At 40.4% G+C, this 144,179-nt stretch overlaps 4 protein-coding genes, 1 long non-coding RNA gene and 1 other non-coding gene across 7 annotated transcripts; 3 read left to right on the top strand and 3 right to left on the bottom strand.

Moving 5' to 3' along the window:
- Positions 1-4,180: 4,180 nt before the first annotated feature.
- On the bottom strand, positions 4,181-5,083 carry LOC131229104 (DNA topoisomerase 2-like). The gene is made up of 3 exons (XM_058224975.1): positions 4,942-5,083; positions 4,643-4,707; positions 4,181-4,533 (listed from the first exon to the last, which is right to left on the bottom strand). Exons 1-3 carry the CDS (start codon positions 5,081-5,083, stop codon positions 4,420-4,422), a joined length of 321 nt encoding a protein of 106 aa, XP_058080958.1. The 3' UTR covers positions 4,181-4,419.
- Positions 5,084-5,086: 3 nt separating this feature from the next.
- LOC131228801 (DNA topoisomerase 2-like) lies at positions 5,087-6,330 on the bottom strand. The gene is made up of 4 exons (XM_058224662.1): positions 5,846-6,330; positions 5,712-5,761; positions 5,227-5,631; positions 5,087-5,128 (listed from the first exon to the last, which is right to left on the bottom strand). The coding sequence occupies exons 1-4, from the start codon at positions 5,979-5,981 to the stop codon at positions 5,087-5,089; spliced, it is 633 nt and encodes a 210-aa protein (XP_058080645.1). The 5' UTR covers positions 5,982-6,330.
- Positions 6,331-10,706: 4,376 nt separating this feature from the next.
- LOC131229811 (uncharacterized) lies at positions 10,707-12,598 on the bottom strand. The gene is made up of 3 exons (XM_058225852.1): positions 12,512-12,598; positions 11,131-11,385; positions 10,707-11,039 (listed from the first exon to the last, which is right to left on the bottom strand). The coding sequence occupies exons 1-3, from the start codon at positions 12,527-12,529 to the stop codon at positions 10,773-10,775; spliced, it is 540 nt and encodes a 179-aa protein (XP_058081835.1). The 5' UTR covers positions 12,530-12,598; the 3' UTR covers positions 10,707-10,772.
- A 41,716-nt stretch (positions 12,599-54,314) lies between these two features.
- Positions 54,315-54,421, top strand: LOC131229923 (small nucleolar RNA R71). Its single transcript, XR_009163660.1, has one exon. It is a non-coding gene; the product is annotated as a small nucleolar RNA R71 (small nucleolar RNA).
- Positions 54,422-70,074: 15,653 nt separating this feature from the next.
- LOC131229155 (uncharacterized) lies at positions 70,075-70,722 on the top strand. Its single transcript, XR_009163191.1, has 2 exons — positions 70,075-70,257; positions 70,606-70,722. It is a non-coding gene; the product is annotated as an uncharacterized LOC131229155 (long non-coding RNA).
- Positions 70,723-79,632: 8,910 nt separating this feature from the next.
- Positions 79,633-135,226, top strand: LOC131228538 (isopentenyl phosphate kinase). 2 transcript variants are annotated; one of them, XM_058224262.1, is made up of 12 exons: positions 79,633-79,729; positions 83,478-83,705; positions 85,587-85,684; positions 105,083-105,125; positions 128,977-129,038; positions 129,248-129,304; positions 132,293-132,328; positions 132,487-132,564; positions 133,838-133,904; positions 134,073-134,132; positions 134,740-134,843; positions 134,932-135,226. In XM_058224262.1, exons 1-12 carry the CDS (start codon positions 79,663-79,665, stop codon positions 135,055-135,057), a joined length of 1,026 nt encoding a protein of 341 aa, XP_058080245.1. In that variant the 5' UTR covers positions 79,633-79,662; the 3' UTR covers positions 135,058-135,226. The 2 variants fall into 2 exon arrangements, with proteins under 2 accessions (XP_058080245.1, XP_058080246.1); XM_058224263.1 differs by lacking the exon at positions 132,487-132,564.
- Positions 135,227-144,179: the final 8,953 nt, after the last annotated feature.

The raw sequence follows: 144,179 nt of genomic DNA, 5'->3' as shown, positions 1-144,179 counted from the left end.
GTGGCCAATTATAGTTATACAAGTGGGACTTATCATCGCAAGGTTATATGAAGATGGTTCTTTAAAACCACTTAGGGAAAATATTACATCAAGCTGCATAAGGCAAACAAATCCATCTCAAGGATGTGATAAAAAGGAAATATTCCAAAAGCCACTTAGGCAACAAATGATCCAAAAGATGGGAAGTCCACCAGATAATTCCATTTAATCTAGTACGCAAATGGCCATTAATTCAAGGACCTTTAAATACACTATAAAGAAATCAAAAGTGGTAAAACAAGTCACGTGCGATATCAAAAGTACTTGCACATATAAAGTGTTAAATTCAAATCAGAATAGGAATATTTGATATCATATTTGAATTCTAAATCTGGCCATCAATCATCTATAAAGAATTATATGAATGGAACTAACATTTATCATCATCTTCTATTAATATTAAATTAAGCAATTAGTGAAATAAATGAACTAAGATAACCATCATGATGTAGGAAAAGCATGAAGGGTGATCCTCACCTTTCAAGAGTTAGTTCGTCTCCCGATGATGCTAGAGTTAATTGTACACATCCTAGGATCAAAATCTAACAAAATTAGAATATTTGAGGGGTTAGATTTCAATCTTATTAAACTTGCACAGTTAGGATTAAGGCTTAGGGTTTAGTACACGCAAGTTTAAGGTTTCATTGTGCAAATTAAATCTTAGCTTAGGTTTTAAAACTTGAATCCTAATTTTTGTGCAATAAATAGAATAGTATTCATATTAATAGTATTGATTGATACTATTAATAATGATAATTCAAGATATCAATATATCCACAACACCTAATACTATTTTTGCATAACTAACAGTCTAATAAGAAGTAATTTTAATAATCATATTAACAATGATAATGATACCTCATTAAGAAAATAATAATGATAACATTGTTATTTTAAAAATATTAATATACTAATACTTTGATAATAACAATAATATAATAATTATTAATAACATACTACTAACAGGCATAATAGAAAGAATTTGAGACTCGACTCACCTAGTTGTGTAACTCAACCATAATTGACCCAACTCGTTCTTGACACTGTGGGTCAACTCAGCTTGACTTCCCTCTTCATTCTTTTCCTTCTTTTCTTCTTCATTCTTTTCCTTCTTTTCTTCTTCATTCTCCCTTCTCTCTCTATGTTCTTCTCCCTTCCCCCTTTTTCTTTTCTTTTTCTTTCTTTCCAACTAGACCAGAAATTACCAAAAACAAAAGAATTGGAGAGACTCAAATACCAAAAAAAAGGAACATTAGTAGTAGAACTGCTTGGATTTAGAAATAGAAGGATGGAGAAGCATCCAAGCAGATGATTATCGACAAAAGCTCCATTATTTCTCCTTCAACCCCATGAAATAAAACTCAAAAACCAGATGACCCAAATGAGGGAATTTAGGTGTTTTTCGAAACCAGATGAGAAAATGGATTTATTTTCAAAATTGAAAATGCAGGAAGATGTGGATTGAATGAAGATGGTCCATCTGTGGAGAGAGAGAAATGTCTTATTTTCTTGGATTTGTTTCAGAGATGCTCAAGAAAGGAAGTGCTCTGAATGCCTGTCTTCCCTTCCTTTCCATGTTTCCTTGTTTCTCTGCTACCATGGTCAAGCAACGTATGCCCGAGTTGGCCTGACTCAAATCTAGCCGAGCTGAGTTGACCTCGTGTGGCATGGTACTGCATCACAGACCTGACTCAATCTCAGTGAGTCGACTCAACAGTCACTCAGCAAGGAGCAGCTTCCTACTCTCCTTTCTTCTCTCTCTCCTTCTTACTTTTGCTTCTTTTCCTAATCTTCTTCTTTCCTTTGGGCATTTGCAGGCTCTGAACTTGGTCCATGACTCATCGAGTCAAGCCCAAAACTCAATCAGCAACACAGACCATCAGCGACTCGTACCAAGCTCGGACCACGTCCCTGACTCCTGAACTCTCTTTCTTCTTCTTCTTCTTTCTGCTACTCTCTCTCTCTCTCTCTCTCTCTCTCTCTCTCTCTATTCGACCAGAGAGGAGCTGGACTTGGTCCGCACTCACCATGACTCAAACCGAGTCGAATCATCCCAATGTGGCACCAAACAACGCTCTTTCCCTCTTTCTTATTCCCTTTCCATTTTCAGAAAGGGATGCCCTAGAAGTCAGGCTTTAATAGGATCCGTTAACACACTCCCAAAGGTTCGAATTGTAACTAATCAATGGATTAGTTACGGTCCTCAGTTGTTTAATTCATGTTGTTTTACAATGATATAAAACTGAATCATATTCTCCTGATTGTAATCAGACTGTATGGATGAACTTTTGGGACGTTGGTCCACCTATCCAACATCTTAGATTATCGATCCGCAGCCAAACCTGATGGTGGGTGTTTTCGATCCAATAGGGAAGATGATCATGCTGTTAATGGCGGATCATCAGCTAATAGTTGATCTAAGGGCCCGTAACTTATGGATGGAGTGGATTTGATCCATGATCACTATGGGACCCTTATCTAGGAGAGGCATCACCAAAAACACGGTGATAAACGAGATTCTCTAATTCTAGCGATTTCGCTTAAACTCACAATATCTCCTACAAGATCTCTTTAGTGTTGTGGATGAGACTAGGAGGAGCCCTAGAATTAACGTCTAAGATAGCTACAGAGGATTTTAAAAAGAAAAGAATGGATGGGATCGTGCCAGCTAGTCGAAACCGCAAGATATTTTTCTGCCTTTCCCTTAGCGGCTGTGGAAAACCCTAAAATAGCTTTAGATCTGATTCCACAGTTGAGATTAATCCACATGGTTGGCTAGGATGGATCTGTAAGAGCCTTACCGTTTTTGGAATGCCAGCTTGGCAGAATGGAGAGTTTCCATTTTTGAAGGTTAGCTCTCAAGCGACTCGTCTTGTGCATGAGGTTGCTCACAAGTACAGTCACACCAACATGTCAAACTTTCATGGGTTTGACAGAATTTGAGGTCCCCACATGATGGACGGTTCAGATTTCTTGAACGTGATCGGATGGTGGGCCACAGCTGTTGCAGATGGATCTTCTCTGTTTAAACCGCAGCTGGGCGAGAACAAAAGGCAAAAAGAGAATTTCTCTCTTTCTTTTGGAAGGCACGGGTCAACATGGTCAAACCGTGTTGAAGATTTTGGTGTGCTACGTGCGCACGCTTACTTTGTGTACACGCAGCCATGGTGGAGTCCACGTCGGTGTTCATGATGAGATCTACTCCATTCATTCTGTTCTACTACTCTTAATAGGTCATTATGCCAATTTTCAAATAGATCTAGTAGTTAAACGGGCCATAAGTCCAGATTTTTGGTTATTTAGTGGTATTTTTGCCATTCTGATGGCCAGATTGTATTCAAGTTGATCATTAGCAGTTAATAGAGTTCTAGGGTCTGCCTTGAAGGGATTTAACACTCGGATTTGGAGTTTGGTGGTCTATATGTGATGATTAAGTGACGGACTTTTGAGTTGGACCCAGATGAATGGTGGGTTTGATGATCTGATTCCTGACTCGAAAGATGAACGGTTTGATTTGTTCTGTTTAAGATGGTCTCACTACTAGAAAATAGGGCAAAGGCTATAGATAAAAACCGTAGCTAAAAGCCTATGGCTACTGTTAAAATCCATAGCATGATCGTAGCCATTAGTGTCATAGCCATAGGTCTAAAAGCTATGGCTACGGATACAATCCGTAGCCATAGAGATAATGGATACAAATTAAATTCGTAGCTGTTGCTTCTGTAGCGCTGAAGTATTTACAGCTACGGATTATATCTGTAGCTAAAAAGTTGAGCAAGAACTGTAACAATAGGCTGAAATTAACAACAGCTACGGTTTTTAGATACAAGGCTATGGTTAATAGCCGTAGTTAATTAAACTATAGGTACGGATTAGATCCGTAGCAATATTGTCTGTAGCTTAAGATTATATATATCTATAGATTTTATCTGTAGCTAAAAGTAGAATGAGAACCGTAGCAAAAACCTGAATTTAGTAAGAGTTACGGTTTTCAAGAAAGGGCTACGGTTAATAGCCATAGCTAATGCTTATCGTTAATAAAAAATTTAATTAGTAATGACAGCTCTTACCATTGTAATACACCCTAATAACTCATATAAGCTAATATAGATAAATATTTCATGGCTAAATCATTCATTCATTCAATCAAACACAATCATTCATTTCCATTCACAAAAGTACAATGCCAACATAATAGTTATATGTCTATTTAAAGTTCTCATTAACAGCAAGATCCATTGCCTTCTCGCAGCCAAATAGCTTCTCAACAATTGCAAGCGAAAACTCCATGGATGTGCATCCCCTGGTTATAAATTTACAATCAACTAACACCCTATTCTCAGCTTCGCTTTGATCTGAAAGCTTACTGCACATGGATGATCATATACCTATTTGATCTGAAGGAGAATTAATGTTATACGGTGCCAGTCGTTCTTTCAGCTTGAGCACCTCATCATCTTCCTCTTCACTATCAACGGCAGTCGGCATTTTCTGCTGAAAGATCCAAACCAAAAAGGCAATGTGAAACCAAAAAGGCAATGAGAAGTCCACAAAAATAGGGAGATACTTGGAAAATAAGAAGTTTCAGGATTTACAAGCCCACCTTTCTAGCAGGAGCCTTCTTTGGAGCTCCCCTACCTTTGGATTTTACCCCCTCGGAAACATGTCCTACGGAGAGAAAAAGATAACATGCATTGAGATGAATGCAATCTTCAAGATGGAAAAAAATGGTAACTGACAATCCACCCATTTTGGGTTTCAATTTCTGTGCTGCGGTTTGGCGTGTACGTTCAAACAGGCCAATCAGGTTTCAATTTCTATGCTCTTGATTGGCGTGTACGTCCAAACACTGGCTTACTAACAAAGATGATTTTTTATTCATCAGAAAAGAATGATGCCTACCAGTTTCAGCTGTAGTACTAATTGATGCTACAGATTCAACAACAGTATTTGCTTCATTGGCTTTCTTGGTGTTGTTCTTTCTTGGGTTCTTTCGAACTTGTTTAGAAGCCTTAGTGAGAGGCTTGCCTGCCCTACCCTCCATCTGTCATGTCACCTCCTCCACCTGGGCTTCTTCCTTCTCATGCTCCTGCATTGATTGAAAATCAGACAAGAAAGACCCAAAAAAAAAAAAGAAGGAAAATCATGTCCTCAAAATTGGGATGAGACGAGACACACATCAAGTACTGTCGTAATGAAAGCATCAAGATCTTTCATCCACAGAGACTTTGGAGTTTCCTTCTTCAATTCCTCCACCTCCATTTCTTGCTTCCCTTTTTCAGCCAACAGCTCTTGAACCTTTTCCAGCATCAAGGTTCCAATCGGCATCGATAGTAGATACTCGTAATCACTTGCTCTTGCAACTCTTCCCACCTCCGGTGTCTCTTCATTTTCTTCTATTTCCATTGCCTCACTGGTATCAATACCTTTGGTTTTAAGGAACGATGTGAAACCCTTCTGCTGCAACTCGAGGACCAGATCCGCTCTCTTCCTGTTACTCACAATAATCTCTCCTTCTACCACCCCAATGATGAATCTAACTTTGTTAAACAATCTCAACAGCTTTATTTCAAGATTATCCAACATTACTTTCTGCATGAAAGTAGCAATTCAATACTACCATCTTCTCAATTACCAAAAAGAAAAAATGGAGGGCCTAGATCAAAGCTCACCTTTCTCTTTACATAGAACTCAAGTCTTAAATGAAAGAATTCTTCAAGAACTGCAAGAAAAGAAGGCACGATGATGAGAAAGCATATATAGATTTAAGAAATTCATGGCAAGTACATAGAATAAGCAAACTTACTTTTTTCGGGACTGTCATATTTCTTGATGACACCCCTCGCGTCGAATGAGCATATCAATGATCTTACCAAGACTGAACATGATGAAAATATCAATGATTTTACCGAGACTGAACATGGCCATCCCAAGACCTGCATTCGACAAGATCATGACAAAATTTTCCATGATTTGAGGCTTCTTAACAACCCATCTGCAATAAGAAAGATGTTAGAAGAAAATCAAATTCACATGGAAAGAGCAACACATCTAAAATTCAAATCTCTGTAGGAAAAAAAGACAAAAAGAAAAAAAGAAAACTATAATTCCAAATACCCACTTCCAGTTCATGAAGAAAGACTAAAAATCACATCGAAATCCATCGCTCTCCCCGAGGACCTAAAATTCCAAACTCCCAACCTTAAATTCAAGAAAAAAGAGCAAAAGAACAAAGCTAAATTCAAATCTTTCTCTGAAAATCTGCAAAACCCTTCACCAACTGTTCTATACAACAACAACTGTTCAACTAAACCCTTCATACCCCAACAATTGTTCCACACACTTCAAAAATCTGCTACCATTGTTCTGTACAACAACAGCATTAAGATATATTTAAACAACAACTGTCGGTTTGGAACAACAACTTCCATTGTTCCATTATTCCTTAGAAAATCTACAAAAGGATTTTTAATGGTATTTAATGTATAGAAAATATGCTACCATTGTTGTGTGGAACACAACCCTGCCTTTGCACTTCCTCTATATGCAACGCAACCCAACCCAACGAAAATTCAGGTTAATAGTGAAACTATTTCAGGATTTAGAGAGAGAGAGAGAGAGAGAGAGAGAGAGAGAGAGAGAAGAAGAAGAAGAAGAAGAAGAAGAAGAAGAAGAAGATGCATATCAAGTTCTGTTCCCAGCAAGGTTCACAAAATTCAGGTTGATAGTGAAACCATGTGATCCTCCATTGATGACATTAAATGTAGGCACAGGCAGAACTAGAGTTTTGTTCCCAGCAAGGTTCAGAATGTGTTGCATGACAAAGAGTGCGACTTAACAAACATACGCTTCAACAGTGAGTGAAGGGCTAGTGAATAATCATGCATTTTGAACTGTGTTTGGACAAAGATGCTAAAAAAGATTATTTTCTGTTGATTTGAAGAGGCCAATGAATAATCAGATATAATGCATCATGTGTTGATGAATCTGTAGCTCCACCATTTTGCAATATTGATTAGCATGCACAGATGATGCCTGCAACCTTCTCAATTCCTCAGAAAGTTGGTGGGAGATGAGCTGGCCAGAATGGGCCTGAAGGACTTGTGAAATATTCATGTAAACTACAATATGCATAATAGTTCTCTATGACGCTGTGTATAGGTAATAGAAAAAGAAATTTTGGAAGCAAAAACCTTCAAAAGAGTAGAACTTTTCTTTAGATAAAGATTCATGATAGAGCTGGAATGTTGGAAAGGATTGGTAGATGCCTCATTTGTTGCTGCAAAAGGTATTTCTTTTAAGAACTTGAGGCGATCCTGGGAAAAAAGAAAGAAAGACATGTCCATGAGTGGACTCTAAACATTTTCATGTTCAAGAAACTTTAAGAGAAAAAAATGTAGCATATATTGAGGACAAGTTCATTCATACAATGGCAATGAAATAAAGCATGTGAATCACCTCGAAAAAAGCATCCTTGTATGTGCTTAGATTTTCGTTCAGCCATTGCTCCAGATTTATGTGTTCCCTAAGAGAAGCAACTGCAGCCAGTTTGATGCTGAATGTAAATGGAGTCATGTCCAATACTGATAGTCTGATTGTAAGATCTGTGAGATGACATGTACATGAGTACAAAAAGCAGCAAATGCAAACATGGAAGAGAGTTGTAATACCTCTAAACTGCTTGTGCTGCAACCTTCAACTGTGACAGTGCCACCGGTGACTGTTGCGCCTGCTAGGAAATAACTCACACTTGATGCATCGCCTTCAACATACGCATTTCCAGGGGACCTGTTTCTACATTTTCTTCATGTTACTCTCTATATATATATATACTGATTCTACATTTTCTTCATGTTACTCCCTAGAGCATGTCTATCTCTGTGTACAAATAAAACAATCATGTTGATGGTATATATATAGGAAATTCCTCATATGGCAGAATATACATAATGGTTAAGGGTATATACATGTTCAGCTATATACACATCCATATGACTATGTATTGAGCCCCAATACACAGCCCAAGAGAGTTCACAACATATTATGATAATAATTTGAGTTATTTCCTATTTTATAGAGTTTTATCAATATTGTGGGAGATCCTCACCGCTACTAATTACGCCAAGTGCATTCGCACTTTTGCCAATCCACACATGCTAGTTCTAGTAGATCAAAGGCAATGGGAGTTGTTTGGGGCTACAAATCGGTAGGTAGGCTTTCAATTTTGGAACGGTGATTTGTTTGGGGCTACAAATTCCTATAACCCATATCAAATTTTAGGATCTTGGACAAACAGCATAACTAGTATAAAAAAAAATCTACTGTGAGACAATGTTAACCTTTCCATTTGTGGACTATAGTAGGAGAATCAAGTGACCCGCACTGAATTAGAAAAGAGAACTGATAACCTCCAGGAACCTCTACCACAATTTGCAGTATGGGTGTTCAACCACGAAATGGAAAAAGAAAAGGAAAAAAAAACCTTTTTTACATCTCAGAGCTAAAAAATGCCTTGTACTGCAGATAGCAGTATAGGTGCCTGTAGGTGGTCAGTTCCGATTGAGAGAAGTCCCAAATTTGTTGCTAAAAGGATGCAATAAATCCAGGGGATTCTCAAAGCTGCAGGTTTCCTGTAACATAATCCAATCCACCCTTGTAACTATTTTTTTTTCTCTGGAAAAAATAGTTGCAAATTGCCTACTCTAAGCTCAAATACGTTTCCTGTTAATTGTTGTGTAGGCCCTATTTAGTAGACACCTAAAAATGTGTTTATTTCTTTTTTATTAACAATGATTATGTATTACAGATCAGGACCTGTAATACATAATTACTGTTAACTAAAATGGGATGAACTCATTTTCAGGCCTTTGTCGAAAAGGGCCTTAACATGTCCTTCATAAGTCTATGATCTTTTATTCTGTCTATGAACACCAACATGTACAAGCTCAGTGGGGCATCAAAGACAAGAATGTATCATAACATAGATTGCAGCCCATGGATTATGGTGAATTTCAGTTCTCTTAGTTGCAGTTTTGAGAACTCTCACATCCCACCGTGGAATATCCTCTAAACTAATCAGCTATATGCACATCAGCTTTCTATTGTGAACTGTTTCAAGAAGTAGCTATCAAGAAGTACTCAGAACTTCTTCTGTGTTTTCTTTTTCTCATAGATTGGCACATCCAAATAACTGATATGTTGCTGAGTTGCAGTTGCCAATTTCTTTTGGGTTGCAGGGCTGAGAAAAATGAGAATGGAGAGGCGGCATTCTCTTAGTGTGCTATTATTACTCTTAATGGTAAGGTTAATGTGGGCCCCATTTATTTAGTTGGGTACTTTTTTGTTGCCTGCTGCTTGTGTGGCAGTCACCACTTAAGGTGTGGGTATCTACTGTGCCCTGCAACTCAGGAAAGCACCTATTCCAGTGTGGATAAGTGGTAGGAACCTTATAATAATGCTACCACCAGAATTAACTTTGGTGCATTACGTCAAGAAGACAACATCTCCAAGGAGCTATTCAAGAGACTTGCCCATTTTCTACTCATTTTTTACACTAGAGGCTTGTGCATAGTGTATAGAGTTGTGTGCAGAATTTTAGAAATGCTAGAACTGTACAATGTAGAGATCTCTAGAATATTCATATTTATTAAAAAACCATGTTGAACATTAGATTTCATATTTATTCTATTTACATGGGTTTCGATTTCACAAAATCATTAAAATGACCAAACAGAATTTTCAAAAACAGAGTGCTAATAGGGGTAGGATCTTAAATCGCTGAGTTGAAATCACTCTTCTAAAGCTCAATCGCTGAGTTGAAATCCTAAAACAGTTAGTGATCTTAACACATCTCTAAAATGCAGTTACAGTTTAGCAGAGAGATAATCCCAGACAAAGGGGGAAATTTTATAATTATCAGATGATGATAATTACAAGGAAATCTTACAATTATTGTCCTGGTGCAGGTTTTGTCCATTTTCGGGTCCTATATAAATGCAAGCTCATTGCCTCTTAAGCTCTCTGGAATGCACTCTGTCTCATACCGGTCAATGATTTCAACAACCTGAGAGTTATGCTTCCTCCCAGCTCTTGCTTGATCTCAAGGGAAAGTGGTTATCACCAATTAGAAACTATCTAGTTGTAGTAAACTCAAAAGCTATAACAGCTTCAGAAAATGGAAGAAAAGGACACGACTCACCATACGCCATAAGAATAATAGAGGGTTTTTCTTCTCGACATTCTGCCTAAATTTCTCTCAACAGCATGAATGTCCTTGCCAGCCTGCAAGCAAAAATAAATTTAAAAATTATAACAGCTTCAAAAAATGGAAAAAAAATAAAATAAAATGATAAAACTCACCTTGAAGCCCTTCTCTCTCCCCCTTTACCCAGGCTTGGGACTAACAATGCAAGGAGTTGCATTGGCGGAGTTAAAAAAGGGCTTAAGCTCCATTTGGTTTGAGATAAATTTACATTCATAAATACCAATGTGATGACTAAATGGAGCCTAAGACTATAAATATATTCAAATATATAGTGCAAAATTCATGTAGACTATAAATATCGATGAACTACAGAGTACCCAAAAAAAAAAAACCAAACATCATATGTTCAGTTATATAGTATACTAACTAGAAACATAAAAAAAAAAGCAGCATGTAAGCCCCAACCAAAACCCAGCCACTTAAGCCAAATTACTATATGTTCAGTTATATAGTACTATATTTGTTTAAATTATTGGAATCTCATTGATTGCTTCCCCCATTGCACAAATGATCCCGTGCCAGCCTCTCCAAGTGTAGAAGCAAATCCATCTTCTTTCCACAAAGGAGCACCAGGGTGTATAATCTCAGTCAGGATAACAACAAAAGCTCCCTCCGCTACTGGCTCACCATGGACAACTACATTTGGACTAACTTCATGTACTTGACCACGAGCAACAACACCACGTAAGCCCCAACCAAGCAACTCGCATCTCTTACTGATATATATTATATCCGACTACATGTACACATATAAAATGGCATTGGTATTGTTAGCATTTATAATATAATTGTAAGCTTATTACATTAGCAAAATTATAATTGCATACCGACGAGGCTTGAGTAGATTTAGCCACTGGTGGTGATGAGAGGTTTTGACCAGACTGTGACTCTTGATGCATACCCACCCGGGCCTTTATATCAACTAATGATTTCTTTATCTCTAATATCTCCTTCTTTAGGCCTTCTTTTTCTTTTATCATATTATCTAGCTTTGAATGGACAGGGGTTGACTTCTTCAGTCCTGTTTTGCTTATCGAGCAACCCAGACCACGCATTCGCCCTCTACTGTCAGAACTAACTAACTATAAAACATTGCAAATCAAGTTATTAGGAAATTCATAATTACCATGAAACTCAAGTAATTTTTAAACTTTATTAGTACCTATGTAAGGGCATCGTCAACGTCGGTCATCTTAGAAGCAGGATTGCTACTATAAAGCTCATCTAGTTTTTACTATGACAAAATTAATACAAATGAATGTAAAATAATTCAAAGTTATATAATGACATATTATAATGGTACTAGTTAGTGGTAGGAGGGGTGCACTTACAGCAAGGTCAGGATACTGGACGACTTTGTCCTTGCTCTATGGGCTCTTAAGTAGACATCACCTCTACCTATCTCGGCATCCGAGGTAAGATTCCTCTCCATCGCCTTTGGCACACAACATATCGTTCAAATACACATCATTAATAGAGTTAATTAGATGTCTGATAATTCATTATTAAATTTAATTTTAAACTATAATACCTATTTTTAGATACATACCATCTGATGGCGAGTAACAGCCATGCTGCGCCTCCCAAGACACGCAAGTCCTTTTAGCTTTGCCCGATTGACTTTATTCCTTGCACTTGCTCTCTTAAATTTCTCGGTATTATGTTGATCCACAAAGACTCTCCAATCCTCCATAGGGACACCTGGGGGGGGCAGGATTATCTCTCACAACTATAGGATCATTGTTTTCTATATATCTTTTAGTCAACCTTTTCTCATAATTTCTCCATGTTTCATTGATGCGTTGTGTTATGTACCAAATACCTGCATCCCAACTTTGACCCTCAAACTCATAAAACAGTGACAATGTCTATATGACCTTTTGAATGTGTGCATGAGGCACCTGGCGAAAGTCCTAGTATATGATTGGGATATGACCACGGGTTAGGACACCGATATGCGATGAAAAGTCTTTGTGATTGGGACTGTCCTCATTCGGTTGCCCGAATTCATTCGTCTTAAGGACTTTTTTCCTATCAAGTAGCACTTGTAAACAAGCACCCTTAGTAGGGCCTCTCTTTCTAGATGAAGAAGAAGCAGGCACATCTACATAAAAAAGAATAATAGTTATATATAAACATCGTTGATTCCCGCCAATATATAAGAAAAATGAAATCTACATATCTAATTAATGAGAACTATCTTATTACCTTTGGTGTTGCTCGCATTTGTACTCCCAAGCAAGTGCGAACCCAATGACTCTGGTTGTGAATCCATGTGCTTACTTATATGCTAATAGAAAAAAAAAACACTAATGGTTAAGAAATAGTTTAGATAACAGATAAAGTACAAACAATTCACTATATTATCCATACCTTCATTATATTTCCTTCAACATATATCATTTTGTTACATGGATTAAAAATACAAACAATTTAATAGATTTTCCTTGATCGCTTTCTTTTCTTTGATTTCTCAACTACAACACTGACTTCTTTAGGTTCATTGAATATCAACTCATCCGCATTTGCTAATGAGGTGAGATCAGGTCCTACATCTGCATCAATTACAGCCTTCAATCATTCTGATAGAAGGCATGTCTCCTCTTTGACAAAAATCTTTTTTGAAACTTCCAAGACCATGTATCATTTAGGATTTTTATGATCTTTGGAGTAGAAAACTTGCATGGCATGCTCCGCGAGAATAAACGGCTCATCACTCACTTTGTCTGAACTATAAAGAGTAGACAAATTTACTAATCTCAAGTTTACTTCGACATCAACAGAAACACTATGATGTATCACCTTCACCCAATCACACTTAAATAGGATGGGCTTATACCCTATACGGTACTTCAATTGGATAATTCTATGAAGGACTCCATAGTAAGGTTGATTTTCATCCACTATATTTATATCCTTAGCACTAGATCGGAAGGTGGTCATACCCTCTGTCATAACTCCACTATTTTGGTTCATTTTATTCTCCTCATATTCCTTAGTGATGAAGAGAAAACCATTAATACAATACTTATTGTATTGCGTAGCAAAAGCTAGAGGTCCTCTCACTATATCTTTGAATTCTTCTTCGTTAGATTCGTTGAACTCTGTTTGTCTCTTTAACCAAGGTATGAATTCATCCTCACTAGGCACCTTATTGGTCCTCCTGTAGCATCGCTACAAGAAATCTTTGTACTTCCTGTGGGTTATTCAATATCATTGTTATATTGAAATTGCATAAAGTAAAGAAGATATATACATATGAGCTAAAAGTACATACCCTTCCCACACATCGTAGCTGGGATGACTCTTCATGACCCAAGTACGAGCTTGTTCATATTCGATACCCATTAGGATGACAGTTTGACTCGAACCTACTGGACCAACATTGTCATCGTTAGAATCATCATCAATGATATCTTGCAACTTTTGTGGTCCTGGAATAACTCCGCCAAAACATTTTTCCAGCTTTTCCAAGAGGTTTGTTTTATGTTTTCCTCTGTATTGGTTGAAGTATATAATTGTCTCCTCTTAGATGTATTGTTCTGTAATGCAACCCTTAGGTCGCATCTTGTTACAGACATAAGCCTTGAATGTCTTCATGAACTTGACAAAAATAATGATACATTATATAGACATGCAACTTTAGTCGTTTCATTGATTTATTCTTACTAAGCTCATAGCGTACCTTTCGAATGGATACATCCATCAATAGTATACAGGACCACATATGCGAGCCTCGTAGGCCAAGTGGATGGTAAGATGCATCATCATAACAAATATCGATGGAGGGCATATAATCTTGAGAGTAATGAGCGTTTGAAGGTCTATAGTTGACAAGCACAAGGCATTAAAGAATGTGCAAAAGCTTATAATTATAGGATGAATGACCTTCCTATCCTTGAATGCATGCTGAATAAGAACCAGGAGTAGATGTTGCATCAACACATGATAAGAATGAGACTTCATTGCCTTTAAATCCATATAATCTTCCGTTACAATGGTCTCCCAGTTCACACTAAAACCAATAGGAGCACGCAGATTATGCAAAGTTTGGATGAAAAGCTTTTTCTCTTCTTTTCTTAGACAGAAAGGACCTTGTTTCTGAATTGTTTTGCCATTACTCTTTTTCAGCCATAGACGTTTCTTAATTCCCAACCGTTTCAGGTCCCTCTATGCACTAACATCATCCTTGGTTTTGCCAGGCGTGTTCAACATCAAAGTGACGAGGATTTCACATATATTTTTCTTGACATGCATAACATCAAGGTTATGGCGCATGGGAATATCTTTTCAATACTCCAGATCAAATAATATAGTCCGTTTGAAGAACCACGGTGATTTAACGTCATCGGCTAGCTCTTGTTTGCCTCCATCAATACCCCTTATATTCTTCTTCCCAGACATCCCCCACTGCATATTAAGGTTCGTAGTTTGTCTTTCGACCTCAATCCCATCTAGACGGATCAGTTTTCATCGTATCTCTACTTGCTTATTGTAAGTGCCAGCACTTGTGTCCTTTCTAGCCTTGTCTAACATTGGCAACCACCGTCTATGGCCCATATAAACATGTTTCTTTCCATACTGGAGTCGTAAGGAATCTGTGTTGGGACCACATATAGGATAACCATATTTACCCTTGGTTCTACAACCAGAAACGTTACCATATGCTAGAAAGTCATGGATTGTCCAGAGTAGAACTGCACGCATATTGAATTTGTTTTCATGGTATGTGTCGAACGTCATGACCCCTTTCCGCCATAAGTCTTGAAGTTCATCAATCAATGGTTGTAAATAAACGTCGATATCCTTTCCCGGTTGCCACGGTCCCTCAATGAGCAAAGTTAATATAGTAAAATGAGGTTTCATACAAAGCTTTGGTAGAAGGTTGTATGTCACACACATAACGGGCCATGAACTATATGAAGTGCTCAAAGTGTTGAATGGGTTAAATCCATCTGTAGCCAAACCTAATCGAACATTGCAAGGTTCAGCTGAAAAATCCATATACTTGTCATCGAGATTCCTCCATGCAATAGAATCAGCTGGATGCTCCATCTTTTCATGTTGCAATTTCCTAGTTGAGTGCCAGGACATTTCTTTCGCCAACCATGGCACACTGAACATTCTTTGTAGCCTTGGTGTTAATGGAAAATACCTTAACAGCTTGGCAGGTACTTGAGGTTGTTTTCTCTTGTCATCCATTTCTGTCATGAACCTAGAACTTTACAAGTTAGACAACTAGTTTTCATCTCGTGCTCTCTCCAGTACAAGATGCAGTCATTTGGACAAGCATGGATCTTCACATAATCAAGACCTAACTTTGTAATGATCTTCTTCGCTTGGTAGGTATTAGTTGGGGCCTTGTTACCAGAAGGCAACACCTTCTTTAGAGTTGAAGGAGCTTTGTAAAGCTTTTTTCACTCCATCCATGGTTCACCTTTAATTTAAAAAGCTATACAATGAAAGTCAGCATGGTGAAATCTTCTACCCCAGGGTATAACTCAGTCATTGCGTCTTGTAGATTTGCTTCAAAATCATCAGGTTCATTTTCCCCAAATATGCCTTCGACTACAGGGGTCACATTCGACTCATCCTAGGCAACTTTATCAAGGTTATTACCACCGAGCTCTTGAACGATTGTGTTGTGAACGTCATTTAAGTTTGGGACACTATGGCACTGTTGGGAACTTAATGCACGTTCAGTATACTCAGGTGATACATGATCACCATGCATGTTCCAAACCCTATATCTTGGATCGAATCCATTTTTCATTAGATGTATTTCCAAATCATCATAAGAAATCGATAAATGTGCACATCTGCAAGTGGTGCATGGACAGAAAATGGTTCCTTTACCAGGAAGATGATCTCATGCAAACTTTAAAAAGCTTCTCATTCCAGAAATAAAACGTGGGTCAAGAAAACATAGTGTTATCCACTCCCTATCCATTATAGGTGGAACTTGATTAACTAGAGGGTCCATTTCAAACTTGCACCATACCCAAAAAAATATATAGAGAGAAAGAAATTAGATAAAACTCAAATAATCAGTGTGCATTTGTTGCACCAAATATCATGACATTTCTTGATTGTGCAAGATCTCATGGAATTTTTCAATATTTGGTGGAACTAAACGGGCAGTAAAAAAGAAAAATAGTGTTGAAATATTTGAGAACATATAAACAATAACTGTTGATATAAAGGCTATACCAACTCATAATAATTATCATGCTAACTTCCCCTCCTCAGTGGCCTCCTTTAAATACCTATTATATCACACCGAGTCACTATTTTTAGGGAATGGGGAATGGCATCGCCAATCCGGAAATAGATGGAGCATAATTAACTGACACAATGTTTTTGCTCGACCATTCTTGGGAAACTTGATTGTTTGTTGCAGGAGAAGGGCTGCACTGTTGTGTTTTTCCTTAGTTGTAAGATCCTTCTAACTCTCTCTCTCTCTCTCTCTCTCTCTCTCTCTCTTGCTTTGGACACAGCGTGCTACTCCCACTTCCTAGCTTTTTATACTTGACAACATTTTGAAACAGATGGTTCCCCACTCCCACACCTACTTTGCTTCTTTGGTTCCTTGTTTCTGTTTTAAAGAAACTTAAAATCAACAAGATTGCTACTCTGTTCCTCTTCTTCACTTTCTTAATGGTCAACCACTGCAAGTCTAGTTCAGTTTCAATCCACTCTACCTTTCGATAGATGCTTCCATTTTATAGCTGAGACTATTACATCAAAGTAAAATGTTCACCTATTAGTTTTACCTCCAATTCCTGATTGCCGATTTTTTTTGGCTATTATTTTATTGTCTTATATATCCTTATTTATTAAATTTAGCAAGGACCCACTTCAGTATATGTGTGTCATGGTAGAGCATGGAATTGAATTCTCAAAAGTTTTAATTTATTTTCCTCTTTGCAGGTTCTGATGAACCTAACAAATGACAATCCTGATGGCTGTCAGCAAATTGCTGATTGCGGATGACTGGACACAATGGTTGCCTTGATCATTGGTCACTTCGCATTATTTGGGGCGTGCCTATCTACAAATAATTACAAACTTTGGTGGCCCGAAGATCTAATAAGTACAATTACAAACTACTCTAATCAAACAGCAATAAAGAATAGCAAAAGTTACTAAAAAAATATCCACATCAAATTCCAATATACACACCAGTAATAAATTGCATAAATATAATCCATGGTCCATTTAAGGGATGTATTGTAGAACTTGAAATACAAGAGAAACTAATATGGGTCCCTCATTATCACTAGTTTAACCATGTAGCAGAGACATGAAGTGTGCCATTTCATGGCTGTTCTTCACTAACACAACAGAACCCATAACATATTTTTATCAAGAGAAATTCTGTATGGAGCGCTTCATAATTCCAGTGATTGAAATCATTGATCTAGTGGACCACCACATGAATGAATATAAGCAAAATTTTCATATTCATTAAAATCAAGTGATTGAAAACATTGATCTAGTAATTGAAATAAAGAGAAATGCTATAAAGAACACTCCATATGAGTTCTAGTGATTGAAAGCATTGATTTGGTGGGCCACCACATGAGTGTATAAAGGCAAAAACTTCGAAAAACCCATCTGTGCAATTAAGATTTAGAAAAAAAGGCTCCACAGGAACACCCGTCAGGTATGCACAAAACCTGGACCATTCATTCGTCAAGCTCCATTATCGATGGACCATATCCAAGAATCACAGCAGTTACATGATCTAAACCTTCTGACATGTGTGATTGTTGGTTATGGCCCATCTATAATGGGGCACTGTATGAACACTCCAGTTCTCAAAAACCAACAACAACACCTAGTGCAAACATTACCAAACCACACATCAAACACCTTCTGGGCTTGCTTGTTCTTTACCCCATCCCACTTTGAAATCCCACCATTGGATTTCTGATCATCTCATGACCACTCCCTAGGCTCTGTCTTCAATAGCCTGTCAATCAATGCTTCTTATTTGAGTGAACAGTTCCTTTCTCATGCCATTGATTGGATGACTACTACAGTCCAATGACTTATTGCAACATTTCTCATCATCATCCAAGCCTCATCATCTAATTAATTGGGAAGAGGCTTGATTTGCAATTAATCAAGGTGCAGCCAAATGGGTATTAAAAAATAAAAATAAATAAAAAAAGAGGGTAAAAAAAATAAATAGAAGAAATTAAACAGGTGTCGGAGATCGAGAGAGACAGAGAAAAGGGGTGGGAGATCGAGAGAGAGAGAGAAGAAATTAATCAAGGTGCATCATACCAAAATCCTCTCTGACGATGCAATCTGACGAATGCTGATGACGATTTTTATGTTTGGAACAATGGTGCGGGAGATCGAGAGAGAGAGAGAGAGAGAGAGAGAGAGAGAGAGAGAGAAAGGGATGGGAACAATGGTGCCGGATATCAAGAGAGACAAAGAAAAGAGGCGCGGGGGATTGAGAGTGAGAGAGAAAGGGACGGACATAAGGGCGTGAGAGGGAATGAAATTTCGTGAGAGGGGGAAAAGAAAAAGGAGTGCGGTTTTCCACATTTTGTACCTACTACGGTCTCAAGTAGTAGCTAAAAGTCCCATGGGCCATAGCTATTGATCCAACCATAATAGCCCCTTCGCGTTCACATGTTTGGCGGAATCTAGGCGGGATCCGGACGGACGAATTTTTCATGGGCTTTGTGGGGTCCATCTTGATGCATTTGACATATCCACTCCATCCATTAATTTTGTAATTTTTTTTATAAGGAATGAACCCAAATCTAGGCAAATCAAAAGTCCAATTGAACTACACCAACAATCAATGGTAGGTATTAATCTCCACAATTTCCTAACGTGTGGTCCACTTTATCATTCGATCTACTTCCTTTTTTGGGCTCCTGCACTAACATTCTTTTTCAAAATGGATAGACATATTAGATGGAGCACATGAATTTTAATGGGCCTCGTAGAGTCCCACATGGGGCTATGCAGGTTGGGTGTACGTGTGAATGGTGGTAGCTTTTAGCTATGGTTTGGGTATTCTTTAGCTACGGTTTTAAACTGTAGCAATTGAGCTACGGTTTATATCTGTAGCTAAAAACTAGCATAGTCCGTAGCCTTTGATCATTTTTTTGGTAGTGTCTATGGTGTTTGTTGTCGGTTCTAAGCAATCTTTCGATTAGATCAATACATATCTAACTCATGTAGGTTCTTAGGTCTCTAAGAATTGCTAAATTTGTAGTTTAACTATTGATTTAAGGATTCAATGATGGATTGGAAAATCGATCATTATGGACTCGATCTAGAAATGTAAATTAATCTTAGTGACTAGATTTATGTTAAAATGTGGGTTATATGGTGTGATGGTTTATTTTCAAAACCAACGGTTGGATAGCTCGACATATGGGTGGGGTCGGTTTTAATGGTCAAATTTAGACTAAATTGAATGTAATTGTTCTGATGGGTTAGGTTTTTACTTATACTAAGCTAGGTTACAAAGTAACACCCGAGTACTGAAAAATACGGGGTGTTATATGCCCTGATGATTTATTACCATTTGTTGATTAAGAGTAATTGTGACATGATTGTACATGTGACACCTATGCCACGTGTCGCTCATGTGGATACAGTTTTTACTATTGGATAATTGTTTCTGTCTAAATGGGTACAGAAATAACCGCCATAGGACAAAGAGTCATGTCCTTTCATGAAAGGCTATTGTTTACTGTGAATGGGTATGGATTTCTTGAAGAGGCACATTAGCATCTCTTCAGGAAGAAATCCATAACATTTCAATTGATATAAATCCTAGATACTATAATACAGAAGTTAACACTCTTAATTCCTAAGATTATATAATCTTCTATGTAATTACTCTCAATCTGACTTCATGCTAAGTTTTTTATGAACGTCTTAAAGGCATATCGATGTCAAAACTAGAGATCTGTTCAACACTTAAACGTGCAAATTTTCATGTTGAAATTAGGATTGAGAGTTCATTGTATCTTGAAGACAATTTGCAGATTTCCTTCGTTTGCACTTACTGGAACTTCCAGAAAAAGGGCAGCAAATCTGTCTTGAGAAATTGACTTTTCAAGTCGAGCCTTGAACCCGATAGATCTGATCATCTCGTTATCTTTTTTCTATCCTCCGTTGTGTCTTAGAAACACTTAATTTTCTAACATTTGGATGGTAAACATTTGGACAGTTTGGATCATTCTACTTGTGTAATTTTAGTAATGCAACCGATAATTAAATTGTTTCAGAGTATCATTAGCGTGTTATGTGTAAAGTAGATTGACACCTATTGATGTTGTTTTCCGCTCACCCCCTTTTTGTTGCTCGGACACCTGCACAAGGAGAGGATAAAGGAGACCCTAGCTTATACAGGGGACCCTTCGATGCCTAAGTCAAACTTGGATTTTAGGTCTAAGAGTATAATAATAGCTCAGGGGTGAGAATATGAGTATGTATGTGTACCTTTCACCTTTCAGTGTCTTTATTTATAGAGGGGGTGTGATCTTGTGGATTTGGGATATTTCTCTAATTTGCAGGAGATTTGAATTCCTTATCCAAGCTGATCCCAAGATCTTCGATATCCAAGATTTTCAGAATCGAATGTTATCTTCCGAGGATCTCAGGAAGGAAATCTTTCATCTCGAGACGTCTCCATAATCATTAACCAATCTATTGGTATTGTCTTATCTGGGCGGCTTGTACTGGCCAGTTCATGCGTTGATTCCATTATGGTCGACTGATGATGGTCGATCCATAATCAGTTGATGATGGCCGATGAAGATGATGGCTAATCCGTAATCGACTGTGTGTCGAATCGTAATCAACCTATTGGATGACCAGTAACGGCCCTGTGGCCGACCTAGAGTGTGGGCCAGACTGGGGCTCACTCATAATATGCTCGGGTCATATATCAGAGTTATGGTTAACCCATGACTAGGTCGGCATCGTATGGCCACTGAGGAGCTTTTTGAGTATCCTTAAGGGTACTTCTGTCTCCTTGGAGACCTCGCCTCTTGGTTCGGGACATGTGGGCCTCGATCAGGCTCATCACCTAGTGAGTCCAGGCCATGTCAGTAGAATTGGTCCATTCCATAAGCTGACTTATCGACTTGTAATATTTTCCCCAAACAGTAAGCATCCCTACTCCTTGTGCCGACCTATAGCAGTCAAGAGTAGATCGGAATTGGGTCAGATTGTGTTTGGACCGAGCTCATGATGGAGCATTTATTGCTTGTACGATGACTAGCATGAAAATCGGGGCACGTTACTTGGTTTTAACACGTGTCGGTTCACTTCCTATGGTCGCACGAGCTATAGGGCCATCGTTTCGATGGTGGGATGAATAGGAGGGAGATGCGTAGCGGGCGTTTGATGGCGGACTAAAGCGGTAGTGGTGCGGTGCCACGTGTTGGGCCAGGGCATCTGAGGAGACACCGATTCAGCTTCCATTTAATGTTAGAGCCACGTGGCATGGCTATAAAAGGGGTGTCTTAGTGTCCTCATTTGCATTTTCGTGCCCATCTCCATCTTCTCCTCTACTCTCTGTTCTTTTCCTTCCTTCGTTTTTTGCCTTCTACATTTTTGCATTTTTCGGCATCTCCACAATCTCCGGTGAGCTTTCTCTCCCTCACTTTACTTTAATTTCGCAAATGTCAAGCTCCATAAGGCCTCGGGTGGGAGTTTATGGTGACAAAGGTGAAGCAAGCAGTTGGGCTACCTTGAAATCACCCTTGTTGCTAGCTGAGATGGTGGTGAATGTGGATATCACATTCCGGCATTCACAGAGTGTAACAACCCAAAAATTGGCATCCAAGTACATAGACTCCGATCCCGAGCTTCCAGGCATTAACCAAATGAAAATGTACATGTGGCCTCGTTCAGATTCACATCAGTTCCACACACGAGTAATCAGAGTAGCGCAATTTAAATTTGTGGATCTAAAGCGAGGTTGTCATGCCCCAAACCCAGAAATCGGATTCACAGGAATCCCGATCGCCGAATCTAGTGCCAACAGCCTTCGTAGTACCCATTCTCATCTCCCAACGCCCAAATACCAGGTTCCGATCCTGGGATCCTACAAGGAGGATTTTTCAACATACATTTATCTTGTAAGAAGCATAACCACAAGTTTACCCAAATCACGAAGGCAACATCATCATCACATATCCACTAATATAAACATTTAAATACAGTGCTGAAAAGGAAATACATATATATCAAAAATCAAAGCTCCAGAGGACTGCTGCATGCTCCAAGCTCAACGCTGCTACAACCAAATGCCACCTGCACGCATCTATCGTGCATAAGCTTATAAAAAGCTTAGATGGTGGTGTAAGTGTGTGTAAGGTAAGTGTCAAGTATATAATAAAGCCCATAAGTCCAATAAAGCCCATAAGTCATACATCATCGGAATAAGAAGAAATACTGACAAGCCCATAAATCATACAATATCAGAGTAAGTAGAAATATACTGGTAAGTCCATGAGTCATACAATATCAAAATATGTAATGTAGATCGGCTATACAAACGCGGAATCATTGAGAGTCAAATACCAAATGCCGAGGATGCAATGCAATATACAAATCTTGCTAAGTCTGTCTAGGCCATATAAGTGTAGAAACATAGCAAGCCAAAATGCCATATGCCTGCGGATGTAATGCAATATGCGATGGGAATGAAATGACCAAGCTGAAGTGTGAAGTTAGGATGATAGTACATAGTATCGCAGGCTACAGGGTCCATCACAATGGACTTCTATCCAAACTAATCCCATACCTAAATTTGGATAGTCAAACACAATGTAGTAGACTCCTAATCTCAGGTTAATCGTGCGCCCAACCGAAATCCTTACCATTATGAAGGTACACAACAATTAGTTGCACACCACCAACCCAAGTGGATAATGAATGAATGAATATGCAACTCCTACTCGATAAGTCCACATATCAGTATGGTTCCTCTCTGGGATCATCACCGAGGTTTAGTACACTCCACACCGACTGCCACCTCCCTAGTTGCACAGCCTAGCGAGTGGAAGAGACTACACTATCCGCCTGACTAGTAGTCTGCCAATACCTACCCGGCTCATCTATAGCGGACTCATTTGCGAGATGGTCAAACTTAGCCTAGCTTACAACCCCCTCACTTGGGCGAATAAGGCTACACCCCCTCTTAACTGATCACGATACAGTAGAAGACGCGACCTACTGGTATTGGGCACTCGGGAGCTCGTGTATCCACTCGGTCTAGACGTTGGGCCGTCTCATGGCCTAGGAGGTTTAAGGACTTTCACCCACGGACATCCAAAGTGCCCAGATGTTAGAATCAAACAGTTTTGGTGTCCAATCCGGCCATCCACGATGTGCCTGTGGAGGCCATGGCCCGAGGGCGTATAATGATCATGTCACACATATGCAAGATGCATGAGTCACACCCTTCAGTCATGCAGCAATCTTGCACATACCGCGCGCTCATGTAAGTAACTCTTATCAGTGAGTCCCATAAATAGTCTGTCCAATGATATATGCTATGATTAGTCACTACTCATATCAAGCATAAATATGATGCGTATGGACATGAGTCATGGAGTTATACTAAGTATATTATATGGTGATGAACTATCCTTACAATGAGGATGAGCCTAGACGGCCTACACACAACAAGTATGGGCCTATCAATGGGCCCTAGGGAGAGTTATAATGCGGACCTTTAACCAACATTATTCTTACAATGTGGACGTCAAACCATCATTGCTCCTAAGGCATGACCCGCCATAAACATCATTATGTATATCACGGTAGAATCACGCATTGCGATGAACCTTGTATACATCTCATTGGGCCTCAACCCATGGGCCTCAAATGCCGTATTACATGGGCAATATATATATAAAGGTGGGCTTCAACGGATGGGCCACAAATACATCAAGATGGGCCTCCTCATATATATCAAGATGGGCCTCATCACATGGGCCTCATATATATCAAGATGGGCCTTAATGGATGAGCCATAAATACATCAAGATGGGCCTCATAAGGCAGCTCATGCTTTGGCAAAAATAGATGGACAGTGGGTCAAACACATACATCATGGTTGATCCCACGTGCTACGACGGACGGCGTGGATAAAACATGCATCATGAGGGGTTCACAGCCGGTGGACGGTGTGGATATATACCACATAAATCAATGCAGGCCCCACAGACCTTGGTAATGTCACTCCAGCAGCCATATAGCTGGAGTGAAGTCCACCAACCATCCCACCTCCCACATGTGGGGACGGTGAGGATAAAACACTTACATCAGTGGGTCCCACGTGGGGCCCACCATAACGTTTATCTACCATCCAAACTGTTCATAAGGTCACAAGACCTGAAAAAAAGAGGAAAGACAAATTTCATATTGATCCAAGACTTCCGTGACCCAAAGGGGGTTCAATTGTAAACGTTTAACCCACCACTGTTCCTTACCGTGTGGGCCACCTGAGCTTAAAAAGGATAGTCATGGAAGGGGCCTATTAAATGCACGGTGTTGATGTTCTACACACATCATGGTGGGGCCCACAGCTAGGACCCACGGTCCCTATCTGTTCACGCCACAGCCCAGCAGGACACTGCTGTGCGTCCTCTGGATGTCAGCAGCAGCAGCGCTTGCTATGTTTGTTTATTATTTATTTTTTATTGAAAAGGAGTTTTTCTGCAGTTTTTACTAGGTGGGGCCCACATCAGATTGATCCGCTCCATCCATTGGATTCTACGGCTCAAGACTGACCAAATGAGCCCAACATGCGATGTGTTTTGGCGTGTAGAAATATAAAGGTGGGTCCTAACAGATTTGAACGGTAAAAATCATAGTTTTCTATGGTATGGCCCGCCAAAAAATTGAATTGGCTTCATTTTTCGGCTCCACGCCTAAAAGAGGCTTAGAAATAGTATGGACAGTGTGGATCAGATTTATACATCAAGGTAGGGCCTACATGAGCGGTCCACCCAAGGTTTAGAATCAAACTAATATTTTTATTTTCTGTTTGCTGGACGGTACACCACACCGTCAGTTCATACTTCATTGTCTAGCCATGTCTGACGTCCCTGGACGCTGGACGGTTTGGGTAACACATAATTAAGGTGGGCCCCACCCACAAAAGTGCCACTAGGGTGGGCCACCAAATGGTTGGATGATGTGGATAAGACATACATCAAGGTGGGGTACATCCGGGTGGGCCACACAACCACATCATCACAAAAAAAAAAATGAAAGAGAGAGAGTCACACGTGTGATGGAGGGACCTTGACACTATGGGCCCTCCGTTCCATGCATTCAATCGTACATCAAGTGGGTCGCAATACAAGTGGGTCTACCAAATCAAAAATCAATAGTGGAGATTCCTTCTCCACCAAAATGGAAGGTCTAGATGACCTCTTTCAAAATGGAGAATGGCCCCATCATGGAATGATCATGAGAGTCATAGTGGGCCATCAGCCACATCTAGGGTCCAAAGTGAGATCCATACCATCAATCGGTAGGCCCCACTTGGCCCATCATCAAAAGACTAAAATCTAGGCCTATAGAACACCCACCTTTGATCTCTTCTTCCTCCTTCCGCCAATGCATGCTACACCTCCATAGGAACAATTTCAACGGTTGAGATGAAACTTGGATGGTCGAGATGGGAGATAGTGGGCCACACAAAGCTCTCTCATGGAGCTTGGACGTTTGATGCTCTCATGGGGTTTGTTTGAAAAAAATTAAGAAATGAGAGAGAGAGAGGATGGGATGTAAAGAGAGAGAGGGATGGGTGACTGAGTGATGGGTGAGTGATGTGTACTCGACATATAAGGGATGGGTAGCTTTGACTTTGGGGTTGCTTTTGGGGATGTGACATGTACTTGACAAGTGAGGTGATTGATTGGATTGATTTGACATGTTGTAGAGATTCTATTGAGATTGCAAATGTGTGGCGTTTCCTTGAACTGAACGTGGGCCCACATCTCCTGTCCTGGGTATCTCCTCGGTGTGCCAGACGGGGCATTGGAACCGCGGCAATAGTGTTGTCGTTGGGGTACAAGTTTCGGGTTCAGCCGACTTTGGAATAAGGGACATGACTCAGGGTTACACGTAAATATGGTCTATGCATCACGGGTCACCGGAATTCAACTAGGAGGACTGTGGAAGCCTACGGAATAGTGCAGGCTAGGATACGGGTCTTACAGAGGTAGAGATAATATAAATAAATAAATATAGGGCCGACAATAAAGATACAATTGAAATATGGTGTTCGCCCAAATGAGAATTATACAAATCACAATAATTTCGATAAGAACAGAAGAACAGCTACCAAGCGGGAAGAAGCTAGAGATCTACTTGGCGCCCCAAGCGCACCACCGAATGATCCTATTGTTGAGTTATCTACATATGTCAAATAGATGGCATCAAATGCCAACATAGTGAAGAAATATCTCCAAGATTGTTACTTGGGACATTTTAGTGATTAGCAGGTTCACAACAAATATATACTTGTGTAACTTGTCTAATAATTGCACTATGGGGAGGCTCGTTACCCCAGCATAGGTCGACAGCTCGGATACGGTGTCTCATATCACCACAACCCACTCATGAGCCTTAGTTGCTCACTAGTCACTACGGGGAGGCTCGTCACCCCAGCATAAGCCGATAGCTCAAACATGGTGTCCCATACCACCATGCCCGGCTCATGAGTCTTAGGATCGTATCAATAATGGTCATGAGTAGACTAAATCAATGGTAACAGTGGTATCTCAGATTCTATTGAATATTATACAATCACAAAGCACAAGAATGATTGAGCTTGCATTAGACTGATGCGAATGACTACGGAGGACCTCGAGTAAACCGACATTGGGTGCAAAGCATCCTGTGTAGCTCCAACTACTGTCGATCATCCGAACTCAACTCTGGTCGGCCGTATAAGCCTGGGATAGCCTCCCTAAAGCGGGCTATCCACATATTTGGATAATTTACAAAGCTCGGTCCACCACCACAATACAATTCAAAATCCTAGTATTTCCAAGCATTCAACATCCAAGAGTTTTATAATATTAAGAGTTTCATGTTATTCAAGCATTTCATTGAATATGTTAGCAACCAATTAGTAAATAAATGCATTTGATTATTCTAAAATGCCAAGTAGAAGCCTGGGGGTAGATCTTCACCTCTGAGTTAAAATCCAGTACTCGAATGCGGCCATTGCGTCGGGAATTTGGAAAAATGCTCCAAATCTAAATTAAAGTATAAGACTATCATTAATAATGAAGATTTATTCATAATTAAATATTAAACAATGAATTATGCCCTAACTAACTCAATTTGATTGATCCATTAACTCGGTTTGACGAATCGGGACTCGAAATCGGGACACAACCTAAACTGTAATGGAATGGGGCCCGATTACGGCTCCTACAAGAGTATGGACCACTCCAATTAATAATTATGACTTAAAGCCCTAACATACTCAATCCTAATATTAGGGGTCGTTTGGCACTGTGGATTGGAGGGGAATGGAGGGGGTTTCCAATCCACGGTGAGAGCTTGGATTACACCTAAAATCATTTCAATAGTGGCATGTGTAACATGTATGTCACTGTACACTATCATTCTATTGGGCACATGGCCCACTAATGATGATCAGCACCATCCAAACATTATCCATGTAAATCAGCACCATCCAAACATTGTCCATATTAGTCAACGATTAAAAATCGTTGGTTAGTCACTCAGACATGATCTTATGCTTGCAGTCCATCCGAGACTTGGAATTTCATCAAGCTTATCAGCAGGCTTATCACAACCATAGTGTCAAAAATTATATATCTCACTAATTAGGGATATTAAAGTTGATTTAGTAATTAAATTCAAACCCCTGTAAATATACCATGCATTGGTATTTTTGAATTAAAGTTGATTCACACTCCAGGGTGTGAAACACACCAGGAGGATTGCCAATCCAGGGGGTTTTCAATCCTAGGGATTCCGAATCCACACTCCCAAATAGGCCATTAGGGTTTGCGAGAATCAACTGAAACAAAAAAAAAGGGGTTTCTAACCCTAATGGCCCAAAATCCAGGGGGTAATTTTGAAAACCCCCTGGATTGCCAATCCAAGGGTTTTTCAATCCTGGGGGTTCCGAATCCACGCTCCCAAACAAGCCATTAGGGTTTGCGAGAATCGACGGAAACAAAAAAAAGGGGGGTTTATAACCCTAATGGCCCAAAATGAAGGAAATGAAAGAAAAAGGTGGAAAGACATGTAGGGAAACCTCTTACTTAGAAAGTGAGTGGAGAATCTGACCCAAAATCTTCGGATTTCATCCGTGGAAGACATGAGATAGAGAATAGAGATGAGATCTTGCACGAATCAGGTAAGCACGGGTATTGGATTGCGTGATCCGGCCGCCAGGGGTGCATGCAAGGTGGTGGCTCCCGCTTCTCTCTCTCTCTATCTCTCTCTTGCTTTTTCTCTCTTAGATTTTCTCTTGCTGGAAAATCAGCAAATGGGAGAGGGTTGGGTCATATATATTTGAAAATTAAATCCTTTGGCCCTAAGTTTCATAATATCCCTCCAATGGCCCTGTGGGGCCCATTTTTGCTATTGGGGCCACCCTGATGCTCCCTTGGCCATGAAATATGTATGATAAATACTCCATGGCCCAATGAAGGGTTGTACAAAGTTTGATGGCAAACGGATGCGGGGTTTTACCGTATGGGTCCGATCTTCAAATGGCCCTATGGGGCCCAATTTTGGTTGCTGGGGCCACCCTGATGCCCCCTTGGCCATGAAATCTCTAGGATAAATGCTTCATAGCCCAATGAAGGGTTGTACAAATTTTAATGGCAAACAGCCGCGGGGTTTTGCTGCAGTGGCCCATTAACAACGTGTAATTATAGAAAATTTTCAATTTCAATAACTTGATTTCATATAATGTTTTTGGCACTTTTAGTTAGTATATTATTTTAATTATTTTTTTAATATTTCATCATCAATTCTAATTTATCTCCACCAAATTTCATTAAATTTCGTGTTTAGAAAAATTCTAAAAATACTAGAAGTACCAGCTATCTGAAACTAATAATTTTTAGATAGCTGTTAAAACATCCTAGATTTAACTATACTAAAAAATTTATTTTATTTTTCATTTATTTTTATATGAAACTAGACTTATCATGCTTCAATTTGATATTTAAATCACCTAAATTGGATTATATTGATGGAGATATGACTTTTTTAAGTCGGCCTAAAAATGCAAAAAATTTCAGCAAGGGTCCATCCAAATTCGGTGCACCAGCGGTGCACTGCCGATCTGGCGGTGTGGCCGCAGTCTACTGGAGCCGGCAACGGTGTGTTGCCACCATCCTCTGTGGTGTCTGGTGGTGGCTCTGCCACTTGATATTTAAAAATTAGTGTATCTCTCAATCCAGAATGAGTTATTTGACGTGCAATATATGATTTTGGGGTAGGAGAAGCTAATCTATCCAAATAACTTAGTTATTTTGTGAGATTCCATAAGGTGAATAGTTAAAAACCTATTTTATTAATATTTTTACTATTTATAGTAAATTTTAGTTTAATTATTGTTCTTCATCGTTTAAGCTTTAGGATTTTGTCTAATATGAAAGTACTTAGAAAGATTTGAAGAATAAGGTGGTGGAAGGTGAAATTTTCGAAGGAGATGGGTTGAAAGGGGGATTTGAGACTTAACAATTGAATTTTGAGAGCTTGGGAAGAGAATGGAGTGATGACTTGAGAGTGAAAAGGGTATAACAGACTAGAAATGAGGTATAAATGAAGTAGAAATGGCCCTAGGTGAAGCCCCTAGGGCTTTTATGTGATTCATGAGAGCAAAGAGGGGTCCCTTCTATAGCTAAACCCTAGGCTAAGAGTTCAGTATTTAGATTAGCCAGATGGCTTGGTCCTAGGGTCCTTTAACGTCGTTAAGTTCGATCGCTCCCTCCTAAGTCGATAAAGCGTTATGATAGACTCATTGCCTAAGGACGTCCAACTCCAAGTTAGTAAAAATTTGAGATGTTACACAGAGCATACTGCAATCTTCGGCACAAAGGCCGGTGGCATCCACTGGAACATTGAATTTACCTCCCAGGTGGGATGCAGTAGTGGAAGATCTTCCTGGTCTGTTTGACCCTCTGGGCGAAGATGAGGTTGAAGAAGCCAAGGTAGAGGAGGGATCCAAGGGGTCGGTACCTTTAGTTTTGACTGAGGATGACTTGGTTCAGATTTGAACTGGGTATCTGTAACGTCTCGAAAAAATTCATACAAAGACCCGAGTACCACCTCAAGCAGAAATCACTAAGGACCAAATCCTTTAGAAATTAGATGTGGATTAATTAGGTGTTAAACTAGATTATCTGTGAAATTAGCACTAATCACTTTAAATATGAACTATAAGACCTAAAACTTGTAGAATCGTTAACGCTACATTACCCTGAAACTTAGGATCAATCCCTAAACCTGGTTGCTCTCGGGAGCACACCGAAACTCCGTATCGGACCTGGACCGCACATCGAAAGTTCAATTTCTGTAAAAACCATACGGTTATAACTGCCTTACTGGACTTGACAACCGTCTCAGAAATCAAATCCAGATAGTATCCAAAAATGCATAACTTGAGCCTGGAGCGAAGTGTGTGAGAAACACGAATATCTTTAGGAAATGAATTGAGACTTAAGTAAATTGAGTCGTTCGCTTGCAGGCTGAATCTAAGAATTCAGACCATTAGATTCTGACCTAAATACACCCTCGGATCAGGAAAATTTCCCAGCACAGGTCCATGTACTCGTGACCCTGATCGAGCGACAATGGCCGTTAAACTGAAACCGGTCCGCCACGGTCGATCCATAAATCTGATCAGACCGAGATCTCAACCTGACCTAAATCCAATGTCAGGGATCTTAAGTCCGACCGCATGTAGAAAAGGGGCCTCCAGAACAGCTCCGTTGGATCGAAACGGCCACTATTTGGCTATAACCCAAGTATACCATGGCCCTGGGGCCATTCCCATCAGTTCTGGGTCTATTTAAGCCCCTTAAACCCTCTCTCTCTCTCTCTCTCATTCCATACGAATTTGGAAAATCCTAAAAGGGAGAAGAGAGAAAAGAGAGAGAAAGTGAGAGTGAGAGTTGGGGTTTGTTCTTGGGATTCAATCCCGCCATTCCATATGCTTAACCACCATTACCATATCGCTATTCTGGAAATTCTGATTCCATTCTTGTGTAAGAAATCCTAACCCTAATCTGTTTTAGGGATTCAAATAGATTAAGTGTTGAAGTAGCTAACCTATTTCACGCTAAAGGTTGTCGTTGTGCCGTAGGCGATGAGTTAGTGTTTAAACTGAGTTCATTACGATTCTACCGGCATAAGGTGCAGATTATAAATATTTAGGTTATGGTTTTCAAGGCTTTCAATGTTAGTAATGATTTATGACTGGCTTGATTGCTATCACATGTGCTTAGATACGAGGTTTTCCGTACATGTGCTTATATAGAGACTATGTTGATTTATAATGCATTCCATGTGTTTGTTGAAACATTTGAATGAGTATGGAATTTGGACTCGTGCTTGCCATGATTATCTGTCCTGCATATATGATTGTTGTATAGGTGATAACTCCTTAGTGAAAGGATTTGCCCTAATACATGTTATGAGCAACATACGTCATGTATGTTGTAGTGTGTAGTCTAAGTGTTTGTAAAAATGTCTGAATGAGTATTTGGTAAATTGTATTTTATATGGGTATTGAGATAAGATTCTCAACTACCTTAGTTATGTGTATAAATCCATTCATGTAGCTTAGATTATTTGACATGATTTACGTATGAAATATGTAGGTGTGAAAGCATGTTTATTTGTACTTCATAAAATGCTCAAGTGGTTCCCTTGTTTGAATTAATTGTTTATTGCTGATATGCATATCACATATGCTTTCCTGTCCTATTTAAGTATGTTTGGGACTACTACATAGTCTAGGCGATCGATAAAGATTCCTGAGTTAGTGGCCGAGGTCGTTCCGGCACATCAGATATGTTCGGGGAATCCGAGTCATACACAGATTTGCCGACGGTGGTTAGGCCACACGGAGTGCTTACGCACTCCATGTCAATTAACTTGACGTACACTTGTACTAACTGAGCTTTTCAAGTAACCCGATTGACCCATTATATGTTCATCATGTATGGACGATACTGCTTGAATCTAAGGTACCAACTTCCCAGTGAAGATCCCGTTTAACCTTGGTACCTCGATCTGATAAGACTCATGAGCCGGACATGGTGGTGTATGGGACACCGTGGTCGAGCTGTCGGCCTACGTTGGGGTGACGAGCCTCCTCGTAGTGACTAGTGAGCAACCCAAACTCATGAGCGAAATATGGTGGTATATGGGACACTGTATTCGAGCTGTCGGCCTACGATCAGGTGACGAGCCCGTAGTGACCACGAGTATACACTGGGACTATGCTAAGGTGACGAGCCTTTCCGTAGTGATGTCGAGTATAAACCAAGCCTACGCTGAGGTGACAAGCTACTCCGTAGCGACCTGAAAACTGCCTATCATATGTGACAACTAGGATTGACGACCCTAGATGGATCAATGTTTAGGTATATGATTTAAAGGGAGGTGCCTTAGCTTCCTAATCCTACTGTATGAATATGTCTAATTAAGAACTTGGTTAATCATGCACATGCACCACATTGCATGTGCCTTTGGCGTTGGAGTTGAGCACAGCGGGAGTGTTGCATGCCGCGTCGTGAGATGATGTCGCAGAGGGAGTGTAGGTGAGGGTATACATCAGTATCGCATATCATCCTTGCATTAACAAGAGTATTTAGGACAAGCGTTGTACCGCTTTATCATTATTTCTTGACTGAATTGATAACATGTTAACCTTTGCTTTATAGCTCCACTGAGTTGATCACTCACTCCCACGTTCTGGGACAGTGTTTTAAACACTAACCAGACCCTGTTGTAGATGCAGATGATGGTGATGCTTTCGAAGCAGAGCCGGTCTTTTACGATGATGAGGAGTTCTCCTATATGCAGCTATCAGGCGGGTCTATGTAAACCGTGTTCTGATCGACGGGGTTGCAGGGATGCTGTCTAGATGCCATTACACTTGTCATTTTACATTTTGGAGCACCCATGTACATTCATTTTGTCCATTTTGGGAGTATACATGTATATATTTAACCTCGTAACATGTTCACACTTTAGAGACTTACAATAGTTTATACACTTTATATAATTATCACAGTCTTCTGCTTGCATAATTTAACTGTCTCTGAAGTATGATATGTTGTTTGGTATAATTTCACTCATGTTTAAGGCACTAATACAGACAACATTTAATCATCATTTTCTATGTTGCATAAGTGATGTGTTGGAACTCGGGAGTTGGGCTCCTACTTGACCCCCGATTTTCAGGGCGTTACAGTATCATATTCCTAAATCGGTCATCCTAGGTCTCCCTCGGCTTAATGAGCTGCCCGACCGACCCCCCTGGGGTGGTCATAATCTTCCAGGTCGCATTGCAATGCGGCCTCCGTCTGCCACTTTAGGAAGTCGCTAGGTGTCTTCTGGACTGCCTCAGCACTGGGGAGGTTACCTCGAACAAGTGGAGGGACTTATTTGGCTGCACGGTTCTTTAGGCCAAGATGAAGCAGCCCGAGCTAAGCTTGGATGAATTTCTTCACCTGTACTAAGTATAGCCAAACCCTTAGCAACCCGGTTAGTGCTACTTCTGCTCCTAGCGAAATACTGGCGGGGCTTTGATAACCGACCCTCTATCTTCTAATAAAAATTGGACGGATCGGTGGTTCTGGGCCTTTGGTCGTTGAGAGACGGCCGAGCTAGGGCCCTTTAGGCCCTTTGTTCCCCGAGCCTTCTCCGGGGCAGGTACTTGAAGAATCATTTGCCTTTATCATGTTGGTTAGCTGAGTCTTCTTATTTTGCCTTCTAACTACTTGTTCGTGCTCTATTAGTCATCCCCAAGCAACCACCGAGGCTTGATCTCGGTTCCCTAACTCGGATCCAGGACTTGCGAGCCTTAAGTCGGGAGAGGAGATCTTGGAAGAGGCTTCTCCAACCAGAGCGCCTTCTTCAATCGGGTCTTGACACGACTTTGACCGGTAAGATTTGACTTTAACAGTTTTTCTGTAGCGATGAGGATTTTGTTGACATAATTCTTATTTCTAATGCAGAGATGTCTGAGGCTTGGCCGACTCTCCGCCCTCCTTCCAAGGTCAGGGCCCCACCTCGAGGAGATCCTCAGGTGTCAAAGAAATAGAAGACCTCCTCTAAGAGTCAGGGGAAAGTCACCCCTCCTCGCCAGACCGTTATAAAGGTCCCAGATGAGGCCACAGAGGTGGCGGAGGCAGTTCCTCCCGAGCCTCGGGAAGTTCCGAAGCCAGGACCTGTTATAGAACAGGTCCCCCCGAGGAGGGAGAGGGAAGATCCTCTAAGAAAGGAGGCTACTGAGGAAGAGAGGGGGAGCTTCCTTTAGCATATCGAAAGTATACTCCCCTGAGCGAGTAAGTAGGGGACCGATGTAATGCCCCGTGTTTTCAGGACCCGAGTATATGACTCGTTTTTCAAAAACCCGAGTGTTAACCTATAAAGAGCCAAATTCCTTATATATATTTTTTCCTTATCACTCAGAGTTATCAGTTAGCATAGTATGTACAAATCAAATGTAAAGAAAAGTTGCATTATCATTTAAATATACAAGAAGCTGCTATAAGTGATATGGTTTGTAGCTCCTTTGGTTGTCAAATTTTGTGGTGCCAAAACCTCAATCTATGTCTTGTGTAGCTCATTAGTATATATGATCAAGACATTGCATCACCTCTCTAAACACTTCGCTTCAAGTAAAGCACAAAGAACTTCTTCAAACCATTTGAAGAAATGCAAGTACAAGCTACAATGCAAGAAGTGATCTTGTTCAAAACTCAAGTTAGTGTACAATTCAAGATGAAGTGTAATTCAAGCTCTAGAAAATCTTAAGTTCAATGCTACATCAAGTATAGAGATCTCAAGCTTCACAATCTTCAATTGTCAACGATCATCTGAAGAAATGAAGTCTCAATGTCCATACTTCACATTTAAGGTATGAATGACCTTAGATTGACCTTAGGGTAGGTCATTTTGAATACATAATTCAAATTAAATCTTTTTATATATATTTGGTCTATTCTAAGACTAGTCCTAGACCTTGTTCGACTAGTCCTAGAACTGGCTAGACCAATCCAAGAAATTCTAAGACCAGTCCTAAGTTGTTGTAAATTTTCAAAAATTTTTGGTTGAGCTACGGCTAGTCCTGGACTCTACTCGACTGGTTGTAGGAACAGTGACGAATCAATCTAGGACCAGTAGTGCACTTTCGACTCAAACTATAGTGACTAAACCTGGTGCCTCACGACCAGTCATGGGTTTGTCATGACCAGTCGTAGAGGGATCATGACCGGTCGTGGACAGCCTTCAACTAGTCGTGGAACGGTTTTATCTAATCGCGCTTATAATTTCAAAAATCAGTTTCTTCTAGACCAGTCGTAGTGTCCTCAGGACCAGTCATAAATGCAATTTCTGCAACTATAAACAGAGCATGAATTTCAGAGTTTTATATTAATTCAAGCAAAAATCAAGGCTTCACTCTGAGATAAGTTTGTGTTCATTTTAAGCAACTTTGTGCATATTTAATATTCTCTTTTGTTAGCTTTTGTTATTTGATTTTGTTTCTATATTCCAATCTAATTTGAAAAGAGGAATTGTCGTATTCCTTCGTCTTGGAATGAAAATCAAATATAGCTAGCCCATCTGGTTTAATTTAAAATCAATTAGAACTTAGAACCATTTCAAAGTGAGTATTAGACATTTGAACTTCTATATTCGAACTTCTACTCCGATTGGTTCTTCCGGGCTGCTACAAAAGGAGAAATCTAGGTATTTTACATTTGTGTAAATGTTGTTTGTTTTTGGTTTTATTTGAGATTAAGCCAGAAAAATCTCAATTTGTTGGTTATCTGAGGAGAGCCAGAAAACTCAGAAGTGGGGTTTTTGAATTGTGTAAGCCCATTTGAAAGACATAATTGTGAAGGTTTTAGGTGAACCTGAGAAACCTATTTTCATATTGAACATTGATATCCCCTGTGTGAGGATATTAGGAGTGGAGTAGCAATCTCTGTGGTTGTTGTTTAACAGTTGGTGAACACACAGGCAAACCACTATAACTCTTTGTGTTTTGTGGATGTGAAATTTACTTTTTCCTATCTTTTATCATTCAAAGTTTGTGGGATGTATGTGTGGATGTGAATGTTGTAATATTTACATTTCAAGCACTGTGGTGAATATTGTAATAGTTTAGAATTTATTTCTTGCTATTTTCTATTTCAGTTTGAGTTTTTGATATTCAAATTGTTCTAGTAAGGTTGTCCTGCCATAAACCCTTGGTTTTTATGGTTCAAAGTTGTCCTTAAAACAACATTGGTATCAACCTCTTAGTTCTAGTATTTGAAGGTTGCTTTACCTTTCCATACAGTGATTGGTTTATAGTGCTATCTTTTCTTTATTCATTTAAATTCCACCGTTAAAGTTTTAATTTGGTATAGTCCTATTCACCCCCCCTCTAGGACATATAGCTTGGCCTTTTCAAGTGGTATCAAAGCCTAATAGCTCGTTTTTATTATTATATTTTTGAATTTATTTCCTGAGCCAACCGATCTAAGCTATTTATAAGATGCAAATTTTGATAGCCTTTCAGTCACTAGGCCTCCACCATTTGATGGCTCTAATTATGCCTATTGGAAAGCCAGGATGAGGATTTTCCTTAAATCTATAGATGAGAGCGTATGGCATAGATGAGAGCATGTGGCAAGCCACAATGACTGAATGGATCCCTCCTACCACTGAAGTAATTGGTATCGATGGATCAAAATCAATGAGAGTAACAACTTATTTTTCTTGGACCACACTTCAGAAAAATGAAAGTGGTGCCAATGCAAAAGCACTAAATGCATTTACTTGCGCACTATTGTCGAATGAATTCAAAAGGATTATATCCTATGATACTGCAAAGCAAGCTTAGGATATTTTAGAAATGACACACGAGGGTACATCAATTGTCAAGAAGTCTAAAGATCAGATCCTCACAACCAAATTTGAGAAAATACATATGGAAGAAAATGAAATGTTCATGGACTTCTATACAAGACTAAATGACATTGTGAACTCTATGTGGGGTCTTGGTAATAAAATCTCAGAAAGTAAAGTGTGTGCAAAGATACTACGCTCACTTTCTGAACGGTTCAATTATAAGGTAACTGCGATCTAGGAACTTCGTGAGACGGACAATATGAGGGTAGAGTAATTAGTTGGCTCTTTACAGACTTATGAGTTAACTTTTAAAGCTCCAAAAGGTAAATCTATTGCCCTTAAATCTTCTAAAAATAGTTTTCAATAAAATAATAACAATTCTGATTTAGAAAATTTTGAAGATGATATGGCCCTTTTAGCAAAAAAGTTTTACAAAATTTTCAAAAGTAAAAAAGAGGGTTGATTTTCAAAAATCGAATGATATGAAGAAATCTAAACCTAAAACTCAAAAATCATTAAAAGACAGTCAATGTTACAACTGCCATGAATATGGGCATTTAACAAACAAATGTCCTAAAAAGGACAAACCCAAAAAGAAGGGTATGTTGGCTACTTGGGATGAATCCTCTGATTCTGAAGCCTCTTCTGAATCTGAAGATTTTGAAACCGAGTTGGGCAGTGAAGTCAAAGCCCTTATGACTCCAGCTAAGTTCACTTTTTCAAATAATGATGATTCAACAAGTGAAGAAAATCTGAACAGTGATTGTGAAAATGAAGATGATCTTCAAGATACTTACAATGCCCTATACAAGGAAAGTTGTAAAATTGTTGTCAAACTCAAACTTTAAAAAGAAAAATTTTCAAAGCTTAAAGAAAATTTTGAGTCTCATGTTTTAGAAAAATCCCATATTTTAGATTGTTTTAAAAAGTCTAAATGCGATTTAGAATTCAAAACCTCCCTTATTGAAAACCTTAAATCTGAAAATGAAATACTTAAAGTTGAAGTCTCTTCACTTTTGAGTTTAAAGGATACATGGAGGTATGCCTAAGGTGATCCTAAGTTAGAAAAAATTTTGACTGGATTAAGAAAATGTGGCAACCGATCCAGTTTGCGCTGCGATAAAAACATTCCTCCTAAATAGAAGAATACTCCTCTTAAGTTTGTGAAAGGAGAGTTTTTAAACTCGAAAGGGAATAGTTCAAATCAAATGTTTTCTAAGAGTACTAAAATTTTTCAATCTTTCAAAACTAAAAGTAACCATATCAACTACAAAAATCAGAACCGAAACCATTTAGCTGAGAAAATAGTTGATCTACTTAAGGAGCTCTTAAAATCTAACTCGGTAGGTCACTCTTACAACAACTACAAACAAAAGAAGACCAACTATATCCTAAACCCAAAACGGTTATGAAATGGGTTCCTAAGGTTACCTGCTTTGCTGCCCACACTGCTTTCAAAGCTTCAAGCCATTCAAAGTGGAACCTAGACAGTGGATGCTCATGGCATATGACTAGTGATAAAGGTCTATTCACCAATCTCAAAGACATGACTGATGGTTCAGTCACTTTTGGTGATGGCAGCAACTGCAGAATTATTGGCCAAGGTATGGTTCAACTTTATAACCTCCCTTTGTTTAAAAATATTTTATACGTTGAAGGGTTAAAATACAATCTGTTAAACATATCTCAAAAATACGATAACAATCATGTGTAAAATTTTCTAACCAAGGTTGTGAAATTCTAAATAATAATGTAAGGCCCGTATCCTAGTCCGTACTGTTCCGTCGACTCCCGCGATCCTTCCCGTAGAATTTCGGCAACCCATGACCTATGATCAATGTTTGCACACAACCTTAAGTCGTATCCAGTAGATTTGAGTCAACTTAATCTGATACGTATACCATTGCGACCGCGCCGTTGCCGCAATTCTGACGTCATGTATTACGCACCGATCTGATACCTTGGTAGAGAGATGTGGGTCGGCGTTCAGTTGGAGGAAAACACTGCGCATTTGTAATCCCAAGAGAATCTCTACATCATGTCCCATCAATCAATCACTCAAATCAATCAATCAATCATATCATGTCAAGTACAAGAGCAACCCATGCTTCATTTTCCATAAGTCAAGCAAACCCCAAAGTCAACCAATCTCTCACCTCACCCATCACTCACCTCACATCCATCACCCATCACTCTCTCCACCCTTACAACCCTCTCTCTCTCTCTCTCTCTCTCTCTCTCATTTCTCTTCACATTTTCAAGCAACCAAAAAAATGGTGTGCGTCCAAGCCTTTCCCAAGAGAGAAGAGTGAGTTGTGTGGCCCACTTCCTCTCCCAAAAACCTTCATCCTAGCATTCATTTCTCATCTTCCACTATCAAAGTGAGACACAAGGAGATCGGCGCTCCATCAGACCAAGAAGATCGAACAGTGGGTGCTCCTATAGGCTAATTTTCATATTTTTATGATGGGCCAAGTGAGGCCTACCGATTGATGGTATGGATCTCACTTTGGACCCTAAGATGTGGTCGATGGCCCACCTTGATCCTCATGATCATTCCATGATGGGGCCATTCTCCATGGACCCCATCATGATGTTTATTTTCTTTGCATGAATAGGGTCATCTAGACCATTGCATATTTATGGAGAAAAGATCTCCACCATTAATTTTGATCGGTGGGTCCACATGTAATGGGACCCACTTGATGTATGTTGTAGATCATGGAAGGGAGGGCCCATAGTACCGGGGTCCCTCCATCATCACGTGTCCCTTTCTCTCTCTCTCTCTCTCTCTCTCTCTCTCTCTCTCTCTCTCTCTTTTTATATTTGTTTTGTGTGTGATGATGTGATTGTATGGCCCACCCGGATGTACCCCACCTTGATGTATGTTTTATCCAAACCATCCAAGTCATGTGGGCCTTATCTTATAGGGGTGGAAAAACACAAATATCAAATTAATCTAAGTGTGCCACGTCCCTGTGGGACCCACCTTCATTGTATGCAAACCGTCCAGTGTCTTAGGACGCTGGACGTGGTTGCATAATGCAAAGTGAAATGTGAACAGATGTTGGGTGTACTGATTGCAGCAAACAAAAAAAAAGTGATTTTAAGGCTTTTGGGTGGACCACTCGTGCAGGCCCCACCTTGATGTATCAATCCAATCCACGTCATCCATTCCATTCCTTAGCCCGTTTTAAGCGTTGAGCCAAGAAATGAAATCAATCCAATCATATGGCGGGCCATAGCATAGGAAACAGTGGTGTTCACTGTTAAAATACACCCTGTTGTTTCTGTATGCCAAAATATATCGAATATTGGGCTTAATGGGTCTGTCTTAAGCCCTAGAATCCAACGGTTAGGTCGGATTCCACTGATGTGGGCCCCACCTATGAAAAACCATAGGAAAACAATATATATATATATATATATATATATATATATATATATATATATATATATTTAGGCAGCAGGCATTGCTGACGTGCAGCAGCGTCCTACTGCGCTGGGACGTTGGAGGCGGGACAGGGGTCCCATGCGTGGGCCCCACCGTGATGTGTTTTGGATACCCACACCATCCATTTTGTAGGCCCCCTCAGGGCAATGGGCCACCCCAAGAATCAGCTGTATACACAGCTCAAGTGGCCCATATCATAGGAAACAACGGTGATTAAACGTCAACCATTGAAACCATTTTTGTGGTCACACAAGTTTTTGAACATTATGAAATTTGTTTTTCCTATTCATCCAGGTCCATGCGACCTTGCCAACAGATTGGATGGAAAGTAAACGTTATAGTGGGCCCCACGTGGGACCCACTGATGTAAGTTTTTTACCCACACCGCCCAACCATTTTTGGGAGTGGACGGCTGGCATACATCACTGCAGCTACACAGTTGATGTATTAGCGTCACCAAGATCTGTGGGTCCCACTAGCTCCATCCACACCATCCGTCTATGGGACCCACCATGATGCATGTGGTGCATCCAAGCCATCCAACCATTTTGAAAACTCATTTTATGGCAGGGGCTAAAGAATGAGTCAGATCCCTAGTTCAAGTGTGCTCCCCCCCACCCAATGGAAAAATAGTGGGAACAGTGACCTCCACCGTTTAAACTTCTTAAGGGCCACGGTAGTTCCATTCACTAACGGCGGGCCCTGTAGGATATTTTTTTAATGGTGGAAATCATTGTCACTACTATTTGGAGTGTAGTCCAGTTCATCTTTTGATATAATTCATTTATATATATATATATATATATATATATATATATATATATATATGTATGTATGTATGTATATATATATGTATGTATGTATGTATATATGTGTATATATATATATATATTATATATCTGGATATAAGTGTGGCCATCTGTTGAGGCCCACCTTAGTATATACATAAGGCCCATTTGAGGAGGCCCACCTTGATGTATTTGTGGCCTATTGTTGAGGCCCACCTTGATATTTATAAGGCCCATTTGAGGAGGCCCACCTTGATGTATTTGTGGCTTGTTGTTGAGGTCCACCTTGATATTTATAAGGCCCATTTGAGGAGACCCACCTTGATGTATTTGTGGCCTGTTGTTGAGGCCCACCTTGATATTAGGCCCATTGTGATGTATTCAAAGGCCCATGGGATATGGCCCATTGCAATATATATAAGGCCCATTGATGTGGCCCATTTGATGTATCTGAGGCCCATAGGTCAAGGCCCAATGAGATGTATATAGGACCATTGCAATGTGTAATTTCCACCATGGTCTACGTAACAATATTTATAGCAGGCTATGCCTTGGGAGCAATGATGGTTTGACGTCCACATTGTAAGTACAATGTTGGTTAAATGTCCGCATTGTAACTCTCCTTAGGGCCCATTGATAGGCCCATACTTGTTGATAATTCATCACTTTATAACATGCTTAGTATAACTTCACGATTCATGCCCATACACATCATATGTATGCTTGATATGAGGAATGTTTGATCATAGCATAAGCCATTGGACTGAGACATTTACAGGACTCCTTATAAGACGGAGTGTCCCACATGATCGTGCGATATGCACAGGATTGTTGCATGACTGACGGTGTGACTCATGCATTTCGCATTGTGTGTCGTGATCACTGCACGCCTTAGGGACATCAGGGTTGTAGCCTCCATAGGCACATCGTAGATGGTCATATCGGATACCGACAATATTGGCTCTAGCATTGTGGGCACTTAGGATGTCTTTAGGTAAAAATCCCAGAACCTTTTTGGTACCAGGAGATGCTCCAACGTTTAAACCGAGTGGATACACGAGCACCCAAGTGTCAAATACCAGTAGGCCGCATCTCCCACTATGTCGTGGTCAGTTAGAAGGGGGTGTGGCCTTATCCGCCCGAGTGAGGGGGCTATGAGCTAGGTTGAGTTTGACCAGTTCGTAAATGAGTCCGCTATCGACAAGCTGGGTAGCTATTGGCAGACTATTAGTCAGGCGGGTAGTGTGGTCTCTTCCACTTGCTTGGCTATGCAGCTAGGGAGGAGGTAGTCAGTGTGAAGTTTATTAGACCCCGGTGATATCCAGAGAGGAATTGTACTAATATGTGTAGTTGATGAGGACTGGTATGCTTGCTTTGCATCTTGCATATGACATTTGGCTACATAGGCCTCGCATCGCATGGCCTTGGTATGGTCGATATTATTCATGCCTTGCATCACATAGTTTTGGTATAGCTGATATCATATGATTCATTATCTTGTCAGTATTTTCGCTTATTTCAATGATGTATGATCTATGGGCATTAGCATTCATGGACTTACTGCATATTTTCGCATTACTCTGATATTATACACTTGGCACTTGCCTTGCATACACTCTCACCACCCTCTAAGCTTTCTATAAGCTTATGCACGATAGATGCGTGCAGGTGGCGTTAGGTTGCACAACATTGAGCTTGGAGTGTGCAGCGGTCTTCTGGAGCTTTGATTTTCGATTTATGTATTTCCCTTCCATCATTGTACTCAAATGATTATATTAGTGGATATGTGATGACGATGTTGCCTTTGTGATTTGAGTTATGCTTGTGGTTATGCTCCATTACAAAAAAAAAAATCATACTGAAAATCCTCCTTGTAGGATCCCGGAATCGGGCACATGAGTGCCGGGATCCGAGAATGGGACACTACGAAGGCTGTCAGCGCCAGATTCGGCGATCGAGAATTTTATGAGCTCGCTTTTCGAGTTTGAGGCATGACAAATAAGGGTTCAGTAATATAACTACTCGCAGAACTTTTGAAAACTGCTATATAGTTAGTGAATCCAGCTCATCTAATCAAACGTGTTACATGGTTCATAACGATGAGACTGATTTGTGGCATAAACGTCTTGGACATGTACACTACCGTAATTTATATAGACTGAACAAAAGAGATCTAAAAAGAGGTCTACCTAAATTACAAAAAATAGAGAAAATATGTGGCGAATGCTAGATTGGCAAGCAATCAAGGCTCTCACAAGAAGGTGAACTCCAGTGTCACATCAAGACCACTCGAGCTTTTCCATATGGATCTTATAAGACCTACCAGGATGGAGAGTCGAGGTGGCAAAAAATACATTTTGGTAATTGTGGATGATTTTACCAATTCACTTAGGTAGCCTTCTTAAGGGATAAATCAGAAACCCTTCATAAAGTGAAAAGGATTCTCAAACGGATCCAAACTGAAAAAGGTTCTCAAGTTAGTAAGATCCATAGTGATCATGGATCAGAATTCGAAAACAGCAGTTTTGAGAAATTTTGTTACGATCAGGGAATATCACATGAATTCTCTGCACCTAAAACACCACAACAAAATGGAATTGTTGAAAGAAAAAATAGAGTGCTTCAAGAAATGGCAAATGTTATGTCTAGCTCCCTAAAAATCTTTAGGCTAAAGCCGTTAACACTGCCTGCTATACTATCAACCGAGTTTATACAAGTAAGTTAAATAATAAAACTGCTTATAAACTATGGTTTGATAAGAAGCCTACTGTCAAATACTTTCAAGTTTTTGGCAACAAGTGTTATATTTTACGTGACCGTGAAAATCTGGAAAAGTTTGACTCTAAAAGTGATGAAGGTATCTTTTAAGGATATTCTTTAAACAGTCGTGCATATCGAGTACTGAACAAAAGGACTGGTGTTATTCAGGAATCTATTAATGTGGTCATAGACGATCACTTAAATACACCTGCCTCAAGTTCAAATAATGATGAAGTTCTTATAATTGACAAACCAGACACTTCATCAAGTCAAAACAACTCTGAATTGAGGACCGTTAAAGATCATCCAACCACTCAGATTCTTAAAAACCCTCTCATTGGTGTGCACACTCCTAGACAACTTGAAGACATGTAATTACATATGTTTTACATTCCAGATAGAACCGGCTTACGTAAAAGAAGCCCTTACTGACAAAAACTGGATAGTTGCAATGCAAGAAGAACTTAACCAATTTGTGAGAAATGATGTTTGGTATCTTGTTCCTAGACCTAAAGATAAAATATTATAGGAACCAAGTGGATTTTCAAAAATATGTCTGATGAACTTGGTAATATAATTCGAAACAAGGCTAGGCTGGTTGTACAAGGGTACACTCAAATTAAAGGTATTGATTATGATGAAACCTTTACCCCAGTAGCTCGTCTTGAGTCAATCAGATTATTTATATCCATTGCTTGCTTTAGAAAATTCAAAATTTATCAAATGGATGTGAAGAGTGCCTTCTTAAATGGTTATCTGCATGAAGAGGTATATGTTGAATAACCAATGGGTTTTGAAGACCCTAAAAACACTGATCATGTCTATCACCTTAAAAAGGCTCTCTACGGCCTAAAACAAGCTCCCAAGGCATGGTACGAAAAATTGACTAAGTTTTTACTAAGTCATGATTTTCAAATGGGAAGTGTTGATAAAACTTTGTTTGTTAAGAGAGATAACGATGATACCTTAATAGTACAGATCTATGTTGATGATATTATTTATGGATCTACCTGTACTAACATGACTGTTGAGTTTGCGAATTTAATGAAATCTAAGTTTAAAATGAGCATGATTGGGGAATTGAATTATTTCCTAGGGTTACAAGTGAAACAGCAATCTGATGACATTTTTATTTCTCAAACCAAGTATGCTCTGAACTTAATTAAAAAGTTCAGATTTGAGAACGGTAAGAATTTTGATACTCCTATGAGTACATCTTTAAGACTCTCAAATGACACTATAGGTAATGATGTGGATCCTAAATTATATCGTAGCATGATTGGCAGTTTACTTTATTTAACTGCTAGTAGACTTGATATTGCTTTCAGTATTGGTATTTGCGCTAGATATTAGTCTGATCCTAAAGAGTCACATTTAACTGCTGTTAAGAAGATTATGCGATATGTCACAAGTACTTCTAAATTGGGTCTCTGGTATCCATATGATACTAGTGTTCAATTGGCTAGGTACTCAGATGCTGATTGGGCTGGTAATATTGATGACAGGAATCAACCAGTGGTGGTTGTGTTTATATTAGAAATTGTTTGGTTTCTTGGTTTTGCAAGAAGCAAAGTTCTATATCGCTCTCTGTTCACTCCCCAAGTATAGGGCTGTGATGTAGTAATAAACTCGGTAAGACCGAGGTCGAATCCCAAGGGACTGATACTTGTACGTTACCTGAAACAAGGTAGAAATAGCACTAGCCTAAGAAGAAATCTAAATCCGATATAAAGTGATGAATAATGGTGAGGGATTAATCTAAAACTTAAGAGAAATCAGAGATAAGAAACTAGGGATTCAGAGGATCCACTTGTGGAGATCAGGGAGATCTTATGCCTGCTTCAAAAAATCATGAAAATTAAATTGAACTTCCTCTAATATAATTTCAAAGAGATGAAAGGTATATGAATTAGAATGGATTCTACAACCAAACCATGCTTAGGAGACAAAGTCAACAAAAGAATTAAACTAATTACCAACCAATCAGATGATTATGAAGGTTAGGAAGGGTACTGACATCCAACCATGCCCAGGAGACGATGGCGAACAACAGGGCTACCTGACATCATAATCAAAATAAGGAAAAAGAAATACTCAAAGCCATTGCAAACCCATTGTAATTTCAGTCACAACAAGCCATTAAAAACTAAAAATATTCTCATAATAAAATTAAATAAAAAACCTCTTCAATCTAAACAAAAGGCACAAGCAACATCTCTCCCATCAGACTACAAGCTTCACCTCTTAGCCCTAGCTAAGAGGTTCAGCCAAACATGGATGGCTGGTTCTCTTAAAAATAAAATAAACCAAGTAAAAGAATAATAAGAAAAGAAAAAAAAAGAACGAACTCAACTTCTCTCTCTCGTAATCCCTTGCAATCGCCCAAGCCAAAAACCATCCCCCCGGTTCTCTCTCTCTCTCTCTCTCTCTCTCTCTCTCTTGCTTATATGGTGGTTCAGACCTCCATCTGCTGGGAGTTAACAATCCCAAAAGAGTTGCGTGCGACAGTGGAATGGAGGCTGAAGTTGGTTGCTTCCTTAAGATGTTCGCAGCAGCAGATTTGGGACCTCTTCCGTTCGATTTGATTTTGTGGTGGATATCTCCCGGACTCTTCATTATCCAAACCGTTCAAACTCCTTAGGACTGGTCGGCCCTTCCCTGGAAAGGTTTTGAACGGTCCAGATGGACAGACCGATCCTTTTCATGTCTACAAAACGGCCCAGAATGGCCGGGCTTTTCGTTGTGCTTAAACAGGGCTTGCGCATGGGTTGGCGCTGGACTTTCGGTGAGACCCACTCCTTACGATTTCTACGAAATCCACTTCGTCCATTAGACTCCTCTCAATTTTTTGGTCGGAATGGACTAGTTTTTGTCGAGTTTTGGTGTGGTCCACATGTTCCATATCACCGTTCAACCTGCGTTTGAACAGTATTTTCCTAAGTATGCGAGCATAGATCAGGAAAAACCTCATGTGTACGGTCGGTTTGACCTTCTGAAACAAATGGACGGTCCAGATCATCCTGTTGGTGGCCCACACTAAGATGACGGACAGACAGCTTGTTCGTCTGTTGTAATAAAGACGGACTCTGTTGCGGGTGGATCTTGCGGTCAAACGCAAGTTGGACTGCTTTGTTGACTCGGTGTAATGTGAGTGCACCGACAGTTTGCACTCTCACTCACGTGAACTGGGTCCCACCTTGATGTTTTTGTAAAATCCGCTCCGTCCATCCATTCTGTCATATCATTTAAACCGTCAACACTAACTTTGAAGCATATCCAGATAACAGGTGGGCCCCAAATCACTGTTTTGGTGGCTGATCTGTCAGTTGGTCCACTTTCACAGTGATCCAGGAGCTGAAATTTGACGTGTATAGTTCATTTATGGTCCTCAGGCCATGTATGGAGTTTCAAGCTGATCAAATGGTGGGATCCCTATGATCTTGCATTCTGGACGTCTTTTAGGCCTATTTAAGATGAGTGGCTGGAATTTCTCTGATCTCTGGCATGTAAATCCTTGATCTTGGTCCCATGGAGCTCCGTCCAATGCCTTGGTGATGCTTGAGCGTTAAATCCATGCTTTTAACATCCTTTCCAGTCCATGCTCGTAAATACACTCTGCATCACAAACATGATTAAGAGGGCCATTAACCGGTATCATGTTCATAAATTCAAGCAATAACTGGGGTCTAATATGCAATATTTGACCCTCAACACAATCCCCAACCAGCATTTTGCTAGTCCCGAGCAAAGTATGCGAAAAATTAGTTAAGAAGTACAGGACAATTTCTATAAACTCAAGTGATTTTTAAAAATAATCCAGAAACAGAAGTCAACGATTCATGATTGTTGGTATTACTTTCTCCTGAAATCAAGCTCACGGTAAACTTCATAATCAAGTTCAAATATTAATCCATTAATTAGAACAATTGTAAACATCGAGTTCCATGGGTGTATACTATAATCACGGCTTACCATCATTAAGAGATCCAATTATCAATTCCTATGATACATTGATGATCGACTGAGCATTCAAGACAACCAAAACCTAAACTAGAAATTGCCTTACAATTCTCTTTTTTTTTTCTTTTTTTTTTCTTTTTTTTTTATTTTTATTCTTCCAGCTTTTGATTTTTCCATCGAGGGGAAAGGGAATCGCATCCACACCTATAAGGAGCAAACCTATGTTGAAGATCGTACACCCAACCCTTCCTGATGACAACTGTTTTTTTTACTGGGTATTCTTTTTCTTTCTTTCATTCATTCTTTTTTTTTTTTTTAATTCTTTGTATTGAACAAGATGGACAATTCCCCAGGTTGGTTCCTTCCATGCTTAATAATCACCAAGTTACAATTCAATATCGAACTGAAACCTTAATGTGCAAGCAAGATGTGTCCTGAGAATTCATGACTCAATCAATCTTTACAACTTCTAATTGTGGATTAACAATTCAAACTTAGCTGTGAAATCTAACAGATAACTAAATCCAAGAGTCATAAATTACCAACATCATGTATTTTGACATTCCAAGTGTCCCAGATGGCCATCAAAATCACTTTGAACTCATACGAAATTCCAAGAAAATTTAAAACTTTCACAATTTTCACAATTCACAATTTTCAAAATTTTCGCTCAAGACCAAGAAAACACTGATTAGGAAACCTAATCTCCCACCCCCAACCTAAAATCCACATTGTCCTCAATGTAAAAGAAATAAGCATGCAATGCACATGGGACAACGAAAATAAAAGAGGAGTGATGGAAAGATAGTACCTGGATGAAAGAATCAAGAAGCTTTCCACAGATATCTACGTAAGAGCAGGTCAGCACAAGAGAGAAACCAACAGAAGTAAAATAAATATAACAAAAATAAAATCCAACCTACACTACTTTCGCAGGTGCTCTCGATTGCATTTAGCGTATGCAACAACCTTTAAACCCCTAGGTTGCCCCTAGTGGACGAGTTGTAGTCTCGTGAGGGTTTGCAGCAATGTTACCCACAAACATTGAACTAACTAACTAGGAAAATGAAACGGAATGAAAAGCTGGGTTGGCTCCCAGGAGCGCTAAGTTTCCCGTCTATCCTAAAACAGCATAAAGGAAACTATCCTAGTCCTATGAAAACAGGAAACCTACCTATACCTCCATCAGACTAGGAGATCAATCCTAATAAATAGGATCAGTCAGAGGTATGGACATGTCCTCTGAATCAAATTTCTCGACAAATGGCTTTAAGCGATGTCCATTTACTTTAAACTCCTTGCCATTGTCAGGATCTCTTATCTCAATGGCCCCATGAGGATACGCAGTGACCACAATGTAAGGGTCAATCCAACGAGATCGAAGCTTACCCGGAAAGAGATGTAATAGAGAATTATATGAAAGGACTTTCTGACCAGGTGTGAATGATTTTCGTAGAATACGTTGGTCATAAAACGCCTTCATTCTATCTTTGTAAATTCTCGAGTTCTCGTACGCATCGTTCTGGATTTCTTCAAGTTCATTTAATTGAAGTTTACGTAGCGAGCCAGCATTGTCCATATTGAAATTTAGATTTTTGATCGCCCAGTACGCTTTATGTTCCAACTCCACAGGCAAGTGACAAGCTTTCCCATAGACAAGTCTAAAGGGAGATGTTCCAATAGGGGTTTTAAAAGCAGTACGGTATGCCCATAAGGCATCGGTTAATCGGATTGACCAATCCTTACGATCAGGGTTAACTGTTTTCTCTAGAATATGTTTGATCTCCCTATTGGAAATCTTAGCTTGTCCACTTATTTATGGATGGTATGGGGTGCTCACCTTATAAGAGATACCATATTTTTTCATTAAGCTCTCGAATGGTTTATTACAAAAGTGTGAGCCCCCATCACTAATGATGGCTCGAGGCGTCCCGAACCGCGAAAGGATATTCTCTTTTAAAAATTTAATGACCATGCAATGGTCATTATTTCGGCACGGAATTGCTTCGACCCATTTAGTGACATAATCTACGGCGAGCAAAATATACAAATTTCCAAATGATTGGGGGAATGGTCCCATGAAATCAATGCCCCAGCAGTCAAATACTTCTATGATAAGGATGGGATTCAAAGGCATCATATTTCAACGGGACAATGCTCCCAATTTTTGACAACGCTCACAAGCCTTACAAAACTCATGAGTGTCCCTGAACATAGTAGGCCAATAAAAGCCACACTGTAAAATCTTGGCCGTGATCTTTTTAGCAAAAAAGTGACCACCACAGGCCTGTGAGTGACAGAAAGAGATGACACTCTGATGCTCATCGTCTATTACACATCTCCTTAGGATCTGGTCTAGGCAATATTTAAACAAATATGGATCGTCCCAGAAAAAGTTGCGCACCTTGGTGAAAAATTTCTTCTTATCTTGCGCAGTCCAATGTGTCGGTATGGAACCTGTGGCAAGATAATTAGCAATATCAACGAACCAAGGTGAATGGGAGACTCTGAACAGTTGTTCATCAGGGAACATATCATTGATATGGGTCGCCTCAAGGGAATCAGAGGTATTAAGGCGAGAAAGGTGATCGGCCACTACGTTCTCTACTCCCTTTTTATCTTTAATTTCCAAATCAAATTCTTGGAGTAGAAGGATCCATCGTATCAAACGGGGCTTAGAATCATTCTTAGAAAGAAGATACTTAAGTGCCGCATGATCTGTGTAGATAATGATCTTAGATCCGATCAAGTAGGACCTAAATTTATCCAAAGCGAATACTACAGCTGGGAGTTCCTTTTCCGTAGTCGAGTAGTTCACTTGGGCAGAATTTAAAGTTCTACTTGTGTAATGAATGACGTAGGGCCTCTTATCTTTTCTCTGGCCTAGAACCACCCCAAGAGCATAATCAGAAGTGTCGCACATAAGCTCAAAAGGAATGCTCCAATCGGGTGGCTACATGATGGGTGCAGTGCTTAACATGCCCTTAAGCTTGGTGAAAGCTTCCTGGCATTGCTCAGTCCACTCATATGGTGCATCCTTTTGCAGAAGATTACATAAGGGACGAGAGAGGAGACTAAAGTCCTTTATGAATCGTCTGCAAAACCCTACGTGTCCTAAGAAGGACCGCACGTCTCTAATGCTCTTGGGTGGAGGTAGGTTAGAGATAAGATCAATTTTTGCCTTATTCACCTCGATTCCTTTGGACTAGATAATATGTCCAAGGACAATTCCCTTATGAACCATGAAATGGCACTTCTCCCAATTAAGTACCAAGTTCTTTTCTTCACATCTTTTCCGCACACATTTAAGACTCTCTAAGCACTTGCTGAAAGATGAACCAAAAATAGAGAAATCGTCCATGAAGATCTCTAGATATTTTCCCACCATGTCAGAAAAGATACTCATCATACATCGCTGAAAGGTGGCAGGGGCATTACATAATCCGAATGGCATCCTTCTGCAGGTAAAGGTGCCGTAGGGACATGTAAATGTGGTCTTTTCCTGGTCCTCAGGGACGATTTCAATCTGATTGTAGCCCGAATACCCGTCAAGGAAACAGTAATAGGAATGACCAGCTAGCCTTTCCAAGATTTGATCAATGAAGGGCAAAGGAAAGTGGTCCTTCCTCGTGACGGTATTTAGCTTCCTATAGTCAATGCACATTCTCCAACCAGTAGTAACTCTAGTTGGCACGAGTTCATTATTGTCATTGGCTACGATGGTGATCCCGGACTTCTTAGGAACCACCTGAGTTGGACTCACCCATTGACTATCGGATATGGGGTATATGATTCCCACAACTAATAGTTTAAGAACCTCGGCCTTAACCACTTCCCTCATGTTTGGATTTAGTCTACGTTGTGATTGCCAAGCGGTCTTAGCATTATCCTCAAGATAAATGCGGTGAGTACAAATCGAGGGGTCGATTCCCTTGAGGTCCGCTATCGTCCATCCAAGGGCTCCCTTATGCTCAATGAGAGTAGATATAAGCATACTCTCCTGTTCTTTCTCCAGGTGGGCAGAGATCACCACCGGGTATGTTTCATCTTGACCTAAATAGACATATTTCAAATCAGAGGGTAAAGGTTTTAGGTCATGCTTCGGTGACTTGAGGTTAGACGGTAGAGGCACTACATCAGTTTGGGGCAACTCTTCAAATTATGGCCTCCACCGGTTAACTTCAAGTACCGGTGCAGTATCAAGCAAGGCACACGTCTCCCTAATCATGTCTTCATCAAAATCATGGGAGTGGGCCAGGCACGTCTCTAGAGGGTCAGAGGATAAGGTCAGAGGTGTCGTATCTTCCACTAAAGAGTCAATCATGTTAATGTCGTGGAAATCGTCATCATCATCTAAGTTTCTGCCGTTATTGAAAAAAATGTTTGACTCCAATGTCATATTCCCAAAAGACATAGTCATGACACCATTCCTGCAATTGATAATTGCATTTGAAGTGGCAAGGAATGGGCGACTAAGAATGACGGGGATCTGAGTGCTCATGTTATTGATGGGTTCGGTGTCCAGGATGATAAAATCTACAGGGTAGTAAAATCTATCAACTTGGACCAACACATCCTCAATTATCCCTCTTAGTACACGAACAGAGCGATCAGCAAGTTGTAATGTAGTTAGGGTGGGTTTTAATTCACCCAACCCTAACTGTTTGTATAGTGAGTAAGGAATCAGGTTGACGCTCGCTCCTAAGTCAAGAAGTGCATGATCAATTCAATGGTCCCCAATTACACATGATATGGTTGGGCTACTGGGATCTTTGAATTTCTATGGCACATCTTGTTTTAGGATGACACTCACTTTCTCGGTCAAGAAGATCTTCTTTTGAATACTCTACCGTCGTTTGGTCGTGCATAAGTCTTTCAGGATTTTGGCATATGAAGGTATCTATTTTACGACATCAAGTAGAGGAATGTTGACTTTTACTTGTTTCAACACCTCTAGGATATCCTGAGAGTTAGAGAGAGGTTTTGGTGCAACCAACCGTTGGGAAAATGGAGCAACTGGCTTTTCTAGAAGTTCCGGTTCTAATTTTTGTGGGGCCTCACTAGATCCATTATTGTTGTCCTCTTCTGGTTCTTGAGGCTTTTCGAGCCTAACCGGAAGGGTTTTATCAATGATCTTCCCACTCCTAAGAGTGGTGATGGATTTAGCGTGCCCCATTTGATTTGAAGAGCTGGGATCATTTATCTTGTATTGCGGTTTAGGAATGGGGAGCGGTTGTGTAGGAAGCATTCCCTTTTCTATAACCGTCATACGTGAATCTATCTTTTGCATAAAGTCTCGCATTGCATGGGTCAGCTCTTGCATGGAATTTTGAGCCGGTTCTTCTTGAGGTTTCCCCTGATTTAGATTTTGATTGAAGAAACTTTGAGGGGTAGCAGTTTGTCCATTTCTCCAACTAAAGTTTTGATGATTTTTTCAAGCAGGATTATACGTATTAGAGGTTGGTCCATTGAAAGATCTTTGTAATTATTTACAGCATTGGATTGTTCATTCAACACTTCTCGAAAGGTGGGTATTGTAGGACAATTTTCAGTTGTATGAATGTTACAATCACAGATGCCGCAAACACTTTCATTAACCTTATCCTTCTTTCCTTCCATGGCCTCAACTTTTTTTATGAGCGTAGTCACTTTACATTTAAGATCATCCTCTTCTTTCAAGAGATACAATCTACCTTTCTCCTTTAATTGAGTCAGCCTAGACATTGTGTTCGATTTTGGGTAATAGTCTCATGATTGTGTTTTTTCAGCGAGACTATCGAGGTAATCCCATACCTCGTCAACATTTTTATTAATGAATTCTCCATTACACATTGTCTCGACCATTTGGCGCATGAAAAATGTCAGTCCATCATATAAAAAATTTGTAATGCGCCACGTTTCAAAACCGTGTTGTGGGCATAAACTGACCAAATCCATGAACCTTTCCCAACATTGGTAAAATGTTTCATCCTCCTTTTGGGTGAAGTTCGTGATTGCTTTTCTGAGGGTAATTGTTTTATGATGTGGGAAAATTTTCTTTATTAATTCCCTCTGCATGTCATTCCATGCGCCAATGGATCTAGGACGCAGTGAATGTAATCACGTCTTAGCCTTCTCTTTTAAGGAAAAAGGAAAGAGTCTCAGCCTGACTGTGTCCTCAAACACATTTTGAAAATATAAAGTGGCTCTGATCTCATCAAACTCTTTCAAATGTAGGTATGGTTCTTCAGATTCAAGCCCATGGAACTTAGGAAGGAGTTGGATAACCCCTGGCTTGATATCCATATGTCCTGTATTTTCAGGAAAAATCATGCATGAGGGCGTACTCACCCCCGCTGGTTGTAAATAATCTCGTAAAGTACGTGGCGGGGGTGCTTGATACACCTCATTCTCATCCCGAATGTCCTCCACCCTAGGTTGGGGTAGAAGAGGTTGGTTTCCAGCCATCACTTCAATTAACTCAGGGGATTTCGAGTGGTGTCTAGTCCTGCGATGGATAGTCAACCCTTCAACCAATCCTCCTTCAGTCAAGAGACGTCGAGTGTTGTCACGGGCCCACTTGGGCATGAAGCACTCGCAGCCCTCAATCAATATTCGAAACCTAATTCTAAGAAAGGGAAAGAAAATCTAGAAAGAAAGAGAGAGTTGGAAAGAAATTACCAAACTGAAGTCCCTAAGTTAAAGACCTGTAAAAGAAAACAAACAAGTCAGTTTCTAAAGAGAAGGTCTAGAATTAGAAAATCCTTAAAAAGAAAGATAGAAGTAAATTAGTTTCAAAAAGAAGAAAGTCCTAAACTAGAAAGTAAATTACTAAAAGAGCACTGAAAAATAGAAAGTAGAGAGAAAGCTTACCGAATTAGAAATTTCTACCTAAAACCTACACAATAGGAAAGTTAGTTTCTAAACAAATATTCTAAAAGTAGAAAATTTCTAAAAATAAATTAGGAAACAAAGTTAGATTCTAAAAGAGTTAAAATTAAAAAGTTTCTAAAAAATAAAACTAAAGGAAAGATGAGTTAGTTTCTAAAATTGGAAAGAATTTCTAAAAAGGGAAATAATTAACCAAGTTTCTAAAAACAAAAGAGGAATGTTTCTAAAAATAAACTATTTTCTAAAAATAGAAAAAGTAGAGGAATTAGAAAGGGATTACCAAAGTAGAAGTTTATGTGAGAATCCTACAAAACAGAAAAATATGTTAGTTTCTAGAAATCAAACCAAAAAAAAAAAAAAAATTCTAACCTAAGATTAGAAAAATCCTAATCTTAAACTAATCCTAAAACCAATTAATTTCAGAGAATCGTAGCCGTCAGTCCCCGGCAACGGCGCAAAAAACTTGTTCACTCCCCAAGCATAGGGTTGTGATGTAGTAATAAACTCGGTAAGACGAGGTCGAATCCCAAGGGACTGATACTTGTACGTTACCTGAAACTAGGTAGAAATAGCACTAGCCTAAGATAAAATCTAAATCCGATATAAAGTGATGAATAATGGTGAGAGATTAATCTAAAACCTAAGAGAAATCAGAGATAAGAAACTAGGGATTTAGAGGATCCACTTGTGGAGATCAGGGAGATCTTATGTCTGCTTCAAAAAATCATGAAAATTAAATTGAACTTCCTCTGATATAATTTCAAAGAGATGAAAGGTATATGAATTAGAATGGATTCTATCACCAAACCATGCTCAGGAGACAAAGTCAACAAAAGAATTAAACTAATTACCAACCAATCAGATGATTATGAAGGTTAAGAAAGGTACCGACATCCAACCATGCCCAAGAGATGATGGCGAACAACAGGGCTACCTGACATCATAATCAAAATAAAGGAAAAGAAATACTCAAAGTCATTGCAAACCCATTGTAATTTCAGTCACAACAGGCCATTAAAAACTAAAAATATTCCCATAATAAAATTAAATCAAAAACCTCTTCAATCTAAACAAAAGGCGCAAGCAACATCTCTCCCATCAGACTACAAGCTTCACCTCTTAGCCCTAGCTAAGAGGTTCAGCCAGACATGGATGGCTGGTTCTCTTAAAAATAAAATAAACCAAGTAAAAGAATAATAAGAAAAGAAAAAAAAAAGAACGAACTCAACTTCTCTCTCTTGCAATCCCTTGCAATCGTCCAAGCCAAAAACCATCCCCTCGGTTTTCTCTCTCTCTCTTCCTTATATGGTGGTTCAGACCTCCATCGGCTGGGAGTTAACAATCCCAAAAGAGCTGCGTGCGGCGGTGGAATGGAGGCTGAAGTTGGTTGCTTCCTTAAGATGTTCATAGCAGCAGATTTGGAGACCTCTTCCGTTTGATTTGATTTTGTGGTGGATATCTCCCGGACTCTTCATTATCCAAACCGTTCAGACTCCTTAGGACTGGTCGGCCCTTCCCTGGAAAGGTTTTAAACGGTCCAGATGGACAGACCGATCATTTTCATGTCTGCAAAACGGCTCAGAATGGCCGGGCTTTTCGCTGTGCGTAAACAGGGCTTGCGCATAGGTTGGCGCTGGACTTTCAGTGGGACCCACTCCTTACGATTTCTACAAAATCCACTTCGTCCATTAGACTCCTCTCGATTTTTCGGTCGGAATGGACTAGTTTTTGTCGAGTTTTGGTGTGGTCCACATGATTTTTTATATCACCATTCAACCTGCGTTTGAACGGTATTTTCCTGAGTATGCGAGCATAGATCAGGAAAAACTTCATGTGTACAGTCGGTTTGACCTTCTGAAATAAATGGACGGTCCCGATCATCCTGTTGGTGGCCCACACTAAGATGACGGACGGACAGCTCATTCGTCTGTTGTAGTAGAGGCTGACTCTATTGTGGGCGGATCTTGCAGTCAAACGCAAGTTGGACTGCTTTGTTGACTCGGTGTAATGTGAGTGCACCGACAGTTTGCACTCTCACTCACGTGAACTGGGTCCCACCTTGATGTTTTCGTAAAATCCGCTCTGTCCATCCATTCTGTTATATCATTTAAACCGTCAAGACTAACTTTGAAGCATATCCAGATAACAGGTGGGCCCCATATCAATGTTTTGGTGGCTGATCTGTCAGTTGGGCCACTTTCACAGTGATCTAAGAGCTAAAATTTGACGTGTACGGTTCATTTATGGTCCTCAGGGCATGTATGGAGTTTCAAGCCGATCAGATGGTGAGAACCCTATGATCTTGCATTTTAGACGTCTTTTAGGCCTGTTTAAGATGAGTGGCTAGAATTTCTTTGATCTCTGGCATGTAAATCCTCGATCTTGGTCCCATAGAGCCCCGTCCAATGCCTTGGTGATGCTTGAGTGTTAAATCCATGCTTTTAACATCCTTTCCAGTCCATGCTCGTAAATACACTCTGCATCACAAACATGATTTAGTAGGCCATTAACCGGTATCATGTTCATAAATTCAAGCAATAACTGGGGTTTAATATGCAATATTTGACCCTCAACACTCTCAACTGCTGGGGCTAAATACATTGCAGCAGGAAATGCATGTACTCAGCTTGTTTGGATGAAACGTATGTTAAGTGATTATGGAATTGCACAAGATTCAATGGTTTTATATTGCGATAGTTCAAGTGCAATAAATATTTTAAAAAATTCAATCCAACATTCACGTACCAAGCACATTGGCATTAGGTTTCATTACATTCATGAATTAGTGGAAGAAAAACTGATATCTTTAGAGTACATTCCTACTGAGACTCAACTTGCTAACATTTTTACTAAACCTCTCGACAAAAACAGGTTTAATAAATTGAAATTTGGTCTTGGTATGTGCAATTCAAATTAAATATTCATGCATGATTATATCATAGTATATATTTATTTGATAATTCATTTGTTTATATTTCAAAATTATATGAAAAATGCATGTTTTTAATGGTACACGACCAGTCGAGGACGTGCTCGACCAATTGTGGCATGACCGGTCGAGGACGGCCTACGACCAGTCGTGTAGTGTGCTAGTCTCTTTAATTTGGGAAAAACCATCATCTTCTTCATTTCCTATTTCCTCTCCAACAAGCTGTGACACGACTAGTCGAACCCTACTGTTTGATTCGTCGAGGTTAGTGCATTTTTTCAGTCTTGCTTGTAGATTCATGGTCTATGCTCTTCAATTTCTTCATTGAAATGCTTATTTTCAAGCTTTGTTAAGATATTTGGAGTTTTCTTCTCAAATTTCTGTTTTCAAGGAAACCCATTCCTCATCTTTTGCAACTCCTTAGTACATTATTTTTCTTATTGCAAATGGACTCTAGAGGGAAAAAGAAAACTACCCGTGGTGCTTCCTCATCTAGGTCGAATTTAACTAGGTGCCATCTTCAGTCTCACAAAGATGATCCCCCACTTGTGTGGGATTTGCGAATGCGCAATGTCATTATTGAACGTCCTGTTGATCTTGACCACATTGCTCCTTTTGGTATCCTTCCTCTTCTCTAAGCTGTAGGTTGGGATAACATCCTACATTAGTGTGGGCCTGCATACCAATCTATTGCTCAGGCCATGTTTGCATGCATTTTTGATTTTTCATTTGAGAATTTAATGTTTAAAATTAATGCTAGAGAAGGTCCATTTGATGTTGATCGCCATCTAATTTCGGGTCTTATGGACATACCTGTCAATGACGAGGGTATACCTATTCATACTCTAGTTGAGAAACCCTCGAAATCAGAAAAATGTATGCTCACTAGAGCATTATGCAATATGGATGTGCAATGAACTCATAAGGGGAATGTGCTCCCCTCAAAGTACTTGTAACCTAGATATAGGGTTCTACACCGGATCTTTATTTCAAATATGTATCCGCATTCTGCTAACAAAACAAAACTGACTTCTTTTATGGTTAGAGTTTTGCATTCTGTCATCTTTGGTACTAAAGTTTGTCTGCCTTCTTTGATATGTCATTCCATCATTCAGTTTCGTCTCCATCCTGGTCACAGTGATATTCCGTTTGCCTATCTTATGACTGTGTTAGCTACTCACATGCTAGTTACTATGCCTGTTGGAGAGGCTCTTATCCATCATCTTATTTTTAATAATTCAAACATAAACAAGATGAAATTGGAATTGGCTCCTGGCCAAGTAGATGTTGGTGATGGTAGAGCTGAGGCTATGGATGATGATGAGGCTAGCGATCTTCTTGATGATATTAATATGGATGATATTTTTGATGAACTTGAATCAGATTTTACTAATGATCCTGACTGTGAGCCATCTGATTTTAATGCTCGTCTTCGTACACTTGAGGAAAAGGTTGAGAACATGATGTTACCCATGATTTACAATTTAAATACATGTGTTAGTATCTTAGGCGCTTAAAGAGGGGCCTTCATCAAATGGATCCTACCATACCTGCTCCTTCTTCAGGATCCGATTAAGTGTCTTTGTTCATTAGTCTGTAATAACTGTTAGACTATTTTAGTTTCTTTCAGTGTGCTAGACAAGTAATGAATTATGCTGGATATTGAGTTATGCACTTTGAATTTGCTTATATATCTTTTGTCCATTTAACTCCTTTATTCCTCTCTTGTCAATCCATTTTTTTTTAATTTCTTATTTGCTTCCTTTGTCATATTGTGACAAAAAGGGGGAGATGATTTCAAGTAGTGGATTGATTGGATTGATTGGAATGTCTATGGGGGTAGCATATATTATTATTATTATTTTTTTGGATATATGTGTGCTACTCAGGGGGAGTGATTATTGTTTTGCCTAGTTCATATTAAGTTTGTGCTAGTTAATGACAACTAGGGCATAATTCTTTAACCAGGCTGTAACTGATCCTCTTATATAACTGGTGCATCCTTATTGACCATGTTGTACTTCTCTTATTTTTATTAGAGTGTGTTTTGTCACAAATTTGATAAAGGGGGAGATTGTAAGTGATATGGCTTGTATGTTCCTTTGGTTGTCAAATTTTGTGGTGCCAAAACGTCAATCTATGTCTTGTGTAGCTCATTGATATATATGTTTAAGACATTGCATCACCTCTCTAAATACTTTTCTTCAATTCAAGCATGAAAAACTACTTCAAACCATTTGAAGAAATGCAAGTACAAGCTACAATGCAAGAAGTGATCTTGTTCAAGACTCAAGTTAGTGTACAACTCAAGATGAAGTGTAATTCAAGCTCTAGAAAATCTTAAGTTCAATGCTACATTAAGTATAGAGATCTCAAGCTTCACAATCTTCAATTGTCAATGATCATCTGAAGAAATGAAGTCTCAATGTCCATACTTCACATTTAAGGTATGAATGACCTTAGATTGACCTTATGGTAGGTCATTTTGAATACATAATTCAAATTAAATCTTTTTATATATATTTGGTCTATTCTAAGACTAGTCCTGGACCTTGTTCGACTAGTCTTAGAACTGGCTCGACCCGTAGAAGAAATTCTAAGACCAGTCCTAAGTTGTTACAAATTTTCAAAATTTTTTGGTTGAGCTACGACCAGTCCTGGACTCTGCTCGACCAGTCGTAGGAACAGTGACAACTCAATCTAGCACCAGTCGTACGCTTTCGACTCAAACTACAGCAGCTAAACCTGGTGCCTCACTACCAGTCGTGGGTTTGTCACGACCAGTCGTGGAGGGATCACGATTGGTCGTGGACAGCCTTCGACTAGTTGTGGAACGGTTTTATCTGATCGCACTTATAATTTCAAAAATCTATTTCTTCTAGACCAGTCATAGTGTCCTCAGGACTAGTCGTAGATGTGATTTTTGCAACTATAAATAGAGCACGAATTTTAAAGTTTTATATCTAATTCAAGTAAAAATCAAGGCTTTACTCTGAGATAAGTTTGTGTCCATTTTAAGCTACTTTGTGCATATTTAATATTCTCTTTTGTTAGCTTTTGTTATTTGATTTTGTTTCTATATTCCAATCTGATTTGAAAAGAGGAATTATTGTATTCCTTCGTCTTGGAATCAAAATCAAATATAACTAGCACATCTGGTTTAATTTAAAATTAATTAGAACTTAGAACCATTTCAAAGTGAGTATTAGACATTTGAACTTCTATATTCGAACTTCTACTTTGATTGGTTCTTCCGGGCTGCTACAAAAGGAGAAATCCAGGTATTTTACATTTGTATAAATCTTGTATGTTTTTTGTTTTATTTGAGATTAAGCCAGAAAAATCTCAATTTGTTGGTTATTTGAGGAGAGCCAGAAAACTCAGAAGTGGGATTTTTTGAATTGTGTAAGCCCATTTGAAAGACACAATTATGAAGGTTTTAGGTGAGCCTGAGAAACCTATTTTCATATTGAACGCTGATATCCCCTATATGAGGATATTAGGAGTGGAGTAGCAATCTGTGTGGCTGTTGTTTAACAGTTGGTGAACACACAGAACTCTTTGTGTTCTGTGGATGTGTGATTTATTTTTCCTATCTTTTATCATTCAAAGTTTGTGGGATGTATGTGTGGATGTGAATATTGTAATATTTACATTTCAAGCACTGTGGTGAATGTTGTAATAGTTTAGAATTTATTTCTTGCTATTTCCTTTATTTCCTTTTTAGTTTGAGTTTTTAATATTCGAATTGTTCTAGTAAGGTTGTCCTGCCATAAACCTTTGGTTTTTATGGTACAAGGTTGTCCTTAGAACAACATTGGTATCAACCTCTTAGTTCTAGTATTTGAAGGTTTCTTTACTTTTCCATACAGTGATTGGTTTATAGTGCTATCTTTTCTTTATTCATTTAAATTCTGTTCTTAAAGTCTTAATTTGGCATAGTCCTATTCAACCCCCCCTAGGACATATAGCTTGGCCTTTTCAGCTGCCCATAATGACTTATACAACCAATGTCTCTGAAATTAAAAATTACAAGATTTTCATGATTTAATACATGAGAAATAAAAAGAAGTATATAAATCTGAGCCGCAAGACCTCGCAGCTTCTCCTGACAATACAATCATGCATCTCTAGCCATTTACCCGGCACCTCATCAGTTTGAACTTGAAAATCACTTAAGCCACTTGTGCTACTTATATAGTTATATATTTGATGGATGAGTGGCCAACTCAGTGTGAATTCCCTCAAGATTACACATCGCCCCCTCAGACAAGTTTAGCATAAAAGCAGCAAGGCAATCAAAACATAACAAAATGTAGTATTATTATATGCATGGATGCGTGAATGCATCATCGCCCTGGGGATGCTCATCTGTGCGGATATTAGGCTCGTCACTCATGTAAGGAGGCTAGCCGTTAGTGAAGCACATCACGTACCTTATAACGATTGCCTATCGTACATCCGTACGTTAGTAATAGATGCTGGTCTGTACCATATATGCATGATTTGCCAAACTATTATTAGTCCAGTTACAATCAGCCAATTTAAATAGACTTAAGGTCACTACGGGGGCTCGTCACCAGCGTAGGCCGATGGCTCAGGCATAGTATCCCATGACCACCATTCCCGGCCCATGAGTTTATCACCTTAGGGTGTGTATAGAACCTATCAACACGTGGCCAATTAATTCTCAATATATGGAAAACTACCATCGTATGTTGAGTGGAAATGACTGTCAAAGATACTAAAATACGATGATTAAAGGGAGTCGGTAGGCTTGCCTTAAACATGAACAAGTAGCGGTGATAAAAAAAGTCAAACTGTTCATCCCAAAATCAAATAGGTGGATTCACCCCATAGATGGTAAGTCCCATGAATAAATTGCCGCTAACATGAACTCCATGTTGAGGGTCTATTTCTACCATAATTAATCTCATGACACCCTGAGTACGGACTCTCTTTCTTAAATAGAGATTCACCTCACAAACTAAAGAGATTTCAATTCACGTGTGTCTTGCAAACAGTACAATAGCATATCCAACTAGAATAGAGATCAAGTATTGAACTAGGTTAGAGTACAACCTAAGTGCAAGTGTAAATTCAGTTCAAGAATTATTAAATGAATCAAGGTCTGGCATATACATTTGATATTCATGATCAATTCTCAACATATATCCAAGTTATCCTTGATTAATAATCATATAATTAATCAAACTCTAAGATATCATTCATAATCAATTTTAAAAGTTATCCTTGATCTAATTTAGAGTTGGAAAGCTCAAGGGGAAAAGTCATCACCTTATGTTTGAATTGCTTGCACCATCGCTATGAACTGCATGTTCCCTTAGAATCAATTCCTACCATCAATTGTAAAGTTATACAATTAGATCTAAGCTTATACACTATTTAGGGTTAGAGTCTTAACCTAGGGTTTGGATTACCTAGGTTTTAGGGTTTCATCCTAGGATTTAGTTCTAGGAGTTGTACTACGATGTATGTGTGGTTTACACACAATGTAATAATATGGTTAATCGAAATTTAACGTTAATGATATGGTTAATATTTGCGACCCTAGTAATAATAAGTATTACAATGGGAACAAAATAGTGTAATCTATTATTAAAGATAATATTTTGAGGTGATGGATACCATTGTAAATCATTAGTGTTAATTTAATAATTATAAAGTATTTATTAACATGAGTGTTATAATTATCATTAGCTAATGTAGCAATAGTAATCGTTGTGATGATACCATTTAGTAAAATCCACTATCCATAATAAACATTTAAGAATGATTAATATAATACTACCACTTAATACTTGCAAATCTGCTTAAAATAACTAGTTTTAGTATAACGAATCTGCTAATGTCTAACCATATATAATATATTAACAATCCTAATAATGAGGGTAATTTAATCATAAGAGGAGGCTCACCTGAAAATGTAACTCAGTGAATACTTACTGAGTCAACTCGTCAACAAGGCGATGCTAATTCAATATCTCAATTCCGAACCCGAGCTCCACCAGAAATTCGAAAGCTCTAATATGATGTAATTGAACCTCGCAAGACCCCCCCCCCCCCCCCACGCTGCCTGTTGGAATAGGGCGCTCGAAATCAGGTCCAGATTGATTGAACTTGGTGAAGCTTGCCGAGGTAACTCAACAACGACCAACTGATGTAAAGCTTCTCTCTCTCTCTCTCTCTCTCTCTCTCTCTCTCTCTCTCTCTTTCATTTCTCTGCTTCCTTTTATCTTGCAACATCCAGCAAGCTTGTCGGACACAACGGACCAGACCTGACTCCCAAAACTCTACCCAACAAGCTTCAACTGAGTCGACCTGATATGGCTCTCTCTCCCTTTCTCTTCTTCCTTTCTCTTTTCCTTCTTCTCCCTCTCTCCCTTTCCATCTGTTGGAACTCCAACAGCACTGGAACCAGATCCAAATTGGACCCATTGTTAGCCTGGATTGGACCCAACTCGGTCCAAAGTTAGCCCGAGTCGCCTGATGCGGCACGTAGTGCGGCAATGGCGCTGTCTTTCCTTCTTTCTTCTCTCTTTTCTCCTTCTTTTTCTTCTCTTTCCTTCATGTTTCTCTTCTTCTTTCTTCTCCATTCCTGCTGCTGGAAACACCCAGCAAAGACCGTTAACTCGACTTGACTCAGGCTCGGCCCGAGTGCAACACTTGCACCCATGCACACCCATTCTCTCTTCATCTCTCCATCTTCCTCACTCCTTTATTATTTTTTCCTTGTCAGGGACATCCAGAGGCAAACCCGATTGTAACCAGGGTCGAACTATATCGACCTGGTGCGATAGAATGGCGGGGAGGAAGATGGCTGCCATTAATGGCGGATCTCAAATGGAGGCTTCCTCCTCCAATCTGCCTCTTGCAGACAGTCTTTATGGACCCTAGGAAGCTTTTAGACAAGCTTCATTGAAGCTTGGAGAAGACTTGAGTGCTGGTTTCCAATGGAGAAGGGAAACGGCCAGTTCTCTCTCATTCTCCTTCTTTTAAACAAAAAACCTAGTTTGTAGGACTAGGATTGCTCCAGGACGGACGTTCAGGATGGAGAATCCCTCCTCTCATGCAAATCTCTAAGCTGGCAATGAGATAGTTTCCGTTTTCGGAAACATGTGTTTGTAGGGTCATTTTGAAGCAAGGTTTGTGTGTCCATACGTATGGGAAAGCCTGCTGTAGCAGTCAGGTTTTGGTCAAACCTCTGTTGCACACCAGATGGATGGTTCGGATCATCCCACGAAATCATCATGGTGGGCCACGTATCAAAAATCACGGACGCTTGTCCGCCTGCTGCCAAAACCAAGGAGAGAGAGAAATCTCTCTTATTTTGAGAAAACGCGGGTCAGCCCGCTTTGACCGGGCTAGCACGCCCGGTGCACGATGGGTGTGCACCAGCTGTGCACATGTACACCAATGTGGGGCTCATGGTGATGTTTGTGGGAAATCCACTCCGTTCAATTGATTTGTAAGCCTACTTTATGATCGTCTACCAAAAAATGGGTCCACTCTACAGGTCAGGTGGCCACAATATCCCGACAACCCTTGAGTGCTTAACGGTTAGATCTCTCCCAAATATAGTTTAGTTGATGATTTGGGGCTTTGAGGGTTGATTACATGGAATCTAATAGTAAGTCCTGATTAGATATGATCGTATTGTTTTACTATGTTAATAATAATGTAATTTGTTATATGAGATTTATATTATCACATATTGTTAATATATAAATTATATGAATATTAGTAAGCAAGGATTTACGTATATTATTTGTACATTATTTGTGTTATGTCTTAGTTTTATATAAATTGTTAAATTGTTTGAAATATGTTATTTATTTTTTCTAGTATATTTTGTAATATAAATTCTATAATTCGTAATTTATATTAATACGGTTACACGTGTATAAATATAGTATGGGTCATAGTTACTTTCCATTTTAATACGAAATTTTAAATATTTATAAAGTGTATAACATCTCATAGTGTACACATTTATGCTGTATTATTTTATTTATTATGAATTATTATTAAATAGTTAGATTATATATATATATATATATATATATATATATATATTTGATAATTATTACATATTACGTATTCTGAATTGGATGGTCAATCTAATGATCTGGTAATTTTAAAATTGATCCTAAGCGCACTTAATGTTTCCCGTACTAGTTTAGGGAACTTTTGACAATTGCATGTATAACCCGATGGTGAGATTGTTCTTAAGCTTGAACTAGAATGGTCTTAGGGGTTCGCAGTGATCTCTCCAGAAATCTAACCCACCCTTTAAGTCTAACAATTCATGATTTCCTACTCGTCTGACAGTGAGGCTGATCAATAGCTTAGGTAGACCATAGCTCTCATATTAGAGTGTCTATCCTTGATAACCTAAATGTCAGATCAGTTCTAGAGGTAACCGTTGATGATTCCTAGGGTTTTTTTACCCTAGTTCAGGATAACATTCAATTAGGTTAGATTACACGATAACACTCGAGTATTGAAAAGTACGAGGTGTTACAACCGAGGAGGAGTTCGTCGGCCTCTTCGAGTCACCTTCTATGGAGCTGACGCTCGCCAAGATGACGAGGGTTCTCCTAAAGGTAAGGGCATAACTATTGTTGCTTGCCTACCCAATTTATCTCAATACTAAGCTTCATTCTTTTCTTTTTGCAGTTCGCGCCATGCGCGCTGAAGGCTTCAGCCGAGCTATCCAAGGCCAATAGGCGAGCTGAAGAGGCGAAGGCTCCACTATCGTCTGCTGTGGCTCGGGCCGTCTTTGTAGAGGTCCAGTTCGAGGCAACAAGGGTCGCTCTCGGAGAGTCTTTGGTGTAAAGGGCCCGTCTGGCCTCACGATCGGAAGAGCCAGGAAGCCCTTTAATAAGAGCCGCAAGGAATGCAATGAGGCTTGTGCTTTGGCCAATCGGATCAAGGCGAAGGCCAAGGCCGCCCTCGTCATATCTCGAAGAGAGGCCGTGGAGGAGCATTTGTCATCCTAGGCCTTTGGGGATGAGAGGAACACCCTCTTCCACCAAGGTTACACCAAGTGCGTGAGGGGGATAAAGGAGAGATTTTTCGAGCTCGACCTCTCTAGCTTCAATGAGAGCGAGTCAGGATCCAACGGTTCGAGCAAGGGAGTTGCAGTTGACCCCAAGGCATACACTGAGGCGACTCCCGTGCTCCTCCTGAGGCAGGTCCTTCAGCGGCTCCTGAGTTAGCTCTTGATGAGGCGGCTGAGCCAAGAAGTTAGCTTTGCGGAGTAACACTCCTTTCTGCTCCCCAAATCTGTTTTAGGCACTTCAAGCACACCGAGCATCGGGCTCGAGAGCATCTGCAGAAGTGAGCATCGTCCACCCTTGACATTATGTACTTTTGTTGTCTTTTTAACCAATGTAATACCGATGTTGTAACACCCTGTATTCTTCAATACTCGGGTGCTACTATTCGAGTCAAACTTAGAGTGAACATGTGTGGGAGCACACGTAGCCTATATTACTCAGCATCATTTAATAGTTCGTGATCTGACCATCTTAACCACTTATTGTGGACTGTAGTGATGACGGGCCCGTAAGAGCTTAGTTCAGCCCGCTCTAGACCCTAATGACTTTTTATCTTTTAGATTTGAGCTAGGGCAATCCACGATGCGTCTGTAGGGTCTAAAGTCAATCCACCCCGGATTGACCCTTGATCGGTTAGGGTAAGGTTATGACTCCAGACTATGACCTAAACTGGCGGTTGAGGCTTGTGGTATTCATCTTATCACAAGGATAGATCAAGTCAGATGTTGTTTCAAGCTAAGGTGTATAACCTAATCCAACTGTCCAACATGAATCTCGAGACTTAAATTATCCATCTGGTCTTCAAAACTCCATCGGGTGATCATCACTTGATAATTACAAATTAATTCCTATAATCATTAGATTTATCGACGATTCTCACCTAAATTAGGCTAGGAACCCTAGAGGTCACCAATGAGCAAGTTTAGAATCAATCTGACCGTCAAATCCTCATAGACTATGACAAAAATCTGTGTGGCCCACTTACAAATTTAAAAATGATTTAATCATTCTTATAAAACCCTATAGTAAAAAAAAGGCATTGGTCAAGATACAGACCATGATAAGTAACTTAGAAAAATAATAAAGATAATGATAATGATAGTAATTGAACATTTAATAATATAAAAACTAAGGATGATAGTCCTAATAACCTATAGAGTGGCCCACAACACGAACTATATATGAACACACACACACACACACACACACACACACACACACACACACACACACATATATGTGTATGTATGTAAGTGCATATAATAATAATAATAATAATATAAAATATAAATAAAAATTATTATTATTATTTAGGCAGCAACAAGTCTGGAGCATATAAACGATCCCTTAGGACCTTTCGACCGTTGATGCTCGAATTGGAGTTGATCCGGCCATTGAGTCAACGTGATCAACACTAGAAGAATGCGAATCGAGTAATATGGCCCACCTGGACCTTGGATCCACCCCATCTTTGGTTAGTGGCTAATACAGGGCCCCCCAAGAGGAACGAACGGTGCAGATCTCGTGATTCAATCACAATGGGCCCTAAAATGGAGTGCACGTACACCATGTTTGGTGTGAACACTGCACACCGGATCGCTGAAACGGTCATACGTAGGCTGACCCGTGATTTCTCAAAAAGGGAAGAAATCCCTCTCTCCTCTGTTTCCTACCAGCGCCCGTATCGAACGGATTGTTTCCATTTGCTTCAATCATGGCCCACCTCTACTACCCAGCTTAGGGATCCAAACCGTCCATCGTGTGCACGACTAAAGTCTGACCATAACCTAGGCCATTTCGCATGGAGATGTACACGTGTGTGGCCACAAATCTAGTTGCTAATGGGCTGTGAAAAACTAACTTTTCAAAAACAGAAATCCCATTCCGCTGCTGCCACAAGAGTGATCCGTGTGAGGAGAAAACCTCTCATCTTAGCCCTCCGTTCGAGCACATCTCAGCCATCCAGTTTAGCTCTGGTTTAGGGCTTCAAAACCACAACCGGTCTTCATTCTACCCACGGTTTTGGAGGCGGTTTCGGCTTGAGGAGATCCAGACCACTGGCTGTTGATCCGACGGTTCAGGAAAGATTAGGGCGAGCATATAAGGTGTGTGGATCGAGGAACAGTAGCTCACCATCTATTTTTGCAGCCACAGCCATGAAATTAGCCATTTTCTCCTCCTCCCGAACCCACCGCCCAAACAATCCTAGAGCTTTGAAAAAGCCAATCCATAAGCTTTCTACAGTTCATATGAACCCTCCCATGCTGTCGGATTAGAGGAGGGAGCCTCCGTTCGAGATCCGCCATTAATGGCACCCATCTTTTCCGCCGTTCCAACTGAGTCAGACTCAGTTCGGAATGCCGTTTTTCGACTCTCATCACCTGGTGATGGCGTGGGGAGAGAAATAAGGAAAAAGAAAGTGAAAGAAAAGCATAGAGAGGGGAGAGAATGAGGGAGTGCGTTGTGCAACTGTTGCACTCCGGCCGAGCTTGAGTCAGGCCGAGATGGTTGGACATCGCTGGGTGTTTCTAGCAGGTAGGTGAGAAAGAAAAAGAAGAGAAAGAAAGAGGAGAGAATCAGTGGAGTGAGAGGGTGCGTGTGTTGGGTAGCCACACCAAGCTGCTGCACCATGCCAGCAGCTCAAACCGAGCCGAGTCATCGGGCCGAGTCGGGTGAGTTAGGGTTGCTGATCATCTGGGTTAGGCGTGGGTTGGTCCAGTTCAGGCTTTTGGAAAGTCTAGGGAGAGAGAAGAGAAGGAGAATAAATGAAAGAAAGAAAAGGAAGAAGAAGAAAGAGTGAGTGCGAGCGTGGGCCGCACTATGCACTGCCGAGTCAGTGCGTCCCGACTCGGCTGAGCCATCAAGTCTAGATCAGTCCAGATTCTTGCTAGTAAGAAGGAAAGGAAGGAGAATAAGAGAGAGAAGGAGAGAAGGAGAGCATGACTCGAACCGAGTCAACTTTAGTGAGATTTTTCATCTCTTTTCATCAATTAAGTTACCTTGGCTATCAATAACATTGTTATTATTCCTATCTATTATATCAATTAAGGTCATTTCAATGCTATTGGCTAGAAACTATAATTAATATTATAATGTAATAATTAGTGTTATTGTTATCCAACCATCATTAGATTGCTATTTTGATTAGTAATATCATTAATATCGTTGTTCCATCAACTAGGAATTGAATTTAAAAACCTAAACCCTAATTCTACACTAAAACCCTAAAAGATAACCCTAGGCTATGACCTTAAACCCTAGGTAGTGATTAGAACTTGGATCTAATTGTACAAGTTCATGATTTGTGGTAGGATACAATTCTAAGGGTACAAGCACTTAGTGACACTAGAAGGCGATTCAAAGTATAAGGTGATGATTCTTCCCCTTGAGCTTTCCATCTTCTCATTAGCTTATGTTATAGTTTTTATTTAAATTCATAATTGATATCTTGCTTTATAATCACATGTGTTAGCTGGTGGAAATTGAATTGTTGTATTATATGCTTTTATGATTATCCTGTATAATTGCTCGTGCTTGTGGATTTCTTTTTGTGGGTTGCTTATGGAACTTAAACTGGTACATTATTGGAAAATTCCTACATATGAATGTACACCCATACTTGGGATGTAACTTGACTAGTTGTGATCGTAATAGACCTTCGACTTGGTGGTTATTGAGTGGTGGTCTAGATGGATCATTAATGTGGGCTTACCATCTAGGGTTGTTGTGCCCAATGGTTTTTAAGGATGGTCACTATCGTATGGTTTTGATATTCGCCTTATGTGGCATATTTTGATACTCGCCCTACATGATTTTATTTGATATTTTTCCTATATAGGTTCGATGTTTTATACCATACAACTATGCGATGGTAAGCCCAATATACTGTAATATGATTAGTTACTAGTCGACAAGTTTCCATTAAACATCCTAAGATGGTAGTCTCATGAGCCGGGGATGGTGGTATGGGACCTATGCCCAAGTTGTCAGCCTACGCTGGGCCATGTGCTCCCCGTAGTGACCATGAGCTTATTTAAATTGGTTGGTTGTAATTGTATTAATAATGGATTGGTTAATCATGCATACATGGTATAGACCAACATCTATTGTTATCGTACGTGATGTACGTATTGTTCTAACTAGATGATGTTTCCCAGGTTTGATGATTCCGACTGGATGATGTTTCTCAGGTTCGATGATTACATAGGTGACGGCCCACTATCCGCATGGATGAGCATCCCTAAGGTGATGATTGCATTCACACATATATGCATCTAATAAGACTTGCATCATGTATTATTTTGTATGCTTTGTTTTACAACTATGCTTACCTAATGCAGCGGTGTGTAATCTTGAGGGGAGTTCACACTGAGTTGGCCACTCATCCATCAAATAAATATAACCATACAGGTAGCACAGGTGGCTTAAGTGATTTTCAGGTTCGGGCTGATGAGGAGCCAGGTTCAAGTGCCAGAGTTGCATGACTATATCTACCTTGAGAAGCTGAGGGGTCTTGCGGCTCAAATTTACATGCACTCTACTATTTCTCATGTATTGTATCATGTAATTATTGTATTTGTTAATTTTGGAGACATTGGTTTGTATAAGTCATTATGGGCAGCCACTTGTATATTTTAAATGAAATTTGAAATTTTCCTTTATTTTAAATGAAAATTGAAATTTCCCTTTATGCTTACTTGTCCATTCTACGCTCATCTGATTAACCTGGTGAAAGATAGAATGAAAAAAATATATACTCTCGACTTTGACTATCCTTTAGTTAACACTCGGGTTTTTGGAAACGAGTCGTGTACTCGAGTCCTAAAAAGTCGGGGCGTTACAGATGTAAACGCTAGAACAATACTATTATAATATTTCTCATCTGATCTGATCAATGAATACATTTTTTTCTCGTAATCCATTGTCCGATTTACATTATTTGTAGTGAATCTTGGCATGTTCGCCGCTGATGAAGGCTAAACGATGATTGTACATTGACTGACTTAGGGATAGTAGACTTTGAGGTGCTCGACATTCCAAGGATGAGGCAATAGTTGGCCGGTCAGATCTTCTAATCGATATGTATCGGGTCGGATGGTGCTAACAATCACGTAGGGTCCTTCCCACTTATGCCCCAACGTGCCTGCACCGACCTCCTTGGTGTTTTGGAATGTCTTTCAGAGGACTAAGTCTCCCACTCGGAATCGTTTAATCTTGACTTGGGCTTTGTAGAATCGAGATACCTGCTGCTGATGGACGATCGTCCGAAGCTGAGCTTGTTCTCTTCATTCTTCCAGAAGGTCGAGGTTGAGCACCAGTAGTTCTTTGTTGTCTTGTTCATCGAACGAGCTTACTCAGGCGGTTGGCAACCCGATTTCTATAGGGGTAACTGCCTCTGACCCATATGCTAGGGAGAACGGGGTCTCACTTGTCGCAGTCCGAGCCATGGTTTAATAGGCCCACAAAACTTTGGGAAGTTCTTCGGCCCACGCTCCTTTAGACCAGTTGAGCTTGGTTCGGAAATGTTGCTTGATTATCTTGTTAACAGCTTCAACTTGTCCATTCGCTTGGGGATGACGTGGAGATAAGTAAATGTTCCTGATCCCGAGGTTTTGGCACATATCTCGATATTGCCGATTGTCGAACTGCTTTTGATTGTAAAAAATGATAGTCCGAGGTATCCTAAATTGGCAGATAATGCTTTTTCAAACAATATCTGTAATTTTCTGCTTGGTTATCTTGACCAAGGGTTCGGCTTTTGCCCACTTGGTGAAGTAGTCTATAGCGACAACAGCAAACTTGGTCTGTCCCTTCCTTATTGGGAAATGCCTGATGATGTCGATTCCCCATTAAGCAAAGGGCCAAGGGCCGGCCATTGGGTTGAGCTCCTCCGGTGACTGCCGAGGAACTGTTGCGAAATCTTTGGCATTTATCACATTTTTGGATGAGCTTCCGAGCGTCTTGCTGGATGGTCGGCCAGTAGTAACCTTGCTGAACAACTTTGTGAGCCAATGATCGTCCTCCAGAGTGATTGCCACAGATACCTTCATGAATTTCTCACATGACGTAGTCAGCCCCACTAGGTCGTAGACATCTCAGGAGTGGTGCGAAGAATCCTTTCTTGTATAGGATCTTGTTGAGCATAGTGTAGTGCGCGGCTTGGATCTTCAGTCGTCTGGCCTCGACTCAATCTTTAGACAGCTCTCCAGTCTCGATATATCGAATGATATGATCGACCCAAGTAGGTCCCGAATTAATGGGGAGCACGGCTGCAGAGTCAGTCTCATTGACGCTCAGCTTGACAACATACTCAATCGGGATGGACCTGGGGGTTTCATCTTTATCGGCCGAGGTGAGCTTCGCCAAAAGGTCGGCTTTGGCATTTTTGGCTCACAGGATCCGGATGACGGTACAGTGTTAAAACCCACCGATCAACTCTTTTACTTTTTGTAGGTAGGCTTTTAGCCTCTCTTTTTTAGTATGGTAGATATCAGCTATCTGGTTGATGACTAATTGAGAATCACTGTACACGTTGAGATGAGTGACTCCCAAACTGGTTACCAAACGAAGTCTTAGGAGCAAAGCTTCATATTCTTCTGTGTTGTTAGAGGCTTGAAATCCAAGTCTTAAGGCATACTACATGTGTGTGTGATCAGGAGTTTCCAGGACAACCCCTGCCCCGCTTGCTTTAGAGTTGGAAGAGCCATCAACGTAGAGCTTCCAAAGGGGATGGGCGGGAGTGGTCTGTTCTTAAACTTGCTAGTTAGTCGGCCTCTTTAATTCAGCTGAAGTTGGCTCGGATTGCTGCACTACTTCAACGATGAAGTCGGCCATTGCTTGACCCTTGATCATGACTCTAGGTTTATAAAGGATGTCAAACTTACTCAGCTTGATTGCCCATTTTGTGAGTTGTCTCGAAGCTTCCGGTTTTTAAAGTATCCGACGCAGCGGTTGGTCGGTCAAAACAATTATCGAATGAGCTTGGAAGTAGGGCCACAGGCATCAGGATGAAATAACCAATGCTAGAGCCACTTTTTCCAAGGTCAGATATCTTGTTTCTACTGGAACAAGAGCTTTGCTAATGTAATAAACTAGAAACTGCTTCTCCTCGTGCTCGTAGATCAAGGTCGAGCTTACGGTAGCATCAGAAACAGCTAAGTACATCAACAGTGTTTTGCTGGCTCGGGCTTAGAGAGTAAGGGAGGCGACCCTAAGTGTGCTTTAAGCTGCTGGAAGGATGTTTTGTATTCTTCTATCCAATTGACTATCTGCCGCCCCTTTAGCTATTTAAAGAAGGGAAGGCATCTGTCTGTGGCTCGGGACACGAAGCGGTTGAGTGCTGTAACTCTTCCAGTCAGCCTCTAGATATATTTGATTGTCGTAGGCGATTTCATGTCGAGCAAAGCTTTAATCTTCTCAGGATTTACTTCGATCCCTCTCTGGATGACCAGGAAACCGAGGAACTTACCCGAGCTTACACCAAAGGCGCATTTACTCGGATTCAATTTCATCTGGTATTGCCAAAGGATGAGAAACATTTCCTCGAGATCGGCTACGTGATCTATTGCTCGGATGCTTTAGATGAGTATATTGTCTATATACACTTCCATTGTCAGCCCTATTTGGCGTGCAAACATCTTGTTGACCAACCTTTGGTAGGTCGCTCCTGCATTCTTCAACCCAAACGACATCACTTGGTAACAATAAAGGCCTTTGTCGGTGACAAAGGTGGTTTTTGATTTATCACTCGAATGCATTACAATTTGGTTATAGCCTGAATAGGCGTCCATGAAACTAAGGAACTCTTGCCTCGAGGTGCTGTCAACCAATTGGTCGATCTTAGGAAGAGGGAAACTGTCTTTTAGGCAGGCTTTATTTAAGTCGATGTAGTCCATGCAGACCCACCACTTCTCATTGGCTTTTTTGACTAGGACGATGTTAGCTACCCAATAGGGATAGTACACCTCCTCGACAAAGAAGTTTGCTCACTTCTTCCTCTATTATAACATATCTTTCAGGGTCGAGAGCACGCCTCTTTCGTCGGACCAGCTTGTAGGTCGGCTCAATAGTGAAGCAATAAGTGATTACTGATGAGTCGATGTCGAGCATGTCTTTATGAGACCATGCAAAAATGTCAGAGTATCGTCGCAGCAGAGTGACAAGTTTGTCCTTTAGTGGAGATGTCAAAGATGACCCCACCTACACTGTCTTGGATGGGTCGGATTCATCAAGCGAGACTTGGATGAGCTCTTCGATCGGCTGACCACACTCGGGAGATTCATCGTGAGGGTCGAGGGACTCAATCGTCTCCACTTCTAATGGATCTTTCATTACTGTGGCATAACATCGTCGAGCGTTGTGTTGATCCCCTTTAACAATCCCAACTCTCGATTCAGTCGGGAACTTCACGGAGAGGTGGTATGTAGAGACTATGGCTTGGAGAAGACATAGCGAGGGTCAGCCGAGAATTGTGTTGTAGATTGAAGATTGGTCGACTATGAGGAAGTCAATCATAATCATCACTTGATGTGGCACATCCCCGACGGTGAAGGAGAGCTGAATGGTTCCCTCAGGGAGAACCTGTCCGCCGAAGAAGCCGATCAAAGGAGTTCTCACAAGCTGTAGTGTCGACCGTTCGATGCCCATCTTATCGAAAGCCTAGGTGAACAACACATCTGTAGATGAACCTGTATCGACGAGGACCCTGAAGACCCTACGATTCGCTATAGTGATAGTAATGACCAAAGCGTCATCATGCGGGTGGTGGATGCCTCGAGCGTCCTCTTCGGTGAACGTCACGTTATATTTTTCTAACTTTCTCTCCTTTGAGGGCCGAGCTAGAATCATGATGTGAGACTCAGGATGACTAATGCTTCTTGTATGGGTTTTTCGAGCATTGTTTGAGTCGCCTTCGCCTTTATGACCATCGACGATGGTACGAATTTCCTCTGTTGGTTGGTTATCATTCTGGCGTTCTTCCGCAATCACGGTTCTATTTGCTCTTGGATCACATGCTCACCGAGATGACCTTCTCGGATGAGCCTTTCAATTTTCTGCTTCAGGTTGAAGCAGTCACTCGTATTGTGTCTACGATCATGATGGAAATGACAATACTTGTTCCTATTTCACCGATCGGGATTGCCTCGCAGTTTGTTCAGCCAGTTGACGAAATTTTCACTCTTTATTTCCATCAGGACTTGCTCCTGAGGCTTATTGAGCAGGGTGTATGTCGTGAACTTATTGTCAGGTCGCTTACCCGACCTACATTCGTCCCGAGGCAGATCATCTTTCCATTTTTTGTTGGTTGAGTCGGTCTCCTTCTTTGTCGATTCTTTTGCCGAGGCATTTTTATTTTGCGTCGCCTCTCGCAGGATCCTAGATTCCTCGGCGTCGGCATATTTCTGTGACTGGTTCATGAACTCAGCCAATGTAGACGGGGGGTTCTTGTCCAAAGAGAAGAGAAAGCGCTTATCTCTTAGCCCTTGCATGATGGCGTTCAGTGCCGTTTCATCCGAGTGCTTTCGGACTTGTAGGGCTTCGAGATTGAAGCGTTTAATCTAGTTCTTGAGAAGCTCTCCTTCTTTCTGAACTATGTTATTCAGATGCGCTGATACTTTAAGTTTCTTCTTTCCCCCGATGAAGTTCGTGACGAAAACATCGCTGAGTTCGGCAAACGAACTGACGGACTTTGGTTTTAATTGTTTAAACCAGAGCATGGCAGCGTCGGATAGAGTAAGTGAAAAAGCTCGACACATGAATGCGTTCGAGGCATCGTGTAACTCCATGTAGGTCCGGAAGGATTCTACATGCTCAGTTGGGTTGGCCTTTCTGGTGTAGAGTGCGATTTACGGTAGGCGGAACCTTTCTGGTAACCAAGCACGCAGTATGTCAGCTACAAATGGGGATTCTGCCTCCTCTTTTTCGGGAGAGTCGTCCGACTGATTTTGCTTCATATGCGCAATCTGTTTCTGCAGATTTTAGATCTCAATCTTCCAAAGTTCCTCGCTTTCCACCGTTTCCTCGGCTGGGGGTCGGTTGCGCCTCCTCCTATCTATCTCATGGCGAAGGTTGGAAGCAGGCAAGGGGATAGTACCTGAAACATGAGTCGGGGCCGACTTGACTGAGGAAATGCTCATGGGGCAGCAGGTTGTAGGTCGGATTGGCAGACGCCAGTCGACCGCCCTTCCCTTCGATCAGGTTCATGTGCATGTTGAGACTGCATCTGTTCCAACATCTGCCTCATATAATCCAGGTCGGATTTGATGTCTTTTTTTCAAGAATCACGTTGGTCATTCCCTCGGTTCTGCTGAGTATGCCTAGTTGAACTGGAGGTTGCTTAGCGGGCTGGAGAGCCCTAACGAGTCTCCGGTCGCGCTGGCTGGTCCACGGGTCGTGGGGCTTGACCGGCCGCTGGTAAGGTTGTAATCGGAGTCACCTCAGTAGGAGTTGGAACTTTCTTTCTCCCTCTCTCCATGCCAGGTTGTGTAGTGTTCTTGGTAGAGCGAAAACGACTTACAAAGTTGGTTCCCACAGACGGTGTCAAACTGTTGATGTTGTTTTCTGCTCACCCCCTTTTTGCTGCCCGGACACCTGCATAGGGAGAGGACAAATGAGACTCTGGCTTATACAGGGGACCCTCCAATGCTTTAGTCAGACTTGGATTCTGTGTCTAAGAGTATAATAATAGCTCAGGGGTGAGAATATGAGTATGTATGTGTACCTTTCACCTTTCAGCGTCTTCATTTATAGAGGAGGCGATCCCGTGGATTTGAGATATTTCTCTGATTTGCAGGAGATTTGAATTCCTTATCCAAGTCGATCCCGAGATCTTCGATCTCCTAGATTTTCGAGATCGGATGTTATCTTTCGAGAATCTCGGGAAAGAAATATTTCATCTCGAGACGTCTCCTTGGTCCGGCTTTGGGCTGAACGCAATGCTCGGTTCATGAATCATCGGCCAATCTATTGGTATTGTCTTGTCTAGGCGGCCTGTACTGGCCAGTTCATGCGTTGATTCCATTATGGTCGACTGATGATAACCGATCCATAATCAGCTGATGATGACCGATGAAGATGATAGCCAATCCTTAATCGACCATGTGTCGATCCGTAACCGACCTATTGGCTGACCAGTAACGGCCCTGTGGTCGGCCCTGAGTGTGGGCCAGACTGGGGCTGGGTCATGATATGCTCGGGTCATATTCGAGTTATGGTCGACCCATGACTAGGTCGGCATTGTATGGCCCCTGAGGGCCTTTTTGAGTATCCTTGAGGGTGCTTCAGTCTCCTTGGAAACCTCGTCTCTTGGCTCGGGACAAGTGGGCCTCGGTCAGGCTCGTCGCCTAGTGAGTTTGGAAAATGTCAGTAGAATTGGTCCATTTCATAAGTCGACTTATTGACTTGTAATATTTTTCCTCCAACAACACCTTTGTTTACTATGCAACCCTACAAAGGAGCCAAAAAGACATTTTACATCTATTACTTCTAAATCTCTCTATCTTCCTTAAAATTTTAAATATACCTCATTTACTCCCAATTTGATTACTCTCCCTTTCATTTAATTTACTTTAATCCACACATACCTTTACGTCCATCTATTAGAAAAATCCTCTCATTTATAAAACACTCAAGTATTTTAAGCTTTGTTCTCTCTTCAATACACTGGCAATTCTCTGTCTTATGTTTCTTTAAACAATGTCTTGCATAAGTAGGAGGTTCTCAATGGTGCAAGTGGTAAGAGAGCTGACTCGATCTGCATTGGCGTTTGAGCCATGGAGTCAGCAAACCCCTCACTCCGATTCGGCATTGACCCCTCCAGTACCCAGTCTGTTCGGTGATGGAAAAGCTTCATGCTATTACCATGATATATGTGTTTTATTTGTGCCGTCAAACCATTTTTACATCTTATTTTATGGCATGAGCCCAAAAATGATGGGGGTCCAAAAATCAAATAGACCTCACCACAGAAAACAAGGGTGATTACCACTATTAAAAGCTTACGGGGGCCACGTAAGTTGTGGATCAAGCTGATATATGTGTTTTCCTTCATTCGGGTCCGTGTGACCTATTAAACAGGTGAGATGGCAAGCTAACATTAGAGTGGGCACTAGGAAGTTTTCAATGGTGGGCATTCAATCACACCTTTTTCCTGTGGTGTGGTACACCTGAGATTTAGACCTGCTTCGTTTTTGGGGTTTTGCCTGAAATGAGTTATTAAAATGGATGGACGGAGTGGATAAAACACCTACATCACGGTGGGTCCCACACAGCACCGACCAGTACCGAGATTACTGGAGGGCTCACTGCCAAGTCCGAGTCCCCTTAACTCCAGCCCGCAGTCGCTGCTCTCTTAAACGTCTATACGCGGTATGCAAGGAATGGAGGACCCCGCGGCTGCCCTCAACACCACTCCTATCCGTTGCATCGTAAAACTCGGTCCGTACTTTCCCTCTCCTCCTCGTTTTAAATAGAAATCCTTGACTACGGGAAAAAAAAAAACTGATGTCTAGGATATTTTCCGTACTCATAGGATCCATTAATGAACGTTTTGGATCCACAGCCTCCACTAAGGGGTGGCAGGTATCAGGATTCATCAGTTCAATTAAAAATCTATTTGGAACGGAAATGGGAGCGACTACTTATATTACACTACCCTGATTGACATTTCAATTGTGAAACTACAAAATTGGGGCTGCTGAATCTATCTGGATGTAGCTGTTCTATATCATCCTACTCTGTTATTCTATTGAGGAGTTATCTTATAGTTAGGCACATATGACGCTTGACACACGGACTCAAAAATTGCACACATGCCAGACATTAATTCAAATCAAACTGACTAGATTGTGGAACTTAGTATTGCTGAATCATGGTCTCAAAATCATATTAGTTGAAAAATCCATATATTTAATTTGCGATCATTTGTTTGTAGAAATAGGACCCTTTTTTAGTTTTTCATTTTTTACCATCCAATAAATGTCACCCTTTAAAAAAATCCAATAAATGGCCCCAATCTAATAGTTAGATAATCAGATATGCATAGTTTTAATAGATGATACATCTAAATTAGGACCCATAATTTGGTTTAATTTTAATTAATTGTATTCCGCATATGCAATTTCTAAGTGCTTGTGTATCATCCATCACATTCTGCCAGAGTATCAAAGTTTTTATCTATTCTGATGTTTTGAAACCTGGACTGAAGGCTGACCGACCCGTTTTGGTGAGTGGTCCAACCCAAACCAGACCAACTGATCCAACTAGGTTGACCTGTGATAGGATCTACATGGTGGGGTACGATTTGGATCTTTTACCATTGGCTAAACTCCTATGTTACTTTTTGATATATATATATATATTGAAAGGTAATTGTTGGCCAAGTATTGTGGAGTATAACTAAAAAATTGCGATGAGAAGATAATATTAACCACCTGTTTTTCTCTGACTTCGGACCACTCACTATTTTGCATTTAATCATCCTTTCAATAGCCATCAATTATGGTTGGCATTGCTTATCAATGTGGTTTTAGAGATACGCTCCATCCATAACGGGACCCACAATTTGGCTGGTCTGGATAGCTGTTCATGAGTACCGCATGTCAGGAGGATGAGTCACCATTAATTTTAAATGGTGCAAGACTATTCATAGGAGTCTTAACTCCATTTGCATTTTCCATGTTGGCACATGAGGTGTGTATACATCAAGTTCTTTGTACATACGTCTTGACATTGTAAAGAATGGCTATTTGCCTATTTTGAGTCCAACAGTGATGGTTTCTTTGTAATCATGTCAAAGTTACTTCCAAGATAACAATAGGTAAGCTCTGGTAACTACAGCAATGGGAATCCATCTAAAATATAAGCAAATATACACATCTGATAACATGAACAGTTAGGATTCTCACTTCTTCATCGCGCAATTGTAGACCAAAAATTGGATGGATAAGGTTGTCCTAATTGCCATGCTTTCTAGCCGTGGTCTGTTAACATGCTAGCTCACTAGATCACACCTAACAAGTCTACCGTGAATCATCCTTGTTGTCTATCAAGTTGTGGTGGATGTGAATCCAGATTGGCCCAATCATGAAGGCCACTGCTTCTGGAAAAGGTCAATAGATGGAAAGATCACCATCATCTGATTGGTGGACACCAAATGACCTATTAGAAAAGAAAAAACTATCATCATATAAAAACAACAACTAATCGAATGAATGAGAGGAGGGGGGAGAGAGAGAGAGAGAGATCATTTGATATTCATTTCACACAGGCATCGAATTGATTTTATAAACGGATTGAGCAAGCAAATGCAACAATGTTAGTAGGCTGCTGGGCCTTCTCTCTCATCACATCACGTCCTTCTTCGCTAAAATGTCCCTTCTCGTTTCCCCCTTACATTCTCAGCCTTCCCAAACCCTTTTGAATCCACTTGCCTTTTAAGAGAATTTAATGTATAGAATCATAACTTTCTTTCTTATAATAATTCATTATGACCATGATCATCATCATAATAATCAAAGCCTGTTTATAAGACAATAGTGCCGTTGGTAAGGAGGGTTACTTGTCTACACTTCTACTCCAATTGACTCACAATTGAGATAGTAAAGGCTGCCATATTCACTCGTCCTTAGATCTTGAGAGGCATAATATCAATGTTAAGAGGTTACGTAACAATTAAGAGATTTAGTGAGTTTACTAACCGAAACTAAAAGAAAAATTAGGTATATAGACAATAGAAGACAATGGGAGAGGGACTAGGGTAAACAATACTCATTCCACATACTTTAGACAGGGCACTATTTGTCAAAATAACAGATGAACTTGACAAATGCATCAATGGGGGAAAAGATATCCGACTCACCTGTCATATGATTTGATGCTCAAGAATCAACCACCCTCACAGTAGAGGACAGAGGCTAAACGAGTTGTACCTTAGTTAACGAATGTAGCCATGGAAGAGTAAGGAGCACCAGAGATAAGGTGATCCTTAAATAACTTGGAGTGCTCAAAAAGCGAGTGTGGTGGAGATTGATGCTTTTCAAAGGCTCTATGGTAAGCTTCGTAAAAGTTTTCAAGTGTGTTCATCCTCTCTCTTAGAATCTGTTTTTATTTATTTATTTAGTTTTATTTTAATTCCACTTTTAGCATGTTTTGCTTCTTCATACTATGGTGTGTGACTACTAGTTTTTATTGGTAAGCTGTTTGGTTCCTAGCAACATTCCATTATCTTGGATTTCTCATCAAACATGTGGCTCATTGGAAGTATATTTGAGCTCTAATTGGTGTGTATTCATCAATCTTGATTAAGTCTTCCATTCTTTCCAATCTTGCTGCATCACTGTGCATCAAGGTGCGCCGTAATGGCCAATATGTTTCAGTAACTGTGGTAACCGTTACCTGTTACAAGGTCGTAATGGCCATGACAGGGGGGAAAAACAACTTGTAATGGCACGCTATGGGGCCGATGCAATTTTTTTTTTTTTTTTCAAAAAAAGAAAAAAATCCGCAACGGTCATTTATGGTTCTTATCGTAACGGTAACAGTGGTCACCGTTATGGCGGCTGTTACTGTTGTGACCACCATTACCGTTACAGAATATCTTGTTGTTGTGCATTCAACATTTATCATAAAATTTTCACCATTTCAAATATATATTACAGCATCAATTTGTGTATATATAACTATATCATATATACTTAATATTAGAACAGCTGGAATGATCCTACTTGTATTGTTCTGCATATTACAGCATCAAGTTGTGTATTTTTCCAATACCTTGTATTGGAGTGACCGGTGTTGGAGGTAATTGCTATTGCTTGAGGAAAAAGGACCAAGAAACTTTTATAAGAGAAGGCACTGAAGAAATTCATCTTGCTTCTTTTCTTTGCTTCTATTGTGTTGTAAGGTGGAACTCCCTTTGATGTGGCAAGTCAATTGTTTCGATTCCTTTTAAAGAATCTTCCAAGTGCTTTGGATACATCTATTTATGATAATTTTTGTTAATTCTCCTTTAATTATAGATCTTAGTCTGAGATTTCCATGCTTTTCTACTTCTTGTAAATTGCATTATTTGCTGTTGGATATTGTTTTTATGTGTTACATACATAGCAGAAAAGAATGCAAAAAGAATGAAAGCCTCTTTGGAAATTGGCATTTTCATATGCTGACATCCTATATTGTATCCCAGGTGGTGCTGCAATTACTTGCAAACACGAAATAGAAAAGATAAATGAAGAAAATCTACTAACAGTTTCTTCACAGCTGAGACAAGCAATGATGAAAACAAGCTCCTCAGAAAAGGTTCCTGGAATGGATTGGAGCAAGAGACCTGGAGTTTCAGAAATTTCTACTGTAGGTGACTTTGGAGATCATCCATTGTCAAGCTTGAGTAACTTTATTATTGTTCATGGAGCAGGTTAGCAGAATTTCTATTTCTGTATGTTTGGAAATTATTATCCAAATTAAACAAAGAAAACTGATTGTCTAATCCTAATGCTTGCTATTTTGGTTTTTCTTGGACAATGTCCATGTGAGTAAAAAAAAATAAAATATGCCAGTTTTTGGATGTCTGAATTATGAGAAAGCCTAGATTCTTGAATCTAATAAATCTGAATTGAAACTGATTGTAATCCATGCTTCTTTATTTCTTAGACGTCATCTAATAAAGCTAACATCTGATTGGTATTACAACATGATACTGCAGAATGTATCATTTTTTTCATTTTTTTCTCTCTTCTTTTTCTTTCTTAGCCGACCCCAATTAAATTGGATTACATGATGTAAACTCCCATTTTTATTTCTGTTAAGTGTAGAAAGGATGCTCTTTCCTTGTTGTGCAAATTTTCTCTGCTTATCTCAGTCTGCTAAGCTTACATCATTATGTTTGTGATCCATCTGATTAAAGACAGGGGGATTGAATTTATTTAACATGAATTGGGTGTTTTTGATAGAATTTTGTTCTTCAATCTCTATCCAGACTGTAGTTACTAGCAGATCTGCATCCCTTGAAAAATGCCTACATTTCGTGCATGGCACAACTGCTATCAAAATGTTGTGAAATGGGGCATTTTTCACATCCTTTTCTGCATTCTTCTCCTAGTCTGGAAACTGGTGGCTAGTCTTCCATTATCCTTTGTCTGTTTTCATATGCTCGAAAGGTGTGCTAAAAAAGTTGAAAAAGCTTAGAAGGGATTTTTTATGTGGGGGGGGGGGGGGGGGCGGGGAGATTGGAAGTTGCAAGACTTACATCCAACATTGGCCCGTGTGGCCGTGGAGATCCATGTTTCTTGGTCCAAGGGTCTCAAGGGGTATGGCTTCCTTAGTTTCATTGGAATCTCTAGGATGAAGAATTTGAGGGATTGGTGGCTTTGTTAAACCAATTATCAAGGGTTGCCCTCTCAAAGGAGATCGATTTGGTGCGATGGCAAGCGGCCAAGTCGGGGATGTTTTTGTCAATTCCCTTTTTCATACGATTTCTAATGATTTGGCCAGGGGGTTGGGTCATGGCCCATTCCTACTTCTTGTGGTCCTATGAGGCTCCTTCAAAGGTGGCGGCTTTCGCATGGCTAGTGAGTTGGAACAGGGTTCTAACTATTGACAACCTAAGGAAGCGGGTTTATATATTGTGAATGCTTTTCTCCTATGTTTGAAGAGTGAGGAATCGGCCAACCATCTTTTTATGCATTGCTCTTTCTCAAGGGAAGTTTGGGACAGATTCTTTGCAATTTTCGGAGTAGGCATGGAGGAGGCTGTGGAGGCTCGGGTCGGGCAATATGGAGATTATCCTTTCTTGTGGGTCTTTGGTCTTTATGGGGTGAAAGAAACAATAGATGTTTTAGGGATGTATCTGGGAATCCCAGGGTAGTTTTCCTTAAAGCGAAATCTTTAGTCGCCAGTTTGCCTCGGTTGTAGCACAGTTGTGTGGCTGTAACCTTTTTGGTCCATAATGATCTGTGCTGTAATTTTATTTTATTTTTTTCTTTTCTTGTTCTTTGTATTCTTTTCGACTCTGCCGTTTTATCAATAAATTGTCATCCTTCAAAAAAAAAGGGTCTGGAAACTATGATTCAAAGAAGGAGCAAGTTTTGGATAGGCTGATGATATTGTAGAAATAATAAGAGCATTCTGAATCTAGGCTATATGTAGAATTATTAATACTCCAGCAGGGTGATTATCAGGGTATGTTTGGTGAACCATGCAAGTTCACCTAAAAAGATTGCGCCTCAATGATTCTAATAGCTTTGGGTTTTATTTAGTCTGTTCTTAGGCTTGTTACCATGCCATTCCATGTTTTCAGGTTCTTTTGGGCACTTCCAGGCTAGTAGATCTGGGGTCCACAAAGGAGGATTGCACATGCCCCTTGTAAAAGCTGGTTTTGTGGCTACACGTATTTCTGTAAGATCCCTTTTTACAAGCTTTGGTTACTTCCCAATTCCCAAAGGCTGTGATTATCTACTTATTGTTGCTCTTTGGCCTTTTTTTTCTGTTATTTTCCTTGGATTTCTTTGCTGGTGTGGATTTATCCTCATGTTCATAGTATTGCTTGCTATGGATTTTAATGCCTTTGACGGCATCGATTGGCACGGGATACTACAGATTGCATTGGTTGATGTAACCATGCTAGATGTCATTGTTCCTTAAATGGTTTTAGGACTTGATGCCTGAACTTGTTCTGATACATCTTCACAAGGTTGATTTCGCCGTATATTCGAGATCTTAGGACCTGTTTGGTAGACACTTAAAAATGGGTTCATCTCATTTTAGAAAACAATAATTATGTATTAGAGAACTTGATCTTGAATACATAATCACTGTTAACATGAAGTCATTGTGTATTTGAGATCCAAATCTCTAACCACGATTAACTAAAATGTGATCCACTTGTTTTTAGGCATCTCTAATCCTTCTAAGGTAGTGGCTCAACAACAAGATTTGATGGAAACACATTAGGTAAATGAACTTCCACAAGAGTGAACTTCAGCAACATGTTCAGTTTTAACATAGAATGGGACATTCTCAAAAAAGGTAATGTCAACTGTCACAGAATACTTTTCAAGTGAAGGACAATAGCATGATAACCTTTCTAAATGCAGTACCCGAAAAAACTGCATTTAATAGAACGAGGTGCAAGATTATTTTTACCAAGCCCAAATAGATGAACAAAGAAAGTACAACTAACACTTTGGGAGGAACAAAAAATATTAACTGATCAGGAGATAACAACAAGAACTATGTTTTTTCATTCAAAATTGATGACGTCATTCTGCTTATCAAATGGTATGAGTAAGAACTGCATCACCTTAGAAAGACTGAAACATTCATTTCCAATAAGAAAGCACAAATTACTTCAATCAGATGTCTAGTTTTGTGCTCAGTCACTCCATTTTATTGAGGTGTAAGCACGGGAGGTATGATGAATAATGCCTTGAATTTGTAAGTAGGGTGAAAAATCCGGAGATATAAATTCTAAAGCATTATCAGATCTAAATGTATACAGATTTGTATCAAATTGAGTTTTAATTTTTACTATGAAAGTTCTGAAATATGGAAAAAATTTCTGACCTATGTTTCATAAGAATAGCCATGTCATTCTATAATGATCAAATTAGGGACTCGTGCTGGTCCCCATACATCAAAATGAACTGCCTTAAATGGGATGTCACTTCTTTCATCAATTTTAGAAGGAAAATGTACTCTATAATGTTTACTTAGTTGGCATGTTTCACCACTCCAAACTTGATACCTTCGAAAGGAATGGAACAAGAGTTTGCAGTTTCTGGAGAGATGGATGACCCAAACGATGATGCCACTGGATTGCAGGACCCTTTGGAAGCATCGCAACACTTACTAATTCTCTCTCCAAATAGTACTTACTATTTTTCTGATGATCTTCACCAATTGTCTTGCCTATCTTGTGGTCTTGAAAAACACAATGAGAAGGAAATAAAGTGACAGAGCAATTTACTTATAGATAAAAGTCTAAAGGGAAATTTAAGAGCATATAAGACAGAAGATAGGGACATGTATGCATTTGGCTAAGCAATATAGTCTAACAATGGTAGATGAGGTGCCATCAACTAACATAACAAACATATTAGATGAAATGAGATCAAAAGAAGAAATGGAAGTAAGATTATTAGAAATATGATCAGACGCTCCCAAATCAATTATCCAATTAGAGGAATGAGATGATAAGAGACGTTTTACACGACTGATAAGGTGATTGTAGAAGTGGGAGGTGCATTGTTGGATGTAAATCCATTAGATGAGAGGAGCCATGCATATTCTTCCCGTGATAATGTGATATTAATCTTATCACCATCGATATTCGATGAAGTGGGAGTAGTGGGCCTGCCATTAGACAGAACATTGTCAGTAGTGAGGCTTGATTGTCTGGAAGGTGCATGATAGGGGCTTCGCTCATCTTGCCCTTAATCTCCTTAAATGCTTTTGAGGTAGCTTTAGTCCATACAAACTCCTATTTCTTGATGTAATTCGTGATGAGAGCCATGATGGAGCTAAATCCTCTAATGGACCGCCTATAAAAAGTTGCTAAGCCATGAAAGCTTTGCACCTCGTGAATATTGCGCGGTTCAAGCCACTCAACTATGGCCCTAACTTTCTCGGGGTCTGCTCTCATGTTCTCAGATGATACGATGAACCCTAAGAAGATAACGCTCTTTGACATAAATATGCACTTCCTAAGGTTGGTGTATAACTTTTCAGTTCTGAGGACCCCGCAACTTGCCGCAGATGGTGGAGATGTTATTCCTTTGATGTGCTATAGATAAGAATATCATCAAAATATACCACAAGGAACTTACCCATAAAGGATCTCAACACATGGGTCATCACTCTGATAAATGTGCTCGGGGCCTTAGTCAAGCCAAATGGCATGACTAGCCACTCGTATAGCCCATCCTTCGTCTTGAAGGCTATCTTCCACTTGTCTCCTGGGCGTATATGTATTTGGTGATATCCACTCTTGAGGTCAATCTTCGAAAAGATGGTGGCACTGGCTATCATGTCTAACATATCATCAAGACGCATCAAGACAGTATGGGAAACTGGTACTTGACCGTGATTTTGTTGATGGTTTTACTGTCCACACACATGCGTCATGTGCCATCTTTCTTAGGCGTGAGAAGTGCTAGTACGACACACGGACTCAAAACTCTCTTGAATGAAACTCTTTCTGGGGAGCTCATCTACTTGGCTCTTTAACTCTGCATGCTCCGTAGGGTTCATTCGATAATGAGAAAGGTTTGGTAGAGTCGACCCAGGGACAAGATCAACGGCATGCTGGATGTCCCTTATGGGTGGAAGCTCATTTGGTCAGTCCTTTGGAAATACATCGTGAAACTCATCAAAAATCGACTTCACCTCCGGGGTCCCTCTACACTAACCTTGGGTGTAACTTCTCTAGCCACTAAGGTGTACACCATCGAATCCACCGTAGTCTCTCTCAAACTCCTTGGCGTTAATAACATAGAGAGACTTAGGTTGGGATTTCCTCGTATCCCTTGGATTACTCGACTTCCCCTCAGCTTTCTTTTCCACATTGCTTTTTGGTAGGGGAGGAACTAGAGTGATTTCTTGCCTTGATGCATGAATGAACATACATCTGAGCGGCCGTATATTGTCACATCGTGATCAAATCACCAAGGTCGTCTCGAAATGATGTGTCTAACATCCATAGGTAAAACGTCGCACCACAGCGAATTTGAATAGGATCCAAAGTTAATAGGCATGAGACATCGCTGGGTAACAGGCATGGAAGATGCATCCACCCATGGCACTCTATAGGGCTGAGGGTGCGGTCCAGGTTTCAAATCCAAACAAGATAAAGTGCTAGTGGAGACCACATTGGTACATCTATCACTATCAATGATCACCTTGCAATTCTTCTCTCCACATTTTGCATATGTGTAAAATATCGTAGTTCGACGCCAGTCATCATTCTCCTTAGCATTAGGATGAAAGTGAGGCAGCTTACTAGATGGACAAGGTGGATTTCATGAAAGTTCCACCCACGGGGCTCTCGGTTAGCAAAAGTGACCTACCTTAAGCTTGGTTCTTCCAGCAAGAAGTCTTTTCACATCGAAATTTAGTGGGATTTTCCAACCTTACACATTCCATAGTTTGCGGGAATCAAAATTGTCCAAATCATTGGCACACTTAAAGATGGATCATGGTCTAAAAATTACATTTGAGAAAATATGATCTTTGTGACGTAATTAGGTCAGGACTTGCGTTCTTGGGCCAATTGCATAAGCCTTTCAGATCTCACGTGTGCCCCAAGATGTTGTCTCCATACTTGGGCCAAGATGTATTTATTGTCGAGCCATCTTGATGAGCATCCTAGATATCACATGCCCCAAGATGCTTGATCAAAGTTGTGAGGTGAATTGACAAACAAGTTCCATTTGATTTGTAAAGGCTTGGTTTTGCATCCTCGTTCAAAGGGCATTTTAGTCATTTACAAAGAAATCACTTAATCTAACCGCCGTTAGAGAAATCTAAGGGCCTATTTGGATGCCTGTAAGTTGGGTAAGTGGTAAGTGACTTATAGGGAAGTCACTTACAGGTGGTGTTTGGGGGAGAAAAATCACCTGTAAGTCACTTACAGGCAAATCTACCAAAAAACTACAGGGGGATGGGGGTGGGAAGTCACTTCCCTGTAAGTCACTTGCAGGCTCAACAGTCAGATTTTTAAAAAGAGGGGAAGAGGGAGAAACTCACTAACCCACCAACCACCATTATAGCCATGAAGCTCCAGCCAATGAAGAAGAAGCACCAGCCATTGAAAATGGCAATCTCTCTCCGTCTCTGCAATCTCTCCCCGTCCCTCTTTGCAATCCCCCTCCCTCTCTACAATCTCTCTCCATCTCTGCAATCTCTCGCTGTAGTTACCACCTTCTGTCTCTTCTCCTCCTAAAATGGTAGGGTTTCATCTACCCTTTTTTTCTCCTTTGAAAATGGAAGGGATCGTGTGCTGAGTAATCCGTAAAATCTGTGGGATCCACCATGATATATGTATTTGATCCACACTGTCCATCCATTTTAATACTTAATTTTAAGTCATCCTAAAAATTAGCTATATCCAAAGATCAAGTGGACCACAACATAGGAAATAGTGTGAATTGAGTGTATACCGTTGAAAATTTTTGGGGGGCCACAGAAGTTATGGATCAAGATGATTTTTTTCCCTTCATCTAGGTCTTTGTAATCTTATGAACATGTTGGATGACAAATAAAGATCTCTATGGGCACTAGAAAGGTTTCAACGATCCAATCAGTATTTCCACTGTTTCCTGTGGTATGGCCTACTTAAGCTTTGGATATTCTTAAATTTATGGCTCAACGTCTACATCTAGATGAAAAAATGGATGGATGGATTGGATAAACCGTATACATTTACAGTGGGCCCAATTGAATTTACTTAGTATAAAAAAAGTATAGTAGCAACTCAGTACGCAGTCTGATTGTGTTACTGGTAACACGGTAGTGGGTGTTACCCCTGCCATGGGCCCACCTTGATGATGTGTTATATATCCACTCCGCCCAACCGTTTCTCCATCAGGGATTTTAGGCCCACCTTGCTTGTGTTGCCAGGTTTTTCACGGAGGAAGAAATGGCATGTTAAAATATGTTGCAGTTTCTCCATCAAGGGTTTTAGGCCCACCTTGCTTGACATTTCTAGATGGTTTGGATTTTCTAGTTTACATGGACTGTGGGGCATTTCCATTCATAGTAGAAGCCCATTGAGATTTGATTGGTGGGACGTATGCTTACAGTGTAAGTTTTCATTGGCCAGCAACCATAGTTCCCTCATATGGACCAGTGGCCTGGATTAGAAAACCATGAATCCATCATGTATCTGGTACATAAATCCTATTTATTCTTATGGCCCTTGCAACCAAGGCCATTGTTCAAATGGACCCACTATGGATGGACCATGTCCCAATTCTTCACTTGATCATTAATAACTGTTCAACTGCAAATATCCACGGTACATTTGATTCTTGATTTCTATAACTGGAGCCATGGTTCAGCAATCCAGATGAATAAGCCGCAGTAGGGCTGACCATGGATAGCATTTCTTCAGTTTAACGCAGGCCATTGATGTACACTTTGGAATAAGTCCTATTCAAAGGAATGAGTGGTTTGAGAGGATGATTCCCAAGTGAAAAGTTTTAAATGTAATTTCTATAGTTAAAGAAGACATTGGTAATGTAATTTAATTAGTAGATTTTCTATTAATGTTTTTAAGTTTATTCTCAATGCTTAAATTGAGTTATTACTCCATATTATAGATATTTTGAATTCGTGGGCCCACTTATAGCCCACTTGATGATTGGTTTAGCTTAATAATTATCTCAAATATTCATCTTGATGGGCTTAACAAAATAACATATTTGATCCCACGTTTTTATTATATGATTATAACATTTTAGAATGATTCCCCAATCTAAGCTCTGCATGATGTGAATATTCAGCTTTCTACCTGTAAGTAACTTACATGTCATCCAAACAGAAAAACTAACTTACCTGTAAGTGACTTACAAATTACATCCAAAAAGGTTACCTGTAAGTAACTTTCACCTGTAAGTGACTTATAGGTAAGTCACTTACAACTTAAAAGAACTTACAGGCATCCAAACAGGCCCAAAAGGAAGGTATGTGAATGCTAATTATCTAAACTACTAAGGTAGCATGCTGAAAAGATTTTTAAAAAAGATACCGGAACGTAAATTCTATAAGAATGAGGTAGCAATTTATAAAAATCCAAAAAAAAACGCATGTAATATTTATTTATTGTCTATGCATACAAGAAGGGGTGTTTCTTATAGTCATAGGATGGCGAGAGGAAGTCAGGATGATGTATTGTTACTAACACAATTTTCTGAAAGATTGGACAAGAGGAATGGCCGGTTTGAAAACATTGTGGTCAAATATGCATTATAGAGTTCAACATTAAGAAGGATGATATTGACTGTTGGGGTCAGTGGGGTGCTTAAGGAGCACCCAGCATTAGAAAGATGCATGAAGTCAGGGGCTACTACTCCTTTGCAATAATCCAGCCCCCACTCACTAGGGAGACATGGCACTAATTATGGGTATGAGCATGGGACTTGCTTGTGATATCAACAATCTCCATATCCTCGACAAGGGCCACAACACTTATTGGTCTTGGTCATGATTATCTCGATTATGTTAAGGCTACTCAACCGACTCACCTAAGAGATCCGATTAAGCGCGTGAGGTGGGGATTGCAAACTATATTGGCAGTGTAGATCCTAATGTCTTGCATGATTGATTGAAGCCAATGAAAAATTATTTTTTGAGTGGTTTCAACTCTTCGAAGAAAAGAAGTTATGGTTTGCAGCATTACGTGCACCAACAAGGGATCCATTAGTCTTCATGATGCAGGACATGAAATTTTAAACATGATATGCGAGATTCCAGGCTTTAGATCATAGTAGTTCAAAACAATCACACAAAATTCCACATCCCACATAAAGTCAAGCACTCAATCAAGGGGAATCTGTGCGGGTCCAGGCCTACATATGCTAGGGTTGGATCAATCAAAATTATAGACCAAACAATACTCAAAGGAGAGTAGATTTAGCCACACATGCACAGGAATAATTTCCCCAATCCAAGGGATTCACTAGTTTCAATTCGGGAAACCCTAGGGTTGGAAAAAAGGCAAAGAAATTGGGAGTTTAAGACAATCTAATGTTAGAGTTAGGGAAATCAGGTAAGAGAGGAGTGAAAGAGAAGAGAGAGTGAACCTGAAGGCTGCCTACGCGTGTGGACAACAGGCCACGCCTGACACATGTACGATGAGGGCAGTCTGTAAGTGCGTGGGGCCCACAAACCCAAAACCCCCCTCCTTGGGGCTGGTCGGCTAGGGTTGGACTACAAACCTCCCAAGTTTCGGTCTGATCCAACGTACGGTCAGTGCGTGGTGCTCCGCCGAAGTTTCAGTCCTCCGCAGGGCCAGATTCCAGAAATTTGCTATAGAGAAGGAAAGGCTACAAAATAACAATGGATTTGCAAGTGGAAGGACTATAGGAGGAGGAATATGGATGGTAGAAGGTGGGGGCGAATCAGGATGGGTGTGGTTTCGCACCATGGTAGTTAGCCCTTTGAAGAAGGGAGGGTTTTGCACCCAATTAGATTTTCACAACTCGAAGAGGAGCAGGAAAACGCAGAAATTTTATTCAATCATCAATGAGAAAAACAACCTATCAGGGGTGCTTATTTATAACAAAATCCTATGCCCCAAAACTTGCGCCATGTGCGCAACCTATTACTTAGAGACGAAGTAACCACAATTAACAACTAATGAAAATAATCTAAACCGTCCATGGTGTTCCTAATAACATTAATAACCAAAACTCAAAGTACTAGATTGTTTGGAATAGCGGGCCACAATCATGAGAACCCATGGTGGGATTCACATGACGATTGGGTCCACTCCAAGGAACGAAAATGCAGTCCTCAACTAGAGGGTCCTCCCTAGACGTCGTCATCGATCCAGATCGATGGTGCGACCCTCCTTGCATACGTGCTTTTGCGGGGTGGGGGTGCATGTGCGCGAGATGTCCCCATCGCTTCAAGGGACTTAGTTTTGGATGGATCCTACCATTCAGGCCATTAATCAAGTACTTAAAAGCTGGATAACACTCTCAAATGTTTCCAAGAGGTTCCTCAAACATTTTCATCTGTTAAATCTTTTCATTTCATCATTAAAGTATTTTGATTAAACTTGATGGACATCCAACGGTTGGATCTTTTATTGGTTCACCTCTTGTGCTTGTTTGAGATTTTGGCCAAAGACGGACACCGGGGTTAGTGGAACGATTTGCTCAATTTGGGTAGATGGATGGGTAGGATTATAGACTTTTGATTATGTAGGGCATATTGAAGTTTATAAGGATGAAGACTACTATATGGTGGTGGTCCCTACAAAACCATGGATATTTAAGATATAATTCTCATCAACCATGCACAAGTAGAGAGAGAGAGAGAGAGAGAGAGAGAGAGAGAGAGAGGAACCCTTCTCCACATCCTCCCTCCTCCATCACGCATGTGTCCACCTTGTGGATAGCTTTCATCTTCTCTCAATAGCCCTATAGTTCAAGAGTGAGAAGGCTTTCAATGCTTCCCTTCACTAGGGATGGAAGGAGAGATCTACTTGGAAGGATCGTCATCAGGTTTTCACATTTTTTGACAGGACAGAATCATAGGTATGACTTTAACTCTTGGTTTTCACCTTTTTGGAAACAATATTTTCTATATCGTTATCGCGTAAAGTATTGCGCCCTTGTGATACGGATACATATTAGTTATCGGCATGGCACGAGATATATTGGTTGTATCACGTAATATATGGTTGTTTTTGGAAAACATGGGGAGAAATTGGTCGAATTTTTCAATGAAACTTTAGCGGTTGTTAAAAAAAAAGACATTAATATACACTTATAAATCATATCATAAAAAATAAGAGCACATAATAGGTTTCTTTTATATAGTGTCCTAACCCATGCGTTGTCTAATTGAATCGATGCAAGTATATTCTAAGTCAATTCATATAATTAAAAAATGTAAGAAGACATGCATGGAAACACAACCAATACATTTAAAAGAAAAATTAGAAATTTAGAAATATACCTGTGAATGATGTGTGTTTGTGGCTCTGACCCACATAGAGTTGCACGGTGGCTTAAAATCATCATCTCTATCTCGACGAAGCTGTGAATAGAACTATTGCTCCACAAATCGACATTACTATGACCAGGTCGTAGTAGAATGGTACTAGTGAAGATACTCTCTGACATAACACTAGTACTCATCCTCTTTGATCTGAACCAGTATCCCCATCCGTGGGTACTGCGTAATCGTCACAGTCTGTGGCTGATATAGATATGGGGTGGGTACATATATTACTCTTGAATATCCATACTGTTATCCATATCTATATTGCGGATATTCCTGCTTGCATGTGGAAGTGAACTCCTAATCGTAGTCGAAAAACGATGTGTCGTAATTGTTGGAGTCGCTCACTGCATATTTACTAGGTCTGTATCTATATTCATACTGTGGTATAGAACTCGAGCTACCTTCCCCTATTTGTGATCCAAAACTAGAGCTACCCCACTTCTCACGAACGCCCGTGCCCCTCAAGTACCGTGCCAATGCTTCCTCCTCAATATATGTCAGCTCCTAAGTTTGGTTTTTCTTCAGTAGCTTCTGATGCTCATATGCTTTATTAATGACAAGTCAAGGTTGTGTTTCTCCAGGACCAGAACCATGGTTAGTGTCTTGGTCGACATGATCAAAATCCCTCTCCACAGTGAAAGGGCTAATAGGCCTCCAAGCCTCTCCTAGACCGAGTCTCACAGTTGCCGCCACCATCCCTATCACCATCATCACCATCGTCGTCATCACCAGCATCACCCTCAGTATCACTCTAAGTCTCAAATAAGATCTCACCACCACGTGTACCATGTGACAATGACTACCGTGGGTTGCCCTTCGAATTCCTCGTCAATGGGTCGAAAGATTTGGGAGGAGATCCAGCCTCCTGTATATAAGCGTCATCATTGATCTGCTATGATGCTACTTCTTCACTATATGTAGCTCTAGTCATCCATCTGAAGTGTCCAAGTCATTGGACTTAACCCGCTCATAAAGTGGGTCCTCTGTATCATTGTCAACATATGCATGTTAACCAAACAACATTAAGTCGAGCAGGTCCTGTGCTTTTTTTTTTTTTTTCTTTCGAACATAGCAACCTCTCTCATAGCTTTATGTTGTAGTGGCAGTTTATTAACTTTTAAAGCCTCTCGTAACCCAATCTGTAGGCTTGTTCATGTGAATAAGGGAGAAGGTGCTCCAATTTCTTTCACAGAGTGAGGTGGACACCATCTGTGCGAGCACACAAATAGCTAGCCACTACAAAGTTTTGCAGTCGTCCCATACATAGCCCACTATTCGCCTGTGAAGTATATTATTTTTTCCTCAGTTACATATGTACTATTAAAATATGAAAAGTAACTTTAAGTTGTAAGAGGTAAATAATGCAACAACTCACATGCCATCATCTTCGCCCTCGTCGATCGTGCGGCGTCACACCCAAACATTGCATCTACATCGTGGAATTGAATAATTTGTTGATGACATTTAGCATTAAGAATGAGTATAAAGGTTTTCATGAAGTTAAAGAAGAGGTAAGTGCGTAATATGTTTATCTCATTGCCAAAATTGCCTTTCCTCAAATAGTGGGGAATAACTTGTTACATACCTCATGCACAACTTTCTTTAAGCTTTTGTCTTCAAAGAGTACAATTGTAGTGGTACTCGGGATTTAGGAAGTATGCTGAAATCTAACACGGTGCAAATATTCACATATCAGTACAAGAAAAGAGCTATACATACTACACAAAGAAGTACTAAAGTATTGAGGCTCCATAAAATCAAATATAAGCCTGATGAAGTGGGTGCAAAAAGGTCCTTTGTCGATGGCCATCGATTATTGCATGCACACATTTATATGCATTGGGGTCTCTAGCATTGACAACTTTTTTCATTAACTGCATGGATGCAAATAAAGATCCCATTGATGGATATATCTCATTATACACAATCCTTAGCACTACATATATGGCTCCAAAAAACCCCCCACTTTGCGCAAGCGATCTTAGAAGGCGTTGCTCAATACAAGCTCCTCAATCCTCCATTGTACTCTTTTGCCACTCTTATTCCAATTCGCATACTCCTTATAATTGAAAAGTTCTCGCAGCCCCTGCCTGTGTTTTAGGAGGCTATTTAGGGCGATGTAATTTATGGTGAACCGTGTTGCCTCGGCCACACTATATCCTCACCACACCTCTCACGCATCTTGGATAGTAACCCGTTGTGGTTGTAGATGAAATTTGTGATTAACTGTGCATCAATAATTATAACCTTCATTGAAGGCCATCCCCTATCGCCTCCAGTATATGATCTATGCAGTGGGCTACGTGCGGGGTCCAATGCAAATGGTACTTCTTCATTATCTTCCTCCCTACCTTCACAAATGTGCTCCCATTGGCCTTAAAAAACTGCACGATGTTCGTCCTGCCAACGTCTTTCATAACATCATGCATCAGCCCATAAATGTAATCCGAGCTTTTTTTTTTTAATCTTATTACTAACATTTATGGACTCTAATAACATCGTCTATCCCCTATAATATACCCCAAAATTTATGACCGACATCCTCACCTGTCCAGTCCACCCACTACACATCACAATGTAGTTGTACATCTCCCATGATGGACGAAACTCCTCTACATAATGCTACATGTCAGCATACCCTTCATGTAACCATTTGTCCATTATCTCACGTGGCGTAGGTGGCACCACACCCTCACCCCCACGCTACACTTTAATGATCATATTCTTAAAGTGCGGGCTCGTTGCTGCATCCGCGGGGATGTGATCATAGATTTTAAAAAATTGTAATGACTTTCTCACCTTCTTTCGCACATCCCCTCCACTAAAAATTCCCTTCAATTTTTTCTGTGTTTCCCCTGCTTCTTTGTACATCATCAAATTTGAAGGTAGATCCAGTACCCGCATGCTATTGCTGCGGTCCATACCCTATATCCTTACACACCACGCTCCTGCATGGACCCCTCAAAAGTGGGCCCTCTAACTGCCTCTCCTAATCCCTCTCTCACTCATCCCATAAAGACTCATACTCATGTTAAGATCCGGATCATCCTCATCCAAATCCATTGCATCCTCTTACCTACTGACCATGCTAACTCGTTCCTAATCTCCCTCTCCCATGTAGCGTGATCATCTTCCATTGCTTCCCTTATCTCCTTTTTAACTTCTATTAGGCATTTTGGGCAATTTATAACATTCTGATGTGCTCTCGCCAAGTATTTCTTCTGGCGGGTCACCCCTCCACTCATCATTATGTGGCTACAAAATGCACATCGAGACCTGAATTGATTATCATGAAGTGGGGGCTTGTACTTCCATCTAATGTCAGGCTGTCTCCTCCCTCTGACATTTTCTACCTGCAAAAGAACATTAAGCAAACTACAATGTTAGTACATGCAGTGTGCTACATTCATAATTAATAAGGAAATTTAACCGCAATGAAATTGGAATTTATGAAAAAAACAATTAGTTAGTTTGTTTCTGAAAATTACCCAATTGATAAGAATGTGTAGATCAGGTTATATACATGTTTTATTTCGTGTTTTGACACTAAAATTGCAACCGATTTAGAAAAAAATTGGGGAAATTTAGAAAATTTCCTAATTTTCCATAAATCGGCCCGTCTTCCCCAAATCCAAAAATTGGAGAGTTTTTTATGATTATTTCATCAAACGCTCCTAAACACTATGAAATTGGGCAAAATTGATTGCTGATTGGAGTGTAATTTCGAAAAGAAGAATATTTTTTTTTATTAAAAAATATATATTTTTTTCGAAAAATTCCCAAATTGCCAAGAATGTGTAGATCAGGTTGTATACTTGTTTGATTTCATGTTTGGACACTAAGATTGCAACTGATTTGGGAAAGATTGGGAAATTTTTAATTTTTCCTTGATTTTCTGCAACTCGGTCCATCTCCAAAATTCGAAATTGAAACTCTAAATCCATGTTTTTTCATGCAAAACATGAAGAATCATGGATTTTTTATTTTTTATTTTTTCCATTTGACACTAATTACAAGTTAGTTAACATCTGAATCTACATCCTTACCTGGTGTTCAAGTTAGATATTGACTATGGATTGCAATATTCAACTTGTATCCAACCTGTTTATAGCCCTACATGTGTGCACATAACAAAGTTCATCTCTAGATAGGATGTTTGCAAAATCTTCTTCAAAATTAAAAAACACGACAAAGCTTCTTGTATCACACAAATGTTTTTCTTAAACAGGTTCCCAAGATTTTAATCTTTTTCAGTAGCAACACAATTGGAAGCCCAAATTTTGCATTATGGCTCTCAATCTCTTTTTATTTTCCTTCTTATTTGTAGGATCCTTCTAGCTAGGTGTTGCTCCTACTTTAAATCCCCATTTTGAAATCTTGCACCCACTCCTGTTTACATTTTGAAATGGATTCTTCTCACTCTGTACTTGAATTTGTTACTACTTCGCTTCACACCACTATGCAACTATAATTTCCTTCATCATTTGTGATTTTCTTAGCTTTTTTTTTTTAAAACAATAAAATGTTTTCATTGGCCGTTGTTTTGTGTTCTCTTGTTAAATGGATCCTTTCTTATGATCTTTATTAGGATTTTGAGAGAGTTGTGATACATCTTATCTTAACACATGAACAGACCACATGACAAGTGAAAGGGTGACCTTTGGAACCTGCATAAGGAGCAAAAAATGTTCTTGTTCTCATAAATAATCTTGATCCATCTTGATTTGCAACCAAACAATTTTAAATCCCTCAGAAGATCTGTCTCCATATCTTACTTTGATATAAACTCTTACTACATCTGTTCTAGATGCTGCTAATGAAGTTGGATTGTATCTTGATTACCTTCTGTCAACATAGCAACAAAAGTCTACCAGATGTGGTGGAGCCTATGAGGTCAATTTTGGAGTCGCCACTAGCCCATTTCTTTTGTATGGTTCAAGGATGGCTATAATCCTTGTGGGCTTCTCAAAATCCAAGAAAGTAATCTCCTTGATTTCGAAGAGTTGACTCCAACTAGGTCTCCTAATTTCTCTTCCGTGTAAGGACCACGGTTATGGAGTAGGAAGCAGTAAGGCACCCTACACCACAAAGATACAATCTCTACTCGAGGAGAAGGAGATTCCAAAGATAGGAATTTTGATAAATGGTCGACTTGAGCCCCAAAGGTTAAAAGAAAAGAAAGAAGAAATAAATTGAATAGAGAAGGAGAAGAAAATAAGAGGGAGGCTTGGGAAGGTGAGTTGATTGCTCGCTCGTCCTCTCATGGCTCGGATGAGGTTGTGATCTTCAAAATTCTTGTGCTTGGGGCTTGAAGTTATACTCCAATCCATAGATTGAAATTTAATTGCTTGTTGAATGAGGATCTTGCCTTGTATGGTCTTCTAAGAGAAGTGAGTAGGGTGAAGAACAAATTTGCTTTACCCTCAAGGTTGTCAAAGCCCTGGCTCACCACTCCTACAAGTAGAGTTGTACTCTGTGGCTTTGGGGAAGATAGAATTCTCAAGCTCTTATGCTAAGGCCATCATATAGGGTCTACTAGAGGATGAGGAGGGCCTAGACGGCACTTTGAAGACCCCACATGCATGGATCGTGTGTCTAGAAGACCCCATATTGGGAATATGCATGTGGGTTGCTATTGTACAAGCATTCGACCATTGGCCCATCTGACTGTCAAATCATCATCTGCGGGCCATCGGACTACTAGTCCACTTGGATTTTGGACCACATGGGTCCTTAGTTGTAGGTAGGGGTGTACATTGAGTCGAACCGAGTCGAGCTGGCCTTAGCTCGAATTGGCTCGGCCACTAGCTGACCTCAGCTCGAACTCGGCTCGGCTCAGTCCTCGAGCCTGACTGGCCAGCTCGGCTCGGTCCGGTCAGCAGCTCGGGCCAGATCGAGCCAAGATCGAGCCGAGTTCGCCATTGCAGCATTTTCACAAACACCTAGACTGCACCTTCAAAATCTCACTGTATTCGAGATATTATCAATGGTTTTACAAGTATTTTATCAAATACCTTCTAAGCAACATAAAAATCAAGAAAAAAAGGGTGTTGGTTTCATATACATACCTTCCTTGCCACCAGCCACACTTCTTTGAGTCATTTCATCAAACACTTGGTGAGCAACATCAATATCAAAGTAACCGAGTCACCGAACTGGTTCGATCCGAGTTCGATTCGAGCTGGGTTCGATTCGAGTCGAGTCGAGTTGGGGCTAGCTCGAACTCATTTTCGAGCTAAAAAAATCAGCTTGACTCGGCTCGAACTCCAGCTATGAACCGAGTCGAATTGAGCTTTTTTGAGTCAAGTCGAGCGAGCTAACTGAGCTAGCTCGATTCGTGTACACCTCTAGTTGTAGGCCATGGTGTGCCGTAAAGGTAATGGTGGCAACCGTTACACGTTACAGGGTCGTAACGGTCATAACAGTCGTTATGGAAAAAAAATGACACGTAATTGCCGTTAAAGGCATCACATCCCCTATAAAGGCCATAATAGCCCCGTAATGGTTTATTATGGGACATATATAGGTTTTTCATACTTTTTAATCAATAGTACGGGGCAGATATAGGTTTTTCGAGAGTTTTTTCAATAAATAAAAAAAAATAAAAAAGAGAGACCATTACGGTCGTAACAGCCGTTATGCCCCGTATCGTAAAGGTAACGGTGGTGGCCGTTATGGCCACCGTTAACATTACGGAACACCTTGTTGTAGGCGCTTTTATTTTTACTTTTATGTTGGACGTGATTGATGGTTTGGATTGGGATTTGATGATTTAAATTCATTATTTTTGAGTTTGCACATTTTTTAGTACTAAGGGCATTATTGTAAATTTTACTTTTTGAGAATATAAATGGGGGGTGCGAACTCAAAGGGTGAACATCAGACGGTCCCCTTGTCGGTCTTGCTGAAGCCTGAATTGGCTCGAGATATCTCATGATCAGTCCAGTCATAAAAGGGAAGACTTTACGCTCCTCAAGACCGAATGCCAAGGGGTTTTGGGTGATGGGGTAACCACTTATTGCGCTTTCACCTTTTTTTACGGACACAATGGTCCGTTGCTGCTATACTGTGGTGAAGTAGCTTAGGATGATTAAACCGTACTTGATGACTTTCTTCTTTTCTGTTAGCACGCATCCAGTGACTGATGAATCTGTTGTCGGAAGAAGCGTAAGCGCAGCAAGAGAATTCGCTGCTTTTGTGCCAACCTTCTCGCCTAGAAGCTAGAAGGAATCAGTCTTTGGGGGAGGGGGCGTTCACACCCTAGCCCAAGAATATTGAAGAAAAAACTCTTTTGTTCTCTTTTCTCCTCATTGCATGAGATTTGTAGGTGAAGATCTCAATTCTCTAGGGATTGGAGATGAGGTGCGATGCCCCGAGGGTAATCCTCATTTATCCATTCTTTTTCTTCAAAGGTAAGTCACAATCTCTCTCTTTTCATTCTCTTCCTATTCAAACCCTAAACCCCATCACTTTTCTCTTATTTTCATTATTTCTTCTCTCGATCCTCCAAACACCCAACTCATCCAAAACCCTAAGCCATGCACCCTCTCCCGTGGTCATACACACGTGCGCACACACGGGCGTGCAAGGCTGTCCGCGTGGACAGCCACTTTCCCTTTGTTTTTGCTTTGTTTCTCCCATAAAACCATAACCCTAATAGGCTAATACCCTATTCCATCCATCTTTGAAACCCTAACCCTAATCTTCCCCTAAACCCTAACCTTAGGTTTCCTATTTTGAACCCTTAGCCCCACATTGTGTCCAAGACTTGAATTCATCAATCTAGTTGAGTGTTGGGACCATTCTATGCTAGAACGGGATTCCCGCATCTCGTAGGGATCAAAATTTCATAGTTTTATATTGATTATGCATGGTGGGATGATGACTCTGGTTAGAACCTAGCTAGTTAAATCTGAATTTTCGGATTTGTGGTATAGTACATGTTTTTTAATGCTTGATTTAATTGTAGTAATCTGGAAATTGATCTCATTTATCACTTTAGCTTAGACAACCTTCATCCTGCATCATCTTAGCTCCTTGCTCCCATTCTTTTTGTGTTTCTCCATAGAATTTTTAGAATTTCTCCTAGCTAGAGATAGGCTATGGAGACTTAGGAATTTTGAGACAAAGATCCCTTTCTTGTAGTAAAAGGTCTTTATTTATAGAGGAGATGGGTGGCAATGTTGTAAATTGAAGGTAGGTTAAGGGTGTCCTAATGGGTAGGTTTGTTATGGATGATTGATAAGTGGCAAGATCTTGGGAGGGAGTTGGTGATTTGGGTATAAACTGTAGAGAATTTAATGGCAATTGGGTTTAGGTAAGGTTCCAGGAGGTTTCTAGAGGCTAGGAAATGAATGGTTGAGATTAAAACACTTGAGAGAATCTCATGGTTTGAAAGAGGGTAGTTTTGGGATTTCCGAGTTAGTTAGCATTGTAGCTCTATAAGAAGATGATGGTTAGGGTCAAACTAAGGCTCTTAGGGGTATTTCGGTAAAAGGTGAATCAAAAGGTTAAAGGAAAATGGAATTTGGGTTTTGAATTTCTGTGCAAAGATATGGATGTCATTTTCAAAATTGTTTTTTGCAGTCTACCACGCACACCTCTTAGTTTTTCGATCAGAGCTCAGTGCTCGAAGGATTTGGGTGATTTATGGCTCATCATAAAGGGTATTTGATAGGGTAACTTATGGTTTTGGTCTGAGGGACAAATAGTGGTTGGGAGATATGGGTCCCACCGATTGGGTCGAATATTTGTTCTGCAACTATCAATCAATCACACGCACTGTCCGCTCTTTTATCATAACTTTGTTCCTGTAGATCGGATCATCTTGATATTTAGCTCATCGGAAAGACCATTTGCTGGGCTACAAAATGGACCTATGGATCATAAGGCTTGGATGCCAGGAACGTAAGAAATTGAAGTTCCAAATTGGCCCCAAATCTGTCCTTGGATGCAGAAAATGTTTTCATCATTTAGGTACCAATATATTTGTGATTTCCTTCCTGGGATGCAGAAATACCTTTTTCCTGTCTCGTGGGTTTAGATAAAAAATATGTGGGGGCCAGCCTTGGATTAGTCGAGGTTCCCCATGTTTTTGGGTCCATTTTGAGCCCCAACTCCTTTGATTCTTGGGATTGGGGTGTGTTTTCGGGGTCATAGCCAGGTTTGGGTTGTGTTTGGGCTTAAGCTTGAGCATGTATCTGGGGTTTACGTTTGGGTTCAGCATGGGTTTGCTATGGATGGGCTTGGACTTAGGCTCTGAGGTAAGTACTTTGCAATTCTGCTGTACATTTTCTTGATACGATGTGAGGTTCTTTTTCCAAGATGAATGGGTTAATAGTTTAAACACTGTTGAGTGGGGTGTCTACACCTTCCAATAGCACCAGCTATGGAACAAAGGCACCCATCATTATATAGATTCAAACGCAAGTTCGGAAGATGAATTCACCTGCGAAAATGATAAATCATGTCCTTGAACAAACCAAGAGTTCCAACAGAAACCCTAATTGGCTTCTTCTTGAGCAGTTGATAATCTCTAGTAACATGTTAGTGATTTCTAAAGCAAAACGCATGACAAAGCTTCTTGTATGCATACCAGTCTTCCCTACGTAAATCTCCCCTTTGATGCTCCACTCCATTCAAATCACAATAATAATACGCTCCAGCGGAGGTCTTTTGTTAAGAAATCTCCCAATGATGGCCTGCTTTCATGGCATGGAAACTTCTAATATAATTGGTTTGTGTTTGCATGTATGTGTATGTACATACACACCCATATGTATATCCATGTATACACATATCTTGCTTGGTAGCATTTTCACTTGCCAGTCCCCAGCCCAGCTTGATGTCAGGTAGGCACTCAGTCTTTGAATCTTTGCATTCAATCATGAATATTCCTTTCTTGTATTGGTGAAACACAATTCTCTGCAAACTCTGCTTCTTATAAGTTTTAAGAGTCAGATTTCTTTCATCTCCTTGATGTCTTTGTTGAATTAGTTCTATATTTGTTGCTGCATGTCACTTGCTGTATCTTTATTTATTTTGCTGCTTATTCCTTTTCAGGTAACATCCCTCAATCTTGAAATTGTGAGAGCACTTGCACGAGGTATGGTTCAGTTGGATATTTCTATTATATCTGTTAGTCGTGTCATGAAGTGATCATTTTTGTCTAGGGCTGTCAATGGGCCTGGCTCGGGCTGCGTTGAGGTCTGTCCAAGCCTGGCCTGCAAAATAAATTCCAGGCCTGACCCAGTCTGTGCCTATGATGGGCCCAAATTGCCCCGAGCCAACCCCACGTGTTTATGCCTGACCAGAGCCTGAGCCTGAGCCTGTGCCTGGGATATGTCCTTGTACTGCTCAAGGGCACACATGTTAGAGTTTCACCCCATTAATAGGAGTATACACTGTGAACAGGTTCTTGACAAAAAAATATACTGGTCCATAGATCACGAAGATCACACTTGTATGGGAAAATGGGTAGTTGGAAGAAAAGTCCAGCAGTTGAAATTCAACATGCTGTGTGGCACATTGGATGAGCATACTGCCCTGATTTTTTGTATATGACATGTGCAGCATGCACACTACCTAATGATTGCCAGATCGATCACAGTATGCATTTGAAGGTGGAAATCAGCCCCGCATGGTTGCTGTGACACCAAGTTGTGCATTATTTCAAAACTTATTTGCAAATGGTAAAAACAACATAAAAGAAAGAAAATGACCAAAAGATTGGATGCACCAGGATGTTGCAACCCATCACTGCTGTTATCCGTGCTTGCCCATCAGATGGTGTGGTCATCAATGGTGTGACCTGTCTGATCAATGGCCTAGATCACCTGGCTAGCTTCTCTTTCTCAATTCTAAAAAGGAAAAAAGAAAAAAGAACAACTTACCTTCTCCCTTCTCCTCCTTTCTTTTCTTCTTCCATGCAATTGTTTCTTTAATATCTAGTTCTAGGGAAAGCAAAAATATACTGGTCCATAGATCAGGAAGATCACACTTGTATGGGAAATTGGGCAGTTGGAAGAAAAGTCCAGCTGTCCAAATTCAACGTACTGTGTGGCTCATTGGATGAGTGTACTGCCCTGGTTCTTTGTATATGACATGTGCAGCATGCACACTACCTAATGATTGCTAGATCAATCACATTATGCATTTGAAGGAGGAAATCAGCCCCGCATGGTTGCTGTGATGCCAAGTTGTGCATTATTTCAAAACCCATTTGCAAATGGTAAAAATAACAAAAAAGAAAGCAAACGACCAAAAGATTGGATGCACCAGGATGGTGCAGCCCATCACTACTGTTATCCATGCTTGCCCATCAGAAAGGTGTGGCCATCAACGGTGTGACCAGCCTGATCAATGGCCTAGATCACCTGGCTAGCTTATCTTTTTCAATTCTAAAAAGAAATTTAAAAATGACAACAACACAACTTACCTTCACCCTTCTCTTCTTCTCTCTTTTCTTCTTCCATGCAATTGTTTGTTTAATCTCGAATTTTAGGGAAGGTGATTCTGAAAACTAGAGAAGTTCTAATAGCTTGCAGAAAAAAAGATATTAGCATTTAGTTTCAAAAGGGATTTATGCTTTGGAAAATAAAGAAAGTTTCAATGGACCGATGCATGGGTGTGTTTTTCCAATACAATATAGTGTAATGTATGTGTAATATATTAAGAAAATGCCCCTCAAAAAGCCTAAATGGGCTAGGCAGACAGGCTTTAATCAAAACCTGAGCATGGCCCATTTAGTAAATGGGCTTGGATTTTTGGACCAGGCCCAGCACTCAGTCCTGATATGCTAGCCCAAGCCTGGCCCAAAGCAGGCCAGGCCAAGAAGCCTGACAGGCCAGTCCGGCCCATTGACAGTCCTAGTTTTGTCACAAATTCATAGTTTCATTTTGTGTGAATTTTTACTTTTATACTTCTATCCTTTTCTCTTATGTATGGGCATCAACATAGTTTGCAAAGGTATGCATGTATAAATGCACATGTAGATCATATATGATGCATAACACTGCTGCTCATGTCTTCTTTTATTCACCTTGTCGTTTAAAAAACTAATAATAAAGAGAAGAGATAGAAAGAAAGAAAGAAAAAAGATTCTTCAATCCATGAAGTCTCTAGGAAACCCAGGCTTTATAACATCTCTTGTGTCTTTGTGAGCCAACATGACTAGGGCAAATCTGAGGCCACTCTGTGTCTTGAACCGCATTGTGAGAAATTGAAAATGACAAGCCATGGCTGAATTGTTGCTTAGCCATGTGATGTAGGACATGAAATTAAATGTAGAATGCAAGAAATCAAGCTCATGATTATACCAATTTAAACAGTCACAAAATTCCACATCCTACATACTATCAAACATTCAAAAAGGGGAATCTATGGGGGTTCAAACCTACACAAGTTTAGGGCTGGATCAAATAAAATTATAAACCAAACAAGCCCAAAGGAGTGTAAGATTCATCCATTCTTATAAAGGATTGTTCCCCAATTTAAGAGATTCACCATGTTTCAATTCGAGGGAAAATCTAGGGTTTGCAAATTTGGGGATAATTGGGATTTGTGATTCTTTAGGGTTCCATGAAGTCTCTAGGAAACCCAGGCTTTATAACATCTCTTGTGTCTTTGTGAGCCAACATGACTAGGGCAAATCTGAGGCCACTCTGTGTCTTGAACCGCATTGTGAGAAATTGAAAATGACAAGCCATGGCTGAATTGTTGCTTAGCCATGTGATGTAGGACATGAAATTAAATGTAGAATGCAAGAAATCAAGCTCATGATTATACCAATTTAAACAGTCACAAAATTCCACATCCTACATACTATCAAACATTCAAAAAGGGGAATCTATGGGGGTTCAAACCTACACAAGTTTAGGGCTGGATCAAATAAAATTATAAACCAAACAAGCCCAAAGGAGTGTAAGATTCATCCATTCTTATAAAGGATTGTTCCCCAATTTAAGAGATTCACCATGTTTCAATTCGAGGGAAAATCTAGGGTTTGCAAATTTGGGGATAATTGGGATTTGTGATTCTTTAGGATTAAAGATCTGGATTTAAGGCTAAAGAGGAGGAACAAAGAGGAAAAATAGAACCTGAGATGAGCCACATGCGTGGATAGTAGCTGGCTCTGGGCGCATGTGCGTGACCACTCGTCCACACGTGTGTGGGGCCCAGAAAGTCAGAAACCGACTCCTAAGCTAGGATCAGCTAGGGTAAGACTGCCTCCATGCCAAATTTCGTGTCGATCCGATACATAGTTTGTACGTGGTGCTTCGCCGAAGTTTCAGCCCCGTTGATGGGCCAGAATCTGAAAATCTGTTTGTGCACTGTTATAGGATAGAACTTGGATACGCAAGAGGGTGAATCTGAAGGTGGAAGGGATGTAGAAGATGATGGATGTGGGGCGTAATGAAGTGGGGATGATTTGGGATGGTTGTGGCTTCGGACCATGGTAGTTAGCCCTTCGAGGAAGGAAGTGTTTCACACCCAATTCAATTCTTCAACCCAAAGAGATAGAGAAGAAGAAAACTCAGAATTTTTTATTCATAAACTTCATTGAGAATACCTACATGGGGTTGCTTATTTATAAGAAAACCCTAAACCCAAAAAGACAATTTTACCCTTGCGCCATGTGCGCACACTAGTACTTAAAGCTGAAGTAAATAAAATAATAACTAATCTAAGCAATCAAACTCGTTCATGATGTTTCTAATAATGAGAATAATCAAAACTTAAAATCCTAGATCATTTAAGGTAGTGAGACACGATCATGAGATCTGATGGTAGAATTTATATGATGATCGGGTCACTCCAATGCTCCATAGTGCAACCCCTAACGATAAGGCCCTCCAAAGATGTCGTCGTCAATCCAAATCAAAATTGGGGCCCGCCTCCTCGAATACGTGCGTAGGGTGGGGGGCATGCGCATGATGTTCTCATCAACTCTCCCCGACTGCGAAGGTTTCGCCATTGGTGAAACAAAGCTTCTGAACCACTCAAAGATGTCGGGATTAAGTCTCTGAAGCTCCTCCTCAGTGAGCCACGTACTGTCTAAAGCTGGGCGTGACTTCCACTTGATAAGGAACTTTTGAAAACCACCGTTCAACATCGATACTATCTGATGGTATAGAATATCCTCTATCTCCTCTCTGGGTGTGGGAAGGGTAGGTATGGGAAGATGGGTCAGGAAGGGGCCATGGATCAAGGGAAAGGTCTGCGGAATCAGGATGGTTAAGTGAAAGGCTGGACAATGTATCAGTGGTCCCCTGAAATGCAACTAGATCCTCCATATTGAATATGGAACTAATTCCCATGGAAGGTGGAAGATCTACCCCATACGCATTGAGACCGTTTTGTTTTATAATTTTGAATGGTCCAGCGCTACGCGTGTGTAATTTACGAACGACTCCCTAAGGGTACCGCTCTGGCTTGATGTGAACCATCACAGAGTCCCCTACATTGAATTCCTTGAATTGTTTATGTTGGTCTGCAGAAATTTTGTAATGTTCATTACTAGTATTGATCTTTCGCCTAATTTCTTAATGCAGTGAATGAATATGATGTGTAAAGGACTCTGCAGACTCTGATGGCTTGTGGGACAGGGACATAGGGACAAGATTAATAGGCTTTCTAGGTTTATAACCAGTAACGACTTCAAAAGGACTTGGACCCATGAATCTATTGACAGAACTATTGTATGCAAACTCGGCGATAGGTAGTGCAGTGTCCCACGTCCTGGTATGCTCCCCCACTAAAAACCTGAGCAAATTTCCTAGGCTCCTATTAACCACCTCAATTTGACCATCGGTCTGAGGGTAGTAGGCGGAAGAAAATTGGAGCCTAGTACTTATCATATGCCATAGCGTTTTCTAAAAATAACTCATGAATCTCACGTCATGGTCAGACACTATAGTTTTGGGTAACCCATGAAGCTTGACAACCTCACTAAAGAAAAACATGGCAACATGAGATCCGTCAGAGGTTTTCGAACAAGGGATGAAGTGGGCCATTTTAGAAAAACAGTCCATGGCAACAAATACGGAATCGTGTTTTCGATTAGTCTTGGGGAGCCCAAGCACAAAGTCCATACTGATGTCCTGCTAAGGGACGAATGGAACTGACAAAGGTGTGTATAGCCCTGTATTCTGCTTTTTCTGCTTTGCCAGTTGACAAGTATGACACTGCCTTATAATTTTGGTCACGTCTCACTTGAGGCTTGGCCAATAGAATCTATCCTCCACTAAGGCAATGGTCTTGTCTTGACCAAAATGACTTGCCACCAATGTTTTAAATATCGACAATATCGGCCGATATATCCCACGATATATCTTATATCTCACCTGTGCGATACGAAACGCACAAGTAGTGAGATATATCCCAGATGTTCGATTCGGTGAGCATTGTCAATTTTTCATCCTTTTTTTTTTTTCTTCTAATAATCATATTAAATCAGTCTCAAATTGTTAATGTGTAAAAAATTATGGATCGAGAGCTTCAATTTTGAGATTTGGAGGAGATGGACCGAGTTATGGAAAATTGAAAAAAATAAAAAAATTTAATTTCTCACAACTCTGTTGCAATCTTTGTGTTCAAACATAAAATCAAACATGTATGTAACGGTTGTAACCTAATCTAGTGATTCTTCTTTTGCTTTTGAATGTATTACTCATGTTTCCACGTCTTCTTACATTTATAAATTATATAAATAGACTTTGAATATACTTTGCATCAATTCAGTTAGACAACTATAGATTAGGACCCCACACAAAAAAAACCTATAATGTGCACTTGTTTTTGTAATGTTTTTATTTATAAGTGTGTATTGATGTCCTTTTTAACAATCACTGAAGTTTCATTGAAAAATTCGACCAATTTCCCAATGTTTCCTCATGTTTCCAACAACAGCGATACAACCGATATATCCCATGCAATAACTGATATGTATTCATATCCTAAAGGTGCGATATGTAGATACCGATGTTTTAAACATTGCGTACGACCCCTCCAGAATGTAACTCCCAGACAAGAAAATCGCGGAGGGAGGTGCGAGGTATGCACAAACGGTCACTCCTAAACAAATATCCGTCCAATATCAAATACTCACTGCTAGCTCCTGATGGACTCTCTAACAACGATGCGTACACAACTCCAAAATCTGGGTACTCAGAATAATCCTTTTTGACACGCTCGAGCCTCGTGACTTCGACACTCATGGAATTGAGTAATGCGACTTGACAACTCAATGCGTTGGCAGGCTTATTCTCTACATCGGCCTTATGCTTAAGCACAAAAATATACTCTTGAAGGAACTAGACCCACTTGGCGTGCCTAAGGTTTAATTTCTTCTGAGAGTTCAGATATCTCAAGGCCTTGTGATTTGAGAACAAGACGAATTCTTGCGGCAATAAATAATTACGCCAGTGGCACAACAATTGCACTACCGCGTAGAATTCTTTGTCATAGGTGGAGTATTTTTGTTTCGCCTCATTCAGTTTCTCACTAAAAAAAGCGATAGAGTGCCCTTCCTGACTAAGTACTCCTATGCCGACTCTTGACGCGTCGCATGCGACTTCAAAAACTTTCGAAAGATCCAGAAGTCGCGTGACTTAACCTTCGGTCATCTTGACCTTTATCTCCTTGAAGGCATTCAAGGCTGCCTTCGTCCATTGAAACTCTCCTTTTTTATGTAATCTGTGATAGCAGCCATAATGGAACTGAAGCCTCGAATGAACCATCTATAGAAGGTGGCCAAGTCATGAAAGCTGCACACCTCGTGAATATTTCGGGGTTCAGGCCAATTGATAATGGCAAAACCTTCTCGAGATCCACCGACATACCCTCAGTTGACACAACAAAACCTAAGAAGATAACATTGCTAGATATAAACGCACACTTCTTTAGGTTAGCGTACAATTTTTCGGCTCTAAGGATCCCACAAACCTGCCTCAAATGGTTAAGGTATTGTTCCTTGGTCATGCTATAAATCAGGATATCATCAAAGTGGACGACCAGGAACTTCCCCATGAAGGGCCTCAACACTTGGGTCATCACACGCATGAAGATACTTGGGGCATTAGTTAGCCCAAAAGGCATGACTAGCCACTCGTATAGCTCATCCTTTGTCTTGAAGGCCGTCTTCCACTCGTCGCCAGAGCGTACACGGATTTGGTGATAACCACTTTTGAGGTCAATTTTTGAGAAGATAGTAGCATTGACCATCATATCCAACATGTCATCAAGACGCGGTATGGGAAACCGATACTTGATTGTGATTTTGTTGATGACCCTACTATCAACACACATCCTCCATGTGTCATCCCTCTTAGGAGCTCATCAACTTGCCTCTTTAACTCTGCATGCTCTTTTGGGTTCATTTTGTAATGAGGGAGGTTTTGTAGAGTCGCCCCAGGGACTAAATCAATGGCGTGCTGTATATCCCTCATAGGGGGAAGCTCATCCAGTAGATCATTAGGAAAGACATCACGAAACTCATCCACTACTGGAATGGCCTCAGTGGGTAATTTTACACTAGCCTTTGGTGCACTCTCCCTAGCCACAAGGGCATACACCATCGAGTCCCATCGAGTCCGACTCATTCTCTCGCTCAAAGTCTTTGGCATTTAGAATATGGTGAGGCTTCAATTTGGACTTTGATTCCTTTAATTCCTTTGAGCCGCTCACATCACTCTTTGTGGTGGACTCCTTTCCAGTCGTGTTCTCGGGTGGGAGAGGATTTAGCTTGACTTTCTTGCCCTAAAACCAAAATGTACACACATTTGAATGACCAAATATGGTGACATCTCTATCATAGAGCCAGGGCCTACCCAAAATAATATGGCCAACATCCATGGGAACAACATCACACCAGAGTGTGTTTTTATATGATCCAAACTGAATAGGAACAAGACAATGGTGCGAGACTGGAATGGAAGTCTCATCAACCCAAGACACTCTATAGGGTTGAGGATGGGCTTCAAGCTTCAAGTTCAAATGGCTCACAGTGCCAGTTGATGCCACATTGGCACAACTACGACTATCCACGATCATCTTGCAACTCTTATCACCACATTTTGCGTAGGTATAGAAGATCGTGTTGCGGCGCCAATCGTCAGTATTCTTTGCTTGGGCAAAGGCGCAACGCATAACTGCAAGGGTCGCAGACTCTTGCACTTCCTCTTCCTCATCACTAAGGATATCTGCTGGCTCATATTCTTCCTCCTCACCGTCACTTTCTGGGGGCACTACTTCTACTTGCTCATCAATTAGAAATACCTTGGTGCCCTCTTTCGTGCCACACTGGTGGGCAAAGTGACCGAACCCCTGACATCTAAAACACCTAGTCGCATCGCTTTTGCGCGAGCTAGACCTGACAACTCCTTCACCCTTATCATTCTTGGGCCTAGATTGAGAACTACTGGAAGACTTGTATTGATATCCAGTGCCAGGCTTAGCTCCAAAAGGGTTGGCCTTAGCGCCAGAATCACGAGACTCAAACCGCCTTCCCATAGATGCGTTGAGGTATTACTCGACCTCCAACACTACTTGATACATCTGTTCAAGAGTGTCTGTCCTTGGCAAGCAACTCTCTCCTAATGTTAGAACGGAGACCCGTCTTAAATCGAGCAAGAGTGAGTACGGGATCCTCTTCAACTTCACACCGGGTCAAGTACTCTTCAAACTTCTCAATGTATTCAGCCACGCTCATGGAACCTTGTCGAAGAAACTGCCAATCTTCAACTAATCTCAAGTGATAAGAGAAAGGGAGGTACTTTTCCTTTAAAATTTATTTCATTTCTCCCCAATGGACTATTGGGAGCTCCCTCAACCTTTCTTTCTTTCGCTCTACAGTAGCCCAAAACCTCTTTGCTTGGCCCACAAGCTTCATCTTGGCAAATCAGACTCGACGAGCATCCGTCGTGTCGTACCACTCAAAATAGTGGTACATATCTGCCAACCAATCTAGAAAAGCTTTAGGGTCCAAGTAGTCATTAAATATAGGGACCTCTACTCTAACTCCCTTGAGGAGGTGCATTTAGGTCATAATGATCATGATGCCCCTCGCAGGGTGGGTGCACGGGTGCGCGCCCATAACCATTTCCTTAACCACTCTTATTCATTCCCTTGTCTATCCTCCTGACCACTTGCCTGAGATTGGGCATCTTCCCCAGTGGCGGGGTTTGCCCAGGTAGAGATCTCTAGTTGGGCAACGTGCACATTAAGCTGATCAAAGCGTTGGTCAATACGTTGTTCCAAGCGCCTTCCCAAAGGCTCAAACTGTCGGGTTATGTTGTTCATGGACTCTTACAATTGCTCCATGTTTAGCGTAAGGTGCAAACCAAAACCACGACCAGTACATGTGGGCATACAACCACTCACTCAACTCAAGGACCCTCTAATGCAACTATATGCGTCTCAGTGGGACTAAATGATCCTATAAGACTATATGAAGGAAATTACACAACGCTACTAAAATTCCAATGTTGGGGTATAAAATTTGGTCAAGGGGAGAAGCTTCAAGGAGGAAACTTGGTAAAAGAAGTAAAAGATAAAAGTGAAAGACAGATGAGTTGCGCGGGAACCATGTTGCGCAAAGAGGTGAGTTGCGTGGGTCGCGCAACTTGTCCGTTGTCATGTTGGGCAGCGCAACTCTCTTGAGAGGGATGGATTAAGAATGCGAAGTGGGGTCCACGACACAAGATTCGAGGGCTCTCACGTGCGAAAGCATATAAATACCCCTCTACCCCCCTCATTTGAAGGATTGGATGCTCAGAAGACCAGTGCCTTTGATAGGTACTAGAGCCAGAGAGAAGGAGAAGGGGGGCAGAGCGCTGAAAGCGCGGGCCGCGCTACTCTAAGAGAGTTGCGGGGCCCCGCGCAACTCCCATGAGTTGCGCGGATACTCTTTGAGGCAACTGCTATGTCGAAATTTTTCAGATCCTCGGGCTATTTCAGATGTGTGAAAGGGATCCAAGCACTCCTTTATCATGCCAATAAGGGACAGAATGCACAGGAAGCCCGCACAACTCGTCTCCCCTGGAGATATGAATGATATGAGGTAGAATGCTGCCGAAATTTATATTTGAGCGGATTCGATACTTGCATTTTTGTATTTTCTAAGAAATTCTGTCTCGGAATCAAGGGATTAAAAGGATGCAATGAACTTAGAATGAATAAAATTGATGATTATTCTCTTTGCTCTATCTTTGGTGAATATGAAGTGAGATATTCCCCCGAGTCAAATGCTTTTCGTTTCTGGTCGAAACAAAATGGCAACTTCGCTGGGGACATTTATCTTGCTTAGTATTGACTTAAGAATGACTTGGAGAATTTCATCACTGTTTGGCGTCTTATAAGGCGCCAAAATGGCGACTCTCAGGGGGAACATCCTTCCTTTCATCTCCAGGATAGAATATGTTTATGAATAAATACTAACCAATATTACATATGTTCCCTGACAGAAAAAATTTACTAGGGATGTACATATTCGAGTTCTAGATTACAGAAGATATAGCGATCTTAGCAAAAAAAAAAAAAAAATGATTTTCTATTTCATACCGACAAGATTTGTAGTGGAGTATGCCTTTGACCAGCTTCGGAGCCAACAAAAGCAGCCTGTATTGAGCAGGAAAGGCAAATTTCCGGTTACTATTGGGGTTGTAATAGTCTCCCCAGTAGCGTAAGAAAATGAGAACGATTGGATAGCAGTGGCACGTTGGAGATTGAGAGTCGCAGTTAGGAAAAGTCCATCAATACCAAGAACTAGGGGACCCATTACCCGAAACGCGGCAAGGAAAAATCCCGAACTCGCTCCTCCAGCAATATATTCGGGGAAATCTTTATCTTCGCCCTCGCGCCAAGAATTTGTAGCCCTACCTGCTACAAATGCTCGATGGACTAGACAACAAAAGGTAAGTCACACATAGAGAATTCGCCAATTTATGTGTCACTTCGAAGTCTTTTGCCTCGCATTATGACGCAATCAGTTGAATCTTATGAAAGCACGTAGGGATCAAATAAGACTCCTTTTCTAATAAGTCCCGTCACACCAACCAATTCCTACTCCACACCGATGACAGCTTCGTCAGGGAATAAAGAAGCTACAGTATGTATGGCCGGAATGAGTAAAGACCTCCTGCCTACCGCTGAAGATAGATTGGAAGAAATGGCTCAAGTGCAAAAGACGTTGATGGATGAGTGTAAGAATCTTCGGGAAGCTCTGGCTACCCTCGCACACAATGTAGCCCAAATAATATTACCCCCCAATGATGGCTACTGTGCATGAACAGGAACAACGACCTGAAGGTTCTCAGCCGCCTAGAGTAGGGTCTCATGGATCCATTCCTATGACAAGAATTATAACCCAAGAAGAAGTGCACCAAATGGTTATGGAAGCCGTCAGAATAGAAAGGGAACGTGATAGTACAGGAAGGTTCTGGTATCGAACGCTGTATCCGAGGGATGTAGAAGACGTACCTTTCCCTGCTAATTTTAAACACCCTGAGTTTCAGAAATTTAGTGGAGACAGATCCCCCGACAAACATTTGATCCATTTCATCACGTCTATGGGAAATTTCTCCGCTGTTCCCCAATATTGTCTACGGCTATTTGGGTCTTTCTGAACAGGAAAGCGTTCCGGTGGTATTCAAGCCTGGCCCCAGAATCAATATAGACCTGGGAACAGATGCAGGACGCGTTTATGACAAATTTCTTTTCATCGAACCGTGATGTTAGTATTGCAAAATTTGCATCTGTAAGATAGAAGGAAAATGAGTCTGTGGAGAAATTCATCGACAAGTGGAAAACCTTAGGGGCATCATGTCGACAATTACCTGAAGAGAGGGAGCAGGTGAAAATGTGTTTAAGCTCCATGGACATAGGGATAACATTTGGACTCACCAGCGCCAACATAAGGACTTTTCGAGATCTGGCGACCAAAGCGCATGCGTTGGAACTGATGACTAAAAGATGTCAGCCTTCCAAGCTAGAACTGAAAGAAGAGGGTCGAATGGGGTAATGGAAAATGCTATTGATTAGGAGAAAAAGAAAAACACCTTCCACGACAAGAGAGAAATGTGAGGAAGAGAAGACTCAGATCAGCGAAGGGCTATAAGAATGACAAGCGACCGCGGCCATATGACTCACACAGAGAGTATGCATTCGAGAGAGAGGACGTGTTACCAATGATGGGGCAGTTATTGGCTGTCGGAACCATTAGGTTGCCCTCACCAAGATATCCAGAGGAAGTTGCAATGACGAAAGAAAGGAACTACTGTCATTATCATCGCTGTCTGAGGCATCAAACAGAAGATTGCTTGACACTGAAAAATATACTGCGAAGAATGATACGACAAGGAGAAATAGTCCTGAAAAAGGATGACGAACAACAACAAATGGTAACAATGAATTTGACGTTCATAAGAGGATGGTCAGTGGCAACGGCTAGAGAAATTGATTCAGGGGACCTATCTTCTGTTGACTGCCAAAATAACGAACTTGTGGGACAGTTTATTAGTTAAAAGAAAGTTCTGGGGGCATCTGCATTCGAAGCTGCCCAATGATGGACGAATGAAGGGAAAGATCGGGAATTGACACATAAAGCATTTTCTGTCAACAGGCTTATATTTGGTTTATCGACGATAAGCCAATTTGAAGAGCAACAATAATTTTGGTTTGAAAAGGTATCGGCACTATACCTTCAAAACCAAAAGGGGGCAAGATAGGTAATAAGAAAAATCATCATAGAATGTATTTCCCTTTCTACATAAATGGAATGTAGGTTTTCAGGTGCTCCAATGATTATCACCAATGACCATAGCCAATCGCCAATCGCCAAATGGTCATTATTGAAGCGCCAATGACCACCGTCAAAGTTGCTGCCAAAGCTGTTACTATTGTTATCATCTTGTTAGCACAAGGCCGTTTAAATTTATCGAAATCAATAGCACCGCCAGGCTGATATACTATCTTAACTGTAAAATTTCATTTCATTATCATCAGCAAATGTGGTATATTAATTTCGATTTATTACTCCAGCAAGGCCAATTCATCTTTTACAGGTGGTAGTAGGGGAATTGCGACAACAAGAAGCCGAATGCGCATAAGGCTTATCATTATTTGGCGATGGCGATATGACGGAACCATATAGGTAGCAGTGTCGCCTGTGGCCTTAAAAAGCCCGGAAAGAGCATCACACGCACCCATGCGGGCAGTGACCTATGCCATCTGTACAGCTTCAGGCAGCGTCATGTGGGCGGCCAGAGAGCGCCCCCTCGTGAATGGGTCTGACCTTGCAGATGAAGGAAAAGTGAGTCTCAGAACTAGGATGACTCCCCAGATCCCTGGTTTGATTTTAGTAGTAACGCATGAGGGAAAGTCTCTGAAGCGAGAGACCCCTCATTGATGGACTGGCAACCTTGGATTTGGTGCCTGACGGTAGCCTTGCGTGCCCCGTGAACTCTAGAGAGGTACTGTGGTCAACCCTGTGCGTAAATCCTATTAAGTTCACAGCCCAGTAGCTTCACTGAGCTCCTCTAATGGATCGCGGTTCGTGAACTCCTTGGCGACAATAAGCCCCGTAAACTTTAGAGAGTTACAGCGGCCATTCGTATAAGACCAACTCCAACTACTTATGAGTCTAAACTGTGATTGCTCCAACTACTTGCGAGCCTAAACTATGTGTGCTACTGACTAAAACCGGAACTTAGCACCGCCCATACGAGATAACACCATATAGGTAACACTATATTAATAATAATTATAAAAAAAAATGCCAATGCAAAAAGTAACGCTAATAGATAATAATAATAAATGATGTAGTTGAAAGAGTTGATTGATCAAGCATAATATTCATTCATGATATTCAGGCATAATATTCATATTCATTCATTCACTCATTCATGATTTTCATTCATAGTGTTTACAATTCATCAAAGTTTGTTTGTGATATCAAAAGAAAAAGTGATAAACACAAAAACTAGCCATGATAAATATCAAAAGAAAATTCATATGTCCTCTGAAATTCCTAGAGCAAGCATATATCGGCGCAGGTCGTCTCTTAGTTGAACCTCAGCGGTCGTATTCTCAACTTCAGCATCAATAATAAGCTTGGCCTGGTTCGGAGCGTCAATAAGCTCTTGTTCCAAGGAAATTATTGCTTCCTCCCCCTTCGAGACCTCCAGCTGTTCTAGATTGGCTATCCGCCTATTGATCTCAATATCAGCCTCGATTTGGCTAGTTCTTGAATCCGTTTCTCCTCTAAGTCTAAAATTTGCCGTTTGAGGTTTGCAATCTTCTCTGTTATAGTCACCGAAAAATGCCTAGTAGCCTTTACTTGCTCCTCGAAGGAATGAAATTCCTTATCATAACTAGAAACAGTCGTTATTGCCTTGGAAACGTTCTCTTTAAGCTGCAATAATTCTTGTTGTCGAGCAAGAGTTTCAGGTGTGACGACCATGTTTCAAGCATCTCCCAGTTTGCGGAAAGTCCCACAGAAATGGGATAAAGACTCGCACAGAGGGGAAATATTAATCTTGGCAATTCGTGCTGCATTATCCAGAGAAGACAACACTATCTCCATGTAGGACCATTGGGATGAGTCTTTAAAGATGTAGATGGCCGCTGATATTGAGCTCCGCAATAGGGATAGTGCAGGCGGAGAGATCTTTTCCAGGGATATGATATTCAACACAGTGACAACATAATTTGAACTTGCAAAGCCACTGGAGACAGCGCAGACTGTAAAATGCAAATAAAATACATAGGTTAAGGTATGGATTGCAGGTAAATCAATATAGAATAAAGAAATAAAGTAAAACATACTTGCAACTATTGAAGGTGCCGGAGCAAGAATCGCTGCTTCTGCAGATTGCCTCTCTTCTTGGGGAGCAGGTGGTTCGGGTAAATTTCGAACCATATTGGCGAAAGACGGCACTCTGGTCTCGGTGCTTGATGCCATGATAGTTGGAGTTGCAGCATCAGCGGACTCTGTTTGGAAAATTATTCCACGAGCTGCTCTGCTAGTTTTGATACGAAATTTGAGGGATTTCCTCATTTTCTTAGCAGAGCGCTTGCCAGAAGTAGAAGTCGGAAGAACAGCCTGAGCTACATCTATGGGAGCTGGAAGAATCTCTGGAGATGCTACAACGTTAGTCGGAGAATTTAAAGGTGCAACACGCTGAAGAGGAGAATAGTTGTTACTAAACGACATAGTCAAGTTAGCCCCAGCTATATCATCATATTCCTCATAGTCCAAGGGTTCTTCTTCTTCAGCACCCATAGCAGTATCTGGGAGGATGTTTTCTTGTGGGATTTCTTCATTAATTTCAGTAGCTACGTCAACTCCATCATCTTCGCCTATGTCCACTTCTGCCTCCACTTCTTCTTCCGCTATTTCCTTTTCTTTGGTCTCTCCTGCCTCTGCAGTGAGCTCACCCTCTTCTTCTTAGTCACTAAAGGATGACCCCCGATTAGTGGAAGCAGAGTTGCCAGAAGAGGATTCTCCGTCTCCCCCTTCAGTGGATGATGAAGACGATGATGATTCCAGAGAGGATTCTTCGATAACCACTTACTTTCCTTTCCATATTGATTGCTTCTTTCCAGTAGAAGCAGGGTCTTCTGTGGTAGTGGTCATCGGGGACATAGAAGATCTCGCCTGTGTCTGTGATCTGGTCACAGGTGATGAAGAATCTCTGCAAGGAGGAGGCGGTGGAACAAATGAAGGCACTTCTCGGGGTTCTGAAGGCCCGATGACCTCGGGAGTGGGGGCAAGGTCTGTAGAGGCAGGAATATGGGGTGTTTCAGTGGCGTCTGTGGGAGCATTTTCTCTGTTTGTAGGCTTTCTCTAGGACTTGAAGTGTGTTAATGGAAACCCGTGGGCGATCCAACCTTCGATCCAACCTTTGAAAGTGTTGGCGGGTTTGGCTTCGCGAATGTGCTCCTCCACAGAAATTCTTATGCAAGCTTCACTGGGGGCTGGAGCGCGATCATGTACGACATTGTAGCCTATCTCTTCAATCATATCGCGTTTTCTGACTCGAGGAGCAGGAATCCATATTGGTGAATCTACTGGCAGACATCGGCAGATGAGAAATGCTTGGTGCGCCCACCATCGCATCCATGGGTAAGTCGTGCGGATAAAACAACCAAAGCCTGGAATATGAATTTCGAATTGATTCGGGCTGCGAGCAGTTGCCTCCAGATTAAGCCCCAGTTGTAGGGCCCAACACCGTAACTTCGCATGCTGCGAGTCACTTCTTCGGAATTCTCGGGGATAGTCTGGTCATATTCGAATTGTCGCGCAAACCGATTGGGGTAGTATGGCTCCCTCAAAAACTCGCTACCCTCTCGTAGAGGCAGGCTGTTGGACCGAATCGATATAAAGAAGGCTTGTTCAGCTGGAGGGAGGTTGTCATCATCAACAACTTCATGATGTTCGATGTATTGAGCAAACAAGAACTGGTAGAAGTCAATAGCATTTGTTGACTCGATGGTATCGACTACCCATTCGTACATTCGTTTCGGCATTATTCTCCATTGATAATGACATAAGGGGAGTCATGAGGGATGTACGTAAGCTTTTTCCGGATCATCATATGTCCACGAGAAGTATATGCTCAGCCATCCTGAAAAGTAATGCCATGGGGTGAATGCTGAACTAGCTCCGACAGATGGATTTTGACAGTGAGCAGTGTTCGAAATATCGATACTATCGGCCGATATATCGGCCGATAGTATCGTCATCGCACCCCTGCGAGACGATACAGTCACGATAACCCCTGGAAGATACCAAAAAACTCAAAATCCAGATATCGGCCGATATATCGTCGATATCGCACGATATTTTGACGATATCACGCGATTTCCTCTCCATTATTGTCGGACATCGACGTCATCATCCGAAAAAATCGGGAAAAAAAATAGAGGGTGGATTTCGGTACCTGTAGAAGAGATCGCCATGATCGGAAGCTTCCATTTGGTGGGCCATTCGAATTGAAGCGCCATTCCTGGGTTACCGCAAATAACATCTCCGATTTTGGAGAGAAATCCGACGACATCCGATGAGATTTGGGGGAGATTTTAGGGTTCTGGTTTCCGGAACCCTCTCTGTTTGAAAACCAAAGGCCGTTCGAGCCTTTTTTCTTGGACGCAGATTAGCTACTGACAGGTTGAGTAGCGAGATCGCTACTGAAGTGATGTCACCAAGTTACGTGGGTCCCACCATGATGAATGTGTTATATCCACACGGTCCATCCATTTGGAGATATCATTTTAGGACATGAGTCAAATAACGAGGGAGATAAAATTCTGTAATGGACCCCACTACAGAAAACAGTGGAGAAAGTGACATACACCGTTGAAACCTTCCTAAGGTCCACCGTGATGTTTATTTGAGATCCGACCCGTTAATAAGTTAAAAAAGGCATTATAAAAGGGGAAAAAATATATCAGCTTAATCGAAAACTTTTGTGGCCCTCAGAAGTTTTTAATGGTGGGCATCACTCTCTCTACTGCTTTCTGTGGTGGGGTCCATTGGAGCTTTGAATCTTAGTCATTCTTAGGCTAATGGCATAAAATGTTCTCTCCAAATTAATGGACGGTGTGGATACAAAACATACATCATGGTGGGGTCCACGGAACTTGGTGACGTCAATTCAGTAGCGAGTCTCGCTACTCAGCTAATCCCGCCCATGCGCGCACGGATGCGGATTTCCTGCGAAAGCCATTCGCATGAAGCTCCTGCGCTGGGAACTCATATGGGGCCCACCATGATGTTTGTATAGAATCCACCCTGTCCATCCGTTTTTTGAGCTCATTTTAGGCTGTGAGACCAAAATTAAGAAGGATTCACGACTCAAGTGGGCCGTACTAAAGGAAAAGGTGATTAGGAAAATTCCTACCGTTGAAACCTCCCTGGGTTCTACAGTGATTTTTACATGCCATCCATACCGTTAATAGCGTCATTCCTACTGGGATGAACTCAAAAAAATAAATATTAAATGATTTAAAACTTCTGTGGCCCACGAATATTTCAACTGTCGAAATTTAATTCTCACATTTTCGACCCACTTGAGAATCGGGTACGGTTCATTTTTGGCCTCATGTACTAAAATAAACTCAAAAAATGGATGGACGGAGAGGATTTCTCAAAATCATCACAGTGAGGCCCACCTAGGTTCCGAGCGCAAGAACTTCCTGCGAAAGGCTTTCGCAGGAAATCCGCCTTTCGCAAGAAATCCGCGTCCTGCGCGCACGACGCACGACCGAACTGTGTTGACGTCACCAAGTTCAGTGGGTCCCAGCATGAGGTATTTGTTATATCCAGGCCGTTCGTCCATTTGGTGAGCTCTTTGTAAGGCTTAAGCCGAAAAATAAGACAGATCCAAAGATCAACTGGACCACACTGCAAACAGCAGTGGTAGATTGAACGTTTACCATTGAAACCCTTTTGAGGGTCACGGAAGTTTTAGATCAATATGATATTTATTTTTCCTCTTCATTTAGGTCAGGTCTGTGTGACCTAATTAACAAATTGGATAGAAAATAAACATTATCGTGGGCCCTACGACCCAAGGAGGTTTCAACAATAGGAATTTTCCTACCCACCTTTTCCTTTAGTGCGGCCCACTTTAGTCTTGGATTCTGCTCACTTTTGCTCTCAAGTGCTAAAATGATCTCAAAAAATGAACGGACGAGGTGGATTTCTTACAAACATCATAGTGGACCCCACATAGGTTTTGAGCAAAGGAACTTGGTAGCAGCACCCCACCCCCAGTGTGGTGGGAAGTGGATCCCCTAATGAGTAGTGTACTTTGTAAACTTTGTGGGCCAACTATAATTCATGTATTTTATCCACTCCGTCCATCCATTTTACCAGATAAATTTATGGTTTGAATGAAGAGAAAAAAACTATTATTAGCCTGAACCAAAACTTTTGTGGCCCACTAATGGTCAATCACCATTGTTTCCTATGGTATGGTCTACCTAATTATTGGATCTGTTTTATTTTTTAGATAATGTCTTGAAATGATATGGAAAAATGGATCAACGGGGTTGATACTGAATATAGTTGTTTTAGTTCAATCGGACAGCGCACAGCTTGGGACCTTATACAAAGGAAATTTATTATGTACACTTCTTTTTTGAAACTTTATGATTTAAAAGTGTGTATTAAGGGCTTTTTTAATAATCCCCAAAGTTTCATTACAAAATTCAACCATTTTCCCAATGTTTCCCCATGTTTCCCAAAAAGTGCGATAAACTATGCGATACAAACGATATATCCCGTGCGATAACCGATACGTATCTGTATCCCAAGGGTGCGATACCGATATTTCGAACACTGACAGTGAGTAGCAGCGTCTCCAAAGGCCCGATATAATGAAAAAGGTACGGGAGGTGCTAATGAATATTTTCGTCCTTCTGCCAATCCTCCTGCAATGACGAATACGGATGGTCTGATGGCATCCGCCCACTTAGAACTTGGCAGCACAACTACACTCAACCAATATGCCAAGAAGGTTGCTAACTTGCCTTTGGATGAGAATTCTGATGGGTTCCTTACCCTGCGACAGGCGTTTTCCAATTCATCTGAATGGCTATTCTTAAACCTATCAGAGGAAGAAAGGTATGAATGAGAACAATGTTAGTAAATGCATAAAATTACGGTGAAAGGAAAGGGAATGTACCGCAGCTCTTGAGAGAAATGAGCTAGCCAAAGGAGAAGTGGAATCTTTCCGGTATCGGCGAATTTGGACATCTCTCTGAAGAGTTCAACTGAAGCATCGGGCACCAATGCTTGTCTTTTGGAAGAGGAAAAGTGTGAGAATTCCTCGTTGGTGGGAACATACTCGTCATAGAAGCGACCTGTTATGGAAGGCCTGCCATTCTATAAAGGTCCCACAAGGTGATACTGACTTCACCAAGAGGTAGATGGAAAGAATTCGTGGTAGGGCACCAGTAACTAAGAAACCCCTTATAGACCATATGATCTTTATAGAAGTATTCAGAAGTAGCCTCAATTGCCCCATAAAGGCCAACCTCCATCAACGTCGCAGAATGTTTGGTGAGAATGGCGTTGGTCCAATTAGTATAATACTTGCGAGATGTTAGGAAGCTGCGCGTGCGAAATTCTTCAGTTCCCCATAATGACCTTCTCTCCTTGAAGCGTTGGCGTATTGTCTCATGGAAAACTGTAGAAAACAGTGCATGAGGACTGTAGCATGGAATCGGAAATCGCATTCGATGCACTTCACCAACTTGTTGCTTTGATCCTCTCTCTGAAAGAATACCCTCCAACATTCTGGGTTCTCGTATCAACCAATTGGGAGTATACATCATGCGACTTTCCGTCGTTCGATCCGTCGGCTCACTTCGAAGAATAGACTGATGCCGTCAAATGTTCAGTGGGATCGTTATTAATTCATTCCTGAGAGGGCTGTTGAATTTTATGTAGCCATCTTGAGCCCTCACGGTGTCCCAAGTATTTGGGAGCTTCCTCTTCTTATGCTCTTGGATCTTCTCTTGAAATTCTTGACGCTTTGATTTCTTCTGCTTCTTTTGCAAAAGTGTTGGTGGTGGTGTATCTTCTCTTGCCGGGGATCGGACGATATCGGTACGCAAATTGGTTGTTAGCTTCAGCCAGGCTTCCCAATCAACCTCCCGACCTTGCTTTGGAGGTCCTGATATTTTGCTAGAAATGATCGCCTAACAAATTGGCCAAGATAATGTTTTGACTCTGCTAGAGAAGTCAAGAATAGGCAAGACTGGTTCCTTTATATACGCAGGCTGTTTTTTGGTTACTTTAACTCGTTTTCGTTGAGTTTCTTCACATGCTGGAGGGGAAGAAGTGGCTACTTGGGTTGTAGATGAAGGTATAGGGGTTGTAGGAGTTGGCGAGGGTTCAGGAATTTGAGAAGAGTCAGGGAGGTTTGCATGGGAAGGTTGATCTGTCGGCGCTTCTATAAGACGAAAGGTCCTCTTAGTACGGGCCATGGTTGAAGAATTTAAAGAAATTGGCTAAGTCTAGAAAAAGTTAAAAATTTCGACAGAGTTTCAGAACAAAAGTTTTTAGCACCAAGTGCTGAAGACTTGTGCAGAAAAGTTGCGCACGCAAGTTGCGTGCAAGAGGAGTTCACCAGGAGAGAATTTTTTGAAGTGAAGAATGAGTAGGCGGGTTGATATTTATAGGCCAGTAGCGTTGACGGCGAGTTGCGCAGGTGGGAGTTGCGCGGACCCGCGCAACTCAGGATCTACAAGGGGAAGTTGATCCTTCAAGTTGACTTAGAGAAGTCAAATTTCGGATCAAGAGGGCATCTATTGGGGTATAAAATTTGGTTAAGGGGAGAAGCTTCAAGGAGGAAAGTTGGTAAAAGAAGTAAAAGATAGAAATGAAAGACAGATGAGTTGCGTGGGAACCATGTTGCGCGAAGAGGTGAGTTGCGCGGGTCTACGCAACTTGTCCGTTGTCATGTTGGGCCGCGCAACTCTCTTGAGAGTGACGGATTAAGAATGCGAAGTGGGGTTCACGGCACAGGATTCGAGGGCTCACACGTGCGAAAGCCTATAAATACCCCCTACCCCCTCACTTGAAGGATCGGATGCTCAAAAGACCAGTTCCTCTGACAGGTATTGGAGATAGAGAGAAGGAGAAGGGGGGCAGAGCGCTGAAAGCGCGGGCCGCGCTACTCCAAGAGAGTTGCACGGATACTCTTTGAGGCAGCTGCTATGTCGAAATTTTCCAGATCCTCAGGTTATTTCAGATGTCTTAAAGGGATCCAAGCACTCCTTTATCATGCCAATAAGAGACGGAATGCACAGGAAGCCTGCACAACTCATCTCCCCTGGAGATATGAATGATATGAGCCGGAATGCTGCCGAAATTTATATTTAAGCTGATTCAATACTTGCATTTTTGTATTTTCTAAGAAATTCTGTCTCGGAATCAAGGGATTAAAAGGATGTAATGAACTCAGAATGAATAAAATTGATGATTATTCTCTTTGCTCGATCTTTTGTGAATATTAAGTGAGATATTCCCCCGAATCGAATGCTTTTCGTTTCTGGTCGAAACATCCTGCAATATAACTGCCTAAATAATTTGTTAACAGAAAATTCAGCCATGAAATTTGTGGATTTTCTGACAACAGAAAATTCAGCAGCCCATATTATGAATTATGGGTCCTAAACAACCATGTATGAGGAGGCTTGATGCATAATGGACATAAACAAACTAAACCCTAAACATGCAATGCATTCCCCTATAAAAACCTAAGCTCTGGTACCAAATTTGATGCAGGACATGAAATTAAATGTAGAATGCAAGAAATCAAGCTCATGATTATACCAATTTAAACAGTCACAAATTTCCACATCCTACATACTATCAAACATTTAAAAAGGGGAATCTATGGGGGTCCAAGCCTACATAAGTTTAGGGCTGGATCAAATAAAATTATAAACCAAACAAGCCTAAAGGAGTGTAAGATTCATCCATTCTTGCAAAGGATTGTTCCCTAATTCAAGAGATTCACCATGTTTCAATTCGGGGGAAAATCTAGGGTTTGCAAATTTGGGGATAATTGGGATTTGGGATTCTTTAGAGTTAAGGATCTAGATTTAAGGCTAAAGAGGAGGAACATAAAGGAAAGATAGAACCTGAGATGAGCCACGTGCATGGACTACAACTGGCCCTGGGCGCAAGTGCGTGACCACTCGTCCGCACATGTGTGGGGCCTACAAAGTCGGAAACCAACTCCTAGGCTAGGATCGGCCAGGGTAGGACTGCCTCCATACTAAATTTCGTGTCGATCCAATGCACGGTTTGTGCGTGGTGCTTCGCCGAAGTTTCAGCCCCTCTGATGGGCTAGAATCTGAAAATCTGTTTGTGCATTGTTATATGATAGAACTTGGATACGAAAGAGAGTGAATCTAAAGGTGGAAGGGATGTAGAGGATGATGAATGTGGGGCGTAATGAAGTGGGGATGATTTGGGATGGTTGTGATTTCGCACCACGGTAGTTAGCCCTTCGAGAAAGGGAGAGTTTCGCACCTAATTCGATTATTCAACCCAAAGAGATAGAGAAGAAGAAAACACAGAATTTTTTAATTATTAACTTCATTGAGAATACCTACATGGGGTTGCTTATTTATAAGAAAACCCTAAACCCTAAAAGACAATTTTACCCTTGCGCCATATGCGCACATTCATACTTAAAGCTGAAGTAAATAAAATAATAACTAATCTAAGCAATCAAAGCCATTCATGATGTTTCTAATAATGAGAATATTCAAAACTCAAAATCCTAGATCATCTAAGATAGTGGGCCACGATCATGAGATCTGATGGTAGAATCTATATAATGATCAGGTCCACTCCAATGCTCCATAGCGCAGCCCCTAACTGTAAGGTCCTCCAAAGATGTTGTCGTCAATCCAAATCGAAATTGGGGCTCGCCTCCTCCTTGAATACGTGCGTAGGGTGGGGGGCGTGCGCATGATGTCCCCATCACCATGTTTGTTTTGGGTTGCTCGCAATTGAGATGGACAAGTCAAAGTCAATTGACAGCACGGCATAATTGGGGGCTCAAGCAAGCCAACTCAGAGATTATGCGATCTGAATCCCAAGATTTGAACTCTTATTTTGATGACCAGAATCAATAAAAAGATTCATCGCCTAGTGACTGCTTTCTTGCCAGTTCAGCCTTGTTGTAGAGGATTATTTCGCCTTAGCAGGTTGTTACCATTGTTCATTTCTTTTTGTTCAAGAAATAAGCTAATTCTTTTGGCTATACCTTCCACATGGATATGAGTGGTTTATTTTTATCCATTTACTTCGTATTCACAATGCTTTATATGACTAAAATAACATCACCTCATATTATTATGGCAGTAGATAGTCTTTTTCACAATCTGATGGAGCAGGTCCAGCCTAATAAAGTTTAAATGTTGTGTTGCAGAAGGAATCCCGTCAATTGGAATGTCGCCATTTGCTTGTGGATGGTCAACTTGTGAAAGAAATGTTAGATGCATTAAGAAAACCTGTGATTGATTAGATGTTCCTTTAGAAAAAGCTAGAATGTTTGTAGCAATAGCTTGATATATGCATGTAATCAACTTCAAGTGCATTCTAGCAGTGTGTTCTATAATTCTATCTTTATCCAAGTTCTGTGTATGTGCTAAAGGGATGCTTAGAAAAACCTGAAATTAATACATACATTTTTTTTCCAGATAACTTCTGCTGATATATCTCAGGTGGCCAAGGCTATTGCCGCTGGGTTTGTGCCTGTAAGTCTTGTCCCTTGTACAACATAATACATCATGTATCACTAGTTGCTTCTGGACATGGTATCCTCTGCAATTCGAACTACGACATTCATTATGGTTTAATGTAATAGGTAATTGTTATCACTTAATATTCAGTGATATTAGGTAATCCACTAATCAGGCGTGCTATATGTGTATGATCAATGTCAACTTGTTGGAGAGTTTTTTTAACCATTCATTCTTTTTGTAGAGTCATGGCCCGCCAGATAAGGGGACCAGCCTGGCCTTTGTGTCAGGTCATCTTAATAGCAGAAGCCATCTCATGCGGCTTAGATGTACCACATGCTTGCCAGGTTGGCACATGTTGCATGTAATGGTGCATGTGGGGCAGCCAGCCTCTACAATAAAGGTATTCCATAACAGTAATGGTGGCTGTGACACCCACTGTCTTTACCGTTATAAGAGGGGTCGTAATGGGCGTTACAATTTATTTCTTTTTCCGAAAAATACTATTGCGGTCCCATAATGGACCTTTGCTGCTGTTACAGGACCATTACAAGGCCATTACTGGCCCTTACAGGTCAACTGTTCCATTATGACTGTTACAACCCTGTAACACCTAAAGGTTACCACCATTACCATTACGTTAACGGCTGTTACATAACCATTTTGGAATACCTTGCTCTACACTCTTTATCTATATCGGTAGAGCATATTTGGTAAATAATGCATTTAAACTAAAAGGGATCTTGATCTCAACAACAGTATCAAAATTTTATATCCCTCTTTGCTGTATGTGCTGCTGTATGGTGAAGTGGTGAATGCTAATGCATTAATACAGCCAGGGATGCTTCTAGCTATTTCAGTGGGTTACACTGTCCTTCAACTTGAGGTTGTTGTTTATAGCATCTTAATTCCGACAGCAATTAACCCCTAATTCTATACAATGAACAGTTCATTTGATCAATCACTATCAGAGCTGTTTCTATTAGTACATGGTGCATATGTATTTGGTATAAGATTACAGTTTTTGGAAAGTTTGGTAATTATCGTAGTGGAAGAGAGCTGCTGCATGTTAATAAACTTGTATTTTCTGTCTACCTCAGTTGTTTCAACTAATGCTCAAACCTTGCTGATTCACTAAGAACACGACCAAGTTGATTGAGTTTGCCCATCTGAAGTTGAGCTCAAAAATTAGGAGAGTTATAATCTGAGAACCAGCAAGTTTTCAATCATCCAGGTGAGTTAAACATGGAAACTGAAAGACTGGTTGATCAAGTCCAAGGACCTGGGGATTCTAGTAGCACCCATATCAGCGGGTCGAAGATGGAATACAAGATTCTAATGACACGTTTGTATGTTTTTTATGGATGTGTGCCTTGGAAGACATGCATGTTACAATGCACATTTATCTGGAGGTGCCCTATTTTCTTCAACCAAGATGTGACGTAGAGATGATTCAGTGGATGAATTGACAGTGTATGCATGCAGGGTTTCAAGCAAACAGCACCAAACACCACCTGAATGATGGTAACATACTGAACAAACAAGGAGGAGAAAAGAACTCCACGCGTCCAACATTTTCGTTAAAATAATAATAATAATATTAATAATCAAGAATGTCCATACAAACACATGTAGGCCTTTTATAAAGGCTTTTACAACGCAAAAGAAAGGAACAGTGAGTCGAAGCTAAAATAAGCAACTAAATCTATGGAGACAACTGGACAGTCATCTAAAGAGAAAAGAAATTATGAAATAATCCCTATTCATGCAAATAAGGACAGTTTCCTATAATGAATCCAATGATATCTTGTCTCTTGGCTAGTCCATGCATGTCTCCTTAACTATATGAGGAATTCACTGGCTTAAACATTTAGTAACTTTCCTTCCCCCCACTCTCAAAGTTAACAAAAAAGTTACATAGCATGGATGTGGGTCCATACTTGGTAATTCTTTCTCAAACAGCATCTGTACAGCATCAAAGAATTGTGGATGCTGGAGATATCTTCTGTGGGCCCCGTGCTCATCTTATCACCAATCTGGACCAAACATGGGGCCCATCCAAGCATCCAGATGACATGTGTAGGGTGGATCTTGAACCGTAATGCTTATGTCAACCCCCTCCTCTTTTTTAGGAGTCTTTATTTTTTTTGTTTCTTTTGGTTAACTGATGATCCCATTTGATGAGTAGCCACCATCATGGCTCTAGTTTGAGAGCCCAAAAAGGAAAGAAAAAGGTTTGACTGACAGAGTCCCATTTGAAAGCTTCTTAAATTTCAAGCCCAAGATTGTTCCACTTCAACATCAGTTGAAGATGTTATTTAAGACCAAAATCTGGTTAAGAGTTCCTAACTGTCACAGGAATTAGTTTGGTAAGGTGATGACATCACCTGTGGTGGTTCCTGCACTTCTAGGAAAGTTCAAATTGGGTTATGTGTTTGGATTTTGAAACATTTTCAAATCTGGTTAGGTTTTGGCTCATGGGAAAGTTCAGCAAGATTTTAGAGTATCCAATTTTTGTCGAGAATGTTTGGTTGTATTTTAAGGTCGCTTTTGGTAGAAGTTAATTACTTCCTAGTTCTGGTTGGTTTTTAATTTGGTTAGGGTTAGTTTAGGAATGATGTAGATGATATTTAGTTGTTGGGAGGTTCCACATACTCTAAAGTCTCTTTTATGGTGTAATTAGTTTTAGGAAGTCCTAGAGTTGCTTTGAGATTATGAAGCTGGATTTTAGAGTTGCTTGGGCTGTGATAGATACAGAGTTTTAGGGAGTGATGAATTTTGATGTATTTTCTTACACTTAGAGGTACGCGTGCATGCTGTCAGTGTGTGTGGAGGGTTCTAATTGTGTGACTACCTTATTGCTTATTCTTTCTTCTTCTAGAAATCTTTGACAGTTCTATTTTGTACTGGAGCCTGAGCTTATCGCTGTTTGCTTGATCTCTAGGGAGTTAGCAGCTGGGACTTGTGAAATATAATATATTGACAGCTCGTTATTTTTTCTAGGTTTTGCATGGAGATGCTGTACTTGATGATGTACAGGTTGGTTCTCTGTGAGTAAATTTGGTTAGTTGGTATCCTTTAACGATGATGAAGGATATGAGTAACTATCATATTGCTTTTACAGCGATGCAGGTAAATAATTGAGGATTGATATAATTTCTATTTGTTACTGACAGTAGAGTCCCTTAATTGATCAGGGGTGCACGATCTTGAGTGGCGATGTGATTATACGACACCTTGCACAGATCTTAAGTCCCAAATATGTTGTCTTCCTTGTATCCACAGTTTCTATCAGGATGTACTTTCAGTCACTAAGGGCCCGTTTGGATACTACCAAATAAGTAGCTTTTTTAACTTACATAAGTTAATAAGTTACTTTTCTTAAATAATTTAGTTTGGTTATTAAACTTAAATAAGTAGCTTTTTAGAAAAAGTAACTAATTTTTTTATTGCTTTTCAACTTTCAAAAATAACTTATGTCCTCCATTTTCATTGGTGACACAGCAGCTTAGGAAATTATTTAAGGGTATATGCTCTCTATGGCCATGAACCCCTTTTTAAGTTCATGAGATTGGAAAATCATCCAATGAATGGGTAGATGATCTAGTGGGCCCCACATGATGATGGCCTATATCGATGTGGCCCTACATGATGGACAATCCACATCAAAGGTCCACCCCTAATGATGAATGACCCACATGAGCTCCACATGATGGGCAATTAATAATGGTGGGCCCCACATAATAGATGATCCACATCAAAGTGGGCCCTTCCTAATGAATTGGGCACAATAAAGGTCAGCCCCTAATGATGAATGGCCCCCAACCAAGGTAGGCCCCGCATGATGGATGGCCCACATCAAAGGTGGGTCCTGCATGATGGACGGTCTACATCAAAGGTGGGGCCACACAATGAATGATCCACATCAAAGGATGGCCCCACATGATGGATGGTGGATATGAGGGGAACCAAACAGACTTATGATGTTGGAAACCAAATATGCTTTTCTACTTTTTGGATGCCAAGTATGTTATTTGCCAAACATACTTATCTACTGATTAAGTAGAAACCAAGATGAGCTGCTTATGGTAAGTAGCTTATCTAAAGTAACTTACGATCCAAATGCCCCCTAATTGATAAAATGAGGTTTGCTAGCCCCACATGCACCCTTTCCACATCAACCTTTATACATGGCACACATGACAATCTGGCATGTCTCTGGGATGTGCATAAGGCGGGCCTCACTCTGTGGATGACCGGAAACAAGAACCAGGCCAGTTCCCTTATCAAGCTAGCCACATGTTTGAATTGACTGTGGAGTGGACCATGGTCTAATTTGTCCCCCACGTGTCAGCTACGCTTGTCCTACTGTCCTGTGAAAAGGTTCATGGAGGGTGCATGTGGGGCAGGCAAACCTCTTGCTAAAATTCCTTTCCATTTATAAGATTCCCCTCATTCTGGAGCATTGTGCTAAAATTGCCCAAGGCATTTAATTTAAGTTGTCAAAGGAAATTTTTCACATGCTTTCCTTTATATTGAGCAATGAAGACGGATGTCTTAGGAGTATATGATCGTCCGCCAACAGACCCTGATGCAGTGCTCCTAAGAGAGATCGGTTAGTGTTCCTGTAAATTGAAATTGATGTTTATTTGACATCTAGATTTTATGCTTGCCTTGTCTTGATTTGGGAAATTACCATCATGGCCTCGTCTTTTTATTGTTTTACATGACACGGTACTTCAGTGAATTTCTGCCTGCAAAATTGATTTTTAACCATTAACAGCTGTAGATGAAGATGGTAGCTGGTCCATTGTGAAACCACTACATCACACGAATAAACCAGGTACATCTTTGCGTTTACACACTCATTATATAACTTTTTTCCCCAAGATGTACAATCACGATAGAGTTGAATAATTTTGCAAGAACAACCTTTCCTTTACCATATTGTGTTTGGAGCATTAATAATGCTTTGGTGGCTTCATGGATTAAGATGAGAGAGAGAGAGAGAGAGAGAGAGAGAGAGAGAGAGGAGCTCGGGCTGGCGCGGTGGGTTGGGTTTGTAAAGGGAAAAGTAAAGAAAATGACGGGTAGGGTAGGGCCTTTACTCTCTCTCTCTCTCTCTCTCTCTCTCTCTCTCTATATATATATATATATATATAAAATTTGAGTCAAGCTGATCTCGAGCTAACCAAGCTTGGAATTGAGCTTCGAGCTGAGTCAAGCTCTACTTTGCTCGACGTTGGCTTGTTTTTAAACGAGCTAGGTAATATGGAGCTTGGCTCGCCTCAAGTCGCCATTCAAGCCGAGTCAAACTGAGCTAAATCGAGCCAAGCTGAGCGAGCTTTTCGAGCTAGCGTGGCTCGTGTACAACTCTAGGACTTAGACCATCTCAATTGGCTCTCCATCATTTTAATTTTCACTTAATTCCTGAGGGTGTCTATCAACAGTGAAAATCACAGTAGCAGACCATGACACGACTGGTGGAATGGTTACAAAAATATCGGAAGCTGCAATGATAGCAAAACTTGGAATTGATGTGTACATTGTGAAGGTAATGCTTATTGGTAACTCCACATGAAATTCATGCTTGTGATTTTTCTGAGTCTAGGAATGGATGGTAAGCTCTTTCTTGGATACAGGCTGGTACAGCTCACTCTTTCAGAGTTCTAAAAGGGGAGATCGGCAATGACATTCCTGATGATTGGCTTGGAACTGCCATCAGATTCTCGAAACAGGTCCATACAACCTTTCCAATGGAAAGATAGGTATGTATGATTCTCTAATCGATACACAAAACAAAGATATGCAACTGATTCAACGTCAACTTCAACTTCAACTTCATTCAAGTGAATCTAATGAGAATTATGATTGGGAAATGTATTGGCACAAAACAAACCCAGATGAAAATAAGATGCTTCTACACATTTTACGACATGCTAGTGTGACAACATATGCAGTTTTCCATCTGGTTGATTTTTTATTTTTTATTTTCCTTAGGGCGAAAATTGAGCGTCGAACCTGATGTGTGGAATGGATTTTATTTACATAAACAGTGGATGAGCATGAGTAACGCTGGACCCTTTTCACATGGCCCACAATTTTATTATTATAATTTTTTAATATTCCCACGTTGTGGCATAATTCTTTTAAAATTAAAATTACTAAGTATAAAGTTCCATAATTCTACACAACTTCTTATCTAAAATTATCTTATGATTTTTTTTTTTTATAGCCACGTGCGTTTCTCACACGTGTCTCTATGGGCCACGTGGTTCATGGATTGGATTTTGGATACATATGGCAGTTTGTCACATGTAGCTAGCTAGGTGTACAAGTGTGTGGGCTTGGAAGTGCTGGACCTTATTAAGCTTTCGTACACCTATCTTACAAACTTTTGCCCCCCTATTATTCATCATGTACCTCTCTAACTCCATGCATGCTAATATGTTGCACGTGTAAGATCCAAGCAGTCCATCAGTTGAACCCCGTAGAATACATGCCTTGGACCAAAATCAGACTGGTCAATTCATCATGTGGGCTGCGTAATTTTTGGGCCATGAGATGCACAGAATGTAACTCGCTTGATGGATGGCTCGAATCTCATAGACTTCCAAACAAATCAATAATTTGATAGTTTGTACATGGAACCACTTGTATGAACTTTAAACCAGTATATCACAATTTGATAGCCCGACAAATGCTAACATATCACATGTATGAGATTGAAGCCGTCCAACAGGCAAAGCCCCATTACGTCTGTACCCTGGCCGAAACAATCAAAGCGTGTCAAAATGGGTAAGTGGGCCCATATATTTGAGATGTAATCCATCCAAAGGGACCTAAGAATGAGGGTGTCGAGTTATCAGGTGAGCCCCATATATGCATTTTAACTTTGAATCACTGGCCACTATTTTTCTATGCAAGTGGCAGCCCACTTAAATAATTGACTCTCCATAGTTTGGCTCTCACGAGTGGTTTTTTTTTTTTTTTTTTTTTTTTTTTTTGGAAGGAATTTGGTGAAGAAACGAGTAAATATGCAATGAAGGAGAAGATGGTGGTTGGATAGCTTATGAAAAAATTTTAAAAAAAATAAATGTAATCTCGTGGTAATTTGAATGCCTCCTTTGAAAGTCGGCGTGGAAGAATGAGCCCTTAAGATTTGATGGTCTACACAATATGTGACCTTTACAAAGCCAAAATTGAATGGCATGGGTCTAATGGTCCACCTACTTACTATTGGAGGAGATGGGTTTAATCACTCCTCTAATTCCTTGGTATAGATGGTCTTGGATTTCAATCTACAACTTGGATTATTTATGGAACATGTCAGGTTGACACAAACTCATAATCTCTTCTTCTTTTTTAAGATCTCATAACTGTTTGATATCATTGAAGGATGTTTTTCTTTATTTATAAAGGATTGAGAGATAACGGATAGGATTGAATATGATAAAGTTTATCTCTATCTAATCCAATCACTTCTATATCTATCCTTCATCAAAATCTTAAGTTCTCTTTGAATTTTAAAGTCCCGAGAGAGAGAGAGAAGAAGTGAGAAAGTATGTCAGACCACTAGTGGTTACCCACGGGCCGTTCTCAACTATTATATAATACAGTGTAAAATTGTAGATGGAAGTAATATGAGAAAAAAAAAAAAAAAAAGAGCCAATGCAGCCATGAGCCCCCAGCTTGATTGGTAGTCAAGCAGTTTCAGCTGTTAAAATAAAGCAACAACCTGCTGCTTGCATTTCCAATAGCTAAGAAGGGAGTGGTAAAAAGATGATCCCAAGACAATGAGACAGGAGGGAACACCACCGAAATCAGAATCTAAAAAAGCAAGGCAGCAAAATGGACGGTTTGTGAGCAGCGACGAACTGAACTCAATCAGCAAATGCGCCACCACATAGGGACTATGGAGCTGAGTGATAGTCCTAAGTATACCAAACCTCTAACAGAGCCGACCAATGTAGATGGGTTTTGAATCAACAAAGGGTTCCCATCAATCAAATGAAGTCAAATATTCGATAGTTAATACATAGTAATCTAAACTTTTAGAAATAATTAAGTAATATTTAAAATGATTACATCTAGTATAGGTATTTAAAAAAAGAAAAAAGAAAATAAAAATAGAAGCCTAACAGCTAGGTCATGTTTAGATTTGTGGTGTGTAAGGCTGTCAATGGGTACCCCAACCCGATTTTCATGGGTCATAAATCTCATTTATTGGACTGGTTGAGAAATTCGGTCAGGTTTGGGTGCCACCTTTTAGATCCAGATAATAACCAGGGTCGGGGGCTACTCAGGCCTGTTAACATCATGTTGAGCTTGATTAGTTTTAATGGTCTCCTGCGAACCGTACAACATGAGACTTTGTGCGCACCACCTAGATATGTTGGTGAAATCTAGGTAAGGTTTGGCCTCACCATGGTATGTTCGTGAAATCCACTCTGACTAAGAGGCCATGATGACAATTTAGCCACGTCTGAAGAATTAGTCGGATTCATAATTCAGGTGGGCCACACCAAGGAAAAAAAAGTGGGAGAAGGGGACACCTACCATTGAATTTCACGGGGGTCCATAGTTACATTTATGTGAAATCCACTCCAAACCGTTATCTACCTTATAAAAATTGGTCCATAGTTACATTTATGTGAAATCCACTCCAAACCGTTATCTACCTTATAAAAATTCATGCGCACGTTGATTAAAAAATTAGGTACGTATATGATTTATGTGGGCCAGAGCAAGTGAAACAATTTAGATGATTAGCCTCATTTACATTGTTTTCATTAATGTGGCCCACCTATATATATATATACATATATATATATATATATATATACATATATATATATATATATATATATATACATATATATATATACATATATATATATATATATATATATATATATATATATATATATATATATATATATATATATATATATATATTGCTAAATGTTTATTACCCACCTTATAACAAGAGTGGATTTTACATACACATCAAGGTCAGTCCACCCCCAGCGCACCCTATTAGCACATGATGGCAAGACTAATAGTACATGGATATGCTGTGTACTGAAATTGGATTATGTACTTAGATACTCGGCACACTTTTTATCTTACTGAGTAAATTCTGTTAGGCCCATCGTGAATGTATGTAGTTTATCCACACCGTTCATCCATTTTTCCAACTCATTTGAGGAGTTGAGCCCAAAGTTGAAGCATGTGCAAAGCTCAAGTGGACCACACCACAGGAAACAGTGGAAATAATTATGTCCACCTGTAACGTTCCGAATTTCGAGGGTCGAGCAAAGCTCAACTCCCAAGATCCAACGCATCACTTATGCAACATAGATAATGATGTTTAAATGTTGTCATATTAGTGCATTAAACATGAGTGAGATTACACTAAAATTGCATATTATACTCTAGAGATAATTTGATTAAGCAAGTGGAAGACTGTAACGTTTATATTTGAACAAGTAAGCGATTTACAACCTCCAGAGTATAAGTATATAATTAGGCTGAAAGTTTACATGTATTATTTCCAAAATTTACAGAATAGTAAAACATAAAGTGTCCAACTATCTCATAACCCTGTAATCCTGGCAAAGCAGCTCTCGGTCTACACAGACCCGCCTGAGAGCTGCACATAGGAGAACTCCTCCTCCTCGTCTATGAAAACTGGCTCTGTTGCGTAAGCCTCATCGTCATCTGCAACTAAAACAAAGTCTAGTTGTTGTTTTAAAACACCGTCCCAGAGTGGGAGTGAGTGATCAACTCAGTGGTACTATAAGGCAAAGGTTATATTATCAATTCAATCAAGCAGTAATGATAAAACAGTACAACAATCATTCCTAATTACTCTTATTAATGCAAGGATGATATGCAGTAATGATGCATGCCCTCGCCTGCACTCCCTCAACGACTTCATCAACCATTCGCGCTGACAAACTCCCTAAACGTGCGCTTCCTCGCCAAAGCACATGTAATGTGGTGCATGTTTGTGCTAGCCAAGTTCTTAATTAGGCTTATTCATAAAGCAGATTCGGAAAGCTAAGGTACCTCCCTTTATATCATTTGCCCAAGTGGGATCCATATAGGGTCGTCAATCCCAGTTAATCACATACGTTAGGCAAGTTATAGGGCATCACCCCTAATGGAAGCAGTGGGTGTTTTATACTCGAGGTCACTACGGGAGGCTCGTCACCTGAACGTAGATTGATAGCTCGAATACAATATCCCATACACCACCATATTCTACTCACGAGTTTGGGTTGCTCACTGGTCACTACGGGGAGGCTCGTCACCCCAGCGTAGGCCGACAGCTCGACCACGGTGTCTCATACCACCATGCCCGACTCATGAGTCTTAGTGGATCTTGGCACCATGGTTGAAACGGGCTTTACATTGGTAAGTGGTACCTTAAATTCAAGCAGCAGTGTCCATACATGGTAAACACATATTAGGCCAATTGGGTTATTTGACAAGTTCGATTGGTAAACACTGGATTAATTGACATGGAGTGCATAAGCACTCCACGTGGCCTAACCACTGTCGACAATCATCGTACGGCTCAGATTTATTGAACATATCAAATGTGGGGAGACTAATTCAACCACTCAATCGGGGACCGTTATCGATTTCCTGGACTGCATAGTAGTCCCAATCATACTCAAATGCAATAGGTAATCACATGTGATAATCATGACAACATTTAACAAACAATTCAAATATAAATCTCATTTCAGAATTTCATCAAGCACATTGAACATGTTACCAAATGTTTACATTTCGTCCATAAATTACGTAGTTGGAATTAAGATTATATGAAGGAAATTATACATATAGATAAGGTAATTGAGAATCCTATCTCAACACTCTTATTAAATACAATTCATCATACAATTTCTCATCCAGACATTTTATTAAACACTTAGACTACACATTATTACATACATAGACTAAATTAGTTACAGATATATGTAACGTCTCGAAAAAAATCTGTACAAGGACCCGAGTATCACCTCAGGCAGAAATCACTCAGGACCAAATCCTTTAGACATTAGATAAGAATTAGCTAGTGCTACACTAGAGTACTTGAAAAATTAGCATTAATTACTTTAAATATGATCTGCAAGACCTAAAACATGCAGAATCATTGCCGCTACTTTACCCTGAAATCTAGAATCAATCACTAGACCCAGTTGCTCTCGGGAGCATCTTGAAACTCCGTATCGGACCTGGACCACACGTCGAAAGTCCGATGACCGTAAAACTATACGAATATGACCGCTTTATTGGGCTTGACAACCATCTCGGAAATCAAGTCCTAACAGTATCCAGAAACGCACAATTTGAGCCCGGAGCGAAGTGTGTGAGAAACGCGAATATCTTTAAAAAACGAACCCAGATTTAAGTAAATTGAGTCATTCGCTTGCAGGTCAAATCTAAAGATTCAAATTGTTAGAATCTAACCCAATTACACCCTTGGATCAGGAAAAATTTTCAACTTATGTCGGTGCACTTGTGGCCCTGATCGAGTACCGGTGACCGTTAAACTGAAACTGCTCCGCCACGCTCGATCTGTGAATCCGATCGGACCGAAAACTTAGCTTGACCTAGATCCAATGTCAGGGAGCTTAAGTCCGACCGCATGCTGAAGGTAGGCTACAGAAGTGCTTCGTTGGATTGAAACAGACGCCCTTTGGATATAACCTAAGTATACCTTGACCCTGGGGCCATTTCCATTAGTCCTAGGCCTATATAAATGCTTAAAACCCCCTCTCTCTTTCACTGCATACGAATTTTCTAACCTAGGTGAGAGAAGAAAAGAAAGAGAAGGAAAGAGAGAGAAAGTGTGAGGGAAGTTAGGGTTTTGCTACAGAGATCGTTCCCTGCCGCTCTAAGTATCGAAACACCGCTACCGTGTCGCTATACAGGCGATTCTGGTTCAGTTCTTAGGTAAGAAATCCTAACCTTAATCTGTTTTAGGTTTCCAAATGGTGTATTAGATGAAATAGCTAACCTATTTCATGTTATAGGTTGCCGTTGTGCCGTAGACAAAGGCTTAGTGTTTAAACTGAGTTCGTTACGAGTCTATCGGTGAAAGGTATGGACTATAAATGTTTAGGTTATGGTTTTCAAGGCTTTCAATGTCAGTTAATGATTTATGACTGACTTGAATGCTATCACATGCTTAGATATGATGTTTCCTGCGTTTTACACACATAGATGAACTATGTTGAGTGTAGTGTACTCCATTTGTTAGTTGAAATGATTGAATGCATATAAAATTTGGACTCGTGTTTGACATGATTATCTGTCGTGGATATAGGGTTGTTGTATGTGTGACAGCCCCTTGGGGAAAGGATTTGCCCTAATACATGTTATGGCCAACATACGTCATGTATGTTATAGTGTGTAGTCTAAGTATTTGTTGAAATGACTGAATGAATATGGGATAATGATTTGTGCCTGCCGTGTCTATGGAATGCAAATACATGATTGTTGTGTATGTGATAACTCTTTGTTGGAAGGATCTGTCCAAGTATATGTTATAATTAACATATGTTATGTATGTTGATATGTGTAGAAGTGTTTGTAAAAATGTCGGTATGAGTAAGTATTTGGTGCATTGTACTTTATACGGGTGTCGAGATAAGATTCTCAACTACCTTAACTGTGCATATAAATCTCTCCATGCAACCTGCACTATATTGTCTGTTTTACTTATGGAATGTGTATGTGGGAATCCATGTTTATGCTGTATTTCATAAAATGCTAAATGGTTGTAGGATCTGAATTATTTGTGCAATACTGCATTTACTACTTTATGTAATTACTTGTTGGAATCAAGTGTGGTTGGGACTATGAAAGAGTCCAGGCAATCGGTAACACGTCCTGCTTTGGCGGCCGAGGTTGTTTCGCCACACCAGACACGTTTTAGGAATCCGAGTCGTACGTTACTAGTCGACAGTGGTTAGGCCACGCGGAGTGCTTGCACGCTCCATGTCGATCGGCTCGATGTATGCGCGTACCAGTCGAGCTTGTCAAGTAACTCGATTGGCCCGATGTATGTTCACCATGCATGGATGCTACTGCTTGAATCTAAGGCACCAAACTCACCAGTGGAAAATCCGTTTAACTTTGGTACCTTGATCTGCTAAGACTCATGAGCCAGACATGGTCATATGGGACATCGTGGTCGAGCTGTCAGCTTACGCTGGGGCGACGAGCCTCCCCGTAGTGACCAGTGAGCAACATTACCTCGTGAGCCGAACATGGTAGTAGGGACGTTGTATTCGAGCTGTCAGCCTACACTAATAAGGTGACGAGCCCTTTGTAGTGACCTCGAGCATACTCTGAGATGCGTTGAGGCGACGAGTCTTTTCGTAGCAACTAGAGTATAAACTAGGCCTACACTGATTAGGTGACGAGCCCTTTGTAGTGACTAGAATCGCAACATCGTATGAGATTTACTAGGACTGATGACCCTAGAATGGATCATTGTTTGGGAATTGATATAAGGGAGGTACCTTAGCTTCCCAACCCTGCTGTATGAATAAACCTAAGTAAGAACTTGATTAACACGATCATAACATTGCATTGCACGGTGCTTTGGCGAGGAAGTAGCATGTGTCTGGAGTGGTGCATGCCGCGACCCTGAGATGAAGTTCGTAGAGAGAGTGCAGGCGAGGGCATGCATCATATTTTACTATCTTTACATTAATAAGAGTATTTAGGGCTTGATTGTTGTACTGCTTTATCATTTCTGCTTGATTGAATTGATAACATGTTAACCTTTGCCTTATAGCTCCATTGAGTTGATCACTCACTCCCACGTTCTGGGACGGTGTTTTAAACACCAACCAACTCTGTCTTACTTGCAGATGGTGACGCGACATATGAGGTGTAGCCTGACTTCTATGACGACGAGGAGTTCTCTTATATGCAGTTATCAGGTGGGTTTACTTAGACCATCCTGATCAATAGGGGCTACAGGGCTTATCATTTGTAGTTGGACTATCTTTGATATTTTGTATTTTGAACTAATATATGTAATTATTTGACCTGACAATGTATTCATACTCTGGAGACTGACAATGGTCTATATGTTCCATATATGCTTATATACATCTCTCAGTCTTTTGCTTGCATTATTTAACTGCCTCTAGAGTATGATATACTGATTTGGTATAATCCCACTCATGTTTAATGTACTAATATAGACAACATTCAATCATCATCATATACGTTGCATCAGTGATGTTTTAGGACTCAGGAGTTGGGCTCCTGCTCGACCCTCGATTTTCAGGGCGTTACAATATATTATGGCAAATCCTTTCATAAAGGAGTTGTCATACATACAACAAACATGAATTGTAGATTAATAGTCATGGCAAGCACAAATCATAATTACAAGTTCAATCAAACATTTCAACAAACACATGGAATGCATATTTGTTCAACATAGTTTATACGTGTGTAATATATGAAAAATGCCATAATTAAGATCATATGGCAGCAATCAAGTCAGACATAAATCATTACTGACATTGAAAGCCTCGAAAACCATAACCTATACATTTATAGTCCGCACCTTTCATCGGAATACACTATTCGGACTTGGTTCGAATCCCATGTTCTCAAATACAGCACAAAGGGTACCTAAATTAGGAAATCGTTAGCTAGGTTGACAAACAACTATTCTATACTTCAACTGCGGCATTAGGGTTTGGATTTCTTACCCAAATCTTCGTTGAAACGAGTTGTGTAGCGTTAGAGAGAGGTGTATCGGCGCGTGGTATTGTGGGAAAAATCCCAGCAAAAGATCTCCCAGAAATCCTTCTTCCTGCCTTCCTCTTTTCTCTCCTTCTCT

The sequence above is a fragment of the Magnolia sinica genome, chromosome 16 (assembly GCF_029962835.1).
Source record: "Magnolia sinica isolate HGM2019 chromosome 16, MsV1, whole genome shotgun sequence".
Lineage (NCBI taxonomy): Eukaryota > Viridiplantae > Streptophyta > Magnoliopsida > Magnoliales > Magnoliaceae > Magnolia > Magnolia sinica.
This window is presented reverse-complemented; position numbering and strand designations above follow the sequence as displayed.

What these genes read in the sequence shown, in the direction of transcription:
- LOC131229104 (XM_058224975.1), bottom strand. Translation starts at nt 5,083, where the DNA reads ATGGAGGGTAGGGCAGGCAAGCCTCTCACTAAGGCTTCTAAACAAGTT. An exon ending in TAGTACTACAGCTGAAACTG is followed by an intron (nt 4,708 to 4,941) that starts GTAGGCATCATT and finishes TTCTCTCCGTAG; the next exon opens with GACATGTTTCCGAGGGGGTA. An exon ending in AGAAGGCTCCTGCTAGAAAG is followed by an intron (nt 4,534 to 4,642) that starts GTGGGCTTGTAA and finishes TGGATCTTTCAG; the next exon opens with CAGAAAATGCCGACTGCCGT.
- LOC131229811 (XM_058225852.1), bottom strand. An exon ending in AATCTACTCAAGCCTCGTCG is followed by an intron (nt 11,040 to 11,130) that starts GTATGCAATTAT and finishes GTGTACATGTAG; the next exon opens with TCGGATATAATATATATCAG.
- LOC131228538 (XM_058224262.1), top strand. Translation starts at nt 79,663, where the DNA reads ATGCAAGGAATGGAGGACCCCGCGGCTGCCCTCAACACCACTCCTATC. An exon ending in TATTATTGTTCATGGAGCAG is followed by an intron (nt 83,706 to 85,586) that starts GTTAGCAGAATT and finishes CCATGTTTTCAG; the next exon opens with GTTCTTTTGGGCACTTCCAG. An exon ending in CTGTACTTGATGATGTACAG is followed by an intron (nt 132,329 to 132,486) that starts GTTGGTTCTCTG and finishes TTAATTGATCAG; the next exon opens with GGGTGCACGATCTTGAGTGG.
- LOC131228801 (XM_058224662.1), bottom strand. Translation starts at nt 5,981, where the DNA reads ATGCAGGTCTTGGGATGGCCATGTTCAGTCTCGGTAAAATCATTGATA. An exon ending in AGTTCTATGTAAAGAGAAAG is followed by an intron (nt 5,632 to 5,711) that starts GTGAGCTTTGAT and finishes ACTTTCATGCAG; the next exon opens with AAAGTAATGTTGGATAATCT. An exon ending in TTGATGCTTTCATTACGACA is followed by an intron (nt 5,129 to 5,226) that starts GTACTTGATGTG and finishes CAATCAATGCAG; the next exon opens with GAGCATGAGAAGGAAGAAGC.